Below are 121,896 nucleotides of genomic sequence, written 5' to 3'. Positions count from 1 at the left end.
ATCTAGACATGTTTTGTTATTAAGCCAAAATTTTCAATGGGCTCCCTCATGGCAATGGCAGATACCATATATCATAAACAGAAATAACAGGTCTTACCTTTAGCTACAAAGCATGTTTCCCATCGTATTCATAACAGCCAATTTATTATACCTTTTCCCAGTGGCTTCATGAGAAGCAAAGTTTTAAAAAAATCCATGAATAAAAGACACAGATATTAAATATAAGAGAATGTCATGATTTGGAAGTGGTGTCAGTATAAGTGTGCAAAGTATGATTTCTTGACTTTTCCATAAGTATTTTCTATTGTACTATAAATAGGCCTTATCTCTATAGTTGTCCTTTCAGAACCCTATTCCTAAAAAAAAACAAGAGTAAGTTATTTAAGGAATTTCTCTGTTGGTTAGATAAATATAATGTGGCAAGAACAATTCTGAGGCACTTTTCTCTTTAAGACTTTTTGGTAAAGTTTGGTTAATACATTAACTGTTAACCTTCGTGTGACACAAACAACTTTTTAATAGAACATACTATTCTTGAAATGTTTGTTAAATTTGGTTAAAGCTCTTAGAAGGAATTTTGTAGCATCCTACACACTGGATTCCATAACTTAATCTTCAGAAACCCATTTGTGCCCGGGTCAGTAGAACAAAAAACTCTATGTATTGAAAACTGAGCTTCCTGTTTCAAGTGAGAACTGTCTTCAACACCATTTATTAAGAGCTATCTAAATCCCACATGAACTGCTATATTTGGCTTTACTGAAAGTACCAGTAAATTCCAGAATCTTTATGATTTAGAAACTTCAACCTTTTGCCTATGTGTAAATTCCTTTCAGCCTGACCTTGCCATGTGATCGCTCTGTGTGACACAGCAGTGGCTTCCCCAGAGCTGCTGAGCAGCCAGCGTGCCTCCCAGCAGAACACGGAGTAGCATCCGTTTGCTCTCCATGTTTATTTAATGGCACACTCACTCTCAGGGCATGCAGTCTGCTGAAAACTTCCATTACCATTACCATTACCATTCACTGCTGTGTACCCCTTTCTATATTATATAGTCACAATTTCCCCCATCTTAATCTCTTAACAATAAACAAATAAAAACACTATTTTATATATTTGAGTCAAATTAATTTTATTATGCTTCATGATGAATTGCCACCTGTGCAACATCCTACTCACTATACATTTCGAAAAAAATTCACATACTAAACAAAATTTCAGTTGATAAATGGAAATGAATGATTGAAAGTCTTTATGAATCTCATACATACAATATGTGGCTAGCTGAAATTGTCTATCACATAGCATTTAGATATAAAAAGCCTCATGCTAGTTTGTTAAGTGCAAAGGCTGTCAGACAATCATTTAACTGGAGTATATATAGGAGGCTTCCAGACAATGTACAGACATAGTGCTGACCACAGTGTAAGGTGGCGGAGGACTGAAACATGCAACCTTTACATCTAAAGTAGATTTTGTTTTCATGCCTGGACCGAATTCCACAGCTGCTTGTGTTTCAACCAGTAATTTAGACTTTGTGCAACAACAATAGAAAGTACTTTTTTTCTTTAAGAGGAAAGAATAAACTCGAATACCTTTGGCAAATTTTATACCCATCTTACATGTTTAAAATTGTGTTTCCAACTCAAAGAATTGATAGCCTGTGCTCAGAGCAGCTTCTGATAGTTATCATACCAAAGTAAGCTGGAAAACCCTGAACTCCTTGGCCAAAAGTTAAGAGAAATCTTAAATTGGCATTACCTTAAAGACATGTCTAGGATATTTAAAATGTTTTATAGTGTTGCAAAAATTGGAAAATGTTTAATATTACTTAAAATAAGTACACTGTTCTATTTACCATTTGCACAAATTCCTAATTTTACTGGTTAGTAGTTGTCAAGCCTCATCCATACCAGATTCAGCTGAGCTCAAGCCACAATGAAAATTAGAGTAAGCAGAAAAAGGTTTCCAGAAGCAGAGGGCACTGTTTTTTGTAAGAACAAAAGTCTAGAATATTTCCCATGGCCTTAAATTACTCTTGCAAGGAAGGTAACATTCTTTGAATAACTTAACTATTTTACTGCACCACTTAACTGCTTTCAGCAACAAAACCTTTTAAATTATTTCTTATGATAACTAGATGCATGATCACTAGACTATGTGATGACTGGTAAAAATTCAAGCCACATCTTGCAGGTCCAGCCTGTCAAGATCATTCCAATACTAGATTTTGGTTGGTATAATTCTAGAGAGCTTAATTAATTTTTACTTGGATACTGTGACTACAGTAATGAAATACACTTGGAACTACATTCTGCATATGACTCAATGTGAGAAAAAAATCTGTATTTAAATCACATAATTTTTCTATCTAAAATTTAAAGTAGGTAGATATGATAATTAGCATTATAAATATGAAAACCACCTTTAGGCAGATTAGTGTATTGTAGAGAGGCAAGGAAACCCTAACTTTAACATATCATTTAGTATACATAACAATGTGCAGGTTGTAGTGTTTTATTTATTTTTCTAAAACAAAAATCTAGCATTGAGTTATATTTTCCAAGAAATTTGACATTGGGATAACTGACTTTATAATAAAAAAAGGTAACCCTTCACCTGACATTTGACAAAAACCTTGAGAAATTATAAAAATTAAAAAAAATAGTATAGTAGGTTCAACATCAGATTATATTTTATGGTTATTTTTTAATACCTCAATCCATATAAACTGAAAAATAAAAATTATTAATCTCATATCATTTATAATGGACTGATTTTTATAGCATACTTAACTAAATACTGAAGTGACTATATGTAGTCTCCTTTAGTTCTTATGAAAATTATCCCCAAGGCCCCCCAAATTCCAATAATTTAAATAACATTTATTTCAGAATAATACCAAAAATATTTTTTAAATTTTTGCTAAAAAGAGCCTGCCACATTTGCTATAGCATAAAAATAACTTCAGTCAAGTACAGGTATGTAAGGGCTCCTTATGATTCCAGCCTCCAAATGCCACTGCTACACAGTAACAGGTAGTATTGCTATAAGAGGTGTGTTACCGATTTCCCCAATTAGCATCTCTGTAGTGATTTTATGTAGAGCATATTGCTAAAATTTGAGAAAACTGCATTAGTGTAGTGATGACTAGAGAACTGTGCAATCTGTCAGCTTCAACATTCATGTAGCATTGTGTTCAAAATGAAGGGGCTAAAAATAAACTAAGGTTTGCATCACTTAAAAAAGAATGTAGTGCTATACTAGGTTTTAATACGAAAATTTAGGTACAGAAAAAGTAGGGTATGAAAATAGTGTTTTCCTTCTGACATTATAACTAAATTACATTAAGGTTTTTGTCAGTCTCACACATAATATTTAAACTCCCTTGTTGACAGAATGAAAAGTATTCACAAATTAAGTGAGCATACTGGTGTAAACTTGCACACAACAACAGGGAGTAGCTTTGCAGAGGATTATGACAAACCTTTACAGATTAAATGAGGTATTGCACAGATTAATAAAAAAAAGCAAAAAAGGCAACAAAAATATACAGCAAATTGGTAGAACATTTACATGATAATTTTACAGAATCCATAGACAGAAAGTAGTGTTTAGTATTTCACCTTAAAAATATATATATATAATATATAGATCAATCTTCCCATTCATCATCATCTTCAAAATCTTCTTCATCATCTTCATCCTCATCTTCATCTAAAAGAAAATCATTAAGACAAACAATGAAAACCTATGTCCAAATATTAGATATTTCTTGTGTGGTTTCTCCAATTATTGAGCTTCTGAAATACAAAGCATTTGATATCTGGAAGAATCTAGTTACTCAGATAGTTTTAAATGAATCTAATAACATATATCTAATGAGTCTGAAAAGAGAACAGGAGTCAGAAAACTTGGGTTCTAGTCCCTCAGTATTTATGTTACAAATTTCAACCTGTGCGTTTCTTTACACGCAAAGTCACATTCAGGTTGGTCTTTCTGAATTTTAGACTCATGTATTGCAAATCCAACTGCTTTCTTGTATTCTTCACGTGGATTCCTAAAGTTTTATCTCCTTTCCTAACTTGCTTCTCTCCTACCAGTCTAGCCTGCCCCCAGACAGTTACCATTCTCTCAGGTGTTCAGGCCTAAAGCCTCGAAATTAATACTGATCCTGTTTTCACCCCCCCACCCCCACCATCAAACCCATCAAGTCTGTTCCTTTCCTCCACTTCCACTGCTGCTCCCACACCACCATCATATCTCGTGGATATTGCGACTCTAAAGTCCATTTGCCTTAAAGCAAATGGAGTGATATTTACATTCCAAGGTTTAAAAATATCATGTTTTTGCCCTCCAGTGGCAGATCACTGTTATTTGAATAGAATGTAATGTTACCTTGCTATATAAGACCCTACATGATTTGCCCAGTTATTGTCTCCCTGGCCCCCTAAATTTTTTTTATAATACCCTCTCCTTCAATTCACTGTTGCTAGATGCATGGCCTTCTTTCTGTCCCTTAAAGATGCCAAGTTTATTCTTGCAGTAGCTATTCCTCTGGCTGAGCCTTCTCATCATATAGATTCACTCAAAAACCCCTTCCTCAGGGAGGCCTTTCCTGACCATCCTACATAAATAAAGTAAAACCCTCCCATTTTATTTTCCTCATAACATTCACCACTACCTGAAATTCATATGGTTTGTTTATAGATTTGTCTTCACACTCCAGAATATAAGTTCCACAACAGCAGGAACTTGCCTGTCTCATTTATCTCCGAATCCTTAGCATCACAATAGTGCTTCACAGAAGCAGCTCAATAAGTATTTGCTGAGTAATGAATAAATGTCATCAAATTCTATAAGCAATCTTCTATGTTATATACCAAACTTCCACAATTAATGACCTTTTAGAAACTACATACCTTATAAAACCCACGAAGGCCAAGTGTGCGAGACTGGCTGAACAATGGTACTATACAACAAATTGTTTGAAGGCTTCTAAAAGTATTCGAGGTCTAGTATTAGAACTTGGAAATTAACAGAAGCCAAACAGGAGCAAAGATGTTTTCTATGGGCCCCAAACTAAGTTATCACTTTAATAATAATAATAAACAATAATTATTATCAATTATTAATTGATTATTATTAATTGATTAGTCTGGTGGTCAGCTCTAAATTATTACAGTTTATTTAGAATAGAGTTAAATCAACTTCATGTTACTGAACCTCTATGCTTACTTCATTAATAAAAGAAACAATTTGTTACCAAAAGCTTTCACTAGACAGGAGTTCACCTGGAGAAGGCATCAAGTTCAGCCAACTATATATGCATCTACACAGTGACAAATATGGGCATTTATCAGGACCTATGGTGAGGAGGAAGTAGCTAGTAACTCTATCATCAGGTACTACACCACAGGAACAATAATAGTTAAAAAATAGTTAAAAAGTAACCAAAAAAACATGTTATATATTCATTACATCAGCATGGCCATTATCCATGGTTATCTATATCTTAAAAAAAAACTTACTATAGGGGTAATTTTTAACAGAACCTGTAGGTGTCCTTAGTGGTGTGAGAGAGATGTGTAAGTGGGTAAACTGAGACTACTACAGACGTTCGACCTACTGTTGGATATTATCTGACACCCAACCAGGTCATAAAGGTAGAGTGAGAAAATATTCTACCAACAATTATCAATTAAGTAACCCTTTTTTAGAGTAGTGTCACCATTAATTGCTGTATTTCGAAAGACCAGTTCAGCTAACTTACTAGCACCAAACAGGTCAGAATGTCATGTTTTTCCAGAGAAAAATTTGGTTATCTGCTGATTAGAAGAATATAATCTAGCAGATCAATGTTTTCTAAATAAACATTCAGAGAAGTAAACAAGTTTAGAAAAAAAAAAGCCCTTTAATCATTACCTTTAAAGGAAAGGTTGTAAAAATACAACCAACATACTACTGAGCTACCAATTCCAATTACAGGCAGGAACCTCACTGACACTAAGCCACAGGTGGCACACACAAGGCCCATGGGGCGCGTCCGGCCCTCCACCTTGCTTTATTGCCTGGCACCGTGTTTCTACCCACCAGCAGCGCTGAGCTCTCACTTAACTGGTAAGAAGCAGTTACATTTATACAGTCCTAAAATTACATTCGGCCCTTTGAAGGCAACTAACTGCGAGGCAATGTGGCCCCCATTGAAAAGGACTTTGAGACCCCTGTACTAAGCCATAAAAGCAGCAGGGTAGGCAGTACCAAACCCAGTCTCCGTTTCTGTCCTCCTATTCCTTCTTGACCCACTCCTTCCAGGTCACCAATGACCTACCGCTGCTAAAGCTAAACCTTAATTTCCTGTTCTCATTTCCTTGACCTATCAGACACATTTGACCTAGATGATCACCTTATCCTGCTTTAAAATTTCTTCACCTGGCTTCTAATATGCCCGATTCCCCAACCCCAGACCTTATTAGACCATCTCTATTTACACTGCTGATCTCATCTAGTTCCACATGTTTAAATACCATGCATATATTAACGACATGCAAATTTGTACTAAAAATCCAGACCTCTGCATTTGCATTTTAAAGTGTATCTCAAATTATGTATAAAACCAAACTTTGAATCTTTTCTCTCCAACCTTCTGTTCCTCCTAAATTGTTGCTTACTCTGTTAATGAAATTTTCAGCCTTTCAGCTGCTCAGGTCAAAAATCTTGGGATTTTTTTTCAAACCTCATTTCCAACCCAACAGCAAACCCAGTGATCTCCACATTCAAAACATAACTAGGGACCAACCACTTCTCACTGGTGCTGGCAACCCGATTCAAACCTCCATCACCTCTTCCTTAGCTCACTGCCATCCCTCTGCTAAGAACCTTCCAGTGGGTTCCCATCACATTCATGGCCTCCAAAGCCTTACTACCCCGTTTTTCATTTCTTAGTACTCTTTCCCTCCCCTCCCTTGCTCTAGCTGTACTGACTTCTCCGTTGTTTCTCAACTTCAGGGACTTTGCAGTGGCTGATATTGTCACTTGACACCCGAGCACACTTTAGACAGCTTTCTACAAGGCTTCCTCCATGAACTCCTGCTGGTATATTCTCAATTGTCACCTCAGCTAGGCCTCACCACTTATTTCAAAACGTATTTCATTACAGAGCCTGTAACTCCCCATTTTTCCTTAGTATATACCATCATTTAACATGCTATATATTTACCTAATTTATTTTGTTCATTGTCTTTCTCTCACTAGAATGCATGTCCCAAGAAGACAGGAATTTTTGTTGTTTTTAAATTTTATAATCATTCTACAATAAATATTTGTGAACTGAATTAGCCTATCTTTGTAACACATGATGGGAACAAATTATGTCAACGTAAGTAAAACAAATATTGCTCAATTAGAGAAACAAAGAGGAGGAAAATAACATTTATTGATCACCTATTATATGCTACACAATCTGTGTGTTAGTGACATATTATTTTATTTAATATTCACATCAATCATAGAATTTATCAATTCTCTCTATGTAACAAAGAAAACTGAGGCCCATCGAGAGAAAAATGATAGATTGAATAAGAACAAAGATCTGATTCTAGTACATCATGCTGGGGAAGCTCTTCGGTATCCGTGCTCTTTATGAAAAGCAGTGTTTATTTACATGTGGTGTGCATATGTTTAATAATAACCTCAGAATAGGTAGTAGTTAATTCACATAAACGTTTTTAGGAAGTGACAAAAAAAGAGAGGGGAAAAAAAACTCAAACTCTTTAGCAAACTCCAGACACAGTGTAAATTAGCTACTTTATTTTTTTAAAAGCTTTCATTTATTTATTTTCAGAGGGGAAGGGAGGGAAAAAGAGATGGAGAGAATCATCAATGTGTGGTTGCCTCTTGTGCGTCCCCACCGGGCACCTGACGCACAACCCAGGCATGTGCCCTGACTGGGAACTGAACTAGTGACCCCTTGCTTCACAGGCCGGCACTCAATCCACAGAGCCACACCAGCCAGGGAAATTTTCTAATTTCTTAGCCTAACCTCTCACAAATCAGGGAACTCTCCTAAATTTTTTATGTCACAGGAATGATAGGAATGAGATCCAGGAATCTAAAGCCTTTTTAGAGGTTGTCTGCCAGGCATTCTGTCAGTATTGCTCAGTACAGGAAACAAGATTGCCATTTTTCCAAAGTTGTTCTTCCAATGATAGTTATGACTGTGGGGTCCTGACATCCATTAAGCTTTAGATAGACTAGTCACAGTGGTTGACAACTTTTAAAAATACGTCCTAGAATCAACATCAATTAAGTTATTCAATAGAAGGGAAAAGCCAGCAAAGACTGAGTCACAAAACAGAAAGAAAAATAGAATTCAAGCATTCTAATGTGTTAAACATACATGCACACATGCAAATATACCTGAAGAATGAATGGCTTTGCTCCTTTTCTGCATCACTTCCATTAATGCACCCACAATTCCTGAAGTGGGTGCAGGTGTTGGTGGTGTCGACTCCTGGCCATCAGATACCTTGGAAAAGAAAGTTAGCAAAACTCAGTAATAAATCCTTGGCAAAAATTATGTCTCCTGAAAATCTTGCTTTCTTAGAATCAGTTCTTATTTTAAAAGAAACACAAAACAAATAAAAAATACCAAGTAAGCTCAGGACAGGATTAACTAAATTAAGAAGAAATAAGCTACTGACTTAAAATAATTAGTCAAGCCCTGGCTGGCATAGTTCAGCGGATTGAGCGCAGGCTGTGAACCAAAGTGTCGCAGGTTCGATTCCCAGTCAGGGTACATGCCTGGGTTGCAGGCCATGACCCCCAGCAACCGAACATTGATGTTTCTCTCTCTCTATCGCCTTCCATTCTCTATCTAAAAATAAATACATAAAAACCTTAAAAAAATAATTAGTCAAGATATATTTCTGCTCCTTCTTAACATGAGGGGGGACCATCCTAAAACATGAAAACTTATTTTGAAAATTGTGTATTTATACCTACGTGTTTAAACTTCAGTCACCTTCAAAGTACTCTCCATTTGATGCAACGCATTATTGAGACTTTTCCCCACTGCTCAAAACAAGTTTTGAACTCATCAATTTTGATGCCTTTTAGTGTCTCTGCTGTTTTTTTGTTTCACCCCTTCCACACTGGCAAAATGTTACCCTTTGAGGACTTTTTCTTTTAGAACCCGGGGAAACAAAAAAATCACTCAGGGTAAGATTAAATGAATAGGGAGGGTGGGGCACCAGGGTCATGACAGTTTGGGTCAAAAACTGCTGAACGCTCAGTGCAGTGTGAGCAGGTGAGCTAGTAAATCACCCATCATGAAATGGACAAACATGTTTACAGTCTTCAAAAAAAATTCCACTGTAGCTGAACACAGCCTCTCATAGCAACGCCAGCTGTGACACTGATACAGATGGGTTCCTAGAACACTCACCTAGCGGAGGAAGCCTGTACTACAAGGGGCCTGTGCTCCAGAAAAAAACCCCATTTGGGGGGGATTTCCCCTTGTATATAAACATCAATATCTTTCCAAATTTAGAGTATGAATCAAACTCTTTCTTGAAAAACACCTGTCCTTGCAGCTGGGTTACTTTTGTTTATTCCAGTACACAAAGCTGGAGCTGATGAAACTAAAATGGGGCATCATTTTATAAACTGAGGTAATACTTAAGCACACTTAAGATACCTAACAGCAACTGAAGAGACTTATATCCTCCTACATAAACTCAGTTTACTAATAATTTAAAATGAATCTCCTCATAGATTTAACTTCTGAGTATCCAATCTGCAGGCAGTGGGATGAGGCCCAGGACGGCTATGAATGTAGCCCAACACAAAATCGTAAATTTACTTAAAACCTTGTTTTTGCGTATCAGTTTTCATTAGTGTTTGTGTATTTAGTATGTGGCCGAAGACAACTCTTGTTCTTCCAGTATGACCTAGAGATGCCAAGAGGTTAGATACCCCGGCAAGGTGAGTTGGGTAGCTTCCAAAATGCTGCCTATCTCACAAGGCAACTAACTACCTGAAACTAAAGTAACACCTCTCAGCTACAAAGTACACTGGGAGAAAAAAAATTGACACCACAGACTCTCTTTAAAAATAAAAAGCCCTGCTGTGTAGCTCAGTTGGTTGTAGCATCACTCCCGTAGACTGAAAAGGTTGTGTGTTTGATCCCCAGTTGAAGCCCAGACAGGAGGCAACAGACTGATGCTTCTCTCTCACATTGATGTTTCTCTCTCTCCCCCAAATCAATAAACATACCCTCGGGTGAGTATATAAAAGAGAAAAGAAAGAAAATAAAATAAAATTACTTTATCAGGACAAACTTTGCAGTTTAGTCTTTACAACTCTTAATACTCACTGTTTCTGGAATTCAAGATCTTTTACTTCAAAAAATATTCAAATTAGTTCTTCTTAAGATACAGACTCATTCATTAATACATAGGTTTTTAGAGACTTCATATTAACTATTACTGGTATAGAAGTGCCACAAATGAAAAACATAACAGGAACAGTTTCAGAACTCTGAACTACAGTATGAGGCACTAAAAGAAGTGTACCAGCTACACAGAGAATCACTTCGATCTGATTCTGAGCTATCCGACAATACAAAGCCAAAGCACTGCAGGAGCACAGCGCACTCATAATCATGGTTTCTAAAGCACTTTCTTGGACACAGTGCTTTCTGAGGTACTATAAATATGGAATTCAAAATGTATGTAAGTAAATATTTATACACTTCCTGCTTGCTTTTTAAAGAAAATATGTGGTTTTATGTTAGTCACATTCACAGACTAAACTGATGATTTATATAGAATATTTAAAGAAACACAGTCAGAGGAACTGCACCCAGTTTTGCTTTGTTTTATAAAGCAAAATTATGGATTTGGATTACACGTATAACATGCCAACAATTCACTGATTGTACATTACGAAAATATTCCAAATACAATCAAAAGGAAAGTGATCATTTAGTATAAAAATGGCCTACTATCCTACATTTAGAATGGAAAACATTTTTCTCTCTAAAAAGAAATTTAGAGAGCAATTGATAGGTTTTTGTTTGGGGGAGGCTGGGGGATTTGGGATGGGAAAAGGAGATGGTAAGAATAATTAGGAAATATAACTCACCAACTTTTTAAATTAAGAAAAGTAGACACAATTGTATTCATTAAAAATAAACACCTTATTTTCATTAAGTGAGAGAAATAAAGCAAAAGCTGATTGTAAAGAGAGGAACTAGAAAAGAAAAAGAAAAGGGTAGGTTAGGAGTGGAAGATGGGAAGGAGAGTGACACAGAAACTAGCATAGATTACAAGGCAAAAGCTGGAAGGAAATGACACTGTTAAAACCTGCTATTCCTGAGCTATGGTCCTTTTGACACTAATTCTCCCCACTAAAAACTATCAAAGTTCTTTAACTGCTCCTGAGGAACCTTTAGTCTGAACTAAATGGGAAGAGGGAGCAGAGATGATTGCTCACAGGCTGATTTAAGCACCAGCCCGAATTCATGTGTCAACAAAAGACCCAGATACAGCTCTGACAGGTATAGCTCAGTGGACTGGGCACAAGCTGCAAACCAAAGGGTTGCCAGTTTGATTCCCAGTCAGGGTACATGTCTGGGCTGCAGGTCAGGTCCCTAGCATGGGGTGCTTCAGAGGCAATCACACACTGATATTCATCTCCTTCTCGACCCCTTTGTCTAAATATGAATAAATAAAATCTTCCAAAAAAAATCCAGATATATTTTAAAAATGAGAAGTTTCTTCAATCTGTGCTATGCTAATGTTTAAGTGTATTCACTGAATTAGTGTGTTTCCTATCCATTATTGTCTTTTGAGAAAGTTACCATAGTTTCCTACATCCCAAAATAACCAGTTAAAATCTCCTCCTTTCATCTCCACTTACTACATGGAAAAATCTACCATCAACTACCTGCCTGAAGTCCTGTAGAGCAAACATTTCTCTTAGAGCTCAGGGACGACATGCATATTCCCAGAAAAAAGTTCTGAATGTAGGCAGGTTGGGCTCTAGGACAGGGATTGGCAAATTACCATGGGCCAAATCTAGCTTGCCACCTGTTTTTGTATAACCTTAAAGCTAAGACTAGTATTTACATTTTAAATGGTTGAAAGAAAATCAAAAGTAGAGTATTTGTGACATTTGAAAATTATACAAAATTCAAATTTCAGTGTCCACACAATCACGACCACTCATTCAGGTATTGTTTGTGGCTGCTTTTAGTATGTGTTTGGCTACTGCTTTTGTGCCACAACAGCAGATTTGAGTAGTTGTGACAGAGTCCACATGACCTTCAAGTCTAAAATATTTACTATCCGGTCCTTTAAAGAAAAGAGTTTGCCAAATCTATGCTCTAGAAAATGATCACCTCATTCAATACAGAGAATTCAAATTTATTTGTCATCAGAAATTCTTTCAGAATTCTTTCAATTTTCTATGGAGTCTGATTCACTATTTATCTAAATTTACAAACACAGAAACTTTAGAGTATGGTTTTGTTGGCATGAAGTTACCAACTGAGTTTACTTAGGTAATCAAAATTGGTTTCAAGTAGGGCTATCTTTACTTCTCTATAGTGTAATAAAGATTTTTCTCTAAAAGTACTTTTATTTAAAAATAAAGTCTAGAAAAATGAATTGTAAACACTGCAAAATTCCATTTATATGCAGTTCTAGAATAGGAAAAACTAATCTATGGTGATGGAAACCAGATCAGTGATTCTTTTGGGGAGGAAGACTAACTGGGAAGAGGCATAAGGGACCTTTCTGCAGTGATATTTCAATATAGAATTAGGGGTTACAGTAATATAGGTATAAATTTGTGAATTTTATGGTATATAAAAGTATAGAAATTCAGAGGTTAAAAAAATGAATAAATACCAAGAGAAAAAGTAAAAAAATAAAGCTTTTTCAAAGATGTCTTATAAATTACTTTATAATTCCCTAATGACGAACAGTACAAAATGAACAGATTACTTACAGATTTCAGCTGAATACCCTGTCGAATCTGGTCTAAAAGTGCATCCCTCCCAGAGCAGGAAACTGGTCGACTGTTCTGTTCCACCTTTTTTAGCTGAGCACCCTCTCTAATTTGATCTAAAAGAGCTGCTTTGTTTCCTGCAGGAGCTGGAACTTGATGGTCACTGTCAGAAGGGAGGCCTGGGGGAGGTGGTGGCCCAGGTGGCGGTGGAGGCGGAGGCGGTGGGGGTGGTGTTGCTGACCCTGTCATTGGCAGAAGTGGAGGTGGTGGTGGAGGAGGCCCTGAAGGTGCTGAGGAGGGAAGGGCTGGAGGTGGAGGAGGGTACATCCTATTTGGTGGCGGTGGTGGGACTCCTGCACCTGGCCTGGACGGAGGTGGTGGTGGCGGTGGCGGTGCAGCTGTGGGAGCTCTTGAAGGTGGTGGAGGAGGAGCGCCTCTTCCTCTGGCAGGAGGGGGAGGAGGGCCTGAGCTATGTGGAGGGGGAGGTGGGGGAGGGGGCCCTCCCCTCGAAGGTGGTGGAGGTGGTGGTGCTGAAATACAAACAAAAAACAAAAGCATGTTTTCTCCCCATAAACACTGGAAAATTAACTCTAACGTGTTTAAAAAAAAAAAAGCCTCATCTCTATTTTATTTTATAAAGATATCTGACCACAGATGGTCTCTTATAATTTTATTTAGGTATACTTAGCTTAAAGGTTACTTTCCTGTTGTTTCTTGAAAAAGTATTAGCTAAAGCAGTAAATTTAGTTTTTAGGAATCAGCACCACTTCTGAAAGTAAAGCAATACAAACCTTTTTATATAATAACAAAATTAAACAACAAAATTAAATATTTTTGTCCATAAGCATTATTTTACATTTTAATAAAAATGAATGGATACCTTCTTTTTAAGAAATCATATATATCTAGTTGTTTTATAAAAATAATTCACATTCAGATTTAAATAGTATAGCATAACTTAGTAGAATTTATTCATAGTAATCTGAGCTAAACACAAATACTTCTTTTAAAATATAAAGCTTTGTCACCTAACTTACATCTGTACTTTATGTCCTAGATATATACTACATAACTATAATACATATCTTACATAAATGTAATATAAAAATATAATACAATTTACTATAATAATTTATAATATATAATGTCCTATAATCTAAAAGATGGTCAGTAATTCTAAGTATAGCATTAGGGAGGCTGGTCACTCAACTGAAATGTTCAACTATTTATTCAGGAGATAAGAACTATTAACAAATTAACTTGTAAATTACTAATGCTACAAAATTAAAGTTATTGATAAAATATTAACATTATTCAGGCATTAATATTTTATTTATTTATTTATGTATAGAGGGGAAGGGATGGAGAAAGAGAGGCAGAGAAACATCAGTATGTAGTTGCCTCTTGCACACCCCCTTCTGGGTATCGGGTCGACAACCCAGGCATGTGCCCTGACTGGGAACCCAACTGGTGACCCTTTGGTTTGCAGGCCAACACTCTATCCAGTAAGCCACACCTGCCAGTGCAACATATTTTTTTCATTTCCCCCTAGTATTCCCCTCTGCCCTGCACACTGCCTCCTCCTCCCTGCCTTTAGTTCATGTCCATAGGTCATACATACAAGTTCTTCGGCTTCTACATTTCCTATACTATTCTGAAACTCCCCTATTTTCTACCTACTATTCATGCTACTTATTCTCTGTACCTTTTCCCCTTCTCTACTCCTTTCACTCCCCTGCTGATAACCCTCCATGTGATTTCCATTTCTGTGGTTCTGTTCCTGTTCTAGTTGTTTGCTTAGTTTTTCTGTTTTTTTTTTTTTTAGGTTCAGTTGTTATTAGGTTTTGTTGTCTTTTTATTGTTCATTTCTTTGACCTTCTTTTTCTTAGATAAGTGCCTTTAACATTTCATATAATAAAGGCTGGGTGATGATGAACTCCTTTAACTTGACCTTATCTGGGAAGCACTTTATCTGCCCCTCTATTAATACCTCTTTCTAGCCCCTTCTTGCCTGTAAGGTTTCTTTAGAGAAATCAGCTGATAGTCTAATGACAACTCCTTTGCAGGTAACTCTCGTTTTCTCTTGCTGCTTTTAAGATTCTCTCCTTATCTTTAATCTTGGGTAACTTAATGATGATGTGCCTTAGTATGTTCCTCTTTGGGTTTAATTTCTTTGGGACTCTCTGAGCTTCCTAGATTTCTGAAAGTCTATTTCCTTGGCCAGATTGGAGTTTATATTTAATATTTTTATTATTATAGTTAACTGAAAGTATAAGATATAACAAATCAAAGTACAAATTTATATTTCTAGAGGCATGATTTTACTAACAGTAACAATATACACATATTTATATAATGATGAAGTTCATTATTTCTCCATTAATTAAAAAACTGAATGGAAAATTACCTATTTTTAGGATTAGAGAAATGCTAGAATCTGTAACAGCTATTTGTATATATTTATACAAACTATAACATATTACTGATGGATAGTTCTACAATCTATACAAATATCTACCTTAATTACAAATAACAATAATGCAACCAAAGAGGGGAGGAAAAAAAACTTTCTTTAAAGGCAATAAAAATGGCATGTTCCAGTTTCATTCGGGACAGTCATGGAAACATGCTATTAAAAGTATGCTATTGAATGTAAACATTAAATGAAGTGTGCAGAAGAGCCAAATGCATAAGAGTATTGTTGCCTGGCACACAGACTTTTGTAACTAAAACCAATACATATAGCTGAAACAGGAGGCCCACACTGAGGGATGCTTTTATGATTTACACTCAAGGCTCAAGGCAGACTGGAGAGGTCTACACGTCTTGGCTAAGGTATGTCCAACTTTCCCACCACATCCAAAGCAAGGAGAACTGTTCTAGCATATTTTGTAAAAAAGGGCAAAACTAAGAAGATACACATTATATATGTATTATACACACTCCCTGAATAAGAGAGTACATCAAATCCTTCAAGCAGATACAAAGACTTCATTTTAGTCAGTTTAAGATTCAAATTTCAAATACTAATGATATGTGTCTGGACTGGCACCTATTTCTTTAGTAGAAAGAAGTTCCTTTAAACTTGCAGTAAGTACATTTATTGGAATAATTTGGGATACAGCTAATACCCATTCAAAATAACTGCTCAGAGATATGAGAGCCTAAATTTATAGCAAATAAATGCATCCAGTTTTGGGTATAGCACAAGGTCAGCATTTCTATTATCTTGAAAAGTGACTGGAAATGTGTCTATATTTTTGTGAGAAAAGGTAAAAAGATGAAATAACTAAGTTCACATTTAATTCTAGGCTCAATGCTGGTTAGGTTTACACGTCCAAACACTTGCTAAGCAGATACCACACAACACTATGAAAAAGTCTGATGGCCTAGAGATTTTCAAAACTCTAAGTGTCACCACAAATAGGAGAATCAAAAAGACAGTAATATTTTTTAGATCAAATAAAAATTGTTTTTACTATCAAAACTCAGTTAACACAAAAATGCTGAAATTTACAGAAAAAAACATGTCTTGATGATACACTATTAACAAAGATCAATACATTCAAATAAGTTTCAGATAAATATTAAGAGTAATTAGTATATTACCCTCTAGATATCTGATATTAATAGGTATTATAAGCCAAAATTATAAAATAATACTTAAAAGCAGTATTATACAATTCAGGAAACATTAAAGAACTGCTCTCATGCACTCAACAAGATAAAGCAAACAGAAAAATGTTATTCAACACAAATTAAAATTTATGGGAATACTAACAACTCTGAGTAGACATTTATATGATTAAGTGTTCATGTTTAGTCCTCCGTCCCTACCCAAAATGTAAAAATTTAAGTATATTTTAAATAGGATATTAAATAATACCACGTGTGAAAAGCAATCACTATATAATAAAAGCAACAGTGGTGCAGTGGGATAACCACAGTTTTAAAAAATCCACAGACTTTCAATAAAATTATCTAAATTTCAGACAAAATGGGAGCTCTGGCTCTTACAGAAACAAATTTTCTTTTTACTTTAAGCATCTCTAGGCCCAAAACATCGATTTGAATAAAGGGCAGAAAACCTCACTGGATGTTAGATCTGGTGGCAGGACAAATGAACTCCAGCTTCTCTGAAAATAAACACATCACACCATGCATAATGTAGTGTACTGGGTCAAATGACATGGGCACATACATACCACTCCACTGTAGGGTACCTACAGGGCAGATGATTAAGAGTTAACGGACTTCAGACAATTGCACAGGTACACACAAAGAATATATACTCAAAATCACAAATCGGGTACCTTTTATAAATCTGATTACATAATTTTATAAGATTAAGTTTTAAGAGATTTGATTCAATATATTTTATAGACAACTTCATTAACTTCTAATTTTTTCATACTTCTATAAACATTCCATGCTCTGCCTAGGCAGTTTTTCTTCATTAAAAGGAAGTATCTTTGTTGCTTTTCCTTAAAAAATTTTTTTATCTTCTATAAAAATCACTGTTTGGTGTCTAAAAGTTTCCACACTAGGATTAGGCTCTTGAGTGTGATAACTAACTTTGTTTCTGATGCTGTTTTTTAATGCTTGTGTCTTTTTGGTGTTGTTGTTTTAGGTAATTTCACTGAGGAAAGGCCTTGCTTACTTTGATGCTTTAAAAACAGCTAAAATGGAGCCCTGGCTGGCATAGCTCAGTGGATTGAGCGCAGGCTGGGAACCAAAGTGTCCCAGGTTCGATTCCCAGCCAGGGTACATTCCCGGGTTGCAGGCCAGAACCCCCAGCAACCGCACATTGATGTCTCTCTGTCTCTCTGTCTCTCTCTCTCTCCCTTTCCCTCTCTAAAAATAAATAAATAAAATCTTAAAAAGAAAAAAAAAAGAATCCTCTCTGTAATTAAAAAACAAACAAACAAACAAAAAAACAGTTAAAATGACAAGCAGTTATAATCAAGTTTAAAAAACCAAACCCAATCAGGTTAATATAGTCAACTCTTAGTTACAAGTATTCAGGTGAGGGGTAGTGGTATGAATGGTCTAACAAATGTCACCAATAATGCACACTTACAAAGGCAGTGAACTCAGAGAGCCCCTGAGCATCTGGTGGTATATAAATGAAGGTGAGGGGTAACAGTGGAGAAAAAGAGAGTCAAGAAACACACATGAGTGTCCTCAAGACCTTCAATCATCTAACTGTGACTTCCTCTGGGAGCATTTATAACAATGGTACCGTGCTCAAGATGTTTTTACCAACAGTCCAGACAATTTGAAAATGTAATTTTTCCACAAAATAAGACAAATTAGCACCATACTGGTTTCAGTAGAATTAGCACTGTGTTTCCACGACAGTAATTATGACTGAATACCTGTTTAGATAGCTGTTTCTAGATGAGGCCATCAGATTTCTGAGGCCTGAAACCATGCATTCCAATATCCTGGGTAGTGACTAGTACTGGCATAGTAATATTTACTGAATATATGAAAGGATGAATGAACAAATCAAAGAGTAAATGAACATCAGCAGTGAGAAAGATTCAGGTAAATCAAATAACTAACTTAAAATGAGACATAACTTCTTCAGAAGAATGAATTGATGAACTAGAGCTTTTGCATTGCTAAGCTGTTCTTATGAGTATGCAAACACAAAGAAATAAAGCAGCACCAGATAAATAAGGTGGCAAAGGAACGACTCTCATATTAGAGAACTTAGACTTACTGTATTCATATCTGATTGAAAATTATTAGGATAATTTAAAATGCAAAGTGCTTTGATCTTAAAAGGTTGCAAATTATTTGTGCTCTCAGGTACCAAAGGACAAATTTTCTATTTTATCTAAGAAAAAATGTATGTATTGCAAAATAAATAGAAATATTTTTGTTATTTATATTATGAAAATGCTTATACTTTACTGAGTAGGCAGTGATTATATTTAAATCACTACTTCTGAATTGTAATAAAAACTATAAGTTTCATTAAGTAAAATATTAGGCAACTATACTTTATTCTAAAATAAAGCAGCCAAAAACTACTGTATGGATTTTCATTAATTTAATGTAAGGCATTTTAGTAACAAGCAAAACTTTGTCAAGTCTTTATTTATACCAAAATAATGTAAAATATAGCACACTGGGCCAAACGAGTTCTGCATAAATTCAAACATTTCTTTAAGGAAGGTTCATAATAACAGTGTGTATAGTTGTCTTCCATAAAATTGACCTCAACATTCATTAAGGGAAACTACATTAGAATTCCTAAACAGAAGAAAAAATTACCTTGCCTTCGCAGTTCATTTTTAACAGCTTCAACACCTCCTGTTTTTTCAATGAAATCATATATGACTTTTGATGTTTCTCTGTCTTTAAGTTGTGCCTCTGAGATCCCACACATATCAAAAAGATTCTTCAATTCTGGATCCAAATTATTCAGCTACAACAGATAAAATAACTGCTAACTATAAAATCCCAATTTTGAAAAACAAGCATAATTAAATTTCATTCTTATTTGTGCTCTTTATGAAATTATTCTGTTTATAAACTCTTAATATGGTTACATTATTTATATGCTAACTAAACTTTCTTATTTAAAAAATAAAAATTGGGAAAGTAAGAATTGGTTTTATATTTTATCTCATCTCTTTTTTATTCCTTGCCTTTGAAATTAGGGCATCTCATTTAGATTTTTTTCTAACCCATTTATGACTCAGACATATTTAATGCTCAACTATTCCACCTTATCCTAAATAAGACATAGTTGTAACCACAAATAAATACCAAAAACCCCCACAAATCCATTTGAAAATTTGAGGGTAAGACCTGTTACCATAAGGACCCTGTACAGTGCCCAACACAAAGAGGAACTCAATGCTTGTGGAGTTAATTCTGTAGTTACAACAACCAAAAGGATTTTTAACCTGAATAACAAATACTTCTTTTCAAAGTAATTTTTCCAAATCCTGACTATCTGTCAAATGTGAAATACATATTAGGTAACCAAAATAGAGATAAAATGTTAAAACATTTTTTCCCCTTAAGTTTCATCCATTTTGCTCATAGTACTATAAATTAACGAATGATGAAATTGCCAAAAAGAATAGTAGAATGAAAAGATCTGGCTAATTCAACAACTGTATATTCAGAATTTGATTATAGTACTTTTCAATAATTTGGCATGTATGTATCTCCCTGAAATAATGACTGAGCAGAAATAATCTCCTCTTTGCTTTAAAAACGCAAGGATTTTACTTATACAGTACTTAAGGCCAAGGCATACAAAAACTTTCTCTTTAGAGGCTTCCCCACGAATGATATAGCAACACCGTGGTGTCAAACCTCAGTGGTATATGTACATAAACGCATTCAAATAAACACTAAAATTCACCAAAAAATAAACTGAAAAGAAGAATCTAAAGACAGGCTATAACATACCCACATATTTAGAATAATAATGCTGATGGCTTGAAAAGATACTTACATCAAAGCCAGTATTTGGATCCCAACCAACATGCCCAATGTGCCTAAAGTAGAAGGTGGGGAAAAAATGCACAGTGGGCATGAAAAACAAGACATATATGAAATCCAATCCGCCCGGTGAATTGTTGGCCTTAACAGACAGTTCTCAGACACATAACCATATTCAAGGAAAAACTGCTCAAGTGGTCAGTCAGGAGACCAGGATTCTAGACCAGACTCTGCTACTTAGTCTTCATCAACATTTTTTGTACAATCCTTCTGCCCATTCATTTCCGTAACTGTCAAACTAGCATACAGATATAAACATTATACACAGGAGAGGAAAGGAATTTTGTAATGAGCTAATAAAATAATACCTGCTAGAGATTGTTCGTGTCTCTTGAATATTCATATGTTAAAACCTAATCCTCAATGTGACAGTATTTAGAGGTGAGAATTTCAGGAAATGATTATGAGGATGGATCCCTCATGAACGGGATTAATGACTTTAAAAAAAGAGGCCCCAAGAGCTCCCTCACCCTGTCTTAACAGGAGAAGACAGAGCAAGAAAACACCCATCTGTGAGCCAGGAAGTGGGGCCTCACCAGACACCAAATGTTGCTGGTGCCTTGATCTTCAACCTCTCAGCATTCAAAACCACAGAAAATAAACTTCTGTTGTTTATTTATTTGTTTATAGCCAGCCAGTCTATGGTGTATGGTACTCTACTACCGCAGCCCAGACAGACTAGGACAATGCCTCTAGGCAACTGCCAAATATCATTTTCTCTAGAGAAAAGAGAAATCATTTTTATGTTCAAACAATTAAAGAAACAAGTTTATCTAATTTTTCTTTTCTAATGAGTGAAAAAGTAAATAAACTGTAAGATTCACAGAAAGTCCACTGAGCAATAGCTTTAAAAAAAAAACAAAAACAGAACTCCTATGTTACAGGAAATGGAGTAGCTGAAGAACCTACGCATGATGCAGGCACATGAACAAGGGTGCGGGGACTGCCTCAGGGAGTAGCAGGTGCTGGGTGGAGGGGAGTGAAGGGGGAAAACTGGGACAACTGTAATAGCCTAATCAATAAAACCTAGTTTTAAAAAGAAGATAAAATAAAACTCCAACAAAATCTAACTAAAATATATGTAAGTGACAAATTTAAGGGTCCTATTGAAAAGAAAATAAAGTTTTATAACAAGTTAAAAATCAAAAGCCATAATGAATATATAAAAAATAAAGATTAAAAACAACAAAAGAACTATCTTACTGGAAGTTGCTTGGTGTTCCAATATCTGCCTTGGTTAATCTCTTCTTTTTAGCTTTTCCTTTTTTCTTTTCTTTGGTATGGGAGATATTGTTGACTTGACCATAAAATCTATTGGTTGTGATTTCTGGATTTTTTATGTCAACTGTTGCCATGGGTAGATTAGGACCTGTAAATGAAGTCAAAATAATACATAAAGGATATAATTTAATATAACAAGTATTACAATCATAACTTATAACTTAAATGTGTTTTTTAAAGTAGGAGCACTTCATTATTATAAATTATTTAGATTTTAAACTTGCCAGCTAATTTTTTAAAACAATAAAAGAACCGCCTACATTTTAAAAACCTATAAATTCTTAAACATATTAGCACATAGATACATTTTAAAACATACCTGTATTTTTATAACATTAAATTTGACTGTAATAGCCTCAATTCCAACAGATTAGTCATTGATAAAGTGGTACATATTACATGACAAGGTTAGTAAAAGTGAAAGAGCCATTTACTTTTAAATCTAAGAAATCTAGTCTTACCTCTTTGTTTTATTTCAGTAGTTCATGAGAAAAAAAGTACTTATGCAATCATTGCTATTCTTTTCCCAAACTGCCCAATTTAAGTCCAGTAATATTTTCCCATCAGTATATACACATACACTTTGACTACGAGAAGTATAGAGTTCAAAAATTTAAAATGAATAAAAAAAAATTCTCAAAGTTCTCATTCTCATTTTCAGCGGCGACAACAGTAAAAATATCTCAGCCACCTTCAGATACTCTTAATAGCATCTTTAAGAGTTACATTAAATGTAGCACAAACCTGTTTTATGAATCACAAAAATATTCTTGGTCTTAAAAGCATGAAAGTCTGAACAGCACGTGTTCCACTTAAAATTTCATTATAGACTTACCTGAAGAGGAGGAACACATGTTCCTTAGAGGTCCCATTTCAATACACAATTCTCTAAAATACCCTCAAACAGACCAAAGTCCTCTGAGGTGATTAATGACAGCTTTCAAAATGCTGTATAAAATACAATCACCACTGTGCAGAAAAACAGCAACACAGCAGGTCTGACACTGCTACCCTTTCTAAGGGCTGCTTGCAAGGTTGGCCTTTAGTTGCTTTCTGTGAATTTGGATTTCAAGAGGGTTCTCATTGTTCCCTGGTAAGACAGGCTCACTGTTTCTGAACTGTTTGCAGTAACAATGTGGTTTATGCTAAACACCTGCTTTCCTTCTCAAAGATTAGAATCTTGGTATGTACTATACATAATTAGCAACCTATGTGTCTAGCCACCTGAGTTTTAAACCATAAACTGAGGCTCTAACAACCTTCTTCTTTAGGCAATTTCACATAAGTTTTCACAATTCATTACTGGAGAAGTGAAGTTTACCCTTGTGACTTTGGTGAGAGAACTCTTTTTTTTTTTTCAAGATTTTATATATTTATTTTTTTTTAGAGTGGGAAGGGAGGGAGAAAGAGAGAGAGAGAGAGAGAAACATCAATGTGCGGTTGCTGGGGGCCGTGGCCTGCAACCCAGGCATGTGCCCTGACTGGGAATCAAACCTGTGATGCTTTGGTTCACAGCCCGTACTCAATCCACTGAGCTACGCCAGCCAGGGCCGAGAGAACTCTTGTGTGAATTCCCCCAGAGTTCACCTATGTGCCTTCCCCACTGTTGATTTTATTATACATCCTTTCACTGTAATAAATATTTGCCACGAGTCCAGCCATTGTTAATATAAAGAGAATGGTTCTACAACATTAATATAACCTGACAGCCAAGGAGAGAGGCCTGGAATGGGCATGGGTGAACAATGACAACTTTACTCTACTACTAGTCATTGTTCACAGACACCACTGAGTGAGCATGTGTACTGTGTGGCTGTTGCATTGAAAATGACAGGGTGAGTAGAGAAATGACTCTGCATCAAATTTTGCTTTAAGTATGAACATTCCTCTGTGGAAACCATTCAGATGATTCAGAAGGCCTCAGCTATGGGGTACTATGACTGGCAGCTTCATCACGACAATATGCCACTCATGCATCATGTCTCGTCCAGAATTTTTTTGTGAAATATCAAACCACCCAGGTGACTCAGCCTCCCTAAAGGCCAGATTTGGTGCCCTGTGACTTCTGGCTTTTCCTGAAACTAAAATCACCTGGAAAGGGGAAAGATTTTAGACCTTCAAAGAAATTCAGGATAATACAACAGGGCAGCTGATGGCAATTTCAAGATCTGTGTGAGGTCCTAAGGTGCCTACTTGAAGGGGACTGAAGCAACACTGTCCTATGCAGTGTCTGTTCTATCTTGTATCTGCTTCAAGAAATGTCTCTAGTTTTCATATTCAATGGCTGGACACTTTCTGGAGAGACCTTATATGCTAGGTTCTGTTGAGTCTTCCTAGCAAATCACCAAACGTGGAGGTTACCTTGGGGACCTGAACACAATCACAGAACAGCACACAGAAACCCCAAGAAATGATAGGCTAATGTATATTAAGTGATCACTAAATGCCAATTTCACTGTAATTCTTCAATTGTGCCCAAAACCTCAAAGTTATCTAAAATTACCTGAAACAAAAATATTTACCTACTTGGGTAAATTATATATATAACCCTTATTCTCTCTACTGCTACAGATGAAAAAAAGATATAATAAAATTATGAAAGCCATCTGACACCTTATCAAACAAGTAAAAAATCTGGCAAAATATGTATGTTTAACATCACCAAAATTCAGCTATTTTCCCCTACTATTCAAAGTACACTTACATGCAAGTATAATATGCAAATATCTAGAAGTTCTACTTATAATTTTATACAAAATTCCATACGAAGTTGCTCAGGATGGCAATAAATGAACTCTGCTTAGAAAAAATGGAAGCTAGTGCACAATAAGTGTAAAATCATTAAATGCTAATTCAGGATGTTAAGGAATAATCTGAAAATAACTGGATCAAGAATTAAAGGTTAATTGTCTATTCAAGTCCTCCGCTTATTTAATTGGATTTTGTTGTTGTTGAATTGTATGAGCTCTTTATTTATTTTTGCTTTTATTTCCCTTGCCTTCAAAGTACACCTCTCCTAAGACATACAAAAGACCCACACATAGATAAAGGGATGCTCAACTTCACTATCTATTAGGGAAATGCAAATTAAAACTTCAATGAGATACCTCCTCACAACTGTCAGAATGGCTACTACTATCAGCCCTGGCTGGTGTGGCTCAGTGGATTGAGTGCTGGCCTGTAAATCAAAGGGTCCCTGGTTCAATTTCCAGTCTAGGGCACATGCCTGGGTCGTGGGCCAGTCGCCAAAGGGGTGTGCGAAAGACAGCCACACACTGGTGTTTCTCTCCCCCTCTCCCTCCTTCCCTAAATAAATAAAATCTAGAAAAAAAAAAGGAAAGCTGCGGATAGAGAAGGTACAGTATGTCTGGAAAGATTCTGATTAGTGATGGCTGCACAACAAACTACCCCCCCCCCCAACAAATGGCTACTATCAATAAGACAAGTAATGTGTCATAAATGCATATTCTTCCTTCCAAATTGCTTATTTGTTCAATAAGCAAAGGTTGCAGAGATTGGAGAGGAAAAGGAACTCTCACTCACTGTTGGTGGGGGTGCAAAATGGTACAGCCTCTATTGAAAACAGTTTGGAAACTTCCCCCAAAGTTCCAAGAATGAAGTTACCATATGACCCAGCAACCCCTCTTCTAGGTAACTAACCGAATATCTAAATACATTTGTTAACAAAGATATATGTGCCCCTATGTTCACTACAGCATTATTCATAGTGGCCAAAACATGGAAACAACCAGTATCTTTCAACAGATGATTGGACAAAGATGTGGTACATATATTCAATGGAATCTTACTCTCAGCCTTAAGAAAAAATGAAATGCTGCCATTTGTGACAACATGCATGGATCCTGAGAACAGTATGCTAAGTGAAATAAATCCAGACAGAAAAAGTCAAGAACCATATGATTTTACTCACATGCGGGAATTAAAACTGAAAGCAACAAACGAACAAACAAGAAAAACAAAAGCTCACAGAGACAACATCATGATGGATACCAGGGGGACGGGGTGCGGGGCAGAGGTGTAAAAGGGATCAAATATGTGGTAACAAAGAGATGTGACTTTGAGTGGTAAACACACGATGTAATATACAGATGATGTATGATACAATTAACACTTGAAATCTATATAACTTTTTAAAGATTTTATTTTTTTCTAGAGAAAGGGGAAGAAAGGGAAAAAGAGAAGGGGAGAAACATCAGTGTCCGAGAGACACATCAATTGGCTGCCTCTCACATACCCCCAACTGGGGACCTGGCCCTAACCCAGGCATGTGCCCTGACTTGGAATTGAACCAGTGACCCTTCAGATCGCAGGCCGCACTCAATCCACTGAGCCACATTAGCCAGGGCAAAACCTATATAATTTTATTAAGCAATATCACGCCAATACATTTAATTTTAAAAAAGTGAAAAACAAAACAAAACAACACAAATGGCTTATTAAAGAGTAGATAAAGACTTGGATTTTCAAAGCTGTTCAGATATCAGATTTCTGTGTTTGATGTAATTTCACAAAACAAGGGGCCTTACTGAGAATAACCAGATGCGTGTGTTAAGACAGCTGAATTGGGGTCATTCCCATACCTTCAAAGACTTATCAGTGATGTGATTTTACTTCTCATTCTCCCCTTCCTGCCTTCCTTCTTCTTATAATTTATCTTTATCAATCAGTACAAGCAACACTGTCCACACTAAGATGGTGCAAATGATTATTTACTCTCTATTAACTTGATAATAGTATAAATAGAATAGGAGTTAAGCATTGACTGAAGAAAGATTCAGGAGTATCAAGAGTTAGGCACTCTCTTTATACATACCACCCCTTCTTGAACTACATGTTCATACAGCAATTAAAAGGTGCAGCTAAAGAAGGTTTACAGGTGTGACTACGCAAAACAGTTTAGTTTTGTATTAAATTGTATTACTTTTATACAAACTGTAAACCTACTTTCCCCCCACCCCATATAAAAAAGCAACCAGATTCACTATTAAAACAAAACAAAATTAACAATGATACAGTTGACCCTTGAACAACACAAGAGTTAGCTGTGCCAACCCTGAGCAGTCAAAAATTTGTGCATAACTTTTCCCTCCCTCTACTAATAGCCTATTGTTAACCTGCAGTCTTACCTCAAAAAGTCAATTAACATGTGTTTTGTATGTTATGTGTATTATATACTGTATTCTCACAATAATGTAAACTACAGAAAAAGAAAATGGTATTAAGAAAACAAAAAGAAAGAGAAAATACATGTACTGTAGTACATGTATTTACTGAAAAAAATCCACAAGTGGACCTGAGTAATTCAAATGGTGTTGTTGAAGATTTGATTGTAATTAGTTTTTACAAAAAAGCAAATAAAATCTGAACATAGTTTTTCAAAAAGATGAGCTGATTCGAAGCTTCATATGGAAAAGCAAAGTTCCAAGAAAAACCAAATACTCTCAACGAAGAAGAAAAAGTAGATCTCAAGACTTATTATAAAAGTATAATTATTCAGACAGATTGTATTCATGTACAGATAGATAAAAACACTGGTGAGTCCCTGACTGGTGTGGCTCAATGGATTGAGCACCGGACTGTGAACCAAAGGGTCACTGGTTTGATTCCCAGTCAGGGCCCATGCCTGGGTTGCAGGCCAGGTCCCCAGTAGGGGGTGGGTGAGGGGCAACCACACATTGATGTTTCTCTCCCTCTCTTTGTCCTTCCCTTCCCCTCTCTATAAAAATAAATAAAATAAAATAAAAAGCAAATAAAAATATTTTTATGCTGCTTTAGGTTATATAAAATAATCTATAATATATGGATATTCTTAATAAGAGCTGGGTAAAGTTAACTTTAACAGCTTAAATTATCCAAGCTATTAAATTCTTTTCTGGGAAATAATAAAGAAAAGGTTCTCGTAAGTCCAATTCATAACTCACTAGAGAAAATAACTCAGCCACTCATCCCTTGTAGTAAATTCAAGGATGAAGAAGATAGAGGCAAAACAAAAGTGGTATGTAGAATAATGAAGTTTAACTCACATTGCAGTCACACTGTTTCCCTTCCTTCCTCTACCCAAAAACCAGGTATGACTAAACTGTTACACATCAGCCATGCAGTTATAAAGCCCTGGCATTGGCTATTTAGTGTCATTACATATAGATTACTGTAGTATTTGCTAAAACATTTTTAAGTCTATATAAGAAAATCCAGATTAAAGACATGTACAGAAAATTACTATTAGCTGGGATATTACACAGTTTTTTCTAAATGTTTCATTTTATATATGAAAACTAAGGGCAAGAAGCATCATCAGATAACCTGTCTGAAGTCACACAATTAATGACAAGGACAAAGGTGAACTCTATCTTGGTTCCTTGACCACTAATCTTTCTATTAACTCTTACCCCTTCTACACAAACTTCAAATCATGAAGTGATTAATAATGCTAACACTACAGATATTAGCTGTTATTTTTTATCATTTTATCAGTTCTCTCAGTATGCAGTCCAATAGATCATCATTCAAGAACCTCCAAATTAAAAGAAAAAAAAAGGTATTCTACACATTCAACAGGTTACTTTGGTTGACAGTAGTCATTTAGTTTAGAGCTTGGAGGTGTTAGAAAGTTTAAAATGGTGATCTAAAGCTAAATTAAGTATTTATTTCAAAAGTGACCCACTAAAACAATTGATAACTGGTATTACGCGAAATCACTTTTTAATAAGTAAAGTTTACAGAAGATGTGGCCACGGAGATATTCTTGAAGCATTGCTAATACAGTTTATATTAATTATTCCATTTATGAAATTGCACTCATCCTAAGAACATGTACTAAGTAAATATATAATGGAGGGGGCTATTTCCCTTCCTTTTTTTTTGAGGGGAAAAAAAGTCAAATAGCAAATTACCTTCTTCTAATTTATAGACAATTGTCACAGAAATATTTTTTAAAATATTTTCATCGAACAGCATTTCTAGTTAATTTTAAAGCTGAAAGAACAAACTAAAGTCTTCCCCTTAACTAAAACAAAGCAGGAACTCTGACCAAGGTAAAATAGTTGATACAGTTGGCTCAGAGGCCTCTGATGTAAAGCACACATGAAATTGAGAACAAATCTTACTGGAAAGCATCTAAGCTAAGAGGTAAGAATGACCAATAAGGAAAGAAGAAAGATGTGTGGATGACGAGTTACTAAAGAAGACCCCAAACTGCATTTCAGGAACATATGTTACTTCTACACAGAGTGTCTTTTTAATAGTTACAACTTGAGAAGGTCTGCCAAACTAATAATCTAAATGAGAATCTGAGACAATGCATGGACACTGCAAGGCAGTTAAGGTGTCCACTGCCACCTAGTGGTATTGTACCAAATACAGAAAAATAATATCTGTCTCCAAACCAGGGGTCTCCATGCACAGCTGGAGAACAAGACAACCAACTGCACAGCAGGAAAAAATATTAAAGTTTCTATTAATAATTATTGCATTATTTACTGTAATATAATATATCAATACCATATTATGTATATATTTTATAAATAAGTATACAATATTGGCGATATATGCTGTGTATTTTTGCCTTTTAATGACTCTATTGTTTTCTAACTATTTATTTAATGAAAAGAAGTTTGGAACAACTGGACCAAAGGGTCAGAACTACAGATCTCAAGATTTAAAACCAAGACCAATATCAGAGAAGGAAGCTATATTATTAGTATCTCTCTTAGTAGAGGTAATAAAATTTTGAGACACCACTGTCACATAAAAAAGAATAACCAAATTCTATCTGCTCATGGACTACGTACCTCTTCAGAAATACATTTTATATGCATTAAAAAGGTTAAAGAGTTAAAAAACGACAAAGTATTTGCATCCTCTAATGATATTATTTGTACAACATCTACCCTTTAAAATCTCAGGTTACTTTCTCCAGAGAGGCCACCATTAGGGAGCCTTTCCCATTGGTACTCAATACATGCTCAAAGAATGCAAAATAATTTAATAAACTCAAAAAGAGATTAAAATATTGAGCACACATCAAGGAACAAGAATTACAATACTGCTTCAAAGGTTCACAAATGAATGACTTCTGACTCAGCTGTTTCTGTTGCTTCCTTTGCCTCCGCCACATACCAGCTGCATAAATTGAGGCACATCAGTTACCCTCTCGAGGTCTCAGCTTCTCCTTCAGAATCTTGAGTAGCAGTGATTAAGAAAGGGCCCAGGCTCGGGAGTTAGATCTCTTGAGACTGAATCCTGCTCCACCACTTACTAGTTAGGTGACCTTGCACAGATAGGTAACCTTACTGTCTGTGTCCTAGTTTGCTCATCTATAATATGCTGCTATTAGGAGTTACTTCATAATGCTGCTGGACAGTGCCTGGTAAGTCGTCAATGATCATTAAATAGTAGCTGCTATTATTACTGTTATTGCCTTTATCATGATAACTGATATTTATTAAGCACTATGCTAAGCACTTTAAGAACTTCATTTAACTTCCACAGCAGCCCTGAAAACTTTGTATTCAATTTTCCATTTAAAATAGAAAGTCAAAGTACACAAATACTTGACACATGGTAAGCACTACTAAAGGTAGTCAGACATTTAAGAATAAAACTGGTAAGGCAAAAAATCCAAAATTTAATACAATATTTGGTTCATGTTTTTATACTGAAAACAAAATTTAAGGACAAATTAGAAAATAATATAACTGTTTAAAAGAAACAAACCCCAACAATCACTAACAGTTGTCATATATTAAGAGCTGTTATTAGGTTAAGTGTTTCCCTAAATAATTATCCTAAATTCTGATGAGAGGATTTGAGGTGCTTTTAAAAAGCAGCAGCTATATTTCCTATGGTAATCAAGGCTCCTGGGATAATAGTTATTTATCTTTATAGGGTCAAGGGCCCCATTTAAATGTGATCAAAGGCACGGATTCTCTCTCCCCAGAGAAAAAAAATCATATATACTTACAAAATTTAGCATACAACTTCAGGGAAGATTTATGGAGCTGAGATGATAATCTCTGCACCAGAGGTTTGGGGCTTTGTCATTCCTATCTTGATATTATTTTCTGTATACAGTATTTTTAAAAATAAATAAATCCATAATACTTCAAGTGTTCATTACTCAGTTACAGAGGGATATGGGCAGCTATTATCAATTCTAAATATACCATCATAGTAAGTACTCATTCTGAAAGGGGCTAGTTTCACATTACTAGAGTGAAATAACACTTTGCAGTAGACAAAAAGATAAATCCAAAGGAAGAAATGAACAAATATGCTAGGCAAAATTTAGTCCCTTTAAGGAAGATGGTAAAACTAGATTGTACAGTTTCTAAACTTAATTATAAATACAGAATGAAGATATAATAGTAAACTTTATGCTACATAGTATTCCTTCATCCTAGAAAAAAGACAAATGGTACATTTTCTAGGCTTCATCTATCATCTGTTATTTTAAATAAGAACATAATAAAGGGTAGCATAAGATCAGATATTAAATATTAGCCACAATGTATGATACATATTTCTACAAGGATTTAAACTATACTCTAAGACCTTTGTGATGAATAATTATTAAAGAGCTTACCATTTGGGGGGTCTCGTCTTTTCTCTGTCAGAATATAAATTAAAAGAATATTATTAGACATATATAACACAAACATCAACATACAAAATTAATTTACCTAAACTCCTGTCTTATCCCTAAGTTGATGTGCAGATGGTTAAAGGTCTCTCCAAGAAACTGACATTTGAGCAGACATCTGAATCAAGTGAGAGAGGGAACAACATATTCAAAGGCCCTAAAGAGGAAACAGCATAAAGGAACATCACGAAAATTGGAAAAAAGAATGAGAAAGGAAGAGTGGAAGGAGATAAGTTAGAAGGAGAGCCAGGGACTGGATGATGTAGAGTCCCAAAGGCCATGGTTAAGGAATGTATTAGATGGCATTCTATGTATAATAGGAAGCTCTTGCAGGGTCGTATATAGGGCAAGTAACGTGATATAATCTGTTTTTAAGTTTACTCTGGTACTATGTAGAAAAAAGATAGTAGGAGGCATAGACTGGCAACAGGGAGACTAGTCAGGGAGTTAGAATAGTCTAGATCATAGACGATGGTGGTTTTAATTAGGGTGGTAGCAGCAGGTGGTGAAAAAATAGATCCAGGACATGTTTCTGAAGGTAGAGCCAATGTGACTCACTGACAGGATTTGAGGGGCCACTGTGAACCAGAGTGATAAGGTGGAGCCAATGCCTCTTACTGAGATGAGGAAGACTAGGCAAGAAAACACAGGTCTGACTGGGACTGGGGAACAGGGATCAAGTGTTCTGCTCAGATATGCTAAGTCTGAAGGCTATTCTGACACCCAAGTAAAGCTGAAGGTTGGGGGAGAGGCCAGTAGTGTACATGAAACTTTGTGAGTCACCAGCATATGGACAGTATTCAAAGCTACAGGACAGAATGAAAGCACAAAGGTAATGAGAATACACAGAGATGTCTGAGCACTGGGGGCATTTTCAGCATATTATGCTTTATTATTTCAAGAAAGGTAAAAATGCAACTGAAATTTTAAAAGAAGATTTGTGCAGTGCATGGAGGTGCTGTGACTGATTGAACATGTCAAAAGTGGTTTGTGAAGTTTCTTGGTACTACTGACATTTTGGCCAAATAATCCTTCGCTGTGGGACATTCTTATACATTGGAAGATGTTCTGCAGCACCCCCAGCCTCGACCTACTGGAAGCCATCAGAAGGAGACAGCTGATGTACTCAAAATATCCAAATCAATAAAGTTATTGTTGAAAAAGAAAAATGCGTCATTTACTTTACAGAAAAAACTAAACACTTTTTGGACAACCCAATATTACCAGGATAAACTCTTTTGTATGTACATTAACTGTAAACTTACTTTTGTCCACCCCTGTATTTTCACTGAAAGGAGTATCAGCGAGCCCTGGCCTATCACTATAGCATGTCACTGAAATAGGCACCGAACCAGAGATAATTCCGTATCATTAAATCCTTTCCTAAGATGGTATCAAGTGGCAAATGTCTTAGCCCCCAAAAGAAGTAACAAAAATATAATTCCCTAATAATTCTCCTGCTCACTCATTACAGGTGGGATATAAGTGAGGCAACACCTCACCTCTCACCTGCAAAATCATTAAAAGAACAGTATGCATAAACTGGAATATATGTTTTCACTTGCTTGTTTTCTGGATTCAATTTTTCATTTTTATGGCTTATTTCCTCTAGTTGGTAAAGTAAATCTTAAATACAGTGATCTTCAAACTGGGGTAATATGTACCCCTGGATGTACAGAAATACTTTTCAAAAAGTACAAAAGAATAGCTGGTTTTGTAGGGTATCTACTCACTTACAAACTCCTTTGTGTTATTTTTCCTACACTTATCTGCTTACAATGATTCTGGGGATTTCCAGTCACAGTATCAGCATAGTAAACATGGCTTGTCTCCTTGCACAACCACATCAAAATTACAATTAAATTATAGAACAATCGTCACACTCAGAACCATCAGAAATCAAGTTGAATGGAAGTCTGACAACTTTGGAATTAAAGAAACCACATTCAACCAGACTGGTAGGAGGAGCTGGTCTTAAGCCCCCATGTGGTGGATAAACGGCATCTTGGGAGTACAGTCCCAGCCACACAACAGGGCCCCTGGCCCAGGATTCCAGTGCCAAGAAGATAAGTGCCCATAACTTCTGGCTTCAAAAACCATCAGGGATTGAGTCAGTGGAAGAAACTTCTGGAGACCCAAGCAGTTCCTCTTAAAGGAACCACACACGGACTTACCCAGACTCACTCCCTCTGAGCTCCAGCACTGGGGTAGTAGCTTGAAAGGCACAACTGGGATAGGGGAAGGAACTGAAGTGTCTGGCATCAAGATGAGAGCTGGGGTCCAGCTTTCTCCCAGACAGAAAGGCAGGCAGAGGCCACTGTCCCTTTTCTGAACCCTCCCCCAACAGAGCCACAGAGCTGGCAGGTGGGTGCTATATGTGAGAATCCATCAACCTGGCTAACACTATTTGCCCTGTTAGATCCCCTGAGGCTCTATCCCACCCAACTGACAGCTGTTAACAGTGCTTTTCAATATGAATGACTGGTCTTGGCTCATGCTTCACAACTTCCTAAATCCTTTTAAACTAGCAACAGCTGGCCTCTGTGAGCCCCCAGCCACCATACCTCTTTGTTAAATGGCCCCAAGCACAGCTTGGCTTCCCCTGGGAATCTCCAATCTCAGAACAAGTCGCAGCTGTCTCAGATTGCTTTATAGCTCATGCAGGGTAGTCCTGGCCAAAACACAAGCCGAGGCTGACCTTGGCCTGCACCACCCAGGAAAGTCCAGGGCTAGTGCACCCAGTGGATGGCTACAGACCATGCTGGAGCACCACCACCCTGCCTCTGCACAACTGTTCCTCCACAGGGAGTGGAGGTTGATGAGCAGTGGTCACAGTCAGTCCTTGCAGCTGACTGGCCTGGCTAAATCCCTCCCATTGATCTGCCAATAGCAACCAATGCTCAACTACAACAGGAGGGTGTACTCAGATCACACAAAGGGTGCACCTCAAGTACCCAGCTTGGGTGATGGAGGAGGCTGTGCCACTGGACCCTACTGGGACACCAATTACATTAGGCCCCGCCACCAAGACACAGAGTCAAAGAAGCTCTACCTAATACACAGAAACAAACAAAGGGCAGCTGACAAAATGAGCAGATAAAGAAACATGGCCCAAATGAAGGAATAGATCAAAACTCCAGGGGGAAAAAAAAACCTAAAAAAAAATGGACATAAACAATCTGTCAGATGCAGAGTTCAAAACAGTGGTTATGGGGATGTTCAAGGAACTTAGTGAGGGCCTCAATAGCGTAAACAAGATCCAGTCAGAAATTAAGGATATACGAATTGAAATAAAGAATAATTTGCAGGAAAACAACAGTAGAGTGGATGAAGCTGAGAGTCAGATCATTGACTTGGAACATAAGGAAGCAAAAAACAACCCATCAGACAAACAAGTAGAAAAAAAGAATCCAAGAAAATGAGGATAGTGTAAACAGCCTCTGGGACAACTTCAAGTATTCCAACATTCACATCCTAGGGGGACCAGAAGGACAAGAGAAAGAGCAAGAAATTGGAAATCTATTTGAAAAAAATAATGAAAGAAAACTTCTCTAGTTTGGTGAAGGAAATAGATATGCAAGTACAAGAACCACAGAAAGTCCCAAACAAGATGGATGCAAAGGGGTCCACTCTAACACACATCATAATTAGAATACCAAAGGTGAAAGATAAGAGAATCTTAAAAGCAGCAAGAAAAAAAGCAGAGAGTTACCTACAGGGGAGTTCCCATAAGACTGTCAGTTGATTTCTCAAAAGAATTTTTGCAGGCTAGAAGGGACTGGCAAGAAATATTGAAAGGGATGAAATGTAAGAACCTACAACCAAGACTGTTCTACTCAGAAAAGCTATCAGTTAGAATTGAAGGGCAGATGAAGAGCTTCCCAGACAAGAAAACAACTAAAGAAGTTCATCATCACCAAGGCACTATTATATGAAATGTTAGAGACTTATTTAAGAAAAAGAACATTATGAACAATAAAACTATGAACAATAAAATGGCAATAAATACATTTCTATCAACAATTGAATCTAAAAAACAAACTAAGCAAACAGGAAGAACAGAGACAGAATCATAGATACAGAGAGCATTTTGATAGTTGCCATATGGGAGGGGAATGTAGGCAAACAAGGGGATTAAGAAGTACAAATAGGTATTTACAGAGTAGCCATGGGGATGTAAAGTACAATATAGGAAATGGAGTAGTCAAAGAACTTTTGTGCATTGCCCACAGACATGAACAATGGTGTGGGGACTGCCTGAGGGAATGAGGGGTGCTGCATGGAGGGGGGCAAAGAGGGATAAATTGGGACAACTGTAATAGCATAATCAATAAAATATAATTTAAAAGAATAGGTGATTCTGGAGAGGTTCACCTTTCTTAATCACCCTTCTACTTTACAATAGAAAGGCCTGGCACACTGTTGTCAAATGGTTCCATACCAATAAATTTAAAGCTCTGTATTGAAATGCATCATTATCTAGTTGTTTTATGTGTATTAAAGTCTTATGCATTAAACTAAGTTCATTATGGTTTCATAATTTACAATTGTAGGGACAAAGACAAGGCAATGTTTGCAGATCTTCTTTCCAACTTTGCTTAGTTGCTTCAAGGTTTGCCTAAAGTATTTGTTCACAAAGTACAAAATACTTTTAAAAGTATTACAAATAATACCATAAAAATGCAAATTTAAGTCAGTATATGCTGACAAAAAGAGATTATTGGAGTTCCTCAGTAAATCTGAGGAATATTAGCTCAATAAAAATATTATTTCTTTTAAGTAAGGATTAGCAACCTTTTTAAAATAAAGGGCCAGATAGTAACTATATTAGGTTTTTTGTACCACTTAGTCTTTGTCTTAACTGTCCAACTATGTTGTGACAAAAAGCAGCCACAGACAATATGTAACCCAATAAGTATAGCTGTGTTTCAAAAAAATCTTTATTTACAAATATAGGCAGTGGGCTAGATTTGTCCTATAAGCCCTAGTTTGCCAGCTCCTGTTTAAAGGAATTTAAAAAATAAATGTTTACCAGATTTCCTTTGTCGCCGACCCAACAGGTCTGTAACTGCTTTTCGGAATTTTTTTGCTTCTTCTTCATTGGCAAAATTAAGAGCAACTTGACAAGTCTAAAATATTTTCATGAAAAACATAAATAACAAAAAACATGAATTTAGTTTTACATAACAGAAAAGTTGATACTCAACAGAAGTACATTTCTGAAGAAGGAAAGCTTGACTTTTTTAGCAGATAAAAACTGATTTTATTACCAGAATAATTTAAGAAGGCAAGAAATAAAAAGATAAAATAAAAGATTACTATTGGAAAGTTACCTATCACAGCAGATGCTAAAATATTAAACTGAATACCTTCAACAAAAAACAAAGTAGCAGCCCTGGGTGGCGTAGCTCAGTGGACTGGGCGCAGGCTGCGAACCAAAGTGTCGCAGGTTCGATTCCTGGTCAGGGCACATGCCTGGGTTGCAGGCCACGGCCCCCAGCAACCACACATTGGTGTTCTCTCTCTCTCTCTTTCTCCCTCCCTTCCCTCTCTAAAAAAAAAGTGGATAAATAAAATCTTAAAAAAAAAAACACAAAGTAGCAGATTGAATTTGATCCTTCAGTAGGGCTCTGTACATAATTCAGATTAGAAAAGCAAATACTTGGAAAAGTTGTTAAAATGTAGACCAACTCTATCTTTACTAGTTTATGTTTTTATTTTATAGCTTAGTTATAGACATTAGTTAAATTATAACCTTAATTCAGGTTATTAAAAATATGGAAACATACTGACATTATTTATTATGGAAATTAAGGTACTCTCTTAAATATGTATATATTTATATCCTATCAAGAGAAATATGAAAAATCATACCTAGAAAATACTGTCAGAAAAGATAGATATACCATCTAATCCAAACCTTTTTCTCATTGTAGAAAATTTACAAAGTACAAACATAAAACAAAGAAAATTAAAGTCACCCATAATCCATTCACTCAGAAAATCCCTGTGAGTATATGTTATAAAAATCCTCCTAATATTTTTCCCCAGTATATGTAATAAATTTTAAGAACTGTCTTCTCCCCCATTTACTGTATTTTAACACTCTTCTAGGTCATGAACTATTCTTTCAGAAAATAATTTCAATAGCAATAAAACACTGAGTATTTAAAAGTTACCAGGGATTAGTGAACAATTAAAACTTCATTTCTATACATAAGAAAACTAAGCCCACAGAGGTTAATCTATTTGCCCAAAGTCAAATTGAGAGATTAAGTTACCTACCCAATGACAGAGAGAGGATAAAAAAAAAAAATCAACTCCTTTTCTACACAGCAAATTACATTTACAGTCCTTTCAAAAATTTTCTTTTTGGCCTTAAAATCTTAGCCATTTCTTCTGACTTAGCTATATCTATGAAGTTTTTAAGAGTAAAATAATTTTTTTATACAATGTTTACACAAAAATCTCATACATGCCTTCCACAGACAAATGTAAACGCAATTACATTCAACAAAGTCAGTAACGAAAAATACAACTTACATCTCCAGCAAAGGTATGAAAATATCCTCTAGGACTATTATATACAAAGTTATTGTATAGTTCCTGTTCCCACAATAATTTCCCATCCTAAGAAAAAATAAAAGTTAGAGTTACCAAAAAGATAATCTCTAGGAATAAAACAAAGTAGGTGACTAGTATTAGGAGATTAAGTACATTCACAATAGTTTCTACATACACACATACAACATATATAATAACACATCATATAATTTAATCAGTAACTTCTTAATAACGAAACAGTAAACACTGGATAATGTTTCTTTCATAAAAATTACACACCAAGTGAGTTTAATCCGGTAAACTAAGATATAATCTCATTTAGCCAAGCATTCTCAAATATATTTATACTTGTCCAATTACATAACTAGAACAATTACTAGATCAATGTTATAAAGGAGTAGGGCATTTTTGTACATGTGCTGATTATCAATAAATAGTTTCAACTCAATAATTACAGACTGTGTGCTATCAAATATTACAGGAAGACTTCATGCTCTTTTTCTCAATTCTGCAGATGCTGGGAGTATCAATTACATCTATCTTCTATGTACTGCTCATTAACAGTCTTTGAATGCCCAACTTTTGCAGAGTGGCCTCCTAATGAAACACTGGTTTAAGCAGTATCAATCACATGCAGAAAGAAACCAATGATTACAGTGCACCACGGTTAAACTATTGTTAAAAGAGCCATGGGTAATTGTCATATTTATAGCCCTAGTATAAGAAATATAATTAACCTTAATACCAAAGGTGGCTAATTGCAAGTATTCAGCAATGGTTATCTACAATTGAAAATAAGTGGTTAGGGATATACAATCACTGACCAATTTGGAAATGCAAGGTTATACCTACACCACAATTTTAAAATATCTACAATACACTATACATAGATTATGACCACTATAAGTGAAGTCCTGTTTTCTGAGTGGAGTTATATGTGTGTTCCATTTCTAAACAGTACTTCTCATTGATGAGAAATACAGGGTGGGGCAAAAGTAGGTTTACAGTGGTGAGTAAACAAAAATTTATTCTTGAATTATTTTCATATGAACAACTGTAAACCTACTTTTGTCTCACCCTGTTTGTCAAAGGGCTTTGGGATTTCTTTGAGACTACGCGTGTGTTTCCCCAGCCCCCGGAATCACTGCCACAGTGAGCCACTGTAGTAACAGCAGTGTGCTACTTCTCTCAGCACTCTTAGGGTATGGGGATGTGGATGTTAAGAAGCACTAATTTACAAAGTGCAGTAACTTAAATCACATTGAATCTCAGAGAAATACTTTGCTACAGGCCCAGATGGTTATCCTATTTTACAAGGAAATAAGCCGGGCACAGAGAAGTAAAAACGCTTTGATTACAATCTATCTGACCATAAGTATCATGTAGGAGTTCAAAGTAAATTTTAGCTTTTTGTAATTATAATCCTATTATAAGTATTGCCACATACAAATATTAAAGAGGCTTACTATGAAAAAGGTTTTCAAAGTGGAGATTCATCTCAGCAAAAGGAGAATTACTTTTATAATAACTATGAAGGACGACTATCTGACAAAGGGCATTCGATCTAGGACAACGGGGATTTATGATTCACAGTGAGGGATACAAGGCTGTGAAAATCTGAACATACCTATGCTAAGAAGGAACATAAGGAAAAATGGGTGGCAAATACATTATTAATAGATAGTGTATAATGCTTTAAACCTGGGCTGGAGTAAATGACAGTACATACCAAACTAAAATATACTTTCGGAGTTCCTAAAAGGACTTATGTGTTGGTCTGTAATGGACAGGATGGAATAAAATAGTACCACTGGAAAAGAAGAGAATGTGGGGAAAGCCCAAGACACAAAGGCTTAAAACAAATAAACAAAGGCAGTAGAAAGGATAAAGTAGGGAATCACTCATGTTCTGGCTTAGGACACGTTGCCATATGGTCTCAATGCCTGTGCTTCAATAACAAACACCAAGCTTCATCCTTGTAAGTATAATTTGCATATTATATATGGGATAAACAAATATATACTAAGTTATAATTGAGGTGAAAACCTAATCACCTACAGTTTAAAGGGGAAGCAAAGCAAAACTCACCTTGATATCATATATTCTTAAAAAATAAGATCTCTGCGGATTGTCCTTAACAAGACAAGCAACACCACTGCACTTCTTCGACCACATACAATTCCGATCTGCTGCATATAACTGTACCACTGCTGAACACATAGTCTGCAATATATAAAATGTATAGTCATTAGGTTTAAAATAACATTTAACTGACTACAGCCCCTGCTGACATCTTGAATGCAACCACATGAAAGCCACCAACCAGAACCCAGCTAAGCTATCCCCAAATTCCTGACCCACAAAAAAAAACAGATAATAGTCATTGTTATTTTAAGTGACTACTTTTGAAGCAATCTCTTATGCAGTAATAAATACGCAATAGCTATACTAAAAATAATTATCGAAAGCTAACACTCACTGATGCTTAAAATGTGTTAGGAAATGTGCTAAGCCCTTTCAAATATAACTCCATTTAATTTTTATTATTATTAAAAAATAACAAAAATCATGCTTGAGAAACTCAAGGTTAAAGAGGATAAATAGTTTGCCCAATACCATAAACTTAAGTGACAGAACTGAAATTCCAATACAGGTAATATGTGAGTTCAAATCCTATATTCTTACTCCCTGTAATAAACTGTTTTCCAATAAGTGAACTTTCCACCAAGTAAATAGTATTAGTAAAGGCTGATTTCAATATAGCAGCTAACCACTTTAGTACAGGTACTAAGGCAAACTTGAAAGCAAGCTATGTGATTACTAATTACAGTGCTGGACACTTTTGAACATATCATGCTTAAAGAAAGACTCTAACATCTGTTTTAAGACAGTAAAACTGAGGGGCAAAAGATTCTAATTGACTTGCACATTGCTACACAGCTTGAAAGCTATAGAGAAGGTATGAAAAATGATTTCAGTGACTACTGTCCCAATCTTCTCAAGGATATCCCTAACTAGGATCCTTTTAGATGCACAGGAGAGAAGCTAATTCATTACCTAAAATGGATACCTTGCAGGAGTGTCCAACCCACAGCTCGCAGGGTGCGTGTGACCCAGGATGGCTATGAATGTGGCCCAACACAAAATCGTAAATTTACTTATGAGATTTTTTGTGATTATGTGTCGCAATGTATTTAACGTGTGGCCCAAGAAAACTCTTCTTCCAGTATGGCCCAGAGATGCCAAAAGGTTAGACACCCTGCTACAGCATTCAGGTTTCCAGTACACCATGCTGCCACCTCTATCATGACTGAATCATGAAATAATGGAAACTTTAATTCTAAATTATTTTATATTATAATCTAGAATGTAACTATTTGATCTTAGTTTCTTAAGAGTAGTACACACATATACTGGTATAGCACCTACAAACCATAAAAATAATAATCATGTTTTCTGATCTAGTAGTTTCATCCCTAAACTAGAAATTAAGAAACAAATTTAAAGTATAACCCAAAATGTATTTTAATATGAATATAAAAACACAAAATATTTACATGAATATACATTAATTATGTTTTTTAAACAGAAGGTCTTTAAATATCCAAAATAACAGATGATTAAATAGTCACAGTACATCAATTCAATGAATATTGAACACTGCAATAAAAAACAGACTACATTAAGGTTTGGAGATAATGTTGTTTTGGGTTACTTAATTATGCCTAGGGAATGATACCCCCTCTTTGATAAGGGGATTGCAAAAATGATTATATACAGAAGTCTTTCACAATGATAATAAACTAAAAAATGGAAGAGAGGTACACTGTTGGGGATTGAAATTTCATAGACTTGCCCACAGATATCAGCGCTCCATGTTATGTATTTAACTTTCAGACCAAGCTCATCCTTGAATTCACAGTCACAAACAGGACACAAAACAGCAGGGAAATGTCCACAAGAACCATTAAAAAATTACAAAGATAGCTTAGAAACTAGGACATTGGGTTTAAAAAAGGAGATTGAAGAATGTGGTTATGGTTTTGGCCTGCTCAAAACATACTGTGTTCTTTCCAAGTACACTGTCTCAGATGACAGCTCCACAGGCTCTCTAACCTTAAATCCTAGCATTAAAGACTTGAGAAAAATTATCTAATGATGTAAGAGATGACACTGAAGAATTCAAAAATCAGATGAGAAAATCTGTGCGTTAAAGAAAATTCTAGCCCTTTTACTACTGTGCTGTCAAAATGCATTCATTTCTATAAAGAAAAGCAGTTAGGAAACCAGTTACCATTAAAGAGATCTAAAAAACCCTCTTATTTTACTTTTTAACCAGAAAATAAGAAATAATAGCTTGCAAAACAAAAAAACGGGTTACTCAATAGTCTGAATTTCCATTATGGAAATCCCCATGCCATAGGACCAGATATTAACACTGTAAAACATTGTCTAGATGTTATGTGAACTTAAAAACTCCCCAAACTAAAAATCCACATTTAAACATTGATATAAACTTAATACAAATTCTTAAAATATGTGGTTGAGAAATAGGGACCCAAGAAACAGTTTTACAATCTTCTACACAATCACAGTTGGCATTATAACCTTATTCTAAAATAATGTACAAAATTTTAATATTAAAGAACCCAACGAATCATAAACAATTTTCAGTAACTGGATTTTCAAAAATTTTTTACACCTTTTGTCAGTCTAAGTATGTTGATTTCACTCCTTATCTAAATTGGCAAAGTCTGAAAATTACATACCCATAAAGCCTTTTAAAGACTTTTTGGATTAATTCAGGATAATTATAATGAATGCAAGAACAGCTTACACACATAAAATTTAATATATAAATTCTAGAAATAAAAACGGTGACTATCTCTTCAACTCTAGATTGACAGTGGCTTAATTAAGTTTTTAAAAACATTCCTTCCATTCCTTTAGAGTAATTATAGCTAATCAACTCCATTACCTTCTTGTCCTTCATAATCAAGAAGGTATTCTTAAAAAAAATAACCTAAGAAGAAGCACTTAGGAAAGATCTATTTCTTATTAGCTCTATCATGTTAGGGTTAAATTTGGTTAATCAAAAGGAAAAACAGAACTCTATCAACTTTTGTAGAAATAGAGTCTATTTTACACAATCTGTTATTACAGTACTGTTATTGCAATAACACACACATCTCTAGAAATTGCACTGTCAAGGGCGAAATAAGATGGAGGATGAATTCTGGGATGTGAATCCATCCCACTGTCCTTTGGCAGGGCTCTCACCTCTCCTGGGTTGGCTCTGCACCAGTCAAGAAGTATTTTCCTGACGCCTTAAGCTGAAATCACTATCTGCTTACCCTTCATGTTTCTAAAATACCTTTTCGTGTGTCCTTTATAAAAATCTTGTTGCATCACATCATATTCTAAAGTAGAATAATTTTCTGTATTAACTTATTACCTATTAAATATTTTAATTCCCTTAAGTACCGAAAAGTTTTGCAAGCCTATACTTTCATTTTACCTTCACCCCATGTAAGCAAATACTTGTTAAATTAAAAACTGTATTTTCTGATTCTGATTCTGATAAGAGAATTACTTGGATTTTAGGATACACACCCTAAAGTATTAAAAGGGGTATAATATTGGCAACTTACCCTCAAGTGACTCAAAAAAGCTATGTATGTATATATGGAGAAAGAGAGAACCACGGTAAAATGCTATAAACATTCGACTAATCTAGATTAATAATATATAAGAATTATTTGTGCATGATCTGCAACTTTTCTGTATGAAATTATTTTGAAATAAAAATATTTTAAAGCACAACTGGTTCATTAAAATATAAGACGACAGTCTCCTTCCACAGCCATGACAGTCTTGGGAAGGCTCTCTTATAGCCATGGCTATCCCCATACGTCAGCCACTGCCACAATGACCCAGAACTAAGAGGACTGCCACTTCCTCCCATCCCTTCTATGTTATATCCACTTTGTGAGAGGAACTCATCCTGAAAAAGAAATCACAAACATCTACCACTTGTACAGTTAAAATTCCTTTCATATTTCCCAAACAAGTATATTAAATAATAGGTCAGAATAAAATTTGATTAGAAAAATAGAGGTTCATTTATTATTGAATCAGTTAATGACAGGGAAAAGACTGGAAAATACCAGGATATGTAGATCATTGCTTGACAACCAACTGCTTACAAGTACTAAAATGGCTTATTACTGAGTAACTCTGCAACAATTATTATTTTAATAATCCAATAAAAATACACCAATTAAGGGAAATAATTTTTAAAGATATAATTTCAATGAATATCCAAAATATACTGAATGTGAAAATAACAATCAGATAACTTAATACTGGGTTGGCCAAAAAGTATGGTACTTCTTTTCTGTATGATTTAGTAGTGCTTTACTGTCTTTAACTTCATTCTAAACAATTTTGTTAAACTGTATCATGACAGTGGTCACATTACTCTGCAGTTAAAAAAAAGTATCAAAATTGGTGAATTTTTGTGCAGACATTTTAATACTGAAGATGGAAGAAAACAGGTAATATTTTTGGCATATTATGCTTTATTATTTCAAGAATGGTATAGATGAAACTGAAGTGTAAGAAAACATTTGTGCAGTATATGGAGAAGGTGCTGTGACTGACTGAACGTATCAGAAGTGGTTTGCAAAGTTTCCTGGTACTACTAACATTTTGGCCAAATAGTTCTTCACTGTGGGGCTTAGTACTGGAAGATGTTTAGCAGCACCCCTGGCCTCTACCCACTAGAAGCCAACAGCAGGGGATAGCTGACATACTCAAAACATCCAAATCAATAAAGTCACTGGTGAAAATGAAAAATATGTCTTTTATTTTACAGAAAAAAACTAAATGGACTTTTTGGCCAACCCAATATATAAAGTCTTCTATGATTATAAGGGCCTCGATTAATGGCCAAAAAACTCCAACTTGTGTATGTGTTTATGTGTATGCCCCCAAATTTCTAAAATCTGTTCTGGGAACATCCATCCTAAGTTTTCTCATATAAAAGCTAACCTTTCAATATGTTCCCAGATGCCGTAACAAAGTATTCACATGAAATGTCCCATTATTATCCTGAATATGGAGTTTTGATATAAGACATTATAAAAGGAATTATAACAGTAAATATTAAAAATTGTTTGAATTCTTATAATTACTTTATTATGCAGTGATCTCAAGGAGCAAATTCCTAAATAAAGTATAACACCTCAGTTACATGGCATCTAAGGGTGGGAGGGGGAAGATAAAACCCAGCAATTTAAAATACAAAAACAAAACTCCTGAGTGGTATCACTGAAAATTATCCAGAAAAAGAAAACACAAACAATTCACGCTGGAAAGAAGGAATATTATCACCTGGTGATTTCCACAATGAGAAATAGCCAGAAAAAGCAAGAAAACAAAAAAGGGAGAAATTAAAAAAAGAATACATCAAAAACAGAAGAGGCCACAATAAATGGATTAGTTTTTAAAAAATAAAGCTGGAGGACTGGAAGAGGAAGAGGACAAAAGCCTTAAGTAACGAACAGCATTCCAACAGTGAAGGGAAATGGGGCTAGATAAAAAACAGCTGCTGTATTGGGAAACAAGCACAAATAGTCTTTTAGGTCTTAGTAGTTATTTAAGAAAACTACTGTGCCAGGCATATTCATTCACCAAATGTTCACTGAGTAACTACTATGTACACAGGATTGAAACAAATGAAGGTGAGGTGGGAATGAAAGAAAGTACAGTTGAATACAAAAATGAATTACACATTATATGATCCCCCTGAAACATGTATTATAGACATTAGTAACTATTATTAATGTTATAATGGAAAAATAAAGTATGCAAGGACAATGTAAAATCTACCAAGAGTGGGAAGGCTTCCCTAAAGTGACAATATACCTGAAGGACAAAAGGGATGCGTCTAGTGAGCAAAATGGAGAGAGGATAACATTCTAGGTAGGCACATCAATAAACATCCAACCACGGGATGGAGCTAGGGGAGTTTTGGGAGCTGTGTAGGGTGGAGGAAAAAGAAAGAGATTAATGGGATGGAATGAAGTTACAGACTTCAAGTCACATCAATCATGGCCCAACTGTGTGGTTTAGAGAGAGATAAACAACCATCTACAGTTTGGAAACCTTGTTTGGAGATGTGGTTCAGTGGTATATCATTCCTGTAATAACTTTTAATGCCTCTCAGTAACCAAGTTCTTGTACACTCTCCTCCCGCAATGACCCTGAGTTTGTTCAGCCAAATGACTTGCTTTAATCAATAGGATCTCAGGAAATGTAAGAGAAGCTTGCACGTTGTGTCTTGCCGTCTTGGAAGTGCTGCCCTAACACTTGGCTGGAAAGACAACATGGAAAGGAGGGTCCTAATCATCCTGCCTATCCTTGCTGGGACCAGCTCCCTAATGCCAGCTGATTTATATGAATGAACCTAGGTCACAGAAACAGACTAACCACCCAGCTAATCCATAAAATTGTGATAAAAAAATTGATATTCCTTTAACTCATGAAGTTTTGAGGTGGTATGTTTGCAGCAATAGGTTAACATGTACAGCACTGTTTAAGTATACTAAATAACAATGAACAATAATAGATGGTTCTAGCTCCTTCCATTCCATTTACATTGGACATATGTTTAAAATTACCAGTAAAGTTACCAAAACTTTACAGGGAGAAATCGTAAGAGTTTTAGAGCACACTCTCATTACTGTTTTTTGGAATCATTTTAAGAATTATCTCATATACAAAAGCCTTACTAAAAGGTATGTGCTTGGCAACAGTGTAGGCTCAGTCACTAAGCCACTCATAGCCATATACCAGTCTCATATGATGCCTGTGATTTAAATTCCTACATTTAGAAAACTGTACATTACCTGCAAACAGTCAAATTTATAGATACTAAAGCCACAAAAGGTATTCTTAATTTTCTACTTGAAGGACAATCATATATAAATAGGTAAAGGTGATACCTTCACAGGCTGGGCCATGTCGGTCAGCAGGTGAGGACGCTGTTTCAAGGGTAGCATAGAGGTACAGCTTGCTCTTTTCTGCCTCTGCCTTCTGTGAAGCTTAAATGGACTTGCTTAAAAGGAATTTTTCTTCTCTTTCCTCTTTTTCCCTTTTCTCTGCCTCTCTTACAAGACCCACTGAAATCTGATAAAGCCTGAAGCCTGGGTTTGAATTTTCAGGGAATGAAGTTGGGAAGGAGCTCCCCTAGGATTCCCACCTCGGCTTAACAAAGTTTAACGTTACTAGCTAAGGCCCAAGCCCTGAAAACAATAATAGCAGCAGCAGCAGTGAAAACAACAACAAAATACACACACACATATACACATACATATACTCTTTTACCACTTGCCTGTGCAAATAATAGTTTGGAATCAGAGTATGGAAAAGCACATACTTTGATCACCAATACAATTTGGGTATTTGTGAATCCTACAGCCAAATACCATCTGACACCATGTCACCATAAATTGATTATGTAATCCAATCCCTTCACTTCAACTGCTCATTTTATATTTACCATACATTACTCACTGATTCATCCCAGTCCCTAATTTGCCAAAATTTTGTCCTATCTCACCTGAAAGATTCTCCAAGAACTGTATGTCCTTGATACAATTTTATTCCTCTACTGATCTCATTTGGTTTAAGTTTCTTATCTATTTTGGGGGAAGGAACAGGAAGGTTGGCAGTGGTGGTGGTAGAAAACAAGAGGATTGCTAGTGCATGAGAAGAAACCAAACAGATGAAACTTACAAGTCCTGGGTAAAAGAGGTAGATTGATCTTGAAGTCAACTTCAAGGTCCTTTACTTGGAAGACCGCCTTGCAAGGTTTAGCCTGTTCTCCTTTGGGGACATATGAGGTAGCAATACCAGCTTCAGGGCTAGGCACTTGTCTCTAGCTATACCCTAAGGTAATGCTGTAACTTCCATCAAGGATGTACTACATTTGCCCTGGCTGGTGTGGCTCAGTGGTTGAGTGCTGGCCTACAAATCAAAGGGTCGCCGGTTCGATTCCCAGTCAGGACACATACCCGGGTTGCAGGCCAAGTCTGCTGTAAGGGGGTGCACAAGAGGCAACTACACACTGTGATGTTTCTCTCTCTCTCTTTCTCCCCACCTTCCCCTCAGTAAAAATAAATAAATCTTTAAAAATAATTATTCAAAAAAGGATGCACAACATTTCCTCATCTGCGTGGTCCCTGCAATAGCTTGTCCCCCTTGGACCACATAATTCATACAGACCCAGTCTTTAAGGAGAAGGCTCTAAACCAGTGATTTTCAATCTTTTTCATCTCATAGCACATATAAACTAATTACTAAAATTCTGCAGCACAACAAAAATAAAACAGGTATTAATTTTGATTGATTTACACAGGATCACCACAGTTGTGTTGGCTGTTGTCACTTTTTATTAGACAGTCTAAGAGAAAACAGGTCAGTCCCCTTATTAGTTAAGTATTGCATGTTTTAAAAAATTCTTGCGGCACACCAGTGTGCCACAGCACAATGGTGGAAAATCACTGAACTAAACGAGTGATGCCAAGCTCCCTGCTAGGGGCAGCATACCGCGACCAAACTTCATGGACACTTGGGGTGGGGGGGGGGCAGTGGGGAGGCAGCTGTTCAAGATCAAAGAGCTGGAGTTTTCCCTAGGCAAGAAGCACCCTCTAAGCAAAGTGAAGGAAATTACAGATGTGCCATTTCCAGTAACTGGATTTAAAAAATTCCTTTCAGTTTCAGTGCTATCGATAATAAAAAACATAAATTTTCATCAAATGTACTAGAGCCAAGAGTCTTGTTCTGTAAAGTACCAGACGCTTTGTATTTTGGCTTTGTGTGTCTTTCAAGTGTGCTGCTATAGAGTGCATAAGCAGCTGTAGATAACTTGGAGATGCTTATGTTCAAAAAAAACTTTACAAAAAGAAGCAGGCCGGATTTGGTCTATGGGCCATAGTTTGTCAAGCCTTGGGCAAGAAGAAAACTTCTGTATAGAAAATATAAAACTATTGTCATGTAAAAAGGTGACTGAAGAAAATGTGGCAAAAATAGGTAGGAAAAAGCATGAAGGGGTATATCAATTAATATCAGTAATAAGTTATAAGTAATAAGCTATTTTTTGGATTTTGTGATGTTTATATTTTTTATTTGCTGTGATCTTTTTGATACTAAATAAGCATTCATCTTTATATTTAATTTTGGATTCTTTTTTTAAAAGAGCTCCTCCAAACTGTATAAACTCCAAGCCAGAAAACTTGGATTAGCCTTACTGTGGGGTGAGAAAATGAAAGAAAATGAACTACTTAAACCAACATATTCCTTCTGCCAAACCAAACTTAAGGTAGTAACTTTTTCACATACAGTGACCTTATCCACTTAACAAAACTGTGACTGAGCACATGTGTAGTGTATGTGCATGTGGGGATTGTTTTATAGTCAATCTTTCATCCAGTGTAAGAATCCTTCATGTATCATTCTTAATGAATGATCATATAGCATCTGCTTGAATGCTTGCTGTAATGGGGAGCTCACAACTTGAGGGAAAAAGAAACTATCTTATTGTTGAGCAGTCCAGTTAGAAAATTCTTAATACTGAACTTAAATCTGTTTTCCTGGCAATTCCCACCCACAGATATTTAATTCTTTAATCATTCATTTAAATATCTGTTGAGCATTTGCTGTGTAATAAACACAGTGCTAGGTAGTATAGCTACAATAATGCAAAACTAAAGATTTATACTATTCCACTAATCACAGCATACTTATTTCTGTGTAATGGCAATGTCTTCATTTCCACAGAGATGTAGCCCTTCAATAACTCTCTCTTTTAGTGGAAATTTATTTTGATCATTCCTCATCTGACCTGATTTATGAATTCCTTATCAGTTTGGTTATCCTTGGCAATCTAAAGTAAATGGTATTTTGCATGTGGTCTGGTCAGTGCAGAATAATAGCAAAATGATGGGAGAAATAACTTGTTCCTAGTAACAAAAAAAACAACAAATGCAGCCTCATTCTCATCTGTCTCATTATATTCTGAAGACACATCGGACAATCTTTCTCTAACTCCTTATCCTCTCTCAGATCCTGATCTTCCTTTTCAATTCCATGCTCCATCTCTCAGACTGCTCTTAGTTGACTAACACAGCATACCTTTCAAACCTTGGTTTTCACCTCTGCTGACTTAGCTGACCCCGAGTCCCCACCACCAAAAAAAAAAAAAAAAAGAAAAAAAGGATTAACACTTAACCTACTGTTATACCCTTCTAATTATGAGGATGAGTAACATGAGCTTGCCTAGTAAGACACCTTGGTCAGCTTCAGTCATCAAAATCAGAGGAAGTAGCAGTTCCTCTTTTGCTAAGTCTTACCAAGAAAATTCTCTTCAAAAAAGTCAGGAGACTGGTCAGATAATTAGGTCCTCTCAAACTACACAAATGGTTGAGCTAAACTTTTCTTTTTAATGAACAGGAACTGCTCAAGAATAAAATATAGCCCTGGCTGGCGTAGCTCAGTGGATTGAGCTCGGGCTGCGAACCAAAGTGTCGCAGGTTCGATTCCCAGTCTGCGTACATGCCTGGGTTGCAGGCCACAGACCCCAGCAACCGCACATTGATGTTTCTCTCTCTCTCTTTTTCTCCCTCCCTTCCCTCTCTAAAAATAAACAAATAAAATCTAAAAAAAAAAAAAGAATAAAATATACCATCACAAAGTTGACAAGGAAACCTGCTGAGAAGTGTAAAATTCATTGGAAAAAAACAAAAAGCTTGGAATAGGAAAAAGTATGATCTCTGGTACAGCTAGTACATGGGTTTCCCCATTAGGACTCACAGATACTAATAACAACTCTCCTAGAAGGAAGCCCAGTTGAGCACTTCCTCCACAGCACAGCTGCTGCTAAGTTCTCTGCAGTCTAGCCCACGTACTTAAAAACATATATGCATTACTCAAACAATCCTGCCTATGTAGAATAGTAACAAATCTACAAAACACTGAGGTATAAGTTTCTGATAATTAAGTAGCAGGGGTGAGAAATATTACATATTCAAGGATAATATACAGTGTGAAAGGAGCTGTAACTGGCTGACAGTAGCCCTAAAAGTTAAGTCTCACCATGGTCAAAATGAGTAAGTTCAAATGATGCACTTACAGTGACAATGGACTTTGGAAGATACAGTATAATAAAATATATAGTACCCAAAATGTTCACACAGATGACCTAGTTCATCATATGTGAATTAAAATAAGTTCAGAAATGTGTTTATTTAACTAAACCAGGGTAAAGAGGTAATACATTTTTAGAAAGACTTCTATCAAAACCATTAAAATATTTCAAATCCTACATTTATTCATTCAAATCTTCAGAACCTTAAAATTATCCAAAATTACTCAAGCAGGTAGAATTTTCTATATCATCAAGAAAAATACCTGCTCAATTAAACTGCAGTTCACCTATACAACAGAATACTACACAGCTGCAAAAAAAAAAAAGAGAAAACGAAGAGGCTCTTTAAGTAATGATTTAAAAATCCTCAAGATACTTTGTTATAAGAGAAAAAAGCAAGATGTAAAATGAACAGTACATTATGCTCATATGTGTGCACAAAAGCAGGAACAAGAACATTTGCCTAACTGCATAAAAACTGTTTAGGAAGGGACACAGAAAACTAGAAACAGCTGCTAGCTGTTAGGAGTTGTGTCTGTGTGCATGTACTTTGTCGGGGAAGGAAGAAGTGGACAAAGATAAGATGGAAGAGAAACTTTTCCATTGCTTTAAGTACTTTTTGATTTTCAATTAGGTGAACACTAGCTTTTCAAAAGAGTAAATATTGATTTGAGCAATACACACATAAAAGAAAGAAAAAGACCAATTCAAGTTACATTAGAATATAAGTCTGGGAGAGGAAAAAAAAAGTGTTTCTGATGTAGAAACTAACCCGGGAAGAATTTCTAGTAGCTTTTAAGTTTCCCTTTAAAAATTAAAAGTGAACACTGCTGAAAATAGCATACTACAGTGTCTAAAGGCATAAAGTAATAAAAAAGTAATCTTCGGCAACTATAGCCTAAGTCTGTAATGAAAGTCAAAGTCTGTTATTTCTTTCACCAACTGTCCTTTGAGTCTTTTGAACTCTTAAATAAGATTAATCAAGATAAGCAAGTTTAAAATTCAATGGGCTTTGGCTTCTATACTTGTTATTCTATATGTAGCAACTCATATTATCCAAGCTTTTAAAGACAGTCACAAGAATGTATGTGCATATTATATATAAACACATTTGCTTAACTTTCATATGTACAATACAGGTGGGGTAAGGAGATACAAAGATAAGGCTAATTTGAGAGTAAGTTTAAGTTCAACGTACAACCTAAATGAGGACATTAAGTAGAACATTTGAGACACTCCCATACATTATGCATAAGAACTAGACAGGGGAAAAAAAAGGGGGGGAGGCAAGAACCTTTCTGAAGTTGTTTTTAGGGATTAGCCAAAGGACATATATGTATAACCCATGGACGTAGACAACAGTGTGGTGATGACCAGAGGGAAACGGGAGTAAGGGCTGGAAGTACATGATACTGTGGGAGGAAAATATGGATACTTGCAATACTGTCCACAGTAAGAAGAAAGAGAAAAACATTAGCAGGTAAATAAGCTTAAAAGGGTAAATTAAATGGGAGATGTGTGGAACTATAAAGAAAATTATATTATACATATACAGAAATGTCCTGTTAATAAAGAAAGGGACTATGTCATAAATGAAGGCATTTTTTAAAGTAAGAATGATTTTGGTCACATTTCTGGAAACAGGAGTAAATCTTTAAAAAAAAGGCTGGCACTTTATTCACAATTGCAGACTTAAAAATGTAGTGAAAAACAATAATTATCTAGTCAATAATGTGAAAAATAAATTACTTATTCAATAGATGAAGTTTCATATATTTCCTCAGAAAGCTCAATGCTGCTAGTTTCACAAGGTAATTTATATTCAAAAGGCATGAACATTTCTAAATCTGGTTATTACTAAAATTGAATAAACATGCATAACTAGATGTCTGATTGCAACTTCCACAAAGGAGTAGGGAAGCTAACCATATTAAAATAAAAGAAAGATCATATTATTTTTTTACCATCAATAAATCATGAACTTGGGGGTAGAGAGGGAATATGAGGATTTTATACAATAACACTAATTCTTTAAAATTACATAATGCACTGTAAAGACAAAAACAAGCCAATGATGTTCTCTTTAAGTGGAAAGAGTGACTCTTAGTCACATGTATACATTTAATAACTTGAATAATCTATGTTTTCTTAATGTGTAAATTATTTAGGAACTAATTCACTATGAGTCAAGTACACCTTTTATAATGTTTGTTACTGTCCTTTCCAGGTAAGTCCACATCTGTGTGGTCAGGGGGCCAACTGGGAGGGCGCTGAGAGGTTGTGGGCTCTTCCTTGTGCTCTGTGGAGCTACATGTCTAACGAAGTACTCACTAGCCACACACAACTATTTAAATTTATAGCTGGAGATTCAGTTCCTTGGCAATACTAGCCACATTTGAGATGCTCAATAGCCATAGGTGGCTACTACATTAGACAGCACAGATGCAGAATACGTACATCACCATGAAAAGTTCCTTAGGACTGCTCTGGAAATTCCTAAGGAAGAGATTTTACACAAACACTGTCTCAGAACAAGATGTGGAATTTATAAGGTCATGGGTAGGACAGAGTTGCGATCATTAGTCAAAGGAATATTATCCATAATAAAAAGAATTAACAAAATCATATTTATTTACAAAATACCAGGCTAACATAAACTAAACTTGAGTAGGGCATTAAATTCAATTTAGCAAATATTTATTATGTACTAAAAATAGATAAATAATGGTCCCTGTCTTAAAGGAGGTAATAATTTAGTAAGGGAGATATAAAAATATATTTTAAAATAACAAAATATGCCACAATTACCAAAATGAGAGCAGAAATAAACTGCTCTGGGAAGGCTAAGAAGAGAGCCTTGAACTCTGACTGGGGACAAGGTGAGAGGGCAGAAAGTCAGGGATGTCCCAGGGAAGAATAGTGTGAGGACCGAAATCACTGCCTCTGGGATGGATTCTACCACTTACTAGCTACGTGAGTTCAGGCCACTACTTAACTTCCTTATCAATTTCTCCAACTGTGAAATGGGGATAAGATTACTAACTTTATTTTGTGTTATTATGAGGATTAAATTAGCTAATACCTGTAAAATGCTCTGAAAATTGCTTGGTACTGTATGCATTGAATGTTAATTATGATATTCATATTACCGGATTTATCAGTTGTTATATTGTTTCCAAGTGATCATTTTTAAGCTCTACTACTAGCTTACAGCAACCAATATAGATGTCCCTCCATATCCATGGTTCCAGATCCCACATGGACACCAAAATCCTCCCATGCTTAAGTCCCTTAGTCAGCCCTCTGTATCAGTGGATGCAGAACCTGCAAATATGGAGGGCCATCTGTAATTAGAACTATAGTATTTCCTGTTTTCAGCAAGTTGATCAATTAAAAAAAAAGGAAAAAAAATCCTAAGTTTCCCAAAACACAAAGACACCATTATACCTTCACTGTTTGCAAATCTGGTATTGGAGTTGGAACTAAAAAAGTACCTCAGTACAGTAATAAATATTTTTAACAATGGCATCTGAAGCAGGTTTAGGTCAGTGAGACCAAATAAATAATCATGTACTATATCATAAGAATTAGGATTTTAACTAGGTTTTATACATGTGATAAAACTACATACCAGGCACTGGCTGCCTCCTACCCACAAGACATCCAACGTTAAGAGACCTGCTGCCTCTCTCCAGGAACAAGCTTCTGTACCAAAGTTTAGTCCGTTAAGATTCTCTCCTGGGAATTTAGATTTCCAAACTTACTCACAGGGCTGAGTGGTTTGGGGAAGAGATAACTGGAGTTGAGAAAAGTTCCACTGACTCCTGCTCTTGTTCTCAGAACTTCCCAGGCTCCTGCTCTTCCTAAAGCGCTATTGTCAATTCTGTTTTGGATTCCATGAGATCATTTGGTAGTCAATAAATTCCTTTTGCTCAAGCTGGCCAGAATGAGTTTTTATTACTTGTACCCTCCCCCCAAAAGACAGAAGGGAAATATAAAAAACCTCAACAATATACATCTTAAAGTAAATGTGGGGTAGGCACAACTAGGTTTACAGTTTTAATACAAATAATAATACAAAAATAAACTGTTTCGCATCCTCACAATTGTAAACCTAATTTCGCCCATGCCTTTATTGATATTATATATTATGTATATTTTAATACCTGAGAGCGCAACAAAAATAAGAACATGTTTTTTCACTATATGCTATTATATACAACTGTATAAATGAGATCTGAAATTTACACCTTCCTTTGACCTGAAGTATTATAATAACCTAAGAGGACATTCTGCCTTTATTTTATTCTCCATAAATTCTTCTCACCAATTATCTTTTAATATATAAATTCATGCTTTATAACATAATGATATATACAGTAATTTAAACAGAGCCACTTTAAAATGGAACTGCTATTCCAGCAAAACCATCATGCACGTATTATGCCTCAAATCTTGGGCATGTTAAAACAGGGTGAAATAACCTCTGGAATGGGCCTAAAGCAACATCGAGTATCCAAGAACTACTTGCAAAGATAACAGGAAAGCAGTTATATTACTGGACTGAGGACTACTGGCCTGAATATTACAAACATTGTTTAGAATGAACATTATTATGTTATGCTATCTGCACCAATAGAAATGCCCTTCTTCAACTGATATAATTGTTCTTCCCTTTCTCATAAATACCTACTGCCTTTGTTTTCTAATCAGAACATGATTTGGGCTTCTGCCTGAATCAGTGCTTTCCCAAATAACTGTTTTTACTGATCTCAAGTAAATTGAGATCAGTAAATTGCTTATTGCCTCTCACTCTGAAAAACCTTTACATTTTTAGGTTAACATTAGGTTTCTATTTGATAAGAATAAGGTCCAAACTCTTTGGCAAGGATTCAAGCTCTTCCTTAACCTAAGGCAAGTAACTTACACTATTATCTCCTGCTATTAACTCAGTATGTGTTAGAGATAGCAGCCAAATAATCTACAGATGCCCAAATATACCATACCATCTTAGCTTCATCACACCAGGAGATGAATCATCCCTTTGTCCAGCACACCCATGCTCACACACTAACTGCCCATTAGTCTCTAAGTAGCCATCTTCGTTATCAGATCAACTGTCACAGTACCACAGTGTTTCAATTCAAGTAAACTTTATTTTACTTAATAATGGGCCCAAGTGCAAGAGTTGTCCATCCCTGGGGAACTGATAAATCCATGTGTACCCAGTGAAAATGGTATACTTGCTGACATGAAGTAATATCAATAAAAAAGTAAGTCTGTGCTTGTAGAGCTATATTTACTCAGAGTAAGCATATGTATATATTTATTACTCAATAATACATGCAAAACAATCCCAGAAGGATATAGACAAAAATGTTACTTAGTTACTTTTGAGTGATAGGATTTATAGATGATTTCCACTTTTGTCACATTACTTTGGAAACTGCCAAACTTGCACTGTAAAATAGAAATACAATGTGAATCATGTAAGCAAATTCATATTTTCTAGTAGCCAACATTACATTAGAAGTAAAAGTATTTGGTGATTATGGCTTATAGATAAGTGAAATGAATGAGAACAACATTATAATGAGATGGAATGGGAATGCTCTGTTATAAGGCACTAACTATCACTACCTATGAAGTAATGTAGTGTTATTTAAAATTGGACGTAGATTGACTGCTTGTATATGTACACTGCAAACTACAGGGCAAAATTTTTCTAAAGAGTATAATTGACATCTTAGGAAAGGAGAGAAAATGGACTCATAAAATGCTCAATTAAAACCAAACAAAGCAGAAAGAGTGGAAGAAAAAAAGAAACAACAGAGCAATGAATAAAAAAAAGTTAAGAAATATAGTCAACATTAATACAATTACAGTAGAAATCACTTTAAACACAAATGGTCTGAAAACACAATTAAAAGACAGACTGACAGAGTGGATTAAAAGAACAACCCAACTACTTGTTGTCTACAAAAACCCATTTCATTATAAAGACATACATATTAAAAGTAAAGAGATAAAGAAAATTATACTACGTTAACACTAATAGAAAAAAGCTGGAGCAGCTATATTAATTTTGGGCAAAGCATGCTTCAGAGCAAGGAAAATTATCTGGGATAAAGAGGGGTATTATATAATGGTAAGGGGGTCAATTATCCAAGGACACATAACAATCCATGTGTATGCCTTTAACAAAAGAATCAAAATGCAACACATGAGGCAAAATCAGAAAGAACTGCAAGGAGAAACAAATGAATTCATTATTTTAGCTGGAGATTTCAATACCTCCCTATCAGCAACTGACAGATCGAACAGGCAGAAAATCAGTAAGGACCGAGTTGATCTCAACGCCATCCATCTGTTAATCAGCTGGATCGAATTCACCTTTATCCACTACTTCATCCGACAACAGCAGGACCCACATTTTTCTCAAGCTCATGTGGAATAATCACCCAGGCAGAACACATTCTGGGCCATGAAACACAACAAATTTAAAAGAATAGAAATCATACACAGTATAGTCTCAGACAACAGTGTAGAAGTCCTGCAATTCTTACTACCTAGCCATTTCCACTAAGACGTTCTGTTGTCATCTGGAATTCACAAAGCCAACTAATTTTTTCTTCACAATCTTTTCTAGAATATAGCTTTGAAATGGTAACTATGAACCTGGACTGACTGGTAGTGGCTGCCTGTAGGCATATGCTGAGTATTCAAAGGCCACACCTGGACACAGTAGGAAAAATGCTATGAGGATTACATGGTGCCTGCCTTCCACACAAACACCAACGACTTAACTATATCTCTCATAACCCTTTTTATGTTCCAGATGCTGCTATAATTCAGGTTCCTTAGTCAGGCCAAGTTTCCTAAAATAATGAGTAAGAAAGTGTTTAGTAAACTTTAAAGCATTCCTATTATGAATGACAATTTCCAGTTTTCCTCCTCTATAGATCCTTCCTGTCTTGATACTTTTTTAATCAAAATATTTGTTTCCTTACTACTTAGGGACTAAAGCTTACCCGCTAAGTCTGAAGTTCAAGATTTTCCAAAATCTAAACTCAATTTGCCCTTCCTTACTATTCACTACCTCCTCAAGCAAATACCATTCTCAATTCCAGCCAAGCCACTCTAGTCTATTCAATACTTCAAACACCATGCAAATTTTCGACTCCAAACTTGATTCCACATTTCCCTATTCTTTAACTGAGCTGTTTCTTTGCTCATGACATAAACTCTACAGGCCATTTAAGGTCCTTATGTTCAAATCCAACAATGATGTATTAAATCCCACAGTGATATACTTCTCTCCTCTCTATGCAAATTTTTATTATAGGTAGCTTATAAAACGCGCGCGTGCGTGCGTGCGTGTGTGTGTGTGTGTGTGTGAATGATTTCTGTGTTCCCCAGCTGTACAGTAAACAAGTAAAGGTACGAAGACCTTCCTTATCCCTTCTATGTACTTCAAGATATTAGGAGGTTATGTACTCAGTAAGTCCTCATACTTCCTCATGATGATGTTTCATTAATACAAATGAAGAAAATCATTTGAGTTTCTGACTAGCTTTATGCATTACTTGTAAATCAATCAGTTCATTGTTACAAAAATTTCTTAGATATTTAGGTATCCTCTCATATTTTTATGGAAACAAAAGTATTCACCATACTGGAGGAAGTATTTCACTTAAAATTTTTATTACTAGAACCAGAGGTATGATAAACTTCACGTCTATTTTAATACTTAAAATACTAGATAATTTTAACTTTTTAAAATCCTTATCCAAGCATATTATTCGTTGATTTTTAGACAGCAAGGAAGAGAAATTGAGATAGCAAAACATTGCTGTGAAAGAAACATTGATCAGTTGCCTCCTATTTGAGTCCCAATCAGGAATCGAATCCTCAACCTAGGTATGTGCCCTGACCTAGGACTGGACCCACAACAAGCTGGTATAGGACCACACTCCAACCCACGCAGCCACCTCTCCAGGGCTCTCCTCATATCATTTTTAATGGTATGTTATATTCCTGGATGTCTTTCTTATTTTTCTTTTGTTTCAATGTATCTGATATTTAATGAGTACTTATTTTACAGGGGAAAATTCCTATAGTAAATATATTTTTAAAAATCACTATGGCAGAGGAACTAAGGATATTGAAGGACAATTAAAGTAAACTAACAGATAATCATACTAATTGAAATATGAAGCTACTATAAATCTTTTATTTCACTATTTTCTTAAGGGGGCTTTTCTAGATACACCTTTTCAACCTTACTTTATACCCAATTATTTGTTATCTTTTTAAAAAGGGTCAATTCCTCTATAACACATTGACTCCAAAATGAAACTGATGTTTCCTAATTAATTTCATTCTCCTATATTGATAGTATAGTGGTGCAATCCTCTACTACTAAGAATACTGACATGGATACAATAAATAAAAGCAGAATATACTTTTGTTACACTGTATTTATAAATAAAATTATATAAGCCAAATTTTTCTAATTATTAAACAATACTTAACACTTAAAAATACTGACATGTTCTGTCCTATACCAATAAAATCACCAAGTCTGTTCATTTTAACTATTGAGTCTAACACAAACTAAAAACTTAAAAAATCTTTTTCACCTTAAAGAATAAGCAACAAAATGTATCACCTAAAGATCATATCATTAGTACAATTTCATGTAAGAAATAAAGTTCTAGATGGAATTGGTCAACAAGAGAAACTGTTAAAAACCACTCCATCTTAATTAAGAGGCACCACACTTCTTCTAAGCCAAAAATTCCTTCCAATTAAAAGGAATAATTAATAATTCAAAATTAGTTAAGACTGACCATCCTATTACTAATGCCTTTTAACGACGTTCACCTGACTTTTCAAAGTGAAATGTTTATTAAATTGTGATGCTTAAAAAAGGTGAGTTAGAAATGGGAATCTGCAATGAAATGATTTGAGATTATCTACCTTTCACTCTGATATACACGATTTTTGTCTCCATTGTGTAAAACACAGATATGCCAAAATTAACAGATGGCTATTCTTTCCCTGCTACAGTCTCTGGCATCTAGAATAGTTAGAATGACAGAACCTTAAAGCTGGAGACACTGGTGCTATGTTGTCCATGCCCTCATTTTCAGATTAGGAAAATGAGGTTCAGGAAGGTAGCAATTCTTTTTTTTTATTTTTTTAAAGATTTTATTTATTTATTTTTAGAGAGGGAAGGGAGGGAGAAAGAGAGAGAGAGAAACATCAATGTGCAGTTGCTGGGGGTCATGGCCTGCAACCCAGGCATGTACCCTGACTGGGAATCGAACCTGGGACACTTTGGTTCGCAGCTGGCGCTCAATCCACTGAGCGACACAAGCCAGGGCTGAAGCCAGCAATTCTTCTTCATGTTCACAATTAACTGGTGGCAGAGCACAGACTAAAACCCAGGGATGGTTAACTCTTATGCCAGTATCCCGGTTTCCCTCTTTGGTCAGCAGCAAGGCAGGGCTAAAGCTACCCAGAACTTCCCAGAGTCTAGTTCCAGTTACTGCTGTAACTCTGATTTACAGAACCTGTAGTTAACTGACTTTATTATTTTGTACTGATTTTTGAGAGAGACAGAGAGAGAGACAGAGAGACAGAGAGAAATAATTATTTGTTGTGCCACTTATTTATGCATTCATTGGTTGATTCTTGCATGTGCTCTGACTGGGGATCGAACCCGCAATCTTGACACATTGGGACCATGCTCTAACACTTAGAGTCTAGCCAACTGAGCAACCCAACCCGGGACTATACTTAACTGATTTCAAATAAAATTATTAGAATTAGCTTACCTAAATCCAAACAAATACAATCTGGGGTTCGTAATTTTACTTTAAAATCTTTCTGCTGGTAACAGGAATGGTACTGTACTAAGGATAACATTCTTTCATACGCTTTTCCAAACTCCAAGAACACTTTGTAAGTGTCAGGTATTCTAAGTGCTTCATATTGACAAAACATGCATTTCTGAGTATGCTACAGATTTTTAGTAATTAGTTTTTGTGTGCCATGAGATGAAAAAGGTTGAAAATCACTGTTACAGAGCTAAGAACAACAAGAAACAGGATATATAACTCAGACCTGCTGGATTTTTCTGATTCTCCCATGCTTATATTATAGTCTACCCTGTATGACAGTTTTGTGGTCACTTTTTTCCTCCATACTAGGCAAGACTGTTTTCTCATCTTTGCATATTCCAAATCCCATGAATTTTTAACCTTTTTCCTTTTACATTACTCAAGGTGAAATACATTCCTAGCCCTAACTGCCTTAATTCCACACAATGATCCCTCTAGGAAACTCTTCCCTTTAGACCTATTAGAGTCTAGCCAACTGAGGATTTAAGGATTTAGAACAGAAACAAGTAACTGTTGGACAGTTACTGTTACCACCTATATCAGGAGCATCATTAAACCGCTTTGTTCTCCTAATAAATGGAGACTTATTTCCAAATACCATAGGCATTAGAAATGGGAGGTTTTAACAACCTGATCGAGCAATGAGAAATGCTGAATGCATTCCTGAGTAATAAACAAGTTAACAATGAAAACAACTCCGTTAAGTATTCAGTAATCTGTAGCTAGGTGCTATAAAAATTATATGGAAGACCACATAGGCATAAAGTCTTAGCTCCCAGAACTATATAAAGGGTGAGAAAACAAACAAACAAAAAAAACCCCTAAAGAATGTAAGCCAGTTAAAACAAGTGCTGAGGAATTTAAGGGAATGAAGATTAAAGTCAGTTAAAAATGGTATCACTAAATCTTACAACAAACCAACCAGGTGAGATGGCAGGGAAAGGTAACTGTCAACAACATGGCTAAGCCAGAGGTGGTTACAGAGACTAGTAGAAGACTGTATTTTTTCCAATCCTTACCTAATTTCTAATTCAGGACTATATATTAAACTCTACTTGGCAAAACAGCACATGCTCTATATAGAAAATAAGTTAAATCACACTCCATGAAAGGTAACAAACCTACAAAACCAAGACCTGATAATCTTGTTAGTTAACTCTTCCTAATTGTTCTCAGAAAATAATACCAGCTAATGAACTACTTACTTTATGTAAAAGTACATGACACATATTGAATATATTACATATAACTTCGAACGAAACCTCAACTTTCACAAAATCTACTTTTAAAAACTGTGACATAACAATAGATTTACTAAAGATTCAACTTCTGCAAGAAAACAACCAATAAAGTCTCAAATACCACCTAGGCATATTTTCATCTAGTGAGAGAGTTCCGAATAATCTTTCTGGTGGCTATACTTGCCTTTATTCCCTAACTCTCTTTACCTAAGGGGGAAGAAATCCTACTGGAGTCTTTTTAATTGTCTTTGAATTCCCAGCAGCACTCCCTTAATTCAGGCCCTCATCATATTTCACATAGACCACTGTAAACACTTAAGCTGACCTCCTTTGTCTGCACTCAAACAATCCTCAATCCACCTTCTATCATGCCTTCACCGTTCTCCCCAAACTTTCTGAAAGTCAGATCTTTATCTTGTGGTTCCCCATTAACTACTGCAATACTTGAACTGTATCTCTCTTACATCTATGAAACACATATTGGTAGGTATCTCAAGGGGTTAGAGAAATGCTGCACTAAAATAATTTGTTTTAACCTTAAGTCACAAAATATAGAACAAAGACTGAGGGAAAACCTATTAACATTTCCGTGTACTTCAAGATTACCCTATCAAAAACCAGGGGACATCAGCAGGGGTTCTCAAACTGTGACACATATTACAGTTTTCTGTGAAGCCTGCTACAAATAGAAATGACTAAGTTCCACATCAGAGCCACTAAATTTGATTATCTAGGAATTCAGCCTAGCTATATGCATGTTAATATAATCTACAAATAATTCCAAAGCATACCTAAATTTGAGAACCCAAGAAGAAACCCTCCCTGATCCACAACATACTACAATATTAGTAGGTCCCCTGACTTTCCAAGCTATTTCATACCTCCCATCAACCCCGGGGGGCGGGGGGGAGAACCTACTAATCTTAAATATCCAGGTGTAGCCCATTCTAAAAAGCTTTTACTCAAACTCTTTTGGTTTCCCAATCTTTATAAAAATAATAGCACCCATATATTTACACACAGTCCTTCTAATCTACACCCCCCCCACACACATGAAATAGTATCCTTATTTCAGAGATGAGAAAAGCAATTTTAGAACAGGGAGCTTAAGAAACGTGTTCAAAGAGACCATATGAGTCTGAACGGAGCTCTGCCAACTGCAAAGACATCTTCCATTATGGTATGCAGCCTCTTACACATCACTCTGAAGCATTGACTAACTCATCGGTTTACACACTTGTTTCCCATTTTTACACAGAAAGCTTCTTGAGCGCAGGCATCAACCCTGGTTTTGACCTCAACATTTAGTTACTCAATACATATTTGTTAAGTAAAAGGAAGGAATGCCTGAGCGCTGGCACTATAACTACTCCTCTAAATACACTTGCTTAGCAAATTCGGTCTGACCTGTAAATCTTACTGCTGAATTTTAAAAAATGAAACAAATGCATTTCAGTAATATCTTAAACTACAAAAAAAATGCATAGCTAGCAAAGGGAAAAAATTGTTCCAAAAATTAAAATAATCCTACTTTACTCTCTGATAAACTGGAGATGTCAAATTTAAAGTTAATCTTTCCAATAATTTCATACCAGAAGAGCAGGTAACTACAACAGTGTAGTTTTAAGTGACAGAAATCCAAAAGGTAAAGCTGATTAATAATAGATGACATAAAGAAATTGAGCACTGAATACAGACAGCTTATTTGGCAATCCACTTACACTAACCAGTAAGCAACACTATCTTTATCACAGTATTCTTCCACATGTGTCATTTATTGAAACCAGTAAACCTTATAGGTAAGACAGAGCAATTACTCATTATACTTGTAACGTCCTTCCTGCATAAAGTTAATGTGTCTGGTATGTAAAACATAGTACACATAACTACTTCCTTTCTGACAGCAAAAGTAATAAACCAGCAATATTTTAATTATTTTTTCATTTGCAAATAATTTAACATTTCAAGTGATGGAGATTTTCCTAAATTGAAAATATGAAAAAATTTGTGCTGCTTTAAGAATCCTACACTTCATATTCATTTTGGGTTAAACAAAGGTGATTATTCTTTTAACTCCACTTTTGGGAATAAATCAATAACAAGAAAGAAAAAACCCTTCTAAAAACAACATGATGTAGTGGAAAGTACAACGGACTAGGCAGGCATCAGGAGTCCTGGTTTTTTAGTTCTGGTTACATTACTAAATTGCTGTGTGACTTAGGGCTCACTGGCTCAGTTTTCTCATTTGTTTAAAAAGCTGGGGTAGGGGGGTGGGACTTGATTACCGCAAAAGTTGTTTCCCCAAAACTCTGATTTTAAGCCACCCCTCTTATTTCATTTTTCTAATCAGTAAACTCAAGGAATGTTCTTTAAGGGCTAACTTCTGAAATATGAAACATCTGAATTGAATGTACTGATTTCAATCTCCAACTGCATAGGGCAAGAAACAAAGGGTAGGCTCTTATAAAGTTAACAATCCGGTAACTTTCCAGAAATTGTCTAATCCTAACTTCTTAAGGAGGTGTCCCTGTTTTGGCATATTTAACACTACTATGCAAAGTTGTAAAGCTGTTGTGTTGACATTTCTGGAGGTGTCTCTTGGGTTCCAGTAGCTCATACTCTGCAGGTCGTAACAAGCAGAGAGGAAAGGGGATCAAACAGCGTTTCAGCAAACTCAACCAAGTTCAACCAGGCCACTACACCTCACTAAGATGCAGCTTGACAAGGCCTACACCAAAGTAGAACCTCCCCACCCCCGAAGTGCCAGCAGCCAATATAATGAATGCTTCCGTCAACAACACACATTCCCCTTCCCACAGCAGAACTACTTGCTCCCAACCAGCCATCTGAGGTCGGAACAGGCCGCACAACACAAACTTAAGAATCATTTGCAGGCCCCAAAAGGCCAAGAACTACTATAGATTGCAGCTCCCCTGCGCAAGGTGGGGAAAGGAACACCTCCTCCCACCAATGCAAAAAAGGAAAAGGAAAGAAAGAAAGAAAAAAAATCAGTTGGAGGGAGAGTAGAAACCAGGCCTCAGGGAGATTCCTGGAGAAATGAACCCTGTGTCTGTGCAATGGGGAGCAGTAGCATTTCCTGCCCCCGTCCTGAACCGATGCACTTTATTCTCTCCCGAAACTCTAAAAGGGATTGAAACCCACTTCACGGTCCGTTTCATTCATATTTGGGCTTCGATCCCTACCTTCCCACTCCTGAAACCTCTGGCATTGTGAAGAAAAGTACCCCCAGATCAAGCGATAAGAGGCGAAGAGATGGCCAGGGTAGGAGCCAGGTTACTAAGACCCAACAGCTCTTGCAAGAAGAAATTCCCGTTGGGGCCTGACAGTAAAGTCTGAAGCAGCAGCAAGGGAGAGGACCCGGCCAAGCAGGAATCCAGGACAGGCCAGCGGAGGTGACACTTCCCTGCTCCCGGGCTGCTCTGGGAGGCGGTGTCCAGCCGCCGCGGCCCGCACTGCCCGCACCTAGGGGAGTGGGGGCCAGGGCGCCGACACCGGGCCGGGGGGTAGGCCTGGCCGGCAGCCGGACCCTCCCACACCGCTCTCGCCTCCTTCCCCGCTCCCAGTTCCTGGCCCTGTAGCCCCGGCCCGTAAGGTAACGTCGGTGGGGGGCGACGCGGGTCTCGGCCACTGACCACACATTTCTTGCCGAGGAAAGAGAAGAGAGACTCGTTCTCCTGCGGTGTAAGCAGCAGGGAGCCCACGTTGGTGACCCTCCGCGGAGGCGGCTGCTGGCCGGAGCTCATGGTTACGCCGGCGGGGCTGCGAGTCCAGGGCCGTCTCCTCCGGCGAGTGGGCGAGCGCTCGTTCCCGTTCTCGGTGACAGGGACTGGAGGAGGGGAGTCACAGGCTCAGCATCTCGCAACTCCTCCGCCGCCGGGAGGAGGAAAAAGGAGGAGCCGACGACGGTCGCGCAAGGCTGAGCTCAGGCCGGATGGCCGTTGTCCTTGGACTGCAGCGACTGCGCTACACTCCCAGCTCCTCCTCCACCCCTTCTTCCAGGGCTGCAGCGGCTTTGGCGGCGGCGGCAGCGGCGGCGGCGGCGGTAGCAAAATCCAACATGGCAGCGAGGGCGGGCGAGACCACAGGACACAGGACGCGGGGGGAGCGCGCCGGAAACGCGAGGCTGCGGCCCCGGCTCCGGAGGAACTACTCCCAGCGCCGCGGGTCTCAGCGCAGCGGGTCTTGCCCCGCCGGCCCGAGGCCCCGCCCCCTTTCCGGCAACGGCGTGGGGTGCTCGGTCGGACGGCGAGCCGTGGTGCTGGCTGTGGGACGCTGCTGTGGGTGTAGTCTTTGGGGTGCTCCCGTCCAGCGACTGCTACCTAGAAAGAAGAGTCTCGTCTGTGCCACGGAGTAGCTGTCCCCTATTTTACACATGTACACCTTTGCGAAGCGTCGGTGTGTACTCAGGACCCCCTCCCAGGAATGGCTCTTATTTATGGAGCGCAGATTTGTGGAGCCGGACGTTCACAGCGCGGTGCGAAAAGGTCCGAAATCCGGAGCTACTCTGTGCTCCTTGAGGGTTTCGGTCGGAGAGCCGCAGGTGCCTGGGGTTTCCTAAACTTCGTCAGGACTGCCCTACAGGGCGCGCAGGAACGAACAGGCCTCACCCAGTACTGTGAAAGATCTGTTGCTCCTTAACCAAAGGCACTTAGAAAATATTTCTACCGCGTTTTACTTGGGGTAAATGTATTTGTAACATTTAAACTCACGCTCTTTTAAGAGTCTTGAACAGTTTTTCCCTCGTCTTGTGAACTGGAAAATATTCCTTTGTCTTTTCTCATCTTTTTGTTTTTCTTAAACCCCAAAGACCTTGTTTTCTTTTTGTCCAGAATGATTGCGCCCATTTTGGAATGTCACACAGGAAAATAACATCTGGTTTAATCCTTAGAAGTAAACCTCAAGATTAAAAAAAAATGTATGTCTCAGGATATTAAAAGTTACCTAAGATGAACCTCTTTGTTCAGTAAATTAAATACTAAACTATTGTAAAACGAAGTTCTGGAATATGAAAATATAAATACTACCCACATCAGTGAATTATAGATGAAGCATTTAACCCACTTAAACAAATAAGTGATTATTGTATAAACTTTAACCGTGGTTTGCTAATTATTCAATTTCAATAAAAAGTTACCATGTATTAAACTTGGCATCCATCTTATACCAAATAATATTTGGTAAAATTATTTGATTTTAACATATCTGATAGCTTCCAATACAAATCTCAGAAGTACTATCGGGATTGATAAACCATCATCAGTGACCTTTGAAAATGTAAAAATTTCAAGCTGCCCTTAATGAAATTACCTAAGTAGAAATAAATCTGCAAAGGAAAATGAGACCATGTAGTCCTGAGAGTCCTCACATAAAAGATGGGTATTTTCTTTGTCACCTTTTCCCTAAAGATATTAATCACATTTTATTTATCTTTAGACAGAGGGGAAGGGAAGGAGAAAGCGAGGGAGAGAAACATCAATGTGTGGTTTCCTCTTGCACTCCCCACACTGGGAACCTGGACATGTGCCCTGACTGGGAATTGAACTAGGGACCTTCTGCTTCGCAGTTTCGTGCTCAGTCCACTGAGCCACACCAGCTATCGAGAGTTACACAATCTTGAGAAATGATAGAAATCAGATCCCTAGTGTTTTCAACTTGTGAACCACTAAGGTAACAAAAGTATAGGCTTCAGATAGGCCTAAATTGAAGTTCTGTTCTATCACTTAAGAACTTACGGACTTTGGTCAAGTGAGTCCTGAGTCTGTTTCCTCATCTGTAAAACAGAAAATAATTTTTATTTAATAAAGGTATAGTATAAATGGAGATAACTAAACCTGCATGTGTAAACTACCTGCTGCATCATGGTTACTCAACTATTACTTGTCTGTCATTGACCATCGTTATCTATGGTTTGCTTTGCCTTCCCTTAGCTAAAGGATCAAAAGTGGTGTTGAAATGGGGATTTTTTTTAATTTTTAAAATTATTTATTTATTTTTAATCTTCAACCAAGGATAGTTCATTAATTTGAGAGAGAGAGAGAATAATAGGGACTGGGCAGAAAGAGAGAGATATATCAGTGTGAGAGAAAAACATCAATTGGTTGCCTCCCGTTTGTGCCCCAACTGGAGATCAAACCCGCAACCTAAGTAGGTGCCCTGACCAGGAATTGAATGTGCAACCTTTTGGTATAGAGGATGGATGTTCCAACCAACTGAGCACCTGGCCAGGGCAGGATTTTTTTTTTTACCTTTGTTCTAACTAAGCCCCATACTTTGAAAACTGTCCTTCATAATTAGAATTCTATGTAATGCTCCAAATATATAGTAATGAATATGGGCTATAATTCCTTTGCAGGCAGAATTTCTAATTAGGCTATATATTATGCCAACAGGTTATATGTCCCAGTATACCAAAATTAAAGTCTTTTAAAACAAATCTAGAGACAGAATCATAATTCCTAATTAATAACTGAAAGATAGCAATTTTTACACTAAAATGCCAGCTTTAAACCTTACAGTCCACCAAAAGATGTGGAAGAAAGTTGTGAAAAAAAATGCTGTGGAAAGATGGGTGAATAGACTGTAGCTGTGAGTTGAAGAATCTGTTGCATACTGAAAACCATTGGGTTCCAGTCTTCACACCTCTCTTTAGCTGACAGTATTTGTTTTAATGGCTTTTTGTTTTCTTTCAGGAAATTTCAAATGTCTTATCTGTTTATAAGTGAAATTTTCCAACTATTTGCCTGTTTCGATTTTCTTTAGAAAATTATAACCACTAAAAATCTTTTTCCCTCAACCCTAAACCATTTCGGTTTTTTCCTCAGATTTTTAAATTTGGTATTTTGTCCACAACATTGCAATTTAAGTTCTTATTTTCTACTTCTTAATTGTTGTTTTTGCATTTGTCGGGACTTTTTCCAACTCCTTGTTTGTAAAATGTAGAAAATGAAGGTATGAACACTACATTGAAGTAAGACTTTTTACCTCTTTGGAACATGTGAACTGGCAGTATTTGGGGTTATCTCCCTCACCATGCATACAAGCATTCTCTTTTTCAAAGTTCATCTTGAGACCAAGCAGTACTGTCTGTATTTGTTTGAAAAGTTTTAGCAAGCTCTTTCTTCCTTTCATTCTTTTTTTTTTTTTTTAAAGATTTTATTCATCCATTTTTAGGGAGGGAAGTGGGGGGAGAGAGAGAGAGAGAGAGAGAGAGACATCAATGTGCGGTTGCTGGGGGTTATGGCCTGCAACCCAGGAATGTACCCTGGCTGGGAATTGAACCTGGGACACTTTAGTTCCCAGCCCGCGCTCAATACACTGAGCTACGCCAGCCAGGGCCTTCCTTTCATTCTTGATAGCATATCCTCTCTGACAGAACACAAGACATCTTTCTCTCTGTTTTCTTTGGAAAGTTATTTTCTTATCTCAAATTCTTTTTACCTAGTTTGAGAGATTGGATTTGATCCAGGAAATGAGAAGAATTTTATTTTCTTTCAACTAAGTATCTTGAAGTTTGTATGCTAGGTTAAGAAGACAGTGGGGATTTTTATCTTCATATACATATAAAATGTATCTACTATATTGTGAATATAACTAAGAATAAGGCAATTCTTAAGTTTAATTTCTTCCATTTGACTTTCACTCAGTGAAAATCTATCCTAGTACTTTTTCCTTTCTTTGCTATGATTCTTTCAGGTAAATTCCTCATTTTAACAGAAAACATTAGGGTAGCTTATTTTTAGAAATGAGGGCAATTTTTCCAGATGCATTTCCTGCTGTTACCATTATGCCTTGCACTTTTCTTCTGTCTTGATCCTTTGTTAATCCACTTTTCTTTGTAAATGTCATTATTTACTGTTCCAAGTCCTCTGAAACAACTGTGCTAATGTTAATTAAAATGTAGGGACAGACTTCACTGTAGGGGAATGTGGAGGAAGCTGTACCCAGGGATCTTAGCTATTCAGCAGCCATTATAGGCATAATTGCTGGTCCTGACGTGATTCTTACTGCTTGGCTGTGGCAGAACTGAGCCATAGAGACAACATCAGCACACCTGGGTACATCAGGGGATGAATGTCACTTCTCCCATGAAACCTCCAAGTGTCATGGGCTTAAAATGTTCACATTGTAATATATCTCTGCACATTTTTATGTAAATGTTGTATATAGCAGTGTTTAACAGAATTTGTCCTCATACTTGTTTTCCCAAGTTAAATGTTCAATGTTTTATTATTTATTACCTAAAATCCTCCATTTTTTATTCATTTCACAGAACCTCTTCCGGGCTTCATTTTTTAGGAGTACATAGCTTATTTATAACCCGTTCTGATTTCTTAGTGATATTAGTGGAAAATTGAATTCATACTCATGCTAGTGACTCACCAGTGATAGATACTACCACTACATGGCCTAGTCTGTGCATACCTGATACATACCACTACTCAAGCAATGATTTGAAGAACTAAGTATGTTATTAAGTATGTTATAGTTCCTTGGATGCTGCAGACTGGTTTTCTTGCCTCTGCTTCTTAACCTTAATGCATGTTAAATGGCTCTCATTTTCATTATTCCAGATGATAGGGAAAAAACATAGGCTTTTTTTTAAAGATTTTATTTATTTTTAGAGAGTGGGGAAAGGAGGGAGAAAGAGAAGGAGAGAAACATCAATGTGTGGTTGCCTTTCATGTACCCCCTACTGGGGACCTGGCCTGCAACCCAGGCATGTGCCCTGACTGGGAATTGAACCAGTGACCCTTTGGTTCACAGGCCGTCATTTAATCCACTGAGCCACACCAGCCAGGGCTGGGTTATTTATTATTATGTGCTTAAGACCAATTTACATCATGGAGGAGTAAGCAGTGTGAATATTCGTGATGATTTGAAGATGCCATATGTTCCTATTACCTCACTCAAAGCCCTGGGGTGAAAAATATGGTATTTAATTTTTTGTAAATCAATTTTTAGTTTCATACAGTGATATATGCACACATATCACTGATATATAATTTAAAAAATAAAGTAGTATTATGAAATATAAGACAACAACAAAAAACAGAAGTTCACGCTTTCTTCTGTATCCCCATTTACTCTCCCTAAACACACATCACCTTTATAGTTCCTTCTGGTATTTATGTATATATTTCTAAAAAATATTCTAAGCTGCTATGTACTGATTGATCAATTCAGAGCATTATCTATTAACTTTCTGTTATACATAGTGAGAATTTCTCTCTTTTAAACTACCACACACCCTTTTCTCCCAAGAGAGTTATGACACAATTGTGTTTAAAACATTATCACACAGAACAATGTATTCTCAAATGAGTCAAGTATTGCACTGAGATTATATTTACATTCTTCAACCATTTTAATTTTGTTGGTCTTTTCCCCCTTAATCATATCCTCAATTTTTTTGTTTAATTTTTTCATTGTTTCTATATTCTTAAACAACAATAAACTCTTGCCTCATATATTTTCCACATAATCAAATATATTAAGAATCTATTAGATGAACTTATGTTATTTTGTTTGTTTTTTAAATATTTTTAATTTTTTATTTTAACTGTTGTTCAAGTACAATTTTCTGTCTTTAACTGCCATCCCACCCCACCCTATACCCCCACCTCCCTGATATTTCCACACTCCCTAGATTTTGTCCATGAGTCCTTTATACTTGTTCCTGTAAACCCTTCCCCTTTTCCCCTGAAATTCCCTCCCCTCTCTTCTCTGGTCACTGTCAGACTGTTCTCTATTTCAGTGTCTTTAGTTATATTTTGCTTGTTTCTTTGTTTTGTTGTTTAGGTTCCTGTTAAAGGTGAGATCATATGGTATTTGTCTTTCACTGCCTGGCTTATTTTGCTTAGCATAATGGTTTCCAGCTCCTTCCATGCTGTCCCAAAGGGTAGGAGCTCCTTCTTTCTTTTGCTGCACAGAATTCCATTGTGTAAATGTACCATAGTTTTTTGATCCATTAATTTACTGATGGGCATCTAGGTTGCTTCCAGCACCTTGCTATTGTAAATTGTGCTGCTATGAACATTGGGGTGCATAGGTTCTTTTGGATTGGTGTTCAGGGTTCTTAAGATGTAATCCTAGCAGTGGAATTGCTGGATCAAAAGGCAGATCCATTTTTAGTTTTCAGAGTAAGTCCCATACTGCTTTCCATAGTGGTTGTACCAGTCTGCAGTCCCACCAACAGTGCACTAGGGTCCCCTTTTCTCCACAACCTATCCAACACTTGTTGTTTGTTGCTTTGTTTATGATGGCCATTCTCACTGGTGTAAAGTGGTATCTCATTGTGGTTTTAATTTGCATCTCTCTGATGGCTCGCGATATTGAGCATCTTTTCATGTGTCTCCGGATTTTCTGTATGTTCTCCTTGGAGATGTGTCTCTTCAAGTCCTTTGCCCATTTTTTCACTGGGGAGCTAGTCTTCTTAGCATGGAGACTTGTAAGTTCTTTATATATTTTCGAGATTAAACCCTTGTCTGAGGTATCATTGGCAAATATGTTTTCCCATACGGTTGGTTCTGTTTTTATTTTGATACTGTTTTCTTTAACTGTGCAGAAGCTTTTTCTTTTGATGAGGTCCCATTTGTTTATTCTTTCCTTTATGTCCCTTGCTCTGGAGTACATGTCAGTAAAAAAGTTTCTGTGTGAAATATCTGAGATTTTCCTACCTACGTTGTCCTCTAGGACTTTAATGGTGTCACGTTTTATATTTAAGTCTTTTATCCACCTTGAATTTATTTTTGTATAAGGTGTAAGTTGGTGCTCGAGTTTCATTTTTTTGCACGTAGCTGTCCAGTTCTCCCAACACCATTTGCTGAAGAGGCTATTTTTACTCCATTTTATGTTGCTGCGTCCTTTGTCAAATATTAATTGACTGTAGAGACTTGGGTTTATTTCTGGGCTCTCTGTTCTGTTCCATTGGTCCATGTGCCTGTTTTTATGCCAGTACCAGGCTGTTTTGATTACAGTGGCCTTGTAGTATAGTTTTGTGTCGGGTATTGTGATCCCTCCTACTTTACTCTCCTTTCTCAAAATTGCATCAGCTATTCGGGATCATTTATGGTTCCATATAAATTTTTGAAGTGTTTGTTCTATGTCTGTGAAATATGCCATTGGTACTTTAATAGGTATTGCATTGAATGTGTAAATTGCTTTGGGTAGTATGGACATTTTGATGATGTTAATTCTTCCGATCCATGAACATGGCACGGTACATGTTTCCCTTTGTTTGTGTCTTCCTTGATTTCTTTCTTCAGTGTTGTGTAGTTTCCTCAATACAGGTCTTTCACCTTCTTGGTTAGATTTATTCCTAGGTATTTTATTTTTCTTTTTGCTATATCAAGTGGGTTTTTTTCTTGATTTCTTCTTCTGCTGTTTCATTGTTGGTATACAAAAATGCCTTTGATTTCTGGATATTGACTTTGTATCCCGCTCTTTTGCCAAATTCGTTTATTAGGTTGAGCAGTTTTTTTTTGCGGATTCTATAGGATTTTTTATGTACACTATCATGTCATCTGCAAACAATGACAGTTTTGTTTCCTCCTTTCTGATTTGGATGCCTTTTATTTCCTTTTCCTGTCTGATTGGTGTGGCTAAACCTTCCAATACTGTGTTAAATAGAAGTGGTGAAGGTGGACAACCTTGTCTTGTCCCTGATCTTAGTGGAAAAGATTTTAGTTTTTGCCCATTGAGTATGATGTTGGCAGTAGGTCTCTCATTTATGGCCTTTATTTAATGCTGAGGAATGCTCCCTCTATTCCCACTTTGCTGAGTGTTTTTATCATAAATGGATGATGTACTTTATCAAATGCTTTTTCCACATCTGTTAATGTGATCATGTGATTTCTGTCTTTCCTTTTGTTTATGTGATGTATTATACTCCCTGATTTGTGAATATTGTACCATCCTTGCATCCCTGGGATGAATCCCACTTCGTCATGGTGTATGATCTTTTTAATGTGTTCTTCGATGCGGTTTGCAAATATTTTGTTCAGGATTTTAGGGTCTATGTTCATCAGCAATATTGACCTGAAGTTTTCTTTCTTGCTTGTGTCTTTATCTGGTATTGGGATTAGGATGATGCTGGCTTCATAAAGAGAATTTGGGAGTCTTCCATCATTTTGAATTTTTTGGAATAGTCTGTGAAGGACAGGGGTTAGCTCTTCCTTAAATGCTTTGTAGAATTCTCCTGTGAAACCATCCAGCCCAGGGCTTTTGTGTGTCAAGATCTTTTTGATCACTGCTTCAATTTCATCTGCTATTATTGGTCTGTTCAGGCTTTCTGCTGCTTCCTTACTGAGTTTTGGAAGATCATATTTTTCTAGAAATTTGTCCATTTCACCTAGGTTTTCAAATTTCTTGGCATACAGTTCTTCATGGTAATTTCTTACAATCCTTTGTATTTCTGTGGTGTCAGCTGTAATCTTTCCTCTTTCATTTCTGATTGTGTGTATTTGGATCCTCTCTTTTTTTCTTGAGGAGCCTGCTTAAAGGCTTGTTGATTTTGTTTATCTTTTCAAAAACCAGCTCCTGGATTCATTGATGCTTAGAATTGTGCTTTTAGTCTCTGTGTCATTTAATTCTGCTCTGATCTTGGTTATTTCCTTCCTTCTACTTGCTCTGGGCTGTCATTGTTGTTGTTCCTGGAGATCTTGTAGACATAGGGTTGAGTTGCTTGTTTGAAATGTTTCTATCTTTTTTAGGTAGGCCTGTATCACTATGAACTTCCCTCTCAGGACTGCCTTTGCTGTGTCCCATAAGTTTTGAGTTGTTGTGAGTTCATTTTCATTTGTTTCCTGAAACGTTTTGATTTCTCCCCTAACTTCATGCTTGACCCATTCATTGTTTAATAGCGTGCTTTCAATCCCTATGATTTTGAGTGTTTTGGGTTTTTTCCCTTGGGGTTGGTTTGTAGTTTCAGTCCCTTGTGATCTAAGAAAATGCTTGGTATGAGTTCAGTTTTCTTGAATTTGTTGAGGCTTGTTTTGTGTCCTGTCATGTGGTCTCTCTTTGAAAATGTTCCATGTGCATTTGAAAAGAATGTGTATTGTGCTTCTTGGGATGAAGGGCTCTATATATATCAGTTAAGGCCATTTCATCTAGGGCATTGTTCAATGCCACAATATCTTTGTTGACATTTTGTTTGGAAGATCTGTCCATTTTTGGCAGTGGGGTGTAAAAAATCCCTTAGTATAATCGTGTTGCTGTCAATATCTTTCTTGAAGTCCTCACAGATTTTCTTTGTGTATTTGGGTGCTCCTGTGTTGGATGTGTATATATTTACAGTTATCTTTTCTTCATAGATTCTTCCTTGAGTACTATGAAGTGACCTTCTGGGTCTCTCTTTATGGCCTTTTTTTGGGGGAGTCTATTTTATCTGATATGAGTATTGGTACCCTGAGGTTTTTTTTTCTGTTTGTTTGCTGCTTTGTTTTTTTCCCTGTTGGTTTTCCTGTTTGTTTTCAGCCCTTAACTTTCAGTCTGTGCAGGTCTTTTGTCCTGAGGTGGGTCTATTGTAGGCAGCATATGTGTGGATCATGGTTTCTTATCCATTCAGCTATTCTATGTCTTTTGATTGGAGTATTAAACCATTTACATTTGAGGTTATTATTGATTGATAGGAACTTATTCATTGCCAGTTTTGTACCTGTGTTCCTCTCTCTCTCTCTCTCTTCCTTCCTTTCCTTAAAGCAGTCTCTTCAGCATCTCCTGCAGAGCTGGTTTGGTGGAGGTGTACTCTTTTAGACTTCTTTTGTCTGGGAAGCTCCTTATTTGGCCTTCTATCTTGATTGAGAGACCTGCTGGGCAAAGTAGCCTTGGTTGCAGGCCTCTGGTTCTCATTACTTGGAATATTTCTTGCCATTCTCTTCTGGCTTGGAGTGTTTCCATTGAGAAGTCAGCTGCTAACCTTATTGGGGCTCCCTTGTATGTTACTTCCTGTTTCTCTCTTGCTGCCTTTAGGATTCTCTTTGTCTTGGTATTTTGCCATTTTAATTATGATGTGTCTTGAAGTGGGCCTCTTTGGGTTCCTCTTGATTGGGACTCTCTGCATTTCCTGGATTTGTGTGACTTTTTCTCTCATCAAATTAGGGAAGTTTTCCATCATTACTTTTTCAAATAGGTTTTCTATCCCTTGCTCTTCTCCTTCTGCTTCTGGTATCCCTATTATACAGATATTATTATGTTTCATATTGTCTTGCATTTCTCTTAATCCCACTTCATTCTTTCTGAGCTCTTTTTCCTTTGCTCTTTCTGGGTGTTTTTTTTCTACTTTGTCCTCCAGCTCACTGATCCAGTCTTCTGCTTCATCAGTCCTGCTTTTGCTTCCTTCTACTGTGTTCTTCAGTTCAGAAATGGTATTCTTCATTTCCTCTGGGCCCTTGTTGATAGTTTCTATTTCCTTTTTCATGTTGATATAGTTTGCAGTGAGTTCATTGCAGCTTCCCTGTAGTTTCTGGTAGCTCGTTGTGAGCTCATTGAGCTTCCTGATAACCATTGCTTTGAACTCAATATCTTATAATTGAGTTGCCTCTATTTCATTTAGCATTCTTTCTGAGGCTTCCTCCTTTCCTTTCATTTGGGGATTGTTTCTTTGTCTCCCCATTGTTTGTGAGACTCTTCTTGCTAGCCTCAGCTTCTTAAATTGATCTGTTCTGGCTCCCTGGGTTTATGGTGTGAACCTCTGTGGTAGAATACCTGTGCGATTCAGTGGTGCAGTCTCCTTGATCTCCCGAGCTCACTGGTCTTGGGCTGCTGTTTAAGTTGGCTCTGTGTTTGTCTTTGGGTTTTGATTGTTGTCGGGTCTTTCTTTGGTGGGTCCTTCCCACCAGCTGGTTAACTGAGGGTCACTCTGTCCACCACCTCTTGTATTTTATTGTGGTGGTGAGGGCAGGTTGTGTTGAAGCTAGTTCTTCCCTGTGTATAAGGTTTTGATGATTCTCTCTTGCTCTTATTCACTTATTTGTACTGGGGAGTGTCTCCACCATTACGTTGTGTTTCCAGGTAGGTCCTGGATCGAGGTTTGTGTGGTTTCCACTCCCTCCTTCACCTTCTTCTGTTGTTCTCTATTGGTGGTTCCTTTGTTGTTGGGTTTCCTCTTCTAGTGGATATCCTGGTGTTCACCGTGTCCACCTACTTTTTTTGTGATCAGTTGTAGGGGGGAGGCAAAATGGTTTCAGACAGCAAGAGAGTATTCTATGATATTTACAGTAGCAGCTGGTAGAGAAGAGATAGGAGATCCTTTGGCTATGTATAGTATTAACCATGATATTCCACCCAACTAGTGGATTTTTCAGAAAGGATGGAAAGAAGATAAGACTCTTGTTGTGGAGGGAAGGGTTGCAAGTTGGATCTAGAAAGTAGCGAGGTTGTGGGAGGTCAGATTCTGAGGTAAGGTGACAGTAAAGGCTAGTAAATAGGTGTAGTGTGTGAGAGAGCAGAGTTAACCACTATAGTAAAAGAGTTCAGGAAACCGTGAAGTGAGCTAAGATCAGGGAGGGGTGTGGTGTAGTGTTTACAATTGTATGGAACAGCTATTATTTACAATAATATTAGAGCCACAATCATATCACAGAATCTATATGATCTGGATAACAAAAATAGGGAGTATAGGACACTGAGTAGTGTGCTAATGGGACACAAGTGAAGTGAAGGACAGTAAATTAGCAATGCACTATGAAAGAGATATCAGGCGAAACCTGTCAAATGATACAATATAACCAGCTAAGCCAGAAAGACTAAACAGAATGAAGAGGAATACAAAAATACTATTAAAATAAAAGATGTCAGAATAATGAAAAAATAATAATACAAATATGCAATAACTTGTAGGTTCTCTGCAATAGCAGAGTGAAATTTGTCTCACTGTCTCAGCTGTTGTGATGCCCCTTCCTTGGGTCCAACTCTGGTCTTCTCACAGTTCCAGGGGTTTTTTTGTCTCACTTGTGGCTATTAAAACGAAAGGAAGCAGAAGAAAGAAGGAAGAAAGGAATAAAATAGGAAAGAAAGGAAGAATGATTACAACAATAAAGAAGGAGATGGAGGAAAAATAAATGGAGAGATAAAAAAAATTTAAAAAATATAAACTTACTTTAAAAATATCTTCCTGCTAGTTTTAAACTGGCCACACTGGTTTCTCTAGTCTTGTTGGATGCAGCAGGCTGAGAGGCTTTTCTTCCTTCACAATCGACACTCAGTCTCACACGAACTCTCCCCAGGGCTAGCCTGGGGCCTCTCAGATGGGCCTTGGGTGTGGGATCTAAGTCCTCCTCAGAGCGCTGTCTCTCTGGGTTTACCCCTGTGGGCTGGGGCCCTCTGCAGAGTGCATTCTCACTGGGTTGCAGGGGCTCGGCCAGGCCACCTCCCGCCCCATGGGTTGGGGTGTGCACCTTTCCCCGTGCAATGGGGTTGCACAGGGCTTCCCATTCCTCCTTGGACGCACTGCCTGGGCTGGGTGGAGAGGAGGCCAGCATTCAGTAGAATTCCCCAAACAGTGTCTCTTTTTCCACTTTTTCCTTTTGAGGAATTCCTCCTACTCAAGCCTGCTGCTATAGCGGCCTGGCCTCTGGCACAGACCAATTCTCCAGCCAGACTGGGGACTATCAGAGTCAGGGCCCATCACAGCGCGGGTTTCAACTCTCCCCAACCAGCATCCACAGACTCCATGGGTGCTCACAGCCCCTGTGTGTTTGCCACTTAGTCCTTATCCCTCGTTCTGCAACTTCAAGCAACCAGGTTTCTCCTGGTGCTGCTTAAACCTTGTTTGGCCAGGAAGGGAGCAGTTGACCCAGCACTCTCCCAAGAACCCTGTGGCAGACCTGGTTTGCACCAGGCCTGGGGCTGCAGCCTCCCTGGTCCCTGCGCTAGTCCCTGGGACCTTATTGTCCTGAAGCAGTCTCCTTACTGTCTGGTTTCTCAATGTCTGCTACAATTGTTGGTGTCCTATTTTCATATATGGTGGGGTACTGTTGGCTGTTTGCTCTGTTCCTCCATAGATCGGCTAAGTTTTTCTCCCGTGTGTAGGGAGAAGTGGAACCTGGTCCCTCCTACCTCGACACCTTCTTCCTTTTCTTTGTTTGTTTGTTTATTTTTAATCAGGAACATCCCAAGGTCCTCCACCATGCTATATTAACCTAGACCTGCTGTCTTGGCTACATGGCTGTTGTCTGGGATTTTGCTTAACATCTACTCTGGGTTGTATCCTATATTTTTTGGATCCTATGTTATTTATCTTGGTTTATTCCCTTGTTTCAGTAGTATACGATGAGATGTTTCCAGAAAAAGTCTAGCCATTGTTAATATAATGAGAATGGTTTGCACAACATCACTGTAACCTGACAGTCAAGGAGAGTGGACTGGAATGTGGAAGTGTGAACAATGAAAACTTCACTGTACTATTCAGTAGGGGTGGTAAATGCTGTTGAGTGAGCATGTGTACTGTGCGGCCATCACATTCAAAATGAGTGAGTAGAACAATGAAGCTGCATCAAATTTTGCATTAAGCTTGAATATTCCTCTGCAGAAACTATATGCATGATTCAGAAAGCTTTCAGGGATGATGCAATGAGTGCAACACAAATAAAAGTGTGGCACAAACTCTTCAAAGATGGTTGATAACCTGTTGAAAGTGGTCCATGTTTTGGAAAACCTGCAACAAGCAGTACACCTGAAAATGTTGAATATGTATGGGCTGCAATCAACAAAGATTGGCAATGAGAATACAAGAACTAGAAGCTGATCTGGGGATTCCAAAAACTTCTGAGCCCGAGATTTTGATGAAGGAGTTTGGCATGAAATGTGTCTTGACAAAGTTTGTTCTGTGGCTTCTGCTACCAGATCAGAAGGAACATAATGCACAGTTGCTAGTGACTTTATTCAAAGTGCTACTGATGAACCAAATTTCCTCAGGAAGGTCATAACCAGAGATGAGTGGTGAGTCTACAGCTATGATCTGGAGTGAAGGCCCTGTCATCCCAATGGAACTTGCCTGGTACTCCATGCCCGAAGAAGGCGTAGCAAAGTCAGAGCAAGATCAATGTTAGCTGTATGTTTTGATTGGGAAGGTGTTGTCTATCATAAGTATGCCTCTCCAGGCCAAACAATTAATAAGGAGTACTACCTCAATGTTCTTCATCAGTTGAGAGATGCAATACAACAAAAACGGCTGTGGCTATGGGCAACAGCTGATTGGCAGCTTCATCATGATCTGCTCATGCTTCAAGTCTCATGCAGAGTTGTTTGTTGAAACATCGTATCACCCAGGTGACTCATCTCCACTCCACTCCTGCCAGATTTGGGGCCCTGAAACTTCTGGCTTTTCCCAAAACTAAAATCACCTTTGAAAGAGAAGAGATTTCAGATCATCAGTGAGATTCCAGGAAAATATGAAGGGGCAGCTTATGGTGATTCCAACAAAGGATTTTGCAGAGTGTTTTGAAGAGATACAGGGAGAACTGTGTGAGGTCCCAAAGTGCCTACTTTGAAGGGGACTGAGGAGTCACTGTCTTATGTACAAGGTTTCTTGTATCTTTAATAAATGTCTCCTTCACATATTATATGGCTGCATACTTTCTGGATAGCCCTTATATATTGTTTTGGTAATATATATTTTTCCTAGAGAAAAAAATGTATAGAAAGTAAAATTTTTTGAGACCTCATATATCAGGTTGTATCTTATTCTAATCTCCTTTTTAAAAACAATTTTTAAAAGTATTTTAATCCTCACCTGAGGATATGTCTATTGATTTATTTTGGAGAGATAGGAAGGGGGATAGAGAGAGAGACAGAGAGAAGCATCAATGGGAGAGAGAAAGATTGATTGGTTGCCTGTGGCACGCACCACAGCTAGGGATCAAAACTACAACCCAGGTATAGGTCCTGACCAGGGGTGGAACCTGCAACCTTTTGGTGCACAGGATGATGCTCAACCAACTGAGCCACCTGGCCAGGGCTCTAATCTCATAAATGACTAAGAGTTTAACAGGGTTTAGAATTTCAGATTGAAAATCAGTGTTCTTCAGAATTTGAAGGTCTTATTCCATTGATTTCTAATTTTGAACTGTGGTTTACATATGGTTATTTTATTTTGATTCTGATCTTCTGTGTGTGACTTTTTATTATCTAGAAGTTTTTAGAATCTTTTGTTTACTCATGGAATTGTGCAATTTGATGATGTACTATATTGGGATCCTTTTACATTCATGTTACTGGGTACTTCAAAGGCCCTTTCTATCTAAAAACTCATGTATTTTAGTAATGGCATGTTTTCTTGTGTTATTTTTTCAGTATTTTCTTTATTTAGTTTGTCTCCTCTCTCTCTAAAATGTCTGTAGGTCAACTTTTATGCCTCCTGGTTCACTGTCTATGAAACTAGAAAAACACACCTGAGTTTCACTCTGGAACTGCTCCAGTGAACTCTCATCTCTAGACACAAATACCATAAATTCACTAAAGTTGGAAACTGCCTTGGCTGGTGTGGCTCAGTGGATTGAGTGCTGGCCTGCAAACAAAGGGTCACTGGTTTGATTCCCAGTCAGGGGACATGCCTGGGTTGCGAGCTAGGTCCCCAGTAGGAGGCCCGTGAGAGGCAACCTCACATCAATGTTTCTCTCCCTCTCTTTCCCCCACCCTAAAAATAAATAAGTAAAATCTAAAAAACGTTGGGAAGTAGAAACTAGAATTTCTTCTGAGTTTCTAAAAGCTGTGTATTTCTCTTTTCACCTTTGCCAGAATGATTTATTTGTGTCACCTGCTTCTTTATGTGCTTTGAAATCACTGCCAATGAGTTTCTCTGTTTAGAGGAAAGTCACACACTTGTATCCTAGCTGGAAGAGACCCTAAGCTTTCAGGTTAAGCTTTAGGAATCTACAGATGCTTAAGGTCAGAAATTCCCTGAACACAGGAAGGCTATTCATAGGCACTGAGCAGCTTGTTAATTCAGTTTGGGGAGAGGATGGCAACAGATAGCAAGAACTTTAGGGAACTGAATGTGTGGGGCAGAAAAATATTTTCCTTCTATCCTTCTAAGTTCTTCTGATTGGACTAATAATCAAATTAAAACAAGACAAGTTTACAGGAGAAAATGACCAAATTTACAATGCACATACATAACGGGGTTCTGTAAGAATGTGAGACCCAAGGACACATTGGGCAACTGAGGCTTATGTGCCATTCTGAACCAAGGAGAGGGAAGCAAAGGTATGGGACTTCAAAGGGAAAGCAGCAATTAACAGGTAGGTGAAGGAGCAAACATTTGGTTGACAAACTTTTGCTGGACCATCCAGAAACAATGGGACATAAAGGGAAGTATAAAAAACAGACTTCACTTGGTTTTCCCTTCTGCCACATTTCAGTTTATATGATGATGCTAAGGTGATAGCTCCCTTTCTTTAAGCAGGGCTTTGTATACATATTCTATTTAGGCAGGGTCAATGATTTTTTTCCTTTATTTTTTTTAAATAACCACCTTAAAATAATACCCCAAATTGTATGTTTTAGAGTGACAAACTCTGCTTCCCATCAAATAACTGGGAGGAAGCCTTTTTAAAGACAAAGCAATAATATATTAAATAGAAATAAGTTTATTTTTCAGTTTTATCACAGTGATAGTATTTTGTGTTCTGCATTACATGCATATTACATTCATGGAAGAATTGTAAAACTTTGTTCATAAGAATTCACTAGTCTTTTTACTCCATATTTTGAATTTAATAAGAACTAGCAGTTTTTTGTTTTGTTTCCTACACATGAACTAGGTTACTTGTCTTTGGAAAGTTAGTCATGGTTGAAAGGATTGGGACTGTAAGTTCATACACCTTTCTGTAATTTATCTATGAATAGCTGTTTAGCTGATCTATTAAAGAAAATTGTAGTATGTCATTTTAATACATTATAACATGTTGCCAAAGTCAGTGATATACAGATTTCTGAGTTGGAAATTATAATCCCTTTTTAAATGTTTATCTCCCCCATTAACCTGAAGGTTCTTTCAGAGCTGGGATCAGGTCTTTTTCATCTCTATATCTTCTTATTCTTAATATTGAACCTATCCAAGAGTAAGTGTATATTTGTAGGTCAAATGATCATTTCTGATTCAAAAATAATATACCTATTTTTATAAGGTACAAAGATAATTAAACATACTCTGAAATCAAGTCAAGATAACTTATACTCCTCTCCAAACTCTTCCACATAGTATTAAGCATGTGGTGATTCTGAGAGCATCTGGATAGAAAATATCAATAGAACAAGCAGAAATCTGTATACAACCTAATGGGAGCAGACAAAAGGACTGTGGCTAACACAATAGTCTGGAAGGGCCTCCACCCTAGATGGCTCAGAAAACAAATTCAAGTCCAGAACATGCAGTGATTTCTTATTCTTGAGCACGCTTAGGTATCCAAGGACCCGGTCTGAGAGGAGAAACGTGAGGCATGTTGTTAGGGATTTCGGCAAATAATAGTTTTTAGCCTGATATCATTGTATAACAGTAAATAAAGGCTTGATTGTGTCTGGGAAAGCAACTCTGGAAGCAAGTCCAATACCTAAGAGTATTGGAAACTGGAGTGAAAACAAGAACCAGGATATAAAACAGACTGACCATCCCTGGGGACTGGGGAAGACAAATCAGTATTCCTGAAAATGTGATTCAACTGATTAGCAGCTGTAGCATCACCTGGGAACTTCCATGGTTGGAACTACAAATTCTTAGTCCACACTCTCAAATCAGAAAGTGAATCAGGGACACAGGGGATAGGACCCATCAATCTGTGTTTAAAAAGTTATGGTCGGAAAAACGGACAGTCATTGGAAGAGGAAGATGGCATCGGGGTAGGAGGGAGCAGATTCTACTTTCCCTACACACAGGAGAAAATCCTAGCCGATCTATTGAGTAAAAGAGCAAATAACCTATAGCCCCTCAGCTTAAATGAAAATAAGAGACCAAGAATTGTAGCGGAACCAAAAAACTGGAGGGTAAGGAGAGTACTTCATGAAAATCAAGTCCCAGGGACCAGCATGGGGTCCAGGGTGGCTGCAGCCCCAGGCCCGGCGCCCGCTGCTGGGTTTGCCACAGAGTCCTTGGGAGAGAGCCAGGGCAACTGTTCCCTCCCTGGCCAAACAAGGTTGGAACTGCAGGGGGAGAAATCCGGTTGCTAGCAAACACACAGGGGCTGTGAGCACCCTTGGAGTCTGTGTACACCAGCAGAGTTGAGAGATGCACAGTGACGGGCTCTGACCCTCATAGTCACCTGTCTGGCTGGAGAATTGGGCTGTGGGAGAGACCAGGCCATTGTATGGAATGGCAGGCTTGAGTAAGAGGAATTTGTCAAAAAGACAAAGTGAAAAAACAGACACTGTTTGGGGAATTCTCCTACAGCAATCACTCTGGCCTCCCTGCCACCCAGCCTGGCAGCGATCCCTAGGTTGCGTGGAAGGTTGTGCAGAACACCCTACACACCTCCATAGCACTGGGAAGGGGGAGACAGCCTGGCCAAGCGCGTGAGTGCAACCCCACACCCCAGCCCACAGGAGTGACCCTGGGGAAAGGCCTGGATCCCACACCCAAGGCTCTGGGGAGAGGTGCCAGGATACCTCCCTGGAGAGTGCGCTTAGCTGACTGAGTGCAGATAGGGAAGGAAGAAAAGTCATGCCAATTGCCCCTCAGCCTACTGCAGCCAGCAAGACCAGAAAAACCAGTTTGGCCAGTTTGAAACCAAGAGGCTTTTTAATTTTATTCTATTTTTTTAATGTTTTTTATTTATTATTTTTTATTATTTATTTCTCTTTCAATTCCTTTTTCCTCTCTTTCCTTCTTTCTTGTTTTATTCCTTCCTCCTTTCTTTCCAATTTTATCTGGTCTTCCTTCCTTTGTCTGCCTTTTTTTTAATATCTACAAGTGAGACAAAAAAAAAACAACAACAAAGAAACAAAAAACCCTGGAACTGTGAAAAGACCAGAGTTGGACCCAAGGAAGGGGCATCACAACAGCTGAGACAGTGAGACAAATTTCACTCTGCTATTGCAGAGAACCTACAAGTTATTGCATATTTGTATTATTATTTTTTTCATTATTCTGACATCTTTTATTTTAATAGTATTTTTGTATTCCTCTTCATTCTGTTTAGTCTTTCTGGCTTAGCTGGTTATATTGTATCATTTGACAGGTTTCGCCTGATATCTCTTTCATAGTGCATTGCTAATTTACTGTCCTTCACTTCACTTGTGTCCCATTAGCACACTACTCAGTGTCCTATACTCCCTATTTTTTGTTATCCAGATCATATAGATTCTGTGATATGATTGTGGCTCTAATATTATTGTAAATAATAGCTGTTCCATACAATTGTAAACACTACACCACACCCCTCCCTGATCTTAGCTCACTTCACGGTTTCCTGAACTCTTTTACTATAGTGGTTAACTCTGCTCTCTCACACACTACACCTATTTACTAGCCTTTACTGTCACCTTACCTCAGAATCTGACCTCCCACAACCTCGCTACTTTCTAGATCCAACTTGCAACCCTTCCCTCCACAACAAGAGTCTTATCTTCTTTCCATCCTTTCTGAAAAATCCACTAGTTGGGTGGAATATCATGGTTAATACTATACATAGCCAAAGGATCTCCTATCTCTTCTCTACCAGCTGCTACTGTAAATATCATAGAATACTCTCTTGCTGTCTGAAACCATTTTGCCTCCCCCCTACAACTGATCACAAAAAAAGTAGGTGGACACGGTGAACACCAGGATATCCACTAGAAGAGGAAACCCAACAACAAAGGAACCACCAATAGAGAACAACAGAAGAAGGTGAAGGAGGGAGTGGAAACCACACAAACCTCGATCCAGGACCTACCTGGAAACACAACGTAATGGTGGAGACACTCCCCAGTACAAATAAGTGAATAAGAGCAAGAGAGAATCATCAAAACCTTATACACAGGGAAGAACTAGCTTCAACACAACCTGCCCTCACCACCACAATAAAATACAAGAGGTGGTGGACAGAGTGACCCTCAGTTAACCAGCTGGTGGGAAGGACCCACCAAAGAAAGACCCGACAACAATCAAAACCCAAAGACAAACACAGAGCCAACTTAAACAGCAGCCCAAGACCAGTGAGCTCGGGAGATCAAGGAGACTGCACCACTGAATCGCACAGGTATTCTACCACAGAGGTTCACACCATAAACCCAGGGAGCCAGAACAGATCAATTTAAGAAGCTGAGGCTAGCAAGAAGAGTCTCACAAACAATGGGGAGACAAAGAAACAATCCCCAAATGAAAGGAAAGGAGGAAGCCTCAGAAAGAATGCTAAATGAAATAGAGGCAACTCAATTATAAGATATTGAGTTCAAAGCAATGGTTATCAGGAAGCTCAATGAGCTCACAACGAGCTACCAGAAACTACAGGGAAGCTGCAATGAACTCACTGCAAACTATATCAACATGAAAAAGGAAATAGAAACTATCAACAAGGGCCCAGAGGAAATGAAGAATACCATTTCTGAACTGAAGAACACAGTAGAAGGAAGCAAAAGCAGGACTGATGAAGCAGAAGACTGGATCAGTGAGCTGGAGGACAAAGTAGAAAAAAAACACCCAGAAAGAGCAAAGGAAAAAAGAGCTCAGAAAGAATGAAGTGGGATTAAGAGAAATGCAAGACAATATGAAACATAATAATATCTGTATAATAGGGATACCAGAAGCAGAAGGAGAAGAGCAAGGGATAGAAAACCTATTTGAAAAAAGTAATGATGGAAAACTTCCCTAATTTGATGAGAGAAAAAGTCACACAAATCCAGGAAATGCAGAGAGTCCCAATCAAGAGGAACCCAAAGAGGCCCACTTCAAGACACATCATAATTAAAATGGCAAAATACCAAGACAAAGAGAATCCTAAAGGCAGCAAGAGAGAAACAGGAAGTAACATACAAGGGAGCCCCAATAAGGTTAGCAGCTGACTTCTCAATGGAAACACTCCAAGCCAGAAGAGAATGGCAAGAAATATTCCAAGTAATGAGAACCAGAGGCCTGCAACCAAGGCTACTTTGCCCAGCAGGTCTCTCAATCAAGATAGAAGGCCAAATAAGGAGCTTCCCAGACAAAAGAAGTCTAAAAGAGTACACCTCCACCAAACCAGCTCTGCAGGAGATGCTGAAGAGACTGCTTTAAGGAAAGGAAGGAAGAGAGAGAGAGAGAGAGGAACACAGGTACAAAACTGGCAATGAATAAGTTCCTATCAATCAATAATAACCTCAAATGTAAATGGTTTAATACTCCAATCAAAAGACATAGAATAGCTGAATGGATAAGAAACCATGATCCACACATATGCTGCCTACAATAGACCCACCTCAGGACAAAAGACCTGCACAGACTGAAAGTTAAGGGCTGAAAACAAACAGGAAAACCAACAGGAAAAAACAAAGCAGCAAACAAACAGAAAAAAAAACCTCAGGGTACCAATACTCATATCAGATAAAATAGACTCCCCCAAAAAAAGGCCATAAAGAGAGACCCAGAAGGTCACTTCATAGTACTCAAGGAAGAATCTATGAAGAAAAGATAACTGTAAATATATACGCATCCAACACAGGAGCACCCAAATACACAAAGAAAATCTGTGAGGACTTCAAGAAAGATATTGACAGCAACACGATTATACTAAGGGATTTTTACACCCCACTGCCAAAAATGGACAGATCTTCCAAACAAAATGTCAACAAAGATATTGTGGCATTGAACAATGCCCTAGATGAAATGGCCTTAACTGATATATATAGAGCCCTTCATCCCAAGAAGCACAATACACATTCTTTTCAAATGCACATGGAACATTTTCAAAGAGAGACCACATGACAGGACACAAAACAAGCCTCAACAAATTCAAGAAAACTGAACTCATACCAAGCATTTTCTTAGATCACAAGGGACTGAAACTACAAACCAACCCCAAGGGAAAAAACCCCCAAAACACTCAAAATCATAGGGATTGAAAGCACGCTATTAAACAATGAATGGGTCAAGCATGAAGTTAGGGGAGAAATCAAAACGTTTCAGGAAACAAATGAAAATGAACTCACAACAACTCAAAACTTATGGGACACAGCAAAGGCAGTCCTGAGAGGGAAGTTCATAGTGATACAGGCCTACCTAAAAAAGATAGAAACATTTCAAACAAGCAACTCAACCCTATGTCTACAAGAACTCCAGGAACAACAACAATGACAGCCCAGAGCAAGTAGAAGGAAGGAAATAACCAAGATCACAGCAGAATTAAATGACACAGAGACTAAAAGCACAATTCTAAGCATCAATGAATCCAGGAGCTGGTTTTTGAAAAGATAAACAAAATCAACAAGCCTTTAAGCAGGCTCCTCAAGAAAAAAAGAGAGGATCCAAATACACACAATCAGAAATGAAAGAGGAAAGATTACAGCTGACACCACAGAAATACACAGGATTGTAAGAAATTACTATGAAGAACTGTATGCCAAGAAATTTGAAAACCTAGGTGAAATGGACAAATTTCTAGAGAAATATGATCTTCCAAAACTCAGTAAGGAAGCAGCAGAAAGCCTGAACAGACCAATAATAGCAGATGAAATTGAAGCAGTGATCAAAAAGATCTTGACACACAAAAAGCCCTGGGCTGGATGGTTTCACAGGAGAATTCTACAAAGCATTTAAGGAAGAGCTAACCCCTATCCTTCACAGACTATTCCAAAATATTCAAAATGATGGAAGACTCCCAAATTCTTTTTATGAAGCCAGCATCATCCTAATCCCAAAACCAGATAAAGACACAAGCAAGAAAGAAAACTTCAGGCCAATATTGCTGATGAACATAGACCCTAAAATCCTGAACAAAATATTTGCAAACCGCATCGAAGAACACATTAAAAAAGATCATACACCATGACGAAGTGGGATTCATCCCAGGGATGCAAGGATGGTACAATATTCACAAATCAGGGAGTATAATACATCACATAAACAAAAGGAAAGACAGAAATCACATGATCACATTAACAGATGTGGAAAAAGCATTTGATAAAGTACATCATCCATTTATGATAAAAACACTCAGCAAAGTGGGAATAGAGGGAGCATTCCTCAGCATTAAATAAAGGCCATAAATGAGAGACCTACTGCCAACATCATACTCAATGGGCAAAAACTAAAATCTTTTCCACTAAGATCAGGGACAAGACAAGGTTGTCCACCTTCACCACTTCTATTTAACACAGTATTGGAAGGTTTAGCCACACCAATCAGACAGGAAAAGGAAATAAAAGGCATCCAAATCAGAAAGGAGGAAACAAAACTGTCATTGTTTGCAGATGACATGATAGTGTACATAAAAAATCCTATAGAATCCGCAAAAAAAACTGCTCAACCTAATAAACGAATTTGGCAAAAGAGCGGGATACAAAGTCAATATCCAGAAATCAAAGGCATTTTTGTATACCAACAATGAAACAGCAGAAGAAGAAATCAAGAAAAAAACCCACTTGATATAGCAAAAAGAAAAATAAAATACCTAGGAATAAATCTAACCAAGAAGGTGAAAGACCTGTATTGAGGAAACTACACAACACTGAAGAAAGAAATCAAGGAAGACACAAACAAAGGGAAAACATGTACCGTGCCATGTTCATGGATCGGAAGAATTAACATCATCAAAATGTCCATACTACCCAAAGCAATTTACACATTCAATGCAATACCTATTAAAGTACCAATGGCATATTTCACAGACATAGAACAAACACTTCAAAAATTTATATGGAACCATAAATGATCCCGAATAGCTGATGCAATTTTGAGAAAGGAGAGTAAAGTAGGAGGGATCACAATACCCGACACAAAACTATACTACAAGGCCACTGTAATCAAAACAGCCTGGTACTGGCATAAAAACAGGCACATGGACCAATGGAACAGAACAGAGAGCCCAGAAATAAACCCAAGTCTCTACAGTCAATTAATATTTGACAAAGGACGCAGCAACATAAAATGGAGTAAAAATAGCCTCTTCAGCAAATGGTGTTGGGAGAACTGGACAGCTACGTGCAAAAAAATATGAAACTCGAGCACCAACTTACACCTTATACAAAAATAAATTGAAGGTGGATAAAAGACTTAAATATAAAACGTGACACCATTAAAGTCCTAGAGGACAACGTAGGTAGGAAAATCTCAGATATTTCACACAGAAACTTTTTTACTGACATGTACTCCCAGAGCAAGGGACATAAAGGAAAGAATAAACAAATGGGACCTCATCAAAAGAAAAAGCTTCTGCACAGTTAAAGAAAACAGTATCAAAATAAAAACAGAACCAACCGTATGGGAAAACATTTGCCAATGATACCTCAGACAAGGTTTAATCTCCAAAATATATAAAGAACTTACATGTCTCCATGCTAGGAATGCAAGCTACCCAGTGAAAAAAATGGGCAAAGGACTTGAACAGACGCTTCTCCAAGGAAGACATACAGAAAATCCAGAGACACGTGAAAAGATGCTCAATATCGCTAGCTATCAGAGAGATGCAAATTAAAACCACAATGAGATACCACTTTACACCAGTGAGAATGGCCATCATAAACAAAGCAACAAACAACAAGTGTTGGAGAGGTTGTGGAGAAAAGGGGACCCTAGTGTACTGTTGTGGGATTGTAGACTGGTAGAAGCACTATTGAAAAGAGTATGGAACTTCCTCTGAAAATTAAAAATCGATCTGCCTCTTGATCCAGCAATTCTACTGCTAGGATTTTATCTTAAGAACCCTGAACACCAATCCAAAAGAACCTATGCACGCCAATGTTCATACCAGCACAATTTACAAAAGCGAGGTGCTGGAAGCAACCTAGATGCCCATCAGTAAATGAATGGATAAAAAACTATGGTACATTTACACAATGGAATTCTATGCAGCAGAAAGAACGAAGCAGCTCCTACCCTTTGGGACAGCATGGAAGGAGCTGGAAACCATTATGCTAAGCAAAATAAGCCAGGCAGTGAAAGACAAATACCATATGATCTCACCTTTAACAGGAACTTAAACAATAAAACAAAGAAACAAGCAAAATATAACTAAAGACACTGAAATAGAGAACAGTCTGACAGTGTTCTGAAGGGAGAGGGGAGGGAATTTTAGTAGAGTTTCAGGGGAAAAGGGGAAGGGTTTACAGGAACAAGTATAAAGGACACATGGTCAAAAACTAGGGGTGGGTGGAAGTGGGAGGGTGGTGCGGAGGGCTTGGTGGGTGGGCTGAGATGGGAGTAAAAGATAGAAAATTTTACTTGAGCAAGAATTAAAATAAAATTTTAAATAAACAAATAAACAAATAAAAAACAAATAAATAAGTTCTGGTGATTATGATGGGCTGACTTTCAAGAGGACACCCAGGGCATTAAATTTACCTTTCCTAGTGTACAAAACATATGGCATTATACAGACTGCATGTGAGGGAATCCCATTCCTTTTGGGGGTGGGAACTTGTAGAAACCACTGGGATTTATTCTTGTCAGTTTGAGGCCTAGAAAGGGTAGAATCTGCATGCACAATGTGTTCATTGTTCACACCTGGCAAAACAGTTGCCAGCGCAAACAGGGATTGGCTGTACTAACCTGAGTTTTGATATTAACTACCCATGCTATCTTTGTGAAGTTGCTGAACTTCTGAATGCTTCCATTCACTGACTTGTGAAATGAAAGGAATAAATTAATGATTGCTAAGGTTCTTTTCAGCTCAAAATTATATAATCCCATACTTTTTTTATATTTAAAGACATCCAGCATTGTAAAAAGTGATGAGTAAAGTGGCAATGCAAAATAGCATGTAAATAATGTTATTTTTTCATTATTACAAATACCATTTGGGAGGGATAAAAATGAATATATAAGCCTTATTATAAACCCACCTCTATTAAAAGGAAGAGCAGTAAAAATTACAAGCCCCTGAACCTAAAAATTCTATTATGAATTACCTCAGCAGACAGGAATGGGTAATTGGGTACTGTGGTTTCATGGAATTATTGATCTAAGATTCAAAACTAGATTGTATAATACTACATATTTGTTAAATGAGTCATGCTTCTCAATTCTCTATGGCTAGTAGTTAATATTATTAGTTTTTTAATAGATAAAAAAACATTGAACACTCAAATAATTTAGCCAGTCAGTGGTCATATTAGAGAAAATTCCTTGTTCCTTGTTTGAAAGTCATTTAGCTCAATATCCTTGCTTAGAGTCAGTGTGTCAGAGGCAGAGGGGCACTTAGCAATGATGTAGTTCAAATTCTCATTTACCTACGTGTAAAAATGGAAAAGAAAAAAAGTATAACAGAATATATGCAGACAACTGTTACTGAACAACAATAAAATAATTAAAAGAAAAAGAATATATGGATATGTCTGGTATGTTACATAGCAAAAGGTGTTGAATAAATGGTGTCTAAGATTTCATTGAGAAGCAGGATAATTAAATGACAATAATGCAGACATTATCGTCAGAGACACCTATGTTGAAGACCAGCTCTACAGTGGTCAAATTAACTTCACTGTACTTCAGTTTCTCCTCTGTAAAATGGAAGTAATACCTCTCTGATGAGATTGTTAGAGGGAGTAAACTCAAAATAATGTATGTAATAGCACCTACTGCAAAGCCTGGCACTTAAAAGTTGCTCAGTAAATGATAGCTATTACTACTAACTAGAACTAAAGTTCAAGGATTTCCCACAAAAAAAGATTTATATGTACTTTAAACACATAAACACATATAGCTTGAAAACTTTAAGTTTTAAACTTATTTCCCTGTTCTGTTCTCTCAGTCCTTCAGTTTCTAACTCCCCTCCAAAATTTGCCATTTCATTAATAAGTACAAATTTGCCCATTATTTTAGGATTAAAGCCCTAAATCTTAACACTAGATTACAAAATATAACTTCTCGTTTAATTGTAAGTATCTCCAGAATCTATTTGTTCTTCTCTAGAGATAAAAAAGAAATTGCAGTTAGTGTTTGTATTGAACCAGTTTTCCTAGAAGTAGAACCTCTGAGACAGGGGTTCAGGCACACATAAATTATTGAGGACATGTTCTTCAGGAAACACTTATAAGGGAATGAAGGAAACTACATAGGGAGGAGGAAATAGTTCTGCAAATGAGTCTCAGATGCCTCAGGTAAAGGCTAGCCTTCACTGGATCCCCAGAAAATGAGACTCTGGAGCATAAGTAATTCCACAGAAATGTCACCTTGTGGCGAGAGGATTAGCTAGTTTAGGTCATTTATTACACAGCCATTGGTTTGGGTGGTGGCTCCCAATAGGCAAGGCAGTGCCAAATTTCTGGAGAAGGGAGCAGCTGTGAGCCATTAGCAGCAACACTCCCCACAGCAGGGAGCTGGTTGCATGGACTGCCCCAGGGGTTGGAGTTCATGTTACTGGAATGTTTCTAAGTCCATGATTTTTCCATTGCACTCACAGCATGCCAAATGATAATATCTAGATTTGTATAAGCTGAAATCCAGTTCACACTTTTGTCAGCCAAATTGTGCATGGGCCCTAGCACTCAGAGAAGAGACCTTTTGCTAATTCCTACAAAAGCACTGAATGGACTAGTGGCAACTCTGAAGCATAAGCTGCAATTGAAAGGCCTCAATAATTACTGCTCAGCAGGGTGAGGAAGGCAATACTGAGAAAAGTTTAAAGAAAAATAACACTCAGATACAAACTGTCCTGTCATCAAAGTCCAACAATTGTTTTTGTTTATTTAGCCATAGCTTAAACTTGATTTTACTTATGACTGGGGTGAGTTGAAAAACAAACAAACAAACAAAAACAACTACAAAACCCCTGTAATTTCTTAGTCCCCAAAGCATCTAGAGGCTTTTTTAGTTTAGTTTTAGATTCTTGCCTTCAGCTCTGACTCTGTAGTGCCCTGAGACTTCAGAGAAATGTTGGCAATCAAAAAAACCTCACCGGTACTTGTATCTGTCATGGCCCAACCAGGAAACTATACATTACTTTAATATTTTAAGAGAATGAACTTAATCCGGGAAATTGTTCTAACAGGTGATAGGAATGCTGGAAAACTAGAGGACTGTGGAAACAGACTGGCCACAGGAGAAAGTCACTAGCAGGAGAAAGTCAAAAGCGTCCAACCTTTTGGCGTCTCTGGGCCACATTGGAAGCACAGTTGTAAATACATTTACAATGCATTAAATACATTGCGAGACATAGTCACAAGAAATCTCATAATGTTTTAAGTGCATTTACAATTTTGGGCTGTGTTCATAGCCAGCCAGGGCCTCATGTGGCCTGCAGGTTGGACACCCCTGCACTACAGCTTGGAGGCTGGAGGCACAAGGGGAGAAGGTGGAGCCAGAGTCCTAGAACCACAGCTAGGACCACAGCTGGCTTCTTCAGTGGAAGCTGGGACCATGGAGAGAGAAATCTACTGTTAGAGGGGCCCTCTCAGAAAAGAGAAGAAAATTTCTTGGCTTCTCTTTTTAGTCCTCCAGCCCTGCCAGTACCTCTCATAGACTGCACCCAGCTGGAAGTCAGCTGATTTGGAAAGCTGAGAGTCTTACATTGTAAGGGTCTCCCCCACACCCTAAAATACATGACAGACCAGAGGAAGGGTGAGAAATTGGTTTGTTAACAAATTCTCAAGGACAGGTACAATATTTGCTAAAATAACCTTAAAAGGTTGTATTTGGCCATCTAAGTTGCCAGTCCATGTATATCTCCTCCAGAGATAGCAGTGTAAGTGTATTTACAGATTCATTTTCTTTTGACTGTACTTGTTCTATTCAGAGTTTCTGCTCATTACTAGTCTTCAAATCATTTACCTGTAACTGGATTCCACATATCACCTTTACTCTTCTATATTTCCCTGTAATAAATACCTATTCTTCTTCAAAAGCTGATGCCCCTGACCCTGCATAGTGGCAGCCTCATTTATTGTATGTTTTGTGACCTTGCCATCTGGCCATAGAATGCTGGACCAGAGAGAACAGCTAGTGTCTGCTTGGCCAGTTGAATTTGTCTCCTGAGATCTGAGAATCACATGTTCTAGATGTTAGTGTATGCTAATTGCACGAACTAAAGAGATATAAATACAAGAAACAGGGGGTGGCTATTTTCTGCTGTGTGCATGAAAAAAAGGCAAGACAATTCACAGATGGAAATCAGAATGAAGCAGACTTACGGGAAGAGGAATAGATGGGCCAGCATGTGACCCCCAGAGAGAGAGGCACAGAAAGAGTAGCCTACACTCTGCTAGCTTTCCCATTCCCAGTTTCCATCTTTTGGGAGGCTGGTTTCACTTCCTGTTCTTAGATTCTGAGAAATACTCCATAATTCTATATAAAATCCTCTTTTTGGGCTTATTCCAGGGAGTTCCTCTTACCTGCAACAGAAAGATCACTGATTAACATTTAAATTGATTTCAATAAGTGGTTTAAAAATTAAGTTAAATATTTGCTTTCTCATATTTCTATTTCTCCCCCTTACAGAGAGTGATGAAGATATCAGCAATAGAATATTAGGACTTTTCACCTGGATACTCTTCATACTGAAGCTATTGTATATTTAAAGCATGTTCAGTTAGACTGGAACTTTGAATCAATGAAAGAGGAAAACTAATAAGCACCAAAAATAACTTGGCATGTTGACTCACGTCTTTCATAATGATGGTATCTTCATGTAAACACATGTTAATGCTCTGACACACACAAGGAGAATGTGTCATCCTGTCACAATTTCCTGTTCTAATGCAGATCCATCCAGCATTGCAGTCTTCCTCAGGCTTTCCAAACACCACTGGATGTACTATGTCACAGGGGACGACTGACAGTCCACTTCACCTCAGCCGTACGTACTTACTCTTGGCTCCATTCCAACACAGTTTTGAAATAACTAGATAGATTTAAATAAGGCACTCCTATTTATAGCCATAAGAATTCAGAAAGTTCCACCAAGCCTTACTATCACTAGAAAGACACAAAAGGAATAGCAACATGTCTTTCATTTTGAAGGAGGTATTTTTACATGTCTTCCAGGAGCATCCCTGGAGTATCAGCCTCCTGTATTTGATGGTATTTTTCTCCCCAAGTATTCATTTATTCCAGGTGACCAAGGCACCTGGAATACTCGCAACTCCCTAATCTCAGGTCATTTCAGTGTGATGTTATCTTATGCCATGAACTAGCGTAATATATTAAGTGAAGAGGGAAGGTAGTCTAAGAGAGCTGACCTATGCTTGAGAAATGAGCTAGCCTGTGAGTCCCACAATATCCTCTCAGTAAATCCCCTCTTGCTTGGGTTGGCCAGGGTCAGTTTGTATTGCTTGGAATTAGAAACATTAGGTGAGTCTGAAATTTGTACCATGAAGGTGATTGCAGGCAACAGATGTTCAGGGAAATTGAATTATTTGGAATTGGTTATCTGGCTGTGATGAGGCATGATACAGTGAAACTGCCATTTATATTCAAGACTGCAGTCACAGTGAAACACCATTACATTGCCTCTGGTTATTAACATCTAGAATTTAGAGAAATGGATAAAGAAGATGTGGTATATAAATATATACATATACAATGGTATATTACTCTGCCATAAAAAAAAATGAGTTCTTGTCATTGCAATGGCATGGATGGACCTAGAGGGTATTAGGCTAAGTGAAATAAATCAGACAGAGAAAAACAAATACCTTATGATTTCACTTACATGTGGAATCTAAAAACAAAAATAAATGAACAAACAAAACAGAACCAAATTAATAGATCCAGAGAACAAATTGATGGTTGCCAGATGGGATGAAGTTGGGGTTATGGGTGAAAAAAAAAGGTAAAGGGATTGAGAAATACAAATTACCAGTTACAAAAATAGTCATAGGGATATGAAGTACAGAACAGGGAATACAGTCAACAATATTGTAATAACTATGTATAGTGTCAGATGGGTAATAAACTTATTAGGATCATCACTTCATAAGTTATATAAATATTAAATCATTATGTTGTATACCTAAAACCAATATAATACTGTATGTAATTCAATAATATAATATTAAAAAATAAAATAAAAATCTAGCATCTACTGAGATTAAAGAATACTTTAGGGCAGAGGTCAGCAAACACGGCTAAGACTCAACCTGGCCTGTTACCCATTTTGGTAAATAAAGTTTTATTGGAACACAGCCATGTTCATTCTTCTAAATGTTATCTCTGACTGCATTCATGCTACAATGGCAGAGCTGATAATTGCAAAAAAAACCATACAGCCCACAAAACCTCAAATATTACTATCTGGCTCTTTAGAGAAAAAGTTTGCTGACCATTGCTCTAGGTAGTTGCATTTTTTTTGCCCTCCGATGAAGTATGAGAAATTCAAAAACTGTTAGATAACATTGGATAAATTAACCAGGGAGAATAACAAATCCTAGTCTATGAATTTCTGTCTCATAGTCTGGTACTCAAGAACATTCTGTGATAATTCAAAAAACAAAGAAAAAGAAAACCTATCTTGGATAGTTGTAGAACTGAGACAGCTATAAGTGAAGCTCATAATTTTATCCAGCATTGCTGAGTTAATGATTTATGTATTATCGTATCTTCAATACTTTGTAATAAGGTAGGGGATGACCACTAAAGTCATTTATAATAAAGAAATTCACTGGTTAATTTATTGTAAATTCCTTAAAAGAATCATTGAACTTAAGATGTTACTTTTTATTTTTTGACAAAACAGACAACTGGATTTCTATCCTTTAGGTGACGGTAAGGAGTACTCAAGCACCCATTAGGTATGGTATCTCTGTGCTCCCTGAAGCACAGCACTTTGCCCTTCCTAAGGCCTTCCAGTTTGCAGTGCTCTACATGTCTCCATAATCTTGCCCCATCAATGATTCACCTTTTGTGGGATGCCCCATCCCTCAGAATCTTCCCAGCCGTGGCAGATGAGAATAAGTCATCCTGGACACAATCTGTTGTTCCGTCGGAAAAGAGGGTGGCAATTCTCCTTATGGAGAATGCCCTGAGTGCTTCTCCAAAATGGCTTTTATTGGGATCAGAAGGTGCAGGGGTATACAGCATGCATGCATAGCTCATCAATCAATGCCCAAAGGCTATAGTTATATAAAACTGGTATTATCTATAGATGACAACTGAAGAAATACAGAGATCTGCCTCAGGTTAGGGTCTGCTGGACATGCTGGTGCCAGGTGGTTGTTAAGGTGTATTACCTGAGATAAGGAGTGAACTCCTTATGCTTTGAACTTAAACATCTTGTTTATACCAACAGGGCTACAGCCAAGCAAAGCAAGCTTCAAGGGATACAATGCATTTATCAGGCCTGATTTCTCATGGGAATCCTCGGTGTTAATATCAGGTTGTGCCTGCCACCTGCTTCCTGGCTTTCTAGTCGAGACTTGCAGGCCTCTTTCAAGGCCTGCTCGTGTGGGGTTATAGTCTCCAAAACCACACAAAGCGGTCCCCAACAACCTTTCCTATATTTTAAATATTTTTCTCCATTGTCTCCTTCTCATCAATGTATAAATATGCTCAAACATCTCTCAAATTAAAACTGCCTTGATTGTTTAGTTACTAATCTATATCTGTCCTCTTTACAGCCAGGCTTCTAAAATGAGTAATCCACATTCATCGTTCCCATTTTTTTTCTTTCTCTTTCACTCATCAAGCAATATTTCAATGACTAAGTTCACCAGTGGCTTAGTAATTACTAAATCCCCCAAAACACTGATTTGTTATTGCATATTGGTAGAATTTGACATTTTCTCCTCTTTGGAAGCTATGTACCATGAATCAAGACACTGTCTCTCTCTCTCTCCTACTTAATGTGATTACTCACTGATTCTATTTTCTCTATGGGTTCTGCATCTTAAATATGGATCCACCCAGAGTTTTATCATTTTGCCTCTTTTCTTTGGTGTTGAATATAATAGGAGTCCTAACAAGATTCAGTGAATAGATTAATTATAATTTGTTAATCATATTCATAAGAATATACAAGGTAGCATTTACTGAGCACATGTGCTGGACAACTTGTCGTGTGCCTTAGATACAGTCTCATTTAATTTAATTCTTTCTTGCCTTATGAGATGTATCATTAACATCACTTTTCAAATTTACACAACTTGCACAAGGTCAGTGAGAGAACCGAATTCAACCTGGGTCTTTGACAGAGAGCTTATGCCCTTAACAATGATGCTTAGAGGTCATGGCTTTTACCTTCACCTTCGTGATTCACAGGTCTCACCAGGCCTCTCTCCTGAGGCTTAGGGCTATATAGCTCCAACTGATAAGCTCCTCCAAGTCATCCTGCACAAATCTGAACTCATGATCTGTGCACGTTCCATATCTTTCCTCTTCCGATGTTCTCTATCTTAGTGGGTAACACTTCCATCTACTCTTTTTTGATCAGAAAACCCAAAACTGTCCTGTTCTGTCACTCACACTGCCCTGTCCTCTCATGCCCAGTCACTGTATCTGGTCAGTTTTACCTCCTATTAATTCTCTATCCATCACCTCTTTTTCATCTCTCCTGCCTGTGCCCCAAATCAGGCCATATGAACAACTGTAAACCTGCTTTGCCCCAACCTATTCTACTGCAAAATGCAATATGAAATACTTAGAAGCAAAATATTTTAACATTTTATTCATCCTTCAAAGTATACCTTAATTAAAAAATTGTTAATTTCTGAAGAAAAAAATATTTTTCTGGAATTTCTTGCATTTTATTTCTTTGACTTAACAAAGCTACAAATGATAAATAAAAAAATAAATTATCACTCTGGGGTGAAGAAAAATGATAACCAAGAGGTGATATTGCCTGTAGAGAACAATCTTGTCGTCTAGAAATTTGGGACAGGGATAGGGAAGAGGGACCATGTCAGTATAGGTAAAGTGAGAAATTGACAAGATACAATTGTCAGGGACACAATATGTTAGGAATTTTTGCATGTCAAGGATACTGGGTATCCACTCATTCTGTGGGAAACGTGGTGAGAAAGGGACTTCTGGTCTCTTACTCTACTATTTTGCTCTTCATTCCCTTTCTCCTCCAATTTTTTTGAGAAGTGATATCTGCTAATGAAATGGTTTGTCTTTTCAAAATTCATCCATTAGATGGGAAATATTTATATAAGTAAAAGAAAAGATAACTTTTAAATGTTTAAATGATTAGAAACTAAGGATTAAAGGGACAATTGTTTTTGCAGTTCATCTTGCTCTGGTCAGCATTTCTTCAACTCATTCACTACCAAAACAGTTCAAGTTTTTATCTTAGTTTTCATGTTCAGTTAAACCAAGACTATGACTGAAAAGATTTCATACCTAAAAATAGCAAACAACATATTCATCCTTCTTCCTTAGCAGAGCAAAACATTGTCCCAAGGAGGTTTATTTTCTGGACATGGTATCACTCTCTCCTGTTAAGTCAGTTTTTTTAAATATAATTTCACCCTTTCTTAAACTATTTGAATTTCCTTCCAAAGATTTGCTTTCCAAGGCCAGCTCCTTGTGTTTCTCTCATTTGCTTGTTGCTATTGTTCCATTATACTACTTATTCTTTCTTCAACAAATAGATTCTTATTTTTCACTCTCCAACTTTTATTCCTGTGGTTCCTAATTGAAAAAGCCTACTAAATTTGGATCTTTAATAAGTTATATTCTGTTCTGGAGGACATTATGTTCATATCTTACCTATCATAAGAAGGTTCCTAATTGTAGTAGCTATAGAACTCATTGAATAACAAAAATCCTTTTTTTTTGTCATCAGTAATAATTGCCTTTGGTTCCCTTGATTTTTCAAAGCATGTGAGTCTGCCCTCAATTAGAAATGTAGAACACCAGTACTGCAAAACCACCTCTGACAGCATAAACCATAATTTTTGCTATTCACTACTCTTAAAACCCAGTAAGAGATGTGAGATTTAGAAAAGTTTTCAATGGAAATGCTCTCCATTGAAACCTCTAACTAACCTATCTTTTATTTTTTCATTAAATTAGATTCCTGGAAGGCTGCCTGGTTGTACTTCTTAATGTAAGCCTGTGGTAGAATCAAATGCATTGTTATAGTTTAAAAATTCTTAACTTTAATAGAAGAGTAAGAAAATATATTACAAGTTCACTTTTATGTTGATTATAAAACTTTTGTTCAGGACATTTTTATTAAATAATATAAGTTAATAGTTTCTCTATAAAATGTGCTAAATGAGAAATTTCTTTTGGAATCTAGTTGCAGAAAATAGTCTCTCCTGACACGTTGACATAATGACATGATTTCTCTTTTCTCATGATAGTTGTAAAATAATATGTTTCTCTTTCTGTCTGCTGCATAGTATTCCATTGTGTAAATATACCACAGTTTTTGATCCAGTCATTTACTGATGGGCACTTAGGCTGTTTCCAGCACTTGGCTATTGTAAATTGTGTTGCTATGAATAGTACCCTTTGCAACAGCATGGATGGAACTGGAGAGTATTATACTAAGAGAAGTAAGCCAGGTGGTGAAAGAGAAATACCATATGATCTCACCTATAAGTAGAACCTAATCAACAAAACAAACAAGCAAGCAAAATAGAACCAGAGACATGGAAATAAAGAACAAACTGACCATGACCAGAGGGGGCTGGAGGAGGGGGTAAATAGGGGAAAAAGGGGAAGGGTCATTAAGGAACATGTATAAGGGACCTATGGACAAAGACAATGGGGAGATTGAATGTGAAGGTTGGGGGGTAGGGTGGAGGAGAGTAATGGGGAAAAATGGTGACAACTGTAATTGAACAACAATAAAAAATAAAATAAAAATAAGGTATTTCTCTTCCCATACCGCCACCTGGTTCACCTGCTCCAGCTCAGGCTGCCAGTATACTCAGAGGAAAATGTAATGATCAATCACGTTGACTATTGTCAATACTTTCAAAATTTCAGACACTTGCATGATAACTTCATGATGTTTGTCATTTCCTCATACTTCCTGAAGAATAATTTATATTCTAATTTTAAATAAATCATTAATTTTACCTTAACAAATTCATTCATTCATTCATTATCTAATATTTACTTGAAGATATGTTCATTGATTTTAGAGAGAGAGGACGGGAGAGAGAGAGAGAGAAACATCATTTAGTTGCCTCCCATATGCACTGCAACTGGGTATTGAACCCACAACCTATGTATGTGCCTTGAGAAGGAATCAAACCCACAACCTTTTGGTGTAAGGATGATGCTAGAACCAACTGAGCTACTTGGCCAGTGCCTAACAAATTTATTTTTTTATAGTTGGTTTTGTTATGTGCTAGCTATATATTTAATTCACACCAAAGTAAATATTAAACAATCTCACATACTACCAGTGGTGTGCATATATCATACACTGAAAAACATTGTACTATGTTAACCTTTAGGATTGGCTTATATTGCTCCCCTATATTTGGTTTAGATTTTCTATGTAATAACTTCATTGTATATGCCTTTTGTTGCCTTTAAATATCTTTGCTAAAAGGATCTCAACTGAATGTGATAGATATCAAATGTCATGTACTTATGTAAATAATAATAATAATTAATTGAGTCTTTTGGTTCTCATAACTGAAAGTCCAAGATAGATCTTTTAAGGCTTAGCTAGATTCAGGGTCAGTAATGTCAGTAGGTCTCAGCCTTTCATTCTTCACCTTTCCCCTTGTTCTATGTAGCTATGATTCCTGGATAGGCTCTTTCCATGTAACTGGCCCCTGGCAGTCCCAGGACTTATCATCTATCAGCTTTTCAATAATTTAAGCAAAAATCAAACCAACCTCTCTTTTCCCACAACTACAGCAAACATTTTAGGTCTGGCTGTCACTGCCTTGACCAGCATTTATTACTTAACTAATCACCATGGCGTGGAATTTGCAGAGTTCTCATTAGTAAAGTTTGAATCACGCATCTGGGAGAGCTGGGTCAGTTCCACCCACATCATGTATGCTGTAGGTAGATTACTTCTAAAGGGAAAACAATGAGGTTACCAGCTGCCATGGACTCAATGTGTGTGTCCTCCGCCTCAAGTTCTAAGTTAAAATCCCAACCATCAATGTGATGGTATTAAGAGGTGGGGCCTTTAGGAGGTCATTAGCTCATGAGAGTGGAACCCTTACAAATGAGACTAGTGCCCTTATAAAATGGACTCCAGGGAGCTAATCCATTTTCAACTTTAGTCTCCAGAGTGGCAGCAATAAATTTCTATCACTTATGAACCACCCAGTCTATGTTACTTTGTTATAGCAGCTTGAACTGACTGAGACACAAGTGGTAGGGAAAATGGGTGCCAGATATGACAAAACATGTGTTGTACACCAAAAAGTAGGGTTGCCAGATTTAAAGGGAAAAAAAGCAAGACACCCAGTGAAATTTGAATTTCAGATAAACAATGAGTAGTAGTACATTACATGCAATATTTGGAGCTGATTATACTAAAAACGTACTTGTTATTTATATGAAATATAGATTTAACTGGGCATTATGTATATTACCTGGCAACTCTTACACAAAGAAATTTAAATAAATTCAATAGAAAAAGAGCAAAGCATGTACAATTAAGGTGCAATTTACAGAAATAAGATGTAAGTAATCACATATTAGCCACTTAATACATCTAGAATCATAAGTGTTGTAAATGTTACATTGCTATAATAAAAATAACATTTTAAAATCAAATTTCTATTATCAAAAGAAAAATTGAATAATGATCTCAATAATTCAAGGAATCTTCCCTCATTTTGTTTTCATGGACTTTAAAATTTTTTAAATTTAAATGCTGTCCATGTCAATGAGTCCTTTTTTCTTTTTGTTCAATCCCTCCCTACTTATCCCCCTCCCAGAAGTGTAAGCCTGTGTCTCTGAGCCTGTCTCTATTTTGCTGGTTAGGTCAGTTTGCTCACTGGATTCCACGTATGAGTGAGGTCATATGGTATTTGTCTTTCTCTGACTGGCTTATTTCACTTAGCATAATGTTCTCCAGGTCCATCCATGCTATTCTGAAAGGCAAAACTTTCTTCTTCTTATGGCCAAGTAGTATTCCATTGTGTAAATGTCCTACAGTTGTTTTATCCACTCCTCTACCAATGGCCACTTGGTCTATTTCCGTATCTTGATGATTGTAAATAACACTGCAATCAACATAGGAGTGCATGTAAACTTTAGAATCACTGTTTCAGGTTTTTTCAGATAAATTCCCAGAAGTGGTATTGCTGGGTCATAAGGCAGATCTATTTTTAATTTTTTGAGTTATCTTCATACTACTTTCCACCAATTTGCATTCCCAACATCCTTGCTAGCACTTGTTGTTTGTTGGTTTATTGATGATAGACATTCTGACAGGTAATGAGATGATATCTCATTGTGGTTTTAATTTGCATTTCTCTGATGACTATTGATGTTGAGCATCTTTTCATAGGTCTATTTGCCATTCCTGTGTCCTTTCTGGAGAAGTATCTATCTATCCAGGACTTTTGCCCATTTTTAATTGGATTGTTTGTTGTTTTTGGTGTTGAGTTTTATAAGTTCTTTATAAATTTTGGATACTAACCCCTTATCAGATGTATTGGTGAATATGTTCAACCATTCAGTGGGTTCTCTATTTTGTTAATAGTGATGTCATTAAGTATCTCCATTTTCTAATTTTTTAGTTTACTTAAGGTAAAAACCTCTCTTATTAATACATTCCCACTTATTTAGCATGCCTGCATATACAAAACTGTGATACATTTTGTCTGCATTTATTGAGCACTGGCTGCTACAGTATTTCTTAGATTCATCCTGAGACTTTTGGTTTCTCAGGATGGATTTTACTTGTGTCATCTGACAGACTTGTGTAAGTCAGGAACGTTCGCCAGTGTATACCACCCTTATGCTAGTAATAGCACCTCAGCTGTCATTTGAGGAGCTACATCTTTCCCTGTTGTACGTAGTCTTGGTAGGATGTCAGTCTAGGTGTCCTGCCATCTTTGAACAGGTTAGCATCTGACCTAAACCAGGCCATCAAACAATTCCTCCCTGAAATTGAGTTTCAAGAGGAGTTACCCCGTAAGTGACACAGGAGCTGATTTATTCTGAGGAAATTCATTGCTGATGAGATTGTCCATTAGTTCCCTGTTGCCTTTTTTTCTGTGAGTTTCCTCATTCTCTCAGTAATTTATGTGTGCTAAAGTTTATTTCTTTTTAGAGACCCATGAAACTTTCTACCTGGATGTCATATAATTTTAACCCTTTAAATGATATTTCTCATGTCGGTTTACAAATGTAATATAAGAATTTATCAATACTGAAGGAAAATATTTTGTGATATAGGAACAGTAAAGAAACATAAATGATTAGTTCATCACCTGTGTCTGTTATCTTTCTCTCTTTTTTTCTGATGGAGAATTATGGGTTCAATCAAAAGTGTCTACCTTAATTAACCTCTCTTATTGCTTCTGTTATATCCAAGATACAGTGTAAAGCTCTCAGGAGGACACAGAGATTAGTATCACAGTTTTGGATTTCAAGGAGTTAAGGAAGCAGGTTAATTTCCCCAGGGAAACAATGCTGAGATGGAGTTTTAATGTTTAGGTTATAGGAGTGTTTGTGGAATTCACACCTATTGAAGAGGGGGAAGGAAGCAGGAGTAGGCAGAATTGTGACACAGACCCAACAACAGTTTAGGGTCATCCCAGGAAAACCTCTGGAGTCAAAACTGCCCTTCAGAATATTCCCAAGATGACATCAATTAGTCACTGGATGTGAGCCATCGGTAAAGGGCCATAACCTTAGGTGAGGGGGTGCTCTATCGTCAGAGCAGTCTTGAAGGGGCTGGCAGCTGCGAGCTGTCAACATCCCTCCCAGCAGCTGGGATAACAAGTCCTTCTGGAAGGAGGATCTGGGTGACTCCTTGCAGTGTCTGCCACATCTCGTGCAATAATAATCACTGACTCATGTCCACAGGGAAAAGAGATGTGAAGGGAAAAAAGCTTGACCACACTAGGTCAAATGTGATATGCAGACTTTTATATTTATGCACCAATGAAATTTCCCTTAAAAATTGAGATGGCAAACGTAATGTTACTAACTTCTTCTTTGTTTTCATCAAGAAGGACTAAAAAAAACCCAGTTGTTAAAGAGCCAAGATATTTTAATACTGCATGTTAGGATGGACATAATATCAGACTAAAGGTCCACAGTTTAAACAAAATAAATTTATCTTTACAAAATTTTGCCACATTGTATCTCATTTCATCTTGGACAGGAGTTGTCACCAATAATGTATTTGTGGACTGGCATTTGGGAATCAGCGCCATAAGTGAGATATTTTTAAAAATTGACTCTAAAGTTGCCCGTAGGACACCAGGGAAGGCTTCGTAGAGAAGGTAGCATGAAGCTGTGCAGTTCTGGAAAACTAGGTAGCAAGCAGGATGAGTCAGGGCAGAGGTTTCAGGTTGAGCGAACAATGTGGCCAAACGTATGAAGACTGGAAAGAGTAGGGTGTAATCTCATAATGAACTGTTGTAATCCTGTTTGGGAGGGACATTAGTCATGTAGAGGAGTGTTGAGCAATGACAATGGAGTACATTGGGGTCCGATTACTCAGTAGACAGTGAGGAACTATTAATGGCTTTGAGCGAGGAATTTACATGATCACATGCATGCTTTAAGAAAAATAATTTATTAGTAAATATGTTTTATTTTAGAAGTATGCTTAAAATGGATTATACAGTGGAGATTCTTTGTCTTATTATAAAGTCCTTGTTGTAGTCTGTGAGAGGTAAAAGGAAGACAGGGATTAGAAACGTGTCATTGAGAACCTGAAGGAGGAGATGGTTGTGGGAAATATACTGAGAAAAGACTCAACAGGATTTGGCAATATTTGAATGTAAGGGCTTAAGGTAAACAGCTATACAGTAAAGGGAGAGGAAAAGATAGTTGTAGTTCCAATAACAGAAAGAGAGGTTGAGGAAGAGGTAAATTTGGGAAAAAAGATAAAAACTGCAGTTGCACATATCATGAATTTAAATACTGTCCCTTAGAAAGAGTGGGCCAAAAAGAACGTCTATTTCTAAAAATGCTTTTCTCTCTTCCTCTGATTCATGGTCATCTCTGCAGTCATAGGATCTTCCGAAATGTAAATCAGATCTTTTCACAAGCCACTCAAAACTCCTTCAGTATCTTCATTGACCTCCAGACTATCAACAATGTAGTCCAGGTTATTAACATTCTTTTTAAAATATTGCTATTGTATATTCCATTACCATTTAGTCCCTTATACATATTCCCCTCCCCCCACAATCACTGCACTGTTGTCCATGTCTGTGAGTCCTTTTTCCTTTTTGCTCAATCCCTCCCCACTAACCTCTGCCCTTTAGCTGTCATCCTGCTCTCTACCTATGAGTCTGTCTCTATTTTGCTTGTTAGTTCAGTTAACTCATTACATTCTACATATGAGTGAAATCATATGGTATTTGTATTTTTCTGACTGGCTTATCTTACTTAGCATAATATTCTCCAGGTCCATCCATATTGTTGCAAAGGGTAAAACTTTCTACTTTTTTATAGCCAAGTACTACTCCATGGTGTAAATGTCCCATAGTTGTTTTATCCAGTCATCTACTTATGCATGCTTGGGCTGCTTCTATGTCTTGGAGATTATAAACAACACTACAATGGACATAGGGGTGCTTATGTTGTTTTGAATTAGTGTTTTGTGTTCCTTCGGATATATTCTCAGAAGTGGGATCACTGGATCAAAAGGCCAATCATTTTTAATTTTTTGAGGTATCTCTATATACTGCTTTCCACAGTGGCTGTACCAATCTCTATTCCCACCAACAGTGCACTAGGGTTCCTCTTTGTTCACACCCTTGCCAGCACTTGTTGTTTGTTAATTGTTATGTAGCCATTCTGACAGATGTCAGATGATATCTCATTGTGCTTTTAATTTGCATTTCTCTGATGATTAGTGACATTAGCATTTTTTGATATATCTATTGGCCATTTGTATGTCCTCTTAGAAGAAGTGTCTATTCAGGTCCTTTGGCCATTTTTAAATTGGATTGTTTGTCTTTTTGGTGTTGAGTTTTGTAGCTACTTTATAAACTTCATATTAAGCCCTTATCAGATGTATCCGGGAATATGTTCTCCCATTCTGTGGTTGTCTTTTAATTTTGTTGATGTTTTTCTTTTCTGTGCAACAAATTTTAAGTTAGATGTACCCCCATTTGTTTATCTTTTCTTTTGTTTCCCTTGACTGGGAAGATATATCTGATAAAATACTGCTAGAAGCAATCTTTTCTTCTAGGATTTTATGGTTTCAGGTCTAACATTTAAGTCTTTAATGCATTTTGAATTTATCCTTTAGTGTGGTATAAGGAAGTCACAGTTTCATTTTTCTGCCCAGATGTGTCCAATTTTCCCAGCATTATTTATTGAATAATAACTTTTAGCCTATTGTATGTGCTTACTTCCTCTGTCAGATAGTAACTGACTATAAAGTTGTGGGATTATTTCTGGATTCTTTTCCCAGGGATTCTGTTCCATTGATCTCTGTATCTATTTTTATGCCAGTACCATGCTGTTTTGATTACTATATCCTTATAGTATAGTTTGTTCTTAGGAAGTGTGATTCCTCCAACTTTGTTCTTCTTTCTTAGGATTGCTATTGCTATGCAGGGCCTTTTGTGGTTCCATATAAATTTTTGAAATATTTGTTTTAGTTCTGTGGAATATGTCATTGGAATCTTGATAGGAATTGTACTGAATCTACAGATTGCTTTGGGTAGTATGGGCATTTTAACGATGTTAATTCTTCTGACCCATGAACATGGTAGGTGCTTCCACTTATTTGTATCTTCTTTAATTTTTTTCTTGAGTGTCTTATAAATTTCTAAGTATGGGTCTTTTACATCCTTTGTTAGGTTTATTTCTAGGTATTTTATTCTTTTTGTAGTAATCGTGAATGGGATTGTTTTCTTAATTCCCCTTCCTGTTAGTTTGTTATGGTCATATAAAAATGCAACTAATTTCTGGATATTAATTTTGTATCCTGCTATTTTGTTGAATTTATTTATCAGATCTAGTAGCTTCTTGGAAGATTCTTTGGGGTTCTCTGTTTACAGTATCATGTCATCTGCAAATAAAGAGTTTTACTTCTTCCTTTCCAATTTGGATGCTTTTTATTTCTTCTTCTTGTCTGATAGCTGTGACTAGGACTTCCAGTGCTATGTCGAATAAGAGAGGTGAAAGCAGACATTTCTGTTATAGTTCCCAATCTTATGCGGAACTCTTATAGTTTTTGCCCATTGAGTGTGATTCTGGCTGTGGGTTTGTCATATATGGCCTTTATTATGTTTAAGTATGTTCCCTCTAGTCTTACTTTGTTGAGAGTTTTTATCATAAATGGGTGCTGGATTTTTCAAATACTTTTCTGTATCTATTGATATGATCATGTAGTTTTATCCTTCACTTAGTTATGTGGTAAATGACATTTATTGATTTTCAAATGTTGTACCAGCCTCACATCCCTAAATTAATTTCACTTAAGCATGGTGTATGATCTTTTTGACTCATTGCTGTATTTGGTTTGCTAATATTTTGTTGAGAATTTTAGCCTCTATGTGCATCAGGGATATTGGCTTATAATTTCCATTTTTTTGTGGTGTCTTTATCTGGTTTGTGTATTAGGATAATGCTGGTCTTGTAAAATGAGTTTGGGAGCATTTCTTCCTCTTGAAATTTTTGAAATAATTTGAGGAGGAGAGGTGTTAGTTCTCAGAATGTTTAGTAAAATTTATCCGTGAAGCCATCCAGTTCACGGCTTTTGTTTGTTGGGAATTTTTCGATTACTGCTTCTATTTCACTAGGTGTAATTGGTCTAATCAGATTATCTGATTCTTCCTAATTTAGTTTTGGAACATTGGGCATTTCCAGGAATTTATCATTTTGTCCAAGTTGTCCAATTTGTTCACATATAGTTGTTGATGACATTTCCTTACAAATCTTTGTACTTCTTTGGTGTCAGTTGTTAGTTCTCTTTCATTTCTGATTTTATTGATTTGGGTCCTCTGTCCTTTTTTCTTTTTCTTTTTTTTTTTTTTGAACTCTGTGCAACATGTTTTTTTTTTTTATTTTAATCATTGTTCAAATACTGTTTTCTCCTTTTTACTCCCAATCCAGCCTCCCCTCCCACCCCTCTCCACTTCCCTCCCATTACCCCCCTCCCCTTAGTTTTTGACCATGTGTCCTTTAAGTTTGTTCCTGTGAACCCTTCCCACTGTCCCCTGAAATTCCCTCTACTCTCTCCTGTGGGCACTGTCAGCCTGTCCTCTATTTTAGTGTCTTTGGTTATATTTTGCTTGTTTCTTTGTTTTGTTGTTTAGGTTCCTGTTAAAGATGAGATCATATGGTATTTGTCTTTCACTGCCTGGCTTGTTTTGCTTAGCATAATGTTTTCCAGCTCCATCCACGCTGTTGCAAAGCGTAGGAGCTCCTTCTTTCTTTCTGCTGCATAGAATTCCATTGTGTAAATGTACCATAGTTTTTTGATCCATTCATTTACTGATGGGCATCCTGGTTGCTTCCAGCATCTAGCTATTGTAAATTGTGCTGCTATGAACATTGGGATGCACAGGTTCTTTTGGATTGGTGTTTTAGTGTTCTTGGGATAGAGTCCCAGCAGTGGAATCTCAGGGTCAAAAGGCAGATCCATTTTTAGTTTTCTGAGGAAGTTCCATACTGCTTTCCATAGTGGTTGTACCAGTCTGCAGTCCCACCAACAGTGCACTAGGGTCCCCTTTTCTCCACAACCTCTCCAACACTTGTTGTTTGTTGCTTTGTTTATGATGGCCATTCTGACTGGTGTGAAGTGGTATCTCATTGTGGTTTTAATGCAAAAAATTTGCATCTCTCTGATAGCTAGCGATATTGAACATCGTTTCATGTGTCTTTGGATTTTCTGTATGTCCTCCTTGGAGAAGTGTCTGTTCAAGTCCTTTGCCCACTTTTTAATTGGATTCCTTGTCTTCTTAGAGTGAAGTCATGTAAGTTCTCTCTATATTTTGGAGATTAAACCCTTGTCTGAGGTATCATTGGCAAATATGTTTTCCCATACAGTTGGTTCTCTTTTAATTTTGATACTGTTTTCTTTAGCTGTGCAGAAGCTTTTAATTTTGATGAGGTTCCATTTGTTTATTCTTTCCTTTATGTCCCTTGCTCTAGGGGACAAGTCAGTAAAAAAGTTTCTGTGTGAAATATCTGAGATTTTCCTACCTACGTTGTCCTCTAGGACTTTAATGGTGTCACGTTTTATATTTAAGCCACAGCAATCAGACAAGAAAAAGAAATAAAAGGCATCCAAATCAGAAAGGAGGAAACAAAACTGTCACTGTTTGCAGATGACATGATAGTATACATAGAAAATAATATAGACTCCACCAAAAAACTGCTTGATCTAATAACTGAATTTGGCAAAACAGCGGGATACAAAGTCAATATCCAGAAATCAAAGGCATTTCTGTACACCAACAATGAAACAGCAGAAGCAGAGATCAAGGAAAAAATCCCATTTGAAATAGCAAAGAGAAAAATAAAATATCTAGGAATAAACCTAACCAAAGAGGTAAAAGACCTGTATCCAGAAAACTACACAACACTGAAGAAAGAAATCAAGGAAGACACAAACAAAGGGTAACATGTACCGTGTTCATGGATTGGAAGAATTAATATCAAAATGTCCATACTACCCAAAGCAATTTACACATTCTATGCAATACCTAATAAAGTACCAATGGCATATTTCACAGACATAGAACAAACACTTCAAAAATTTATATGGAATCATAAATGACCCCGAATAGCTGCGGCAATTTTGAGAAAGAAGAGTAAAGTAGGAGGGATCACAATACCCGACACGAAACTATACTACAAGGCCACTGTAATCAAAACAGCCTGGTACTGGCATAAAAACAGGCACATGGACCAATGGAACAGAACAGAGAGCCCAGAAATAAACCCAAGTCTCTACAGTCAATTAATATTTGACAAAGGACGCAGCAACATAAAATGGAGTAAAAATAGCCTCTTCAACAAATGGTGTTGGGAGAACTGTACAGCCACATGCAAAAAAATGAAACTCGAGCACCAACTTACACCTTATACAAAAATAAATTCAAGGTGGATAAAAGACTTAAATATAAAAGGTGACACCTTTAAAGTCCTTTTTTCTTTTTAAAAAATATATTTTATTGATTATACTCTTAAAGTTGTCCCATTCTCCCCCTTTATTCCCCTCCACCCCACACACCCTCTCCCACCCCCATTTCCCCCACTTAGTTCATGTCCATGGATCGTACATATAAGTGTTCTTTGGTTTCTACATTTCCTATACTATTTTTCACCTCCCCCTGTCTATTTTGTACTTACCATTCCCTGTACCTTTACATCCTTTCTCCCCTTTTCCCCTCTACACTGATAACCCTCCAAGTGATCTCCATTTCTGTGGTTCTGTTCCTGTTCTAGTTGTTTGCTTAGTTTGTTTCTCTTTTGTTTTTCTTTTGGGGAGTTCAGTTGTAGATAGTTGTGAGTTTCTTGTCATTTTACTGTTCACTTTTGATCTTTTTCTTAGATAAGTCCCTTTAACATTTCATATAATAAGGGCTTGGTAATGATGAACTTCTTTAACTTGGCCTTATCTAGGAAGCACTTTATCTGCTCTTCCATTCTAAATGATAGCTTTGCTGGATAGAGTCATCTTGGATGTAGGTCCTTGCCTTTCCTGACTTGGAATACTTCTTTCCAGCCCCTTCTTGCCTGCAAGATTTCTTTTGAGAAATGAGCTGACAGTCTTATGGGAACTCCTTTGTGGGAAACTGTCTCCTTTCCCTTTGCTGATTTCAAGATTCTCTCCTTATCTTTAGTCTTGGGTAATGTGATTATGATGTGCTTTAGTGTGTGCTTCCTTGGGTCCAAGTTCTTTGGGACTCTGAGATTCCTGGACTTCCTGGAAGTCTATTTCCTTTACCAGATTGGGGAAGTTCTCCATTATGTTTTCAAATAAGTTTTCAATTTCTTGCTCTTCCTCTTCCTTTTCTGGCACCCCTATGGTTTGGATGTTGGAACATTTCAAGTTGTCCAAGAGGTTCCTAAGCCTCTCCTCATATTTCTGAACTGCTGTTTCTTCATTCTGTTCTGGTTGAATGTTTATTTCTTCATTCTGGCCCAAGCCATTGATCTGAGCCCCAATTTCCTTCCCATCACTGTTGTGCATTTTCCTTTATTTTACTTTGAATAGCCTTCACTCTTTCCTCTATTTTGTGACCATATTCAACTGTTTCTGTGAGTAACCTGATTAGTGTTTTGAACTCTGGATTTGATAGATTGGCTATCTCTTCATTGCTTAGTTGTATTTTTTCTGGAGCTTTGATCTGTTCTTTCATTCGAGCCATTTTTTTTTGTCTCAATGAGACTATAACATAGTAAGGGGAGGAGCCTTAGGTATTCAGCAGAGCAAGGCAACCCCCATTGCTTAGGTGTGGTGCTGTATGTGGGGGAGGGGTCCAGAAGGGAACAATGTGTCTTGTTGTGTTCACAGTGGCTTTCAGTCACTTCCTCCACTATCCACAAGCAAATTGGGCCTTTCTTGTGCTGATTTCAGGTAGGTGGGTTTGTGTACATTCTAGGACCCTGTGGGGTCTCTCCAACAAACTGGGAGGCTGGGAGTTTCTCCCTCCACTGCAAACACCTCCAGGATTTTACAATCAGAGGTTCTGAGGATTTATTTCCCTGCACTGGAACCCTGGGTTGCGTGGTCTGTCATGCTCCCCAGTTGTTCTTCCCAGTTTATCTGCATACAAATGTAGGACCACCTGCTCTGTCAGCCACCACTTCATTCACCCAGGTATTCCAGCCTCCACCTTGCCGCAAGTCCTCTCTGCCCCAGCTGCCCATCTCTGCCCCTCCTACCAGTCTGGATGAATGTGTCTTCTTTAACTGCTTGTTTGTTGGACTTCCATACAGTTCAATTTTCTGGCAGTTCTGGTTATTTTTTTTTGTTTTTAAATATGTTATTGTTCTTTTGGTTGTGTGAGGAGGCACAGTGTATTCACCTACACCTCTGTCTTCACTGGAAGTCCTGTGCCCTTTTTTATTTATGAATCTGGTTAAATGTTTCTTGATCTTGTTTATTCTTTCAAAGGACCAGGTCTTGGATTCATTGATCTTTTGTATCATTTTTTAGATTTTTTGTTTATTTCTGCTCTGATCTTTATTATTTTCTTTGTTCTACTCACTTTGGATTTGTTTGTTGTTCTTTTTCAAGTTTCTTTAAGTATACTGTCACACTGTTTATTTGAGCTTTTTCTTGTTTTTGAGATAGGCCTGTAATGCTATGAATTTGTCTCTTAGGTTTGCTTTCCTAGTGTCCCACAGATTCCAGATTGTTGCATTCTCATTTTCGTTTGTTTCCAGGGACCTTTTGGTTTCTTCCTTGATCTTCTTGTTGATCCATTCATTGTTTAATAACATGTTATTTAGTCCCATGTCCTTGTGTGTTTTCCAGTGTTCCTTTTGTGATTGATTTTTCGTTTCATAGCATTGTGGTCAGAGAAGATGCTTGATAGGACTTCTATCTTCTTAAATATATTAAGACTTGTTTTGTGTCTTAACCTATAGTCTATCCTAAAAAACATTCAATGTGCTCTTGAAACATATGTATATTCTGTGCTTTAGGGTTAAATACTATGAAGTTATAAAATCCATTTGATTTAGTGTGTTTTTTAAGGCCACTGTCTCTGTTGGTTTTCTGTCTGGAAGATTTGCCCATTTAAGTCTATGGAATGTTAACATCCCTGACTATGACTATGTTTGTGTCTATCTCTCCCTTTATGTCCATCAAGATTTGCTTAGCAAGATTTGCTTAATATGTTTAGGTGCCCCTATGTTAGGTGTATAAATGTTTACTAGGGTTATAGCCTCTTGTTGGATTGTTCCCTTTATTGTTATTTTGTGTCCTTCTTTGTCTCTTACTATAGCCTTAGTTTTAAAGTCTATTTTGTTGGATATATGTATTGCTGCCCCAGTTTCTTTTTCCTTTCCATTTGCATGAAACATCTTTTTCCATCCCTTTACTTTTAGTTTGTGTGTATCTTTTGATCTGAGGTGAGTCTTTTGGAGGCAGCATATATATGGGTCTTGTTTTCTTATCCATTCAGGTACCCTCTGTCTTTTGGTTGGAGCATTTAAGTCATTTACATTTAAGGTGATTATCGATAGATCTGTATTTGGTAACATTTTCTTGTTAGACTATTTTCCTTTGGCTTTTTTCTTTCTCTTTTTGTTCTTCTTAAGGCAAGCCTTTTAACATTTGTTGCAGTGCTCGTTTGGTGTTAACAAACTCCTTTAGCCTTTTCTTGTCTGTGAAACTCCTTATATCTCCTTTGATTTTAAATGATAGTCTTGCTGGGTAAAGTAGTCTTGGTTGTAGGTCCTTGCTTTTCATCACCTTAACTATTTCATGCCATGACCTTCTGGCCTGAAATGTTTCTGTTGAGAAATCAGATGACCGTCTAATTGATGCTCCCTTGTATGTAACTACTTGCTTTTCCCTTGTGGTTTTAGGATTCTCTTCTTGTTTTTAAGCCTTGCCATTTTAATTTGGTTCCAACTTCTTTGGGACTCTCTGAACCCTGGACTTGTGTGTCCTTTTCACCAGATTAGGGAAGTTTGTGATCATTATTTCTTCAAGTAGGTTCTTGATCCCTTGCTCACTTTCTTCTCCTTCTGGTATTCCCTTGATGCAGATGTTATTATGCTTCATGTTTTCTGAAAGGTTTCTTAAGCTCTCCCCAATTTTTGAAGTTTTTTTTACTTTTTGGCATCTCTGGTTAGATGGGTTTTTTTTCTACCTTTTCTTCCAAATCACTGATTCAATCCTCTGCTTCATCTAATCCATTGTTTATTCCTTCCATTATATTATTTTTTTTCAGATATAGCATTATTTCTGGCTTGTCCTTTTTCATGGTTTCTATGTCTTTTTTATGCTGTTGAGTGTCCATTACTGTAAAATCTCTATTTGATAAATTACTTGCCTCCATCTAATTCTTCTCCTGGAGAATTCCCTTGTTATTTCATTTGATGCCATTTAGGCTGCTTCTTTGTATTTCTTTCTATGTATTAGGTAGATCTGCAAAGACTGGTGCAGGCCTATGTCAGACAGTGTGACTAGTTTTGGGCAACCTGTTTGGAGCTATTAGTGATCTACAGAATGTGGTTTTCTCTGCTGGACCTGTTTGCATGCAAAAAGAACCAGACTGCACACCAAGGCTGGCTTCTACAGCACTGGTCCCAGAGAGGGTGAGCCAAAGCCTCAGAGCCCCCAGAGATCCACCTCTGCCTGCAGCCTTTCTGTTAGGTTTAAAGAGTGAAAGTATTCCAGCTGTACTTCTCAACGGCAGGGCTTAAGAGCACAGGGTGGGGCAGAGTAATTCCTCTAGGGCTATTGCTTCCCCTCAGGCTGATGACACTTGGAAGGGCATGGTTTGCCAGAGAAAGATGGCTCCTGCAGTGTAGGGAATGACTCAGCACAGGGATCCTGGCAGCTGTTCCTTCAGTTCTCTCCCCAGAGCCACCAACTCCAGATGCTCCTCATGTGTTTCTAGTCCACTCCCAGCCCCTCTGCCGGAGCCCAGGGTTAATGGCTGAAAACAGAATTTTGTGCATTGGCCCTTTAAGTGCCTCTCTACATGTCCAGCTGCCTCTTCTTGGAGGACAGAAACCCTGCTATTTTTCACAGCCATATGTTATTTTGTTTCCTTGCCTCTGGCTTCAGGGTGGGGAGTGTAGCTTGGTATTTGGAGCCCACACTGCTCAGGGGGAACCCCCTGATCACTGAAATATCTCTCCAGCACTTCTGCTCCCTCCTGTGGGAGCCCAGCCCCCTCTCTTGTACCTCCTCCACACTTCCTACCAGTCAAGTTGTGGTGATGTAGCTTCTTTTGTCTGTCCATGGTTAGAAGGCTTCTCTCTAGCTAGTGTTCAGTTGGTTATTCAGTATGATTTTACTATAATTTAGTTGTATTTCCACTTTGGTCCTGGGAGGAGGTCAGTGTAGCTTCTACCTACATTTCTACCATCTTGAGTCTCCCCCATTAACATTCTTGATATGTTGTCAAGGCTTTTCTTGATATGGCTCAGATATATCTAACTTGCCTCATCTCTTGTCACTTCCTCCCTGAATTTCTTTAGTAAGTTGAACATGTGCTCTTTTACCTCTGAATCTTCTGATGAACTTTCCATTCTGACTCTCCACCTTGACATTCATTATCTCCCTACCTCCTTCACCATCCTTTTTTCTAGCTGATTCTAACTCTCAATTAATCTCTTAGCATCAGTGTCACTACTTCAGGCAGTGTTCTCTCAGTTAGGTTTCTTCTATGTGCAATTTTACCATAGACAGTATTGGAATTGCTTCTCTTCTTGTCTTTTAGTCCATTATATCTTCATCTTTTTGTTTCTATGTCTCTTCTTGTCTTTATAAAGGATAGGGGAATGTCTTTTCCACTCTGTATACCTTGAAACTTGCTTAGTGCTTGTTATATTTTAGACGCTACAGAGGTACTATGGAATGGATGATTGAACAAGAAAAATGACTCATCAAGTATTTCAAATATTTTAAGGAAATAATTATAAATCTTTTTAAAAATGCCATGAGAATCCATGTTTTAAACTCCATTCTAGGAATATAAATAGAAAAATAACCAATGACTTCATTGGTAGTCCTCAACCATATCTGGAATAAGACAAAAAATACAAGTGGGAATAGAGTCACTTTGCTTTGTACCATGTCTGTGTCAACTGAGCACAGAATCAGAATGCTCTGGGTAAAACCAAGTGGCAAAGGTTTGTTCAAGGCTATTAGGATTTGCAAATCAAAAACACACCTAGGCAATGCCCAGAGGGTTCCAAAGAAGAAAGAGAAGCTGAAAGTTCTTGTAGTAAACAGCACATACTGGAGTAGAATCAGACTTACATTCTTAGCTTCTGGGTTGGGCTGAGATGGTGTTCTCACAGATGTCCAGTAGTCTGGATAATTAATGAATTTCAGGTAGTTTGGCCATGTGGACCTTCTTTCCTAAACTCTTCAGGGGGTTATCCATAAGATTTACATATGTATCTCCAGCCATTGATACACAATGGAAAAGTTCAAAAGTTTAATTTTCCAGGCTAGTAAAACCAAGAATAGAATTATTTCCTCACATCTTACCCTACCTATTCTATTACTACCCTACCTATGCTTTATATTCCATCCCATGCCTATTTTGTAACTATCAATTAGTACTTCTTAATCCCATCATCATTTCACCCAGCCTGGCAACCCCTTCTCCTCTGGCCTCAGTCAGTTTCTTCTCTGTATCTCTAAGTGTATCTCTAAGTCTGTTTCAATGTTCTTTGTTTGTTTTGTTCCTTAGATTTCACAGATAAGTGGTATCATATGGTATCTGTCTTTGACTCATTTCATTTAGCACTATACAGGAGGACTTAAGCATCTTTTGAAAACTGGTAGGATAGGCCTAAGATGGGCCCATTTTTCATGGGTTGATTGTCATAAGGACTTTTGCTCTGGGCTACATAGAGTCTGAGGAAGTTTGTGCATGGAAACCTGGGAGCTGGAAACATGCTCTGGAGGGCAACCTGTCTCATTCTTGATCTCTGTTGAATCAGAACCTCTTAGAAAGAGGTTCTTTGGGTGAAGCTGAAGGAGCTATTTTTGTGAGAGAAGACAAGGTTTTGGGGGAGGGACATCTCTACATGGTGGAGCAGGACACGTTGCTGTTCCTGCACAGCAACAGGGATTTGCTAAGGGTACGCAGCACCATTTCTGATTCCTAAATACTGAGTTGCCTCAAAAAATTAAAAATGGATCTGCCTTTTGACCCAGTGATCACACTTCTGGCAATATATCCAAAGGAACCCAAAACACTAATTCAGAAGCACCCCTAGGCACCCCTATGTTCATTGCAACATTATTTGCAACTGCCAAGATATGGAGCAATCTAAGTGCCCACTGTAGATGAGTGGATAAAACAACTATGGGACATTTACATGATGGAATACTACTTGGCTGTAAAAAAGAAGAAGTTTTACCCTTTGCGATAGCATGGATGCACCTGGAGAGCATTATACTAAGTGAAATAAGCCAGTCAGAGAAGGACAAATACCATATGATTTCACTTATATGTGAAATCTAATGAACAAACTGAACTAAAAAGCAAAATGGAGACAGACTCATAGATAGAGAGCAGGCTGACAGCTTGGAGCAGGGTATGGGGTGGGTGGTTGGGGGAGTGAAGGGATCAAGAAAAAAAAAGGAAAAATCTCATGGACATGAACAACAGTGTGATGATTGTGGAAGGGGCAGGGAGGGTGGAGGTGGAAGAGTGTAGAGGGGGAATAAGTAGCAATGGAAAGATGACAATAAAAATAAATAAATCACACAAAAAAAGCTCACTAATTTTGAGTAATTGCTATTAAAACAACTCCTTTGTATCCCCAGAATGATTAAAGCAGATGAAATGTATTAAATTTACAAAAGGTTCATACAGATGCAATTTCTAAACCATATACTGCCATTGTGCTATTTTTACTAAAGAAATTATCCCATCATTATCTGTACTTGTTCTGCACAAAATGGTAACCACTGGCCTTATGTGTTTGTTGAGTACTTGGAATATGGCTGATCTGAATTGAAATTTTTTGTGAGTGTAAACTGCACATTGATCTCTGAGAATTTAGTGTAAAAATAATGTAAAATATTCTGTTTTTATATTGACTATATGTTGAAATAATATTTTGGGTATAGTGGGATAAATAAACAGATTACTAAATTTAACTTCATATGTTTCTTTTTTTAAATGTGGCTACTAAAAAATTAAAAATTACATGTGTAGCTTGCTTATTTCCAATGGAAAGGAGTAACTAATAATTAACATGTGGACACTGAGTCATATGCCCTTTCTTTCACTTTTTAATTCATCATGCAAAAATTATAATCCTGATAAAATTGTAAATTCTTTGAGGATAGGTTTTATGTTTCAAATTTTTAAAATATTTTTACAGGTACTTCAAGCACTAATAGCTATGATAGGTTTCACTACATGCTTATTGATTTGAATTGATTAAAAAAATAATTCCATAAAACAGTGAGCCACTTTTAAATTGTATCCTAGATAACTGTATTTTGATTACAAACAGACCTCTGTATTGTTATAAAAAAATATTCAGTCTGGGAAATATGTTAATGAGTAACAGAATTATTTTAATTTCATCATGAGCTAATTTTCCCACCTTCCTGCTTTACATTTCTAAAATGAGAAATTTAATAAGGGTATTAGGGCAATTTCTTCATTAATATGTTTATTTTTATAAGCCTCTGGTAATTTAGTATAATTGGGAGAAATATTAACTGAATTTCTGAAACTCTAAATTATTATTTTTATTTTAACTAGTTATTTTGAAGTGATTTTCTACAGAAGACTGAGGACAGGACTGGAAACTGCTGCATACTCTTTAAGCAGGTTTAGCAACTTTTCATTTGGCCACAGGTGCCTTACCCTCTGTATCTGTCATCTGTCTGTCCATGTTACTTTTCATGAACCCTTTGATAGTCACATACAATATACTTCTTTACCGCAAAATACTTCAGTTAGTGTTTGCTAAGAATAAGGACATTCTCTTATAAAACCAAAGTACAATGATCGAATTCATAAAATTTAATGTGAATTATCTATTACAAAACACGTGTTTAAATTTTGCCAATTGCCTTTATGCTATTTCCCCCAAATCGAGGGTCCACTCCAGAAGCATGTATTGCATTTAATTGCCATGTTTTTTCGGTTGCCCTAAATCCAGAATAGTTCCCCAGACATTTTTATTTGTCTTTCATGACAGTGGTATTTTTAAGAGTCTGAACCAGTTGTTTTATAATGTGTCCTTTGATGTGAGTTCCCTAGAGATTAGATATAGGTTATAAACATTTTCACATGAGTACAACAGAAATGATATTCTGATATTCTCTGGCATCATGTCAGGAGAACATGACATCATTTTCCACTTTGGTGATGTCAGCTTGCTGAAGGGGGTGTCCACTAGGTTTGTATACTGTAAAGTTACAACTGCAATTGTAAAATATTACCATTTTGTACAAATTTGTAATTCATAAATAATTAAAAGGGAGATATTTTGAGCATTTACATATCCTATCCTTCTTCAAACTTTCAGTCATATTTTTAGCCCATGATGATTCATTATCCTTCATATTCTTCCACTAAAAACAATATATTGCAACAGATTAAATGCATAAATAGATAGAAAATCCAGATGAATTCTATTTGCAAAAATGCAAAACCATGCCACTCTTCTCACCAGTT

At 37.1% G+C, this 121,896-nt stretch overlaps 1 protein-coding gene across 2 annotated transcripts; it reads right to left on the bottom strand.

The window, feature by feature from the left end:
- Positions 1 to 1,111: 1,111 nt before the first annotated feature.
- On the bottom strand, positions 1,112 to 66,528 carry WASL (WASP like actin nucleation promoting factor). Of its 2 annotated transcripts, XM_045847505.1 has the most exons (12): positions 66,063 to 66,528; positions 40,139 to 40,273; positions 38,030 to 38,116; positions 36,519 to 36,615; positions 31,430 to 31,453; positions 21,748 to 21,913; positions 20,498 to 20,540; positions 19,300 to 19,453; positions 17,220 to 17,237; positions 13,015 to 13,544; positions 8,419 to 8,527; positions 1,112 to 3,717 (listed from the first exon to the last, which is right to left on the bottom strand). In XM_045847505.1, the coding sequence occupies exons 1-12, from the start codon at positions 66,171 to 66,173 to the stop codon at positions 3,656 to 3,658; spliced, it is 1,536 nt and encodes a 511-aa protein (XP_045703461.1). In that variant the 5' UTR covers positions 66,174 to 66,528; the 3' UTR covers positions 1,112 to 3,655. The 2 variants fall into 2 exon arrangements, with proteins under 2 accessions (XP_045703461.1, XP_045703469.1); XM_045847513.1 differs by lacking the exon at positions 17,220 to 17,237 and having other exon boundaries at positions 66,063 to 66,525.
- Positions 66,529 to 121,896: the final 55,368 nt, after the last annotated feature.

The sequence above is a fragment of the Phyllostomus hastatus genome, unplaced genomic scaffold (genome assembly GCF_019186645.2).
Source record: "Phyllostomus hastatus isolate PE091 unplaced genomic scaffold, TTU_PhHast_1.1 phas_contig_118, whole genome shotgun sequence".
Classification (NCBI taxonomy): Eukaryota; Metazoa; Chordata; class Mammalia; order Chiroptera; family Phyllostomidae; genus Phyllostomus; species Phyllostomus hastatus.
Note: the sequence above shows the minus strand (reverse complement) of the source record. Positions and strands in the feature narration are given on the sequence as shown.

Excerpts from the sequence above, each read along its gene's own strand:
- WASL (XM_045847505.1), bottom strand. The coding sequence starts at position 66,173 with ATGAGCTCCGGCCAGCAGCCGCCTCCGCGGAGGGTCACCAACGTGGGC. Across the intron at positions 36,616-38,029 it reads TTCATACCTTTGCTGGAGAT|ACTTGTCAAGTTGCTCTTAA; the intron begins GTAAGTTGTATT and ends AAAATATTTTAG. Across the intron at positions 8,528-13,014 it reads AGGGTATTCAGCTGAAATCT|GTATCTGATGGCCAGGAGTC; the intron begins GTAAGTAATCTG and ends TTCTTTTCCAAG.